The 111528-nt window shown below is 48.5% G+C and overlaps 4 protein-coding genes and 1 long non-coding RNA gene across 19 annotated transcripts; 3 read left to right on the top strand and 2 right to left on the bottom strand.

The window, feature by feature from the left end:
* Positions 1–3077: 3077 nt before the first annotated feature.
* cdca2 (cell division cycle associated 2) lies at positions 3078–14267 on the top strand. 3 transcript variants are annotated; one of them, XM_015342101.2, is made up of 15 exons: positions 3078–3443; positions 4049–4160; positions 5435–5626; positions 6598–6734; positions 7229–7373; positions 8260–8453; positions 9080–9179; positions 9356–9538; positions 9647–9885; positions 10751–10814; positions 10945–11130; positions 11306–11382; positions 11752–11835; positions 11930–12095; positions 12441–14267. In XM_015342101.2, the coding sequence occupies exons 2-15, from the start codon at positions 4097–4099 to the stop codon at positions 13571–13573; spliced, it is 2964 nt and encodes a 987-aa protein (XP_015197587.2). In that variant the 5' UTR covers positions 3078–3443; positions 4049–4096; the 3' UTR covers positions 13574–14267. The 3 variants fall into 3 exon arrangements, with proteins under 3 accessions (XP_015197587.2, XP_015197580.2, XP_015197576.2); XM_015342094.2 differs by having other exon boundaries at positions 8260–8471; positions 12444–14267; XM_015342090.2 differs by having other exon boundaries at positions 8260–8471.
* Positions 14268–16464: 2197 nt separating this feature from the next.
* kat6a (K(lysine) acetyltransferase 6A) lies at positions 16465–56781 on the bottom strand. 9 transcript variants are annotated; one of them, XM_015342018.2, is made up of 18 exons: positions 56631–56781; positions 52355–53768; positions 51492–51527; positions 36826–36934; positions 36273–36388; positions 33328–33460; positions 32948–33062; positions 32506–32852; positions 30780–30898; positions 28921–29036; positions 28305–28446; positions 27404–27565; positions 26882–26975; positions 26532–26763; positions 25860–26040; positions 24940–25617; positions 24479–24767; positions 16465–22148 (listed from the first exon to the last, which is right to left on the bottom strand). In XM_015342018.2, the coding sequence occupies exons 2-18, from the start codon at positions 53006–53008 to the stop codon at positions 18568–18570; spliced, it is 7104 nt and encodes a 2367-aa protein (XP_015197504.2). In that variant the 5' UTR covers positions 53009–53768; positions 56631–56781; the 3' UTR covers positions 16465–18567. The 9 variants fall into 9 exon arrangements, with proteins under 9 accessions (XP_015197504.2, XP_015197541.2, XP_015197557.2 ...); XM_015342055.2 differs by having other exon boundaries at positions 24479–24764; XM_015342071.2 differs by having other exon boundaries at positions 33379–33460.
* A 15560-nt stretch (positions 56782–72341) lies between these two features.
* ap3m2 (adaptor related protein complex 3 subunit mu 2) lies at positions 72342–82153 on the top strand. Of its 3 annotated transcripts, none has more exons than XM_006625589.3 (10): positions 72342–72449; positions 73117–73283; positions 73456–73985; positions 75099–75270; positions 76189–76326; positions 76411–76496; positions 76598–76731; positions 77962–78169; positions 78295–78439; positions 79828–82153. In XM_006625589.3, exons 3-10 carry the CDS (start codon positions 73713–73715, stop codon positions 79926–79928), a joined length of 1257 nt encoding a protein of 418 aa, XP_006625652.1. In that variant the 5' UTR covers positions 72342–72449; positions 73117–73283; positions 73456–73712; the 3' UTR covers positions 79929–82153. The 3 variants fall into 3 exon arrangements, with proteins under 3 accessions (XP_006625652.1, XP_069037063.1, XP_069037069.1); XM_069180962.1 differs by having other exon boundaries at positions 73396–73985; XM_069180968.1 differs by lacking the exon at positions 72342–72449 and adding an exon at positions 72481–72581 and having other exon boundaries at positions 73117–73985.
* Positions 82154–83198: 1045 nt separating this feature from the next.
* On the bottom strand, positions 83199–105085 carry plat (plasminogen activator, tissue). Of its 2 annotated transcripts, XM_069180956.1 has the most exons (15): positions 104943–105084; positions 96335–96429; positions 95510–95552; positions 94494–94625; positions 93116–93226; positions 91540–91714; positions 89415–89506; positions 88967–89141; positions 87354–87439; positions 87010–87078; positions 86624–86819; positions 86117–86253; positions 85645–85785; positions 84922–85070; positions 83199–84149 (listed from the first exon to the last, which is right to left on the bottom strand). In XM_069180956.1, the coding sequence occupies exons 2-15, from the start codon at positions 96395–96397 to the stop codon at positions 83982–83984; spliced, it is 1737 nt and encodes a 578-aa protein (XP_069037057.1). In that variant the 5' UTR covers positions 96398–96429; positions 104943–105084; the 3' UTR covers positions 83199–83981. The 2 variants fall into 2 exon arrangements, with proteins under 2 accessions (XP_069037057.1, XP_069037058.1); XM_069180957.1 differs by lacking the exon at positions 93116–93226 and having other exon boundaries at positions 104943–105085.
* Positions 105086–105192: 107 nt separating this feature from the next.
* LOC138224287 (uncharacterized) lies at positions 105193–109668 on the top strand. Of its 2 annotated transcripts, XR_011182728.1 has the most exons (3): positions 105193–105282; positions 107635–107826; positions 108442–109668. It is a non-coding gene; the product is annotated as an uncharacterized lncRNA (long non-coding RNA). The 2 variants fall into 2 exon arrangements; XR_011182727.1 differs by having other exon boundaries at positions 107635–109668.
* The last annotated feature ends 1860 nt before the right edge of the window (positions 109669–111528 follow it).

Below are 111528 nucleotides of genomic sequence, written 5' to 3'. Positions count from 1 at the left end.
ATCAAACAAATTGAAATATTAGACAAAGATACAGTAACACAAGTAAACACAAAATGCAGTTTTTAAATGAAGGTTTTTATTATTAAGGAGAAAAAAAATCCAACCCTACATGGCCCTGTGTGAAAAAGTGATTGCCCCCTAAACCTAATAACTGGTTGGGACACCCTAAACAACTGCAATCAAGCATTTGCGTTTGCGATAACTGTCTTTTACAGCGCTGTGGAGGAATTTTGTCCCACTCATCTTTGCATAATTGTTATAATTCAGCCACATTGGAGGGTTTTCATGCCACAACATCTCGATCGGATTCAGGTCAGGACTTTGACTAGGCCACTCCAAAGTCTTCATTTTGTTTTTCTTAAGCCAATCAGAGGTGGACTTGCTGGTGTGTTTTGGATCATTGTCCTGCTGCAGAACCCAAGTGTGCTTCATTGCAGGGATTTTGTTTTCCCTTAATAATAAAAACCTTCATTTAAAAACTGAATTTTGTGTTTACTTGTGTTATCTTTGTCTAATATTTCAATTTGTTTGATGATCTGAAACATTTCAAAGTGACAAACATGCAAAAAAATAACAATTCAGGAAGGGGGCAAACACTTTTTCACACCACTGTACGTACGCTACATTGTAGTGGGTCAAACAGTGGGGGTCATATTTAAAAGGCGTCTAACATCAAACTCAAAACCTAGAAATACTGTATCAATATTCATCTTTTAAAAGGAGAAGCAATACTGATAACTCTCAGTAAGGTTTTTTAATGATTACAGATATACTTTTTATAAACGTATTTCTTAGGGTTAATTTAGACTCCCCGAAGTGAGTGCAGGAATAATTAATGACAACAGCCTGCCTCTCTAACCACTTACTGAGTCTATCACAATATCAAGTAAAATCCCCAGCTCTACTCATGCTGGGACAGGCACTCAGTAGACTGGTCTTTGGGGCACCCCTGAAAAGGCAGCTGAAGGCCCTGAAAATAACGCCCAGCCTGGGAAGCACATGGACGTGGCTTGTCCATAACAGAGGCTGCTGGGAGTCTGGCGAGGTCTCGTCTACAGCAGAGGCTGCTGGGAATCGGGCGAGGTCTCATCTACAGGAGAGGTTGCTGGGAGTCGGGCGAGGTCTCGTTTACAGTCAATCAAGAGCTACAGGACCAAGGCACAGGCAGGATTATGACCTAAAGGTGAAGTATGGAGGGGGTCTTTAAGAGCAAGTCTGGATCAAAGCAGATCAGGGTGCTGTTGCTCCAACCTCATCTCCAAGTGGACTGAGTGTTGAGGGGGTGAGTGAGACCATCTACTGCCTGTTCCTGCCCCCATGCTGCCTAGTTGAATTCACAGAGATAATAAACATTAAACTTTCAAGCTAAACTTTATATAGCACCTTTAAAAGTGCCATCTCAAAGAGCTTTACAGAGACTTGAAAAATACACACTGAGAGGAGATAGCAGAATTAAAGTTACAATGGGGGTTTGGAATCCAGAAGGAAGGCAATAGGGCAGACACATAACAAGTTAAATAAAAACCCTTCTAAAAAAGAGGGTTTTCAATCTAGAGATCGTATAGCCCTCTGTCATGGGGGGAGCAGGTTAAGCACTCAAACTTCCAGTTTAAGGGCCAGGCACCACCACTCGCTATCTCAGCAGCCTCTGCTGTAGACGAGACCTCCCCAGACTCCCAGCAATCCCTGCTGTAGATGAGACCTCGTCAGACTCCCAGCAGCCTCTGCTATGGACAAGATCTCGCCAGACTCCCAGCAATCCCTGCTGTAGATGAGACCTCGTCAGACTCCCAGCAGCCTCTGCTATGGACAAGATCTCGCCAGACTCCCAGCAATCCCTGCTGTAGATTAGACCTCGTCAGACTCCCAGCAGCCTCTGCTATGGACAAGATCTCTCCAGACTCCCAGCAATCCCTGCTGTAGATGAGACCTCGTCAGACTCCCAGCAGCCTCTGCTATGGACAAGATCTCGCCAGACTCCCAGCAATCCCTGCTGTAGATGAGACCTCGTCAGACTCCCAGCAGCCTCTGCTATGGACAAGATCTCGCCAGACTCCCAGCAATCCCTGCTGTAGATTAGACCTCGCCAGACTCCCAGCAGCCTCTGCTATGGACAAGATCTCGCCAGACTCCCAGCAATCCCTGCTGTAGATGAGACCTCGTCAGACTCCCAGCAGCCTCTGCTATGGACAAGATATCGCCAGACTCCCAGCAATCCCTGAGCCCCCCGGTCATGGACTGCAGAGATTATTTCCCTTTCTTTTTGCACCTCTCCCTGCTCATTCTCCCCTTCTTCCCCTTCTTCCCCCCTATAAAAAAGTGATGTTAATGAATGCTGCACTCTTCCTCCCTGTTATTGAGTTAAGATTAAGATGAAAGACAAAAGACCCCTGTGATTCTGCAATCTTCCCTGGCTGCTTCCTTCACCACGCGCTGACACACTGACAGGGAAAACAGGGGAGAGCGCTCAATTCCATATTTGGCGCCTGCAGACCAGAGGACCAGGAGTCACACCTCCAGCGTATAAAGGAGTATGCATTGGTAAAATGGTTTTTCAAGATGAAAAGATCAGGTAGATCCAAAGTTTGGTATGCACTGTGTGTCTTAAGCCTAACAGATAAAGGGCACCTCTTCAGTTTTGAATGGACACAAGGGGACCTGATTCTTCAAGAGGTCAACGTCAACCCAGCACAGTTTTTCAGGATCAAAGGTGTAACATCAGAGAAGACAAGTAATTCTCTAAAGGGAAGTGACTGTAAACAGTCCAGTATTTGTAGAGGGAGTATGAAACAAACTGCCAAACCACCTTAGTGAAGCTGATTCTCTGCTGGTCTTCAAGAAAGGGCCGCACACTAGCAAACAAAAGAGGCTGATGGGCCAACTTTTAAGGTTATGTACATTAAAATGCCACACTGCGCCATTGAACTACTGTATCTCGCACTGTAGAGAGAGCAGTACTTCTTTAAAATATCAAATTCACCTCCTGTCATCTCACTGGTTAGCCGTGTCACACGTGACTCTCACTTCGCTATCTGATTGGATAATTTGTAAGCAAGAATTCCGGGTAATAGAGCAGACGCGAGCCGCGGAACAACAGTGGGTTTCCGTTGAGGAACATATGAAACTAAAAGAAATAGGCCGCTATCGACCTTATTTAAAAATGATTTTATTATAACACACTGGCGTAAACCTCACATATTTTGTAAAAGGGTAAATTAGGGATGTAGGTGGCTTCTTCTCCCTTGTTCTGAAGCGAGAACACGATAGGTATTATTGCGATGGCGGAGGGATACTGATCATGCGGAGGTGTAAGGAGTGCTGGAGCGCAGTTTGAATTGTGTCCTGTGTGATCGGTAAACGTCGAGGAGCTTGGTTGTATTTATTTTATTTGGTTTAATTTATTTGCATCGTATTTTTTGAAAAACCGAACTGCGTTTTTAAAGGTAGGAGCCTTCTCTTTCACGCCACGAAATACAGCGTTGTTTTTGTAGTTCGCAGTTAGCTGTGCAAGCCGCTACTGTTACAATAATTCAGCGTGTAAAGAGAACCCTGTATTCTCTCCAACACGCCTTACTTGTTGATGCGCGCGTTCGATTATGTATGCTAAAGCAGTTAATGGCACAATTTGTGAATGAGTTTCCCTTATATGCATTTGGCCTGCTGCATTTCAAAATTCAAATGCTTCATAAAAGCTTTGGAGTTTTTCAAACTAAAGCTGTAACTGTGTTTTGGAATAAAATGAGCGAACATCACGTCTGTTGAGTCTCATCTTGTGTGATATATTTATGTGAGCAGCGACCCTGATTTCAATCCTGTTCTACAGCAGGAATAGGCCCTGTGTTGTCTTTCGTGACGTCCTGCTGTGAATGTAGTAGAAGCCACACCGGTAGTTACAGATGTGTCCTTAATAATTCTAATAGTATTCAAAAATGAAACACCTCGCCCTTTTCTTTTGCTAATAGCTGTGAATGTAGCAGTGCAGTAAATGTAGTTGTTGCCCTTGGAGTATCAAAGAACTAAGAAGTCAGGATTACATTTTTATTTTCAGTGTATCGCTCTAGCGCAGCCTGCTGTGGAATGTCCGCGTGTTTGCAGAATGACCTCTGACCTGACGTGCTCTGTCCAGTTACCCCCGTCATGCAACCAGTCCTCGCTTTCAAGTAAGTACCAGTGTGACCTCACGCAGAGACAGCGGTCAGACTGCTTTTACCCAGGCTGACCAGCTGCAGGCTCTTGTATGAGACAGCTAATAAAGAAGAGTGGATTTTACTCTCACGAATGCTGCATTAGTGCATGTGGACTGCTTGTATACATCTGTGGATGCTCTCCTTAGTCAATAGTTGTGTTGACTGTTGCTGTTGGCTAGGATTTGTTGTCATGTGGAAACAAGCTTTTATCAGGCATTTTGACCCTGATCCATAACACCCTCCTGCTGGCGGCAGCTTAAGTAATAGTGCATGTGTGTAATACAGTTATATTATATCGACAACTGAAGCAGCAAGTGTGTGTCATTAGCTAAGTCTTAGTGCCTGATTACCTGCCTGCTGTAAAGATGGCAGCTACCCTGCGAGACTCCAGAGTTGGAGAGCAATAAGCGGTGCCGTCACGTTGTTTGTGTGGTTCAAGGGGAACTGCAGTCCCAGTTTCTCGGGCAACAAAATAAATTCATTGACGTTGTAGGACATTTTACAAATTAAGACTTGAGCGTAAAACTGTGAAGTTTGTGGAAGTACTGTAAGTCGCCAGGCTGTTGCAAACCCCTGGTCTCACCATGAGCAAGAGTTCGAGTTCCCACGAGTTGTGACGTGAAGTGGCCCTTCCTGCTCACTAGTCACTGTACTCACTCACTCACTCACTCATGTAATGTGATGTGTGAGTGAATAAGTACAGGTTGTGCAGAAGACATTTTGCCACAAAAAAAGTTCCAGCATGATCTGCATGCAGAGTTAACAAGTAAGTAGTATTTGTTAACAAAACCATCTCAAAGTCAAAGGCAATATTTCTATTGGATTGAAAGAGGTGTATTCACTAGCCTGCTTGTTTACAGTGTAATAGAACCGATCCTGTCAATGGAAGTCTTGTTGCCTTGTTCTGAGTCTCAGAATATGGCGCTGCGGATACCTGGAGATATTGTCTGTTTTGTGATGTAAATTAGAGGTTTTTACCATTTACGGTGTTGCAGTTTGAAGTGCACTCGTCAATGCTGATTCTTTCTAACCCTGAGATATTAAAATAGCATTGCAGTTTCTCTTGAATTGATCCAGCTGCGGCTCAGGAGTTGGAGAGTGTGTGCGGGGGGGTGAACAGTCTCGGAAAGACAGACGAGCGTGACCTGTCCGCTGTGCCCGCTGTCCCAGGGGTCCGAGTGACCGATGAGGTACCACTCCCCTCCCTGTGCCAGTGAACTGACCGGTGGTGTTGCTGTGTGCTGCAGGTGCGGAGGCCGACCCTCCAGCTCCACACGAGGACGATGGGCGCCTTGGGGATCTCTCGGCCCACTGCCCTCCGCTCCCCCAGCCCGCCCTTGGGCAGTACAGCACCCCCCCGCCCCTCGATTTCACCCAGCTGACCCCGGCGGACATGGGGATTAGCTCTCAGAGCTTCGTGCCGGCCTCGAAGGGCAGAGGTGAGGACAAACGGGGCGTGCCGCAGCTGGGCTCGTGCCCACGATTCGTCTTCTGCTCAGGATGGGCTGCTTCAGGACTGAATGCCTTCCCAGGAGTTGTTGGCGTACAGAGCAGATGCCCCCCTTACATTGGCGCTGTTGGGAGTGTTTTTTCCATGCAGTATGTAACGAGCAGCTGTGCTATGCCCGTGTGGGGGTCCAATCCCGGTCACCCGCGGGCTCCGAGCATGAACAATGCCACAGCCCGGCCCTCTGCTGCAGGAGTCTTCCAGTGTCTAGGTTTCGAGGGGGCGATGTCGTTTCAGGAACATGCTCGTTGTACTGAGTCCTTTTACACATGGACATCTGCTAAGAGATTTATATTCCCATTTACAAACATACCTTTTACTTGGCACATGTGGCAGTAGTTAAAAGTCTCGTACTGTAACAGTGATGACGCTCGGTTGCACTGTTACTGTTACATCTCCGCGGCCAGGTTACTGTACGCTGTAGCTTGGCCTCGCTGTGTTAAAAACTGGTCTCTTCCGTTAAACCCTCTGTGGAAGAACACGGAAAGCTGGGCTGAAACTGACACTGGAGCTCGGTGAATCGAACTCTCTCAGTCTTTCGATGTCCTGCATGAGGGCAAGATTCAAGTCAAGGGTTCAGCTTTATCCTTGCTGATGATGGTATAAAGATGGGGACAATGCACTTAATTTCTTGTGTTTTTCCGTTTGTTACATGTTCTTTCCCATCAGTGCAAACTGTGCTCTTAATAAGAACATATGTCAAATCAAACTTCCCATTTTTCCCCTCACAACCTGGATTTCTAATTGATTTCATACCAGGGTTTCTAATTTCCTTTTGAATCACTTTGTGACAGTCTAGTGATTCCTCGTTCTGTTGTACTTATTTTTGAGTAAGCGGTTTTTATTTCTGTGCTCATCCTCCCACCTCTCTCTTTGTCCCTGTGACCCCCCCCCCCACCTCAGATAAGTCTCGATTGTCCCAGCTGAAGGCGAGGCGCAGGTCCACCATTGGCGTGAGGGGATCCCCCGAGACCAACTCCCTGATCTGCTACATCGCTCTGCAGCGACGGACCAACCCGTCCAAGGCCAGCCCTCACCAGGTCTGACCAGCCTGGGTGCAGGGCCTAGTGAGACTTCACAGGCTGCTGTGTATCTAATATTAAAATGACTAGAACATAAACAGCATATGATATTTTAAGTACATTAATGCATTTTTGCATTGAAACAATGTGGAGCTTCAAAAAGTGTTTAAAGTGGTACTGAATGTGAAAACTTTAGTTTCGAGGCCATAAGCAGATTAAATGCGCTACATTTATTTATTACCTGGTGACTGTTTAGAATTTTCTTTAGTGAGTACACTAGTGTGAATATTTAACAGTAATTCAGCAAAGCCTCAGGGTCTCAGCTGTATCCTGCTGTAAAAGCTTTGGCATTTCTTTTTAACTAATATCACAGAAAGCAGGAGTGACCGATTGTTAGTGTAGTTCTCCAGGTGCTATTGCACGGCTGTGTGGTTTGCATTTATCTAAAAATAAATACAAATAATTAGTTTATATGCCCTGAGACTGAAACACACTCGTGTCCTCACCTTCAGGCCAGCCCCTTCTCTCCTCACTCCTCCGCGCTGCACCAAAAGATGAAGTCCTTCCAGAGCTGCCTAGAGTCCCTTGATGAGACCGACCAGACCGAGCCCCAGCTGGGAGACCAGAGAGGGGAAGAGGACCTGAAGGAGACCCAGAGTAAGATCACTGTCCACAATTTAAAAGCTCTCAGAGTCATTAACAATGAATCCAATGAGTATTAGAACCAAGAGCATCTGTTGTGGTTTTCATGGCCTGCCTGTGTATAGCTGAGATGTCTTACCTGTTTCACTCGTGTTGTATAGACATTGTTGTCCTATTTCTCTCTGTTCTGGAAGAACAGACCGTTTTTCAGCAGGGAACCAGTTCCTGTCCCACTGGGCCACAGCCTTCAGCTCTGCAGAGGCAATACAGTGGCAACATACATCACAGCAATCGGTTTCTATACAAACTGGGTTTAATCTGAGCAATGTCCTTCTCTATCTCTCTCTCTGTCTCTGCATTTGATTTTTTCTGGTTGCATTAGGTACATTCAGAAATATAAAAGGTAGGGTGTTGGGGGTGAGGTGAAATTTGCCAGCAGCCTTAAAGCTCTCATTTACTAAACTGAATTCTTTATTCCAAGTGTCAGTTTTTAGTACACTTATGGGGGAGCGTTCTCTTGCTGTGTTCCAGCGGTAGTCAGTTTGAGGGAAGCTATTTTGTGTGGTACAGCTCATCCTGCTTTCATAAAGCCCAACTTCAGATAGGCTCTAGGAATATGGATTTCCCTGTTCTGCCTTGATCAGTATGGTAGAGTTCCAGGGTTTTGCGTTTTTTTTAAACTGGCAAGGAATCAGTGTTTGTGCATCCCATGAAGTATCTGGTATAAGGGCGTGTGTATCACTGGGGACTGTTTCATGTCTATTTTGTACATACATATTTCTGCAGAGTGCCAGCATGACCTGCGATCGTGTTTTTACATTGGGACCTGTCGCAGGAGCTTTGCAGTTCTGTGCCTCCTCTCCCGGTGGTATCCGAGCCTGACTGTGCTGTCTGATTTCAGATGGGAAGGGTGTGCTGCAGGGAAAGGAGAACAGGCTCCCGGAGATGCTGCCCTCTCCCAAGCGCCAGCGCCTGGACACCCGCGCAGACGACATGAAGGAAGGCGGCGCTGGAGACTCCCGCTCGCCGGGCCGGACCCCCTACCGGAGAGGCCCCAGCACCTGGAGCGCCGGCCTCGCCGAGGAAGAGGAGGAGGTGCTCGACCTGCCCGCGGTGCGCAGTGCGCATTGTACACTGCATTTCTGCACAGGGCCACTGTGGCAAAACACTAGACACCTCGTCATCCTTCTTGTAACTTAATTTCACCCAAACCCAATGACACATGTGTATTCGGTTTAGAACCCCAGACCCATTTTTTTTCCCTCTTAACAATAAGCTGTCCAGTTCTGCATGGAGACTCACCTTTGCGCTTTGTGTGCCCTTCCCCAGCAAGGGGCAGGACTCCTGAACCAGGGAGGGGGGTCATTTGAGTTCAGCAGAAGCATCAGAATCCCGATCTGTATGTTAAGGCTGCTCCCTGTTGTCAGTCTTCTCCCTTGGTCCAATGGGTTTTCAATTGGCCTCTGACCTGTGTTAACCAGCGAATGGAAAACGCTGTATAGGTGTATCATGACAAGCAGGAGAGAGACGATGCGTTAAATTACACTCCCATTCCCTGGCAGCTTAATCCATTTTCTTGTTTTATGAGCTGGTAGTCGTAGTGCTGAAACAAAATGACCATTTTTAGTTTGTTTTTCTCACTAGGCAGAAATTCACAGGGTTGTTACTCAGGCTCTGGGAGGGCTTGAGCCTGACGGCCTCCTTTCCCCCTCTCCCCGCAGGCTGCGCACTCCCCGGGCCAGTCAGGAGCCCGTGTCAGGAAGACCCCGGCCCGAGCGGAGACGGGGAGCGGGGCTGGGGCCGGCGGCAGCACGGTCTCGGGTCAGTACGTGTGGGGTCACCACAGGCGTCTCTGGCCTGAAATGCTCGTCATTTTTCTTTTCTGACCTGAAGGTGTCTTTCCTGAAACGTGCACTGATGCGTCCCCCTCCGGCGGCGCAGTGCCGCTCTGGAGCCGGTGTGCCGGGGAGTCACCGCTGGCTGTTTCTCCTGTGCAGAGCGTGACGGCTGGAAGACCCCCGGGAGCAGTCGGACTGTCGCTGAGGAGGGAGCCGCGCGGGGGGACTGGCCGTGGCAGAGCCCCTTCCGCTCGCCGTCCCTGGTGTCCAAGGCCACCCGCTGCCCAGGGCCCGCCCCTGTCCCCTTCCCTGCTCTGACTCCTGTCCAGGCAGCGCGCCCAGGTGAGGCTGGTCAAGCCCTGGCTGAATCGTGTAGAGAACCCCCAGCGCACGGGCCTCGCTGGACGTGCCTGCCCCGTTTTGCTCACTGGTCGCTCTTTCCTGGTGCAGATGAGACGGAGACGCTGGGCGGCTCCACAGCGCGGCGAGAGAAGAAGAGGGTGCGCTTCGGGCTGCCTCTGTCCCCGGAGTTTTTCGACAAAAGGCTGCCCCCTAACACTCCCCTGCAAAAAGGGGGGACGCCTGCCCCTGCCAGCCCCTCCACGGGATCCCGTCTCCGGCCTGTGCTGAAGAAGACTCCTCTAAGGCTACCTGCTCTACTGCCGGAGCTAGATTTCGACATCCCTGAAGTAAGACATAGTGTAACAGGATCATACCAGCACTCTAGAATTCTAATGAGATACTGTAGTAAAAGTACAGCAGGACAGTGCTGTTACAGTAGGGACTGTAGTAAAAGTACAGTAGGACAGTGCTGTTACAGTGGGGACTGTAGTAAAAGTGCAGTAGGACAGTGCTGTTACAGTAGGGGGTCTGTAGTAAAAGTGCAGTAGGACAGTGCTGTTACAGTAGGGACTGTAGTAAAAGTGCAGTAGGACAGTCCTGTTACAGTAGGGACTGTAGTAAAAGTGCAGTAGGACAGTGCTGTTACAGTGGGGACTGTAGTAAAAGTGCAGTAGGACAGTCCTGTTACAGTAGGGACTGTAGTAAAAGTGCAGTAGGACAGTGCTGTTACAGTGGGGACTGTAGTAAAAGTGCAGTAGGACAGTGGGGACTGTAGTAAAAGTGCAGTAGGACAGTGCTGTTACAGTAGGGACTGTAGTAAAAGTGCAGTAGGACAGTGCTGTTACAGTGGGGGACTGTAGTAAAAGTGCAGTAGGACAGTGGGGACTGTAGTAAAAGTGCAGTAGGACAGTGCTGTTACAGTAGGGACTGTAGTAAAAGTGCAGTAGGACAGTGCTGTTACAGTGGGGGACTGTAGTAAAAGTGCAGCAGGACAGTGCTGTTACAGTGGGGACTGTAGTAAAGCAGAATGCTTGTGTAGGGTGCTATTACTATTTACATTGTACTGTATTCCACTGCTGTAATAAAATGACTTTGTCTTTGCACTGACCTCTCAAATGAGTATGAATTGTTGTGAATTGCTCAGGTTGTCAGTGTTGTAGGGAAGTGCTGCAATGCCTTGGACTGATGCTTAGTTCTGTTCTTCCTCTGCAGGTGAGCGCAACCCCTGTCTGCGCCCCCCAGGGGGGCGAACCCAGCTCAGAGACGGAGGACTTGGGTAAAGAGCCTTTGTCAGTGTGCTCTCGGCAGTCTCTCGGCTGGCCTCTCTGTTTTTAGTTGTAACCAGCCAATCTCTTATTTTGTCAGCTGCGGTTATCGACAGCCCCTTCTTTTTTTCTGCTTGCCAGGCATAGCCCCTCTTGTGTTCCTGGATGAGCCTGTCTGTGACGAGCCACAGGCTGCTGGCCCACTCCCTGCTTTGCAAGATAGCCAGCCAGAGACGGGTGTGACGTTCCAGGATGAGACTGTCTGTGATGAGCCCCAGCCTCCTGCCCTGGATGGTGTTGCAGTGGAAGATAGCCAGGCAGAGACAGGTGTGATCTGACAGTCTTTGTAATTACCTCTCTAGCTCGGTTCCTCCATGTTTCTTTCTTTCTCTCCATCCCTCGTCTCTGTTCATCTCCTTTGCTCCTCTCACTGCTGCTCCACCACCACCCGGTCCTCTGTTTTGCTCATGTCACGGCAGCTGCTGTTAAATATCGCCCCCAGGCACAGAGCCACCCCCACCAGCAGAGCAGCCCACCAGCACAGGGGTTCCAGTGCAGTCCCGCGGCAGGAAGAGGAAGGTACTGCTGCTGTTCCAATACTCAACACTGCAGTCCCACTGAAAGCTGCAGTATTTTGGACAAATGTGATTTTGCAATATCCAGAACTGATAAGTTGGTTTTGTTATATTGCATTGAGGATGTGAATAAATTGGGCACCTGCTCTAACATGGGTTAATATTCTTGCACAGCAAGGATGAACTCTTAGCTTGGTGATGGTGCCAGAGAATCACTTAAATACGCCAATTTGCTAGTACTCTCGGAGTACTGATAAGTAGTATTTGAAGTGTTCTTGTGAACATGTAGTTAACATGCTGTGTCCAAACAGATTGTAGGAATAGTGCGACTGTGAAATCTGGGCCTCTAGAATGTCTCCATCTCTCTTCACAGAAGCCAGCCGCGGTGGAGCACACACAGCCCAGGAGGGCTAGCACCAGCCGCTCAGCAGCCAAGAGCGCCTCTGGGAAGATGAAGGTGAGTGTGTGCGGTGCAGCCCGGTGTGCCCACCCGGCAGGGCCCCTTGTGCGCAAGGCCATGCAGCACTGACCCGAGTGTGCGTTGTCTCCAGGAGTCTGCAAAACGGCGCTGGGGCTGCAAGCCGGTGGATCGCTCGCTGTACGGGGAGAGAGACTACGCCTCCAAGAATCCCTCATTGAGCCCCATCACCGAGAGGCTTTCTAGTGGCAGCTGTGTTTCCGTAAATAGCCACGAGGAGCTGGCACTGCCATACTCAGGTGAGAGAGAGCAGAGCGCCAGAATAACTCAGACTGACTGCGTCACGTAATACTCCCGAGCTGCAGTCCCTGAGCTGTCAGTGGGACTTCGAGCCCTGTACTGGAGGCAGGATTTAGGATAAAGAGTCCACAGCATTCTCTGAGTCGTGGAATGCCACAAGATCAGATCTATTTATGATCAACATAGTCTTAGCCGGTGCTTGAAGATGCTTTTAAAATATGAATTGGAGATTTCTAAGAGCAGGGCTAGACATTTGAGGAACAGAACCCTGCCTACAGTGAAAATAATCATGGCAAGTTCAACATTAAATTAGGCGAGAACTGATGATTTGTACTTGTTTACAGCAGGGGAAGGCACCTGGGAGACACCTGAGATTCCCCTTGGGGACACGGCCAGCACAGACTCTGTGGGCAGTGCTGCAGCAGCAGGGCACGACGGAAAGGAATCTGCTGACAGCGGCCATTTGCCCTTGATGTCTGCTGAGGCTGCAGACCCTGAGCCACCCGAGTGCAGTTTGGAGCGCGCAGAGGAGGCAGACGGCAAGGGTCCTGCAGGTCCTCCTGCCAGCACAGATGCTGCAGCTGTGCTCCCGGAAGAGCCCGCGCCCGTTTCTGCTGGAGAGGAGGACGCAGCTGGAGCAGGGTTGCTGTTGCACACAGCCGCTACCCAGCATGCAGCAGAGCGTAACCCAGCTGCTCAGTCCAAAACAGCGGACGAGCCGGCGTGGGAGCTGCCCGGCGCTGCGTGCCTGGAGGATGCGCAGCCAGAGCGGAAGCCGAGGAGAGGCAGGAGGCCGAAGGGTGGCAGAAAAGGCTGCCCTGGTAGCAGGAGTCTAGGGGCTCAGGCAGAGAGCAGCTCGGAGATTGGACACACTGAGGCAGCTGTCAGTTCAGACAGAGAGGTGGAGCCTAGCACTCCTCCTGAGAGGACTGTCTCCAGCCTGCCAGCTCACTCGGCACCCCAAGCCCAGCATGCCAGGAGACACGGCGATGACATGGCCAGGGATGCCACTGGTACCCCCGCACCACAGGGCCAGGCCCTGCCAGCGCCCGAGACGGACGGTGCCACGCACGGCGAGGCTGCAGAGCACACGGAGGGCAGGTCCCGGGGCCGCAGGAGTGTGCGCCTGCCCCTCCCGGCCAGAGAGGAGGCAGGCGAAGGGGGAGAGCAGCCCCAGGAAGCGGGGACCCCCGCAGAGCGGGCGGGGGGAGACTGCCTGGCGCCTGCGGCCGTGGAGCTCGGCTGGCCCCTTCCTGCCCTGGCGCCCTGGCAGCAGGAGATCTCGATCGAGGAGGTGCTGAAGCCCCTGCCCAGGGAGCACGTCCGCCGCAGCATGCGAAACCGCCGCAACTCAGACGCCGCCGGCCTGAGCTGGGTGCCCCGCTCCTCGCCCGACGCCGGCCACTGCTACTCGCTGCGCCGCAGAAGCCGCAAAGTGCACGGGCGGCAGCCTGCTGCGGAGACAGAAACACCATAGAGAGCACGCTGCCCGTGCACATAGCCCTCTGTGCCAAGTCAGGGATGCCCAGTCGCTCGTCGGTGAAGGAGCTAAAGCAGAATCTCAGAGCTTCTCGTCTGATCGCGTGTCTTGCCCGTCCCTGTGTCTGAGTACGAGTGTCTTCATCTCTGGTTGGGCTTTGTGTTTCTTTCTCTTCGGTTTCTCAGTTTTTAAGGTGTCCACCCATCAGTTATGGCCACAGTGGGGTGGTGGAGAGCCAAGCTGTCAGAGCTACATTAAGACTGTAGCTTTCCTCCTGTCCTCAAGGGGGCAGCTGTTAAACTGCTTCAAAGCAGCAAAACTCAGTGCAGTGCGCTCAGAACCCTTCTGAGGATATTATTACCAGGTTACCAAGTCCTCGACATGCGTTGTTTAAGAATCAGTCTGCTTTTGTTTTTTTAAAACCAAACACTAAGGAACAGGTTAACCAGGGAACCTTGATGCAGTGTTCCTGGGGTGAAAATCTATATAAACTGAAAAAAGAACAAGAAAAGGCTTTTGACTGTGCCTTTTAAAACCCCCAAAATTTGTGTAAAGTTCGACAGCTTGTTTTCATTTGGGGAATTTTATTTTTGAAATTTTAAACTGAACACACAATTCAGCTCATGTTCTATTTGGTAAAAACAAAAAATGCTGTTTGGCTTTTGGTATTAATAAAAAAAAACCAAATCAATATGTTCATTTTTAGTTTCATCTCTTCTCTGGTCTTAAATGTGTTGGAGGTTAAACTAGTTTATAGTAACTTAAGTGCACTGTAAGAATAGAAATATAACTTGCAAGTGTTCAAATGCAGCAGTTTAAGAGCACGACTGGGACACAAGTCCTGTGTGGACTTGGACAGCCCTGCTGTAGACTTGTCTCCTGCTACTTGCAGCGTTCAAGAAACAGTGACAGCTGTAGCAGTGCTTACAAAACTGATACTATTCAGGTTTGGTGCACATGCAACAAAAAGAATCAGTGCTGGTACAGTTAAAATGAGAAAAATGTCTTCAGCCAGGAAGATGGAAGACGGGAGAGATTTGATCCCAGAATATAAAACCATAAGAGATCCAGACAGGCCCCTGCCCTACCCTGGTTTCCCACGCAGTGAAGCAATGACAGGATAACATCTGCTTACTGGACACCTATTCTGATGGAGAAGTAACACTTCTTTACACAGTAAAAATGGATTCAATTTTGGATTTACTCTGCCATTAAACTACAGAATTAGCATGATGGACCAAGCGGTCTCCTATTTTTGCTGGGACTTGGAGCTCTACAGAAGAGAGCTCTCCGACCCTGCTCCTGCTTTTAAAAAAGGGCGAAGTCTGTCGGCTGCTGAGGAGTTAAGCATACAGTATAGTCTGCTAAATTAAAAGAATTTGGGTCCTTGAGGCCTGCAGAATCCTTAAACTTATTCCAAATGATTTCTAAATTACTTCATTTAACAAATCACCCATTTAACTGATCACAATGAAATTGTTCAATATCTTATAATAATTCCATACGTTTATATAGCACTTTTCCGGGCATGCCCAAATGCTTTACAGGTAATGGGGATTCCCTCCACCACCACCATTGTACAGCACCCACATGGATGATGCAACGGCAGCCACCAGGTATCAGTGGGGAGGAGACAGTGATGAAGCTAATTCATAAATGGGGACTGTAAGGAGGCTGTGACCAGTAAAGCCAGGGGAAATTTGGCCAGGACACCAGGGTACACCTCTTCTAGCAGCCACCTCAGCTTTCCCAGGAGGTCTCCCATCCAGGTACTGGCCAGTCTCACACCTGCTGAGCTCCAGTGGGTTCCCAGTTGCAGGGTGATACAGCTGCCAGCAATTGAAAAATTTAAATATTGGCGATTGAAGGGTGATTTCTTTTGAGAAACTTTCTTTTGAACCTAAGGGTCTAAGACAATAGCTCCCATATCTAGTGCCGAGAGAGCACTCGCATCACTTCTAGTCTTCATTCCATCTGAGTTATCAGTTACTTAACTAAAGTCATATGCTGCCTGAACCTGAGAAATGACTATTTCATTATTTCAATTACCTTTGAGTTCAGCTGGACCAGTATAGAGGAGTCCTTCAGACAACAATGGCAAAGCCCTTTCATGCTGGTATCCTCAGACTTAGTTCACCTACTACCTTTGTAATTCTCTTGAGATTCTAATTCAATTTTGGAGTTATTTCAGACAGGTCCAGTTCCAGTCCTGGACCATTGTCAGGGCTGGTATTTTCATTCCAACGCAGTTCTTAACAGTGGCTTTAATTTAAATTCATCAGCTTCTCCTGGTTTTCTACCAAGTTACCTACTTACCAAGTGCTTGAGATGTTGGTTGGTCTTTGCACACAGACGCTGCAGCACTTTAAGTTCCTGAAACTATTGCTCTTAATACATAATGGGTTTATTTCCATGCAACAAGCACAAGCTACTAGGACTAGACCTTAATCTACCCAACAGCTCAAATGTACAGCTCAATATATTTAGCATTTGAAGGCTTTCACTTCATGCAGAAGCTCAGGAGAACGTAAGAGTGGTAGAACGCAAACTTTCAACTCTTGCCCAGCCAACGTGAACAAGAGAAGAACTAAAACTGAAATTAAAATGTTCTGAAACTGCATTTACTCCTAAGGAAACGCATCCAGTTTGCTTCTAGAAACCAAACAGGATGCAGGAGTAATTCAGGTATGAAGACAGGCAGACTGTAGAGGTGTGGCAAAACATTTTAAGTAGCAAAACCAGCTCTCACTTCTCCTTGCACTTCCCCGTCACTCAAAGTTTCTGCAGATCACCTCTTCTTAACTTTGCGGGTATCAGTCCAGCACCATCTCGGACCAGTACAAACCTTTATGACTTCTGCCATGATTTAAAATCACTGCGATTCAGACTGAAATGGCTCAACATAATTTATTTTATGTTAAAATGTACAGAGTTCTTTTGAAAGTACTTGCTAAGAAAGAAAAACATAAGTGAAAATACATACAGGAACAGGGGAAGGAGACAAAGAGTGTCCTGGGGCCTGTGCCACACGCGGCCTCCATGAGCACTCCATCTTCCCCCTTCTCTCTCTCTTAGCTTACAACTCACCATGTACAATTACAAAGGATACAAAAGGGGAAGAGAAGCGATATAAACAGACAGGAATATACTGAGCTCATTTTTACATGCTGCTTCAGAGACGCAAGGAGTCGTCCTATACACAAAAAACAAAAGAACGCTAGAGAATTTAGAGATTTTCTTTTGTCTTAAAATAGCTTTAATATACTACAACAAAGGTAGAAAAGTCTAAAGATGAGATGGAATGGAAAGGTTAAAGGCATCTTAAGTCACTAAACGTGAGTTGTATTTTTTTTTCAGTTTTGAATTTCTTAATAAGATTACCCAAGATTCCAGCTAAAAAATACCTTTTTTTTTTAAACAGAAGTGAAAAAATGACAGTACCAATATTAATATGCAGGATTTTTTTTCCTTTTTTATATTATAGAAAAAACATTTTCTCTACAATAAGTTTTTCTAAAGTCGAAAAAAGAGTCAGCTTGTGTCATAAAAGGAAGCTGCCCGATCTGATAAAATTCAGAGGAAAAAAAAATAGTAACAAGTAAAACTCATCACTGTAGAGTCTCCTCCACTCCCGGTCAGAGTCAGAATACTGGGACATTTAATTTCTGGAAAAGTGTTGCTGTCACTCGAATGAAAACTTCTAGATCTGCTGACCCGCGACCACAGCCAATGGGAGTGAGTGTCCCCTTTAATTCAGCTTTTCAGAGACGAAAGACTGACTCCTGACGTTCCCACACTGGAATGACCTCTCCACCTGGCAGTCCCCAGGAGCACTCGCGTACTCTTTCTCTGCGTACCAGTACCGTGGGGAGATGACAGGGCAGCACATCAAGAGAGCTCTGGTGACGGTCAGGGTTAAAGTGAACACAAGGTGTGCCCGAGTGATGGGCTCACACGTGCAGGTCCTGCACTATCTGCTCACGGCTCACTACCCCCACCAATCAGCTGGCAGCCCTGCTCCTTTATGCGCAGTGCGAATAAAAAAAAAACCCTGGGATGCCTGCACATCTAAACACGCAGAACATCACAAACTACATGGACACGTTTTTTAAAAATTCTTGCAACTCCTGTTTGTCTTTTGAGTTGCCATCACATCCTAATAAAGCCCAGGGCTTGCCGAGAGTGGACTTTCTCTTTTCATTGTTCTTAGAAGCTGAGTAACGCGCGTCAGTAATGGCTTTCAGTCCACTGAACAGAGCCCGGGACAGTGCAGCCTCCTACCCAGGGAAGACCAGGGCGCCAGGAGACCGCACACTCCTCCATTAGCCTAGGAAGGTGCCACCAACCCGGTGAAAGAAGTGGCAATAAGGGTGTGTGTGTCTGATAGTGTGCTGCATAAAAGACAAAAGGATCTGTATCTCTGACTGGAATTAAAAGACCTTTCCAACAATACAAACAACAAAAAAATAAAAACATAAAAAAGATGGACTGCACACAAGCATTAACTGTTATAAACAAAAATTCATAATGTATAAAAAGAAGAAATTCCATTTCTACATCTTTTCCTTTTTTGAAATTATCTTTAGGTAAGGCTCCTATTTTAATTTCAGAAGATTGTGTGCACTGCTTTACATCTTTTACAAAAACACTTTTTTTCTATTTTCTTCAGTTGATCTCAGCTGCGCCCCTGCGCCCCTCCCCACTCAGATGAACATATATTCACCCGCAGTGGAGACGCAGGGGGAGAAGAGACTCGGGCCCCCCAGCAGAAAGAGTGCAGTCCAGCAGAGAGCTGCAGCCAGAGGTCCACATAGTCTGCAAGTCTGTTTTTGTCCTGTCAGTTCAGTAACATTAGACACTCCCTGGAAAACAGGAGGTGGGAAGAAGAAAAATAAAAATAGAACAAAACAAAAAAGTCCCTTGCCCTCCTCTTCCTCAGGTCTTGGAAGGATAACAGAGACCCACACTGATACCCGTTCCTGCTCACACGCTCATCTGCTCATGTAAGGCGACTGTTTGGGCACGCCTGCGTTCATGTAGGTGTGGTGGGAGGGGCCAGTGTACATCATGTTGCCATGGTGATTTGGCTGCATAGGCTGCTGGGGGTAGGCCTGCCCCCCCATCATGCCCATCTGCATCTGCATGGGGTACTGGGCAGGCTGATTCATGTAAGGTGGGTTGCCGTGGTAACCGCTGTTCATCATAGGCTGTGGCATGCGGTAGCCGGTGGGCATGGCATTCAGCGGGTTCATGTTCATGGAGTTGTAGGCAGTCGGAGTGGGCATGAGGTTGGGCATCATGCCGCGCTGCACAGCCAGAGCCCGGGGCGTGCCCTGCATGGTGACGGCGCCAGAGCTCCGGCTGTACAGCTGCTGCTGGTGAGGCGAGCCCGAGGGCAGAGGGGCCGACTTGGACCGGATGGAAAGGTGGGTCTTTACAGTGGCCATCTGGCCCTGCAGACGCTGCGTGTGTGGGGGTGGCGGGATGCCTATATTGGTGCCCGGCATGTTGCACTGCAGGAGTGGAGAGCCCAGGTTCATTGAGCTGGAGCCCAGGTTGGGGGGAGGTGTCATGGTGGGCTGCGTCTGGGAAAGAGGTGGGTGTGGCGAGGGTGCAAGCTGTGCCAGGCCAGGAGGTGCGTTGGAGAGCGAGACACTGGTGGCATAAGAGGTGACAGCTGCAGAGTGCGAGTAGGGCATGCCAGCATGCGGGTCCATGATGGTGTTCGTGAGCTGCTGCAGTTTGGCCAGGCTGAAGGTGGCAGAGGGCTGGGGGTAGCTGCCCGCTCCGAAGTCCTGGCCCATGCGGTCATACAGGCTGCGGCCTCCCCCACTGCCAGAGCCTCCCCCCCCAGACTCCGGGATCTCCATTATCATCGGCGTGGAGGCAAAGGTGTTCCCCATGCTGCACTGGGACAGTGCCTGTTGCTGCTGTTGCGGCTGCTGTTGCTGGGGGGGTGGTGGAGGCGGGGGTGCAGTTGGCTGGGGTGGTGTGGCCTGCTGGGGCGCCACTTTCTTCTGTGGCTGCTGGTTGCTGCTAGGCGGCCTCTCAATGACGCAGCTCTGCGGAGACTTGATACCACAGCCAGGTGTGGAGGCTGAGGGGGGTGGCGGAGGCGGGGGTGGCTGGGGTACATTACTGCCACCGCTGCCTCCACTGTTGCCCCCTCCTCCTGCTCCGCCGCCCCCTCCTTGCTGGATCAGACTGCAGCTGCTGCCCAGTGCCCCAATCTGGGAATTGACTACACTGCCCCCACTACTACTGGAAGACACCAAGCCAGCGGGAGCCCCCCCACTGAAGGGACAGCTATTGGCCTGTGAGGAAGAAGACGACGAAGGTGGAGCAGAGCCCGCGGAGCCAGAGGAAGAAGACGCAGAGGAAACCGCTGCAGAAGACGTAGTAGAAGAGGCGGTCGCTGCAACAACAGCCACTGCTGCTATGCTGTTTCCGTTCCCTCCTCCTCCCCCTCCCCCCCCACCTCCACCTCCCATTGTGGAATCATAGCTACTGGGATTGTCATAGTTCTCTGTGGTGCTCTCTATACTGCCCAGGTCGCTGAAGCCACTGTCCACCACCTGCTGAGAGTGATCAGACACAGAGGGCACATCCATCATGGGGCTGGTCTCCATGTTTTGCAGGGAAGGTGCCGAGAGGGAGCCGGGGTGCTCTGGAGTGATCTGGGTGTATCCCCCTCCTCCTCCTGGTCCTCCTGCTCCAGTCACTGGTCCTCCTCCCACTCCAGCCTCAAGCGTCCCAGGGGGCAGGCCAGGGCTGCTGACGGAGCGCACCGACTGCCCCGGGAGCGAGGGCGCAGCGTGATGAGCATGGCCAGACAGCGGGCTGCTGTGCTGGGAGGCGGGGCCGCAGTCCTCCACCAGCGCGAGCGCAGCAGCCTCGTCCTCGCCTTCCTGGCGGTGATTGTAGCTCTGCAGCGTGCGGCAGGCTGCCAGCGTCTCCTCGCAGTCCTGGTAAGCCCCCGGCGGTTCTGGCTCTTCACAGTCCTGGGCCTCGCCCTGCGTGAGCGACTGCACGGCCTGCACGGTCTCAAGATCAAGCTCACTGGCATGGTGGGGGTGGGGGTGGGCTGGCGCATGGCTGTGGGAATGCGGGTGGTGCACGTGATGGTGGCTCAGCTCCTCCTTGAAGTCCGTGTGCGAGTGCGACTGTGGGTGCTGGTGCTCAGACTCGATCAGCAGCACCGGCTTGGGCTCCTCATGCAAGGGCTGCAAGTCGATGGGCTCCTCAGGCACAGGAATGGCGGTGACGGCTTCCACGGCCGCAGCCGCTGCTGCGGACTCCTCCTGTTCCCTGCGGCGGCGCTCCTCCTGGGCGTCAGGTCGGCTCTTCACCTCCTCTAGTTCCTCTTCCTCCTCCTCTTCCTCCTCCTCCTCCTCTTGCTGCTTGTCAGCGCCCTCTCTCACTGCGCTCCCCACCGTATCTAAAAAAGTTTGTGGCTCCTCCTTGACCGGGGGTGTCCGAACAGGAGAAGCTGGCTCCTCTTCCTCCTCGTCTTCCTCATCCTCCTCCTCCTCGTCCTCCTCTTCAGAATCTTGACTCTTCCTCTTTTCGTTTTTGTTCTTCTCGCATTTCCCCTCGAGGTGTCCATCGCCCTCGTCGTCGGCATCGTGGTCTTCACTCCTCCGCCCGATGCTCTTTGTCGGCCCCGCTGTGCTGGCTGTAGTCACCGCAGCCTTTTTATTGCTCCCCCGCTCTTCCTCCTCTCGCTCTCCATCTGCCCTGCCTTGTGGAGCTCGGGCATGTGAAGAGGGAGGTGGGATGGCATGAGAGGAAGAGTGATTCTCTTCCCAGGCCTCATCTTCGTCGTCGTCGTCATCGTCGTCGTCGTCCTCCTCCTCCTCCTCCGTTGCAGTATGTTTGTGGGGTACCCCCAGCAGGGTCCCCAACGCTGGCCGTCCCTGCCGCTTTGGCTTTTCTTTGTGCTCATCATCGTAATCCTCTTCTTCCTCTTCCTCCTCCTCTCCCTCGTCTTCCGAGTGTTTCCGTTTCTCTTTCTCCGCCGCCACGGCGCTGCTGCTGCTGTTTCCGCCCGCCCTGGTGCTCTTCCTGCCGGCTCGCTCCTCCAGCTTCTGCTTCTCCAGGAGCTGCTGCTGCACCAGCCTCTTCCTCTCCTGCTCCTGCCGCGCTGCCTCCTCCTGAGCCCGCTGCAGGTAGTAGCTCCGCGGTTTCCGTCCCGGTTTGAGCTTGAGCTTCGGGGGTGGCTGTTCTTCGGTCAGAGGGGAGGACGGGTTCCCCGCAAGATCATTCTTCTCCCTCTCTTCTCCCAGTCCCTCTTCCTCGTCCTCATCCTCGTCCTCCTCCTCGTCGTCTTCTCCCTTGCTTGTCTCCAGAGCCAGTGCCGTGCCTGAGTTTTCGCGGCTGACGGTGCTACCCGGCTTCCTCCCCGGCCGTTTCTTCCAGTGCAGCGGCTTGCGGCTCTTCCCCTTCGGCCAGCCCTTCTTCTTCTTCTTCACCGGCTCTGCCTCCATCATGTCCTCCTCTCCTAGCACCGGCGGTCCCGCCCCTGGGTCCTGAGCGTGCAGTGCAACCGCAGGCTTCAGGACCGGAGTGGAATCTGGACCAACACAAAGTCACAGGCGAGATTAATTCACTGACAAAAGAAGGGAGGAAAACAGCAAAGACACCTAAAACACACACCTCATCAGCCACATGTCTGTAGGGTAGCAATATCAAACATTAATACTAGTTCAAGTAGATACAGTCGTGTGAAAAAGAAAGTACACCCTCTTTCAATTCTATGGTTTGTTATATCAGGATATAACAAAAAATCATCCAGTCCTTACCAGGTCCTAATATTAGGTAAATCTGACCCCAGGTGACAAACACATAACAAATTCCACTCTGTCATCATTTAACAAAAAATAAGCCAATATGCAGAAGCCATGTGTTAAAAATTTGGTAGTACCCCATGATTCAGTAGCTTGTAGAACCACCTTTAACAGCAAAAACTTGAAGTAATCGTTTCCTGTATGAGTGTATCAGTCTCTCACATCGTTTTGGAGGAATTTTGGCCCACTCCCCTTTACAACATTGCTTCAGTTCATTGATGTTTGAGGGCATTTGTTTATGCACAGCTCTCTTAAGGTCCCGCCAAGGCATCTCAATGGGGTTGGAGTCTGGACTTTGACTTGGCTATTCAACACCTTGATTCTTTTCTTTTTCAGCCATTCAGTAGATTTGCTGGTGTGCTTGGGATCATTGTCCCGTTGCATGACCCACTTTCGGCCAAGCTTTAGCTGTCGCACAGATGACCTGACATTTGTCTCTAGAATACTTTGGTATAAAGAGGAGTTCATGGTCAACTCGATGACTCAAGGTGCCCAAGCTGTATCCATCACCCCTCCACCACCGTGCTTGACGGTTGGTATGAGGTGTTTGTGGTGATACGCTCTGTTTGGTTTTTGCCAATGACCAAAAATCTCCACTTTGGTCTTGTCTGTCCAAATATATTTTGGTTTGTTCAGATGCAACTTTGCAAACCTAAGTCGTGCTGCCATGTTCTTCTTGGAGAGAAGGGGTTTTCTCCTGGCTACCCTTCCATGAAAGCCATACTTGTTCAGTCTTTTTCTGATTGTACTGTCATGAACTTTAACATTTAACATGTTACCTGAGGCCTGTAGATCCCTAGATGTAGCTCTTTGGTTCTTTGCAATCTCTATGAGCATTATGCGGTCTGACCTTGGGGTGAATTTTCTGGGACGCCCACTCCTGGGAAGATTGGCAACTGTCTTCAATGTTCTCCATTTGTAAATAATCCTTCTCACTGTAGAAGGATGGATTTCAAATTGTTTGGAAATGGCCTTATAACCCTTCCCAGATTTGATGAGCAGCAAGAACTGCTTCTCTGAGTTCATTGCTGATGTCTTTTCTCCTTGGCATGATGTTAACACCACCAAACTGCCAAAAGTTCTGCTTTTATAGAGGTGGTCACACTTCCTGATGATCAACTAATCAAGTGCATTTGATTAACAGCACCTGGCTGCTAACTACCTTAATTCCTATGAAAGCAGTAAGGGTGTACTTAATTTTTCCCTACATGGTTTCTGCATTTACTTTTTGTTGAATAAATCTGTTGTGTTATCTGTTATCTGAGGTTAGATTTGTCTAATATATAGACGTTGGTGAGGACCAGACGATTGTTATTTATGCCCTGATATGTAAAACCATTTTATTGAAAGGTGTACTTTGCTGCGTCACCATGTGTAGGCTGCAAAGGCTTCTCGAAGAAGGCTCCACAGCCAAAACGTTTCTTTTCTTCTCTTTACAGCATGGAATAAACCTTTACTTGTTCTTTCAAAAATTAATATTTTGTTTTAAACAAAATATTAGTGAAATAAAAAATCCCCATATTTTCATATGTTTACGGTCTTTGTCTTGTCAAGAAATGTGAGTGTATGGAGCTACTCAGTGCTTCTGTCACACCAACCTCCTCAAAAAAAACAAAAACGAGCATTTCAGGAATATTAGTTACCAAAACCATGTTATTCGCGACTGTGCAATTGATTTTGGGTTTAATATCATCATCATCCTATAACATTTTCATTTGTACTTAACTTCTTGGAAAATCGCTAGCATCAAAACCCGCCGTGGTCTGCAGCTAGTAAGCAACAGTACAGTCTTCAGGAATCAGGAGAACCAACGTGCCAAGAGTTTTTAATTCCACATAAAAACGAATGACTGCGTGTCTGCAAGCAAATATTGTTTTGGGGACCAAAACGAATCCCAAGTCCAATAGATTGATCCTACAAAAACAAGTATGTGTACCTTTGATTATATTTCTGCAGTTTCCCGTACTTTTAGTTACATTTAGGTTTCAACTACAGATAACAGTAGGAGGGCGAATATGGATCATCCTAAAATCAACAGCCTGAAAAACCGCCCGACCTTCGTCTTCCGATTCCGTGTGCACCGTGGGGTGGCACTTCCTCTTCGGCGCCGGGGTTGAGTGTCTGAGGGCGGCGCGAGGCGGCAGGTAGCGGCGCTGCCCACGGGAATAGGGCGCCACCTCCTCCTCCAGTGCCTCGAAGGTGGGCTCCAGCCGCGGCATGGGCCTCTCCACATCCGAGTCCTCAAACGGCTCATCCAGGACCTCCGTTGTCTCCGAGATGGTCTCCGTGACGACGCTACTGTGCGGGTGACTGCGCTGACGCACGCGCCGCTTCCGCAGAGTCTTCTGGGAAAAAATGAGTTTGTCAAATACTAGGTAGAAAATTCTAGTTCTAACTGTATTTAGCTTTCAAGGAACATCAACTTTAATACATTTTTAGTATGAGTAAATACAGCAATTTACAAAAGTTATTTAAAAAGTTTTTCATGGAGAAGCCATGTTTAGAGAACCTTCTTACCTTGCACTTAAGTCCCAGGCTGGGCTTGGTGAGGACTGGGGGTGACCTAGGCCTCAAGCCCTCTTCATCATCCTCCTCCTCCTCACTGCTGTCGCTAAAGTGCCCCCTTCTGGCTGGGGCAGGTGCCTCACCAAGCCTGAGGGTTTGAGGTGGCTGGGGTTCTCCAGAGCCATCACTGAGCCTTCGTTTTCGGGGTCCCCTCTTCTTGCGAGCAGGGCGTCCCCTGCGTGGGGCAGGCATGATAGGAGGGGGCCGGGTCAATTGATCGCCCTCTGCCAGCCTGGAGCTGGGGTCCAGCTCGAGTTCTGTCTCAGTGGCCAACAGGGCCGGAGGAGAAAGGGGTGGTGCAGGGGTCTCATCCTCCTCAGCCCCTTCCTCCTCCTCGTCCTCATCCTCCTCTTCTTCACGGCGCACTTTCCTCGGCCGGCCTCTCTCACCCCGCGACCCGTCCTTCACTTTCACCCAGAGCCAGTCCTGCTTCTTGCGGCCCCGGCGCCCACACCTCCGCTCCCCGTTGGCAGGAGCAAGGGGGGTGTCGGCAAGGAGCTGGGCACTATGGAGGGGAGATGCTGCTGGAGAGGGCTGGCTGTTTGTCAGTGCTGGGAAGCACTTCCGGTCCTCCTCCTCTTCGTCACCATGTCGCCAGTGCACTGGGGCAGGGGTCAGATTGGGCTTGTTCTAGAGGGAATGTAAAAACACTGTGAATTAAAAAGACACCGATCTATGCAGATACAAAACAGCTCAAATTGTCTGACTGCTATGAATCAGCACTGACAACGCTGCACATATTTATAACGTGCAACTAAAAACACCTGGTCAAGGCTGACTGCCCTAACTGCAGTATGAAACTCTCTCACTGATCTAAGCCGTCAACACTAAGAATCTGATTATCAGTTAATGTCCCACGATAAACAACTCACCTCCTTGCAGGGCTCTTCCTCCTCCTCTTCCTCCTCCTCCTCACCCTCGGAGACCATGGTGTTGGTGACGATAACAGGTGTCCAACGCAGGCAGTCTGGGTCCACCTCCAGCTGGCGTGGGTTCATGCGTAGCCGGGCCACGTGAGCTGCAATCATCTTCTCTCGCCGCACCAACACGAACCTGGAGCACAGACAGGTTCAGGCACGGCGGCGGCATTGCGGGCAACTAGAGCACGCATTTCACTGTTGTAATAGTGTGTTTTTGGGACAAATGGACTGGTGGCATCAAAGAGGAGCCAAGGGCTGGTACCCAGACCAGCCACAACAACAATTGAAAGATAATGTTGACCTGCTCCATAATAATGAACATGCAACACAATGCTCATGGATGTCCATGTTCTTATCCCTACGTGCATTTTTTTTAACTTCCCTATAACAGTCCAGCATTTTGTGGCAGGTCCTAGCGGTAAAATAGCGTCCATAAAATTTTCAACAAGAGCATATCAATGTCTGCATCAGCGTTTCAATGAAGTATACTAATATGATAGCATTAGCATGCATAACACTGTTTCGTCTAGGTATTATAGCAAATCAGTGCCTCAGTGTCTAAGTGAATAGCAGTGTTGTAATGAAAAAGTATGCTTCTCATTGTATAAGCCATATCACTCCTACCTGTCCCTCCTGTACTCCAGCATGTTGAGATGATGCAGAGTCGCGGTGATGTCCTGAGGGCAGATGCCTGTGATCTTGCTGAGCCGGCGGATCGTGATCTGGGGGTCGTGGAGCTGGTGCAGGGTCTCCAGCACCACGCTGCGCCAGTATGCCATGTAGGATAGCCGGCCCAGGTCAGAAAGAGGCTTCTCTGGCGAGCCCGGCTGGCCCTCACGCTTCGACAGCAGGTAGCCTGGAAAGAGAAGAAAAGGATGGAGAGATGGAGCCAGAGATGTAAAACCAGAAAAAGAGCACCTAGAAACAGCCACAAAGTGGTCATGGGAGTCCCGATCTTTTTGCACAACACTTACTGAAGTCAATGAGGAAACGTCCATAGCCCTTTCGCTGATATTGAGGAAGAATCATGATGCAGGAGACATTATACTTCTGCTGACAGTGCTTTTCCTGTACAGGGAGGAAAAGAGAAAGATGAAGACGGTAAAGAAAAAGCAAAGAGGCAGAAAAAGGTGACAGAGATGGGTGAAAAAGATGGTGAACACAGGGCCTAGCCTTATTATTATGTTTGTGATGTACTGTATACATTGTGTGGTGTTGTCACAGTTTTGTACGGTTTAAGTCCCGAGAGATCAGCGCGAATAATTCCAATGTATATATGACAATAAACTCCTCTACTCTCTACTGCTCTACCATAGTAAGGGAACAGGGAGAAAGATGAAAAAAGACAGCAGAAAAGTGCACACAATCTATCCAGCACATCAGCAGCTCCGTTTCATGAGCTTGAATTCTGAACAAACAATAGAGACCAAATCAAAACCTTCTTTCAATGGCACATGCGCAGGGTGTGTCTATCAGTCTGAATTTGAGGGTCCCACCTTGGAGAAGTAGCCCACAAGATGGCAGCCCTTGGCATCGTTCTGTGTCAGGACATAGAAGAGGAAGGGCTCCACATCATAATAGAGCGTCTTGTGGTCCAGGAAGAGCTTGGCCAACAGGCACAGGTTCTGACAGTAGATTGTACTGACGTTGCCATCCACCTAAGATAGAGCACAGGTACACAGGGCTGTCAGTTAACATCACATGTGCACACAGGATGGTGAGCATACAAGACACACAAAATCAGTATGTACCACACACTGGCAGGAACCGCAAAAAAACTAACCAAACCTTTTTTCTGCTACGCATTCTCTACAGCAGCGGTCTTCAGTCTTATCTGAGAAAGCCTCTGGGTTTCATTTACAATTAGTGAAAAGATTTGACGGTTCGCTTAGTCAGCTGAATACGCCTACGAAACCCCCAGAAGCAAGGACAAGAACACTGCTCTCCCACTGCCTTTTTGAGGAGAACACTTGCAGAGCATCTCCTGCAAGACACCTCACAGCCTCAGTACTCGTGCGCCCAATGGAAACAGTGGGAAGCTCTCACCTGGAAACAGTGAGGCCAGCAGAGTTAAAGGATCTTGTCTGTCCTTGTGCAGCCCAGTTTCCCTGTTCAAAATCTAACTGAGGGAAAGTCTAAAATACAGACTTTAGCCTAGAAACTTCTAGCAATAGGTCTGGAATGCTCTTAATTTCTCCACACAGTATTAGAAGAGCCTACAGGGTCGTTATTAAGGAGAACAGGAGACTGGAGAACACCTCTACATCCAATTGGTGGACAGCCAAAATAAAGGCCCTACTGGCAGGATAGGCAACTGGAGGCACATTCAGTAAAACCTGCACACAATGAAGAACACACACAAGTAAATGACTGAGCCCCGTTCCCCATCCTCCAGACCTCAAAGACGGACACGTTGTCTTTCCTGTAGATCTCGTTGGCAGGGGGGTGGAACCAGCCACACTTGCGCATGTGCTGGAACAGGATACTGCGGCTCTTCATGTACCGCAGGCAGAATTCACAGAGGTACAACTTGGGCAACCTGAAGGCAACAGCAAAGCACAGTGAGGCCCAGAACAGGATGCACATTACCAAAATCAGAACTACAGCCAGAATCCTTTTATCATATAAGGAGTCTGTGCATCTGGGACAGCTGCATATACCTCTTCTAGCACTTCACAAAATCTTTTAAAAGTTCCACTACTTGCAATGTATAGCCCATAGGTGGATCACAGATAAATGCACTGTATGTCGGGAGTTTTGTCAAGCATTTCAGGGAAGTGGGGCAGGGGAGGAGGATATTCTTAGAGAGGGCACAGTCTCCCCAAAGATATTAAAAAAATATTAATGTGCCTGCAAGTACACAGGTGCTACACAGGTAGTCTGCATGAAGAAATCCCTGTGGGCCTTAATCTGCACATTGTCCATGTCCCAGACTGTGGCTGCAGTCTGGTTTTCCCCACTCAGTGTACATACTGACTAGCGATGACAGTGCATGTAGAAAGTATGCAGTTACCTGCTATACTCCTGGGGGTAGGGCGAGGAGTACCAGGTCTGGATCTCGTACTTCCCAAACTCAATGACAGAGGGGCAGCGCACCTGCGGATCGGGGGGCCCCGTTACCCCCACTTTCTGCAAAGTGAACAGACAGATTCATCAGAGACCACACTGCGTTCACAGGCATTCAGAGGACAGAAACCAAATGAATAGTAGCAAAAAGGGTAAAATGAGAAAATCAGACTTCTTAATCAGTAATTTATTCATCAAAGAACCTCAACATTATGCACATAAAAACAAACAGCTTGAAGTGCACACACCCTTTGTGCACACACACACTACCCACACAAGACAAGTACATCTCACAGTGGTTTCCTGGCTCCGTTTCAGTAGATTATTATTAGACTGCTGGCCTGTCTCGAGTGGAAACTTCCAGTATCTGTAAGCCACAGCTTGCAGTCTGCCTGATCACACTTCAGAAACCCAGATAGAAACCCACACACGGAGATATGTGAAATCTCTTATGTACAAGTCACACCTGCTCTGTGTTCATGCACATGAGTGTTTTCTGCAAGCATTACAAGATATGCATGAATATACATGTCTTAAATTAACCAGGCTAATATTCTGATTGAGATTAAATAATTCAGAAAAGCTAACCAAAAACATTCCAACTCATATCATGAACTAAAAATGATATTAAGCAAACTGGTTATGAACCTTATTCTACACTGGATGCTGGACTGCAGTCCAACAGAAATAAAAAAAATACAATACTTTAACTGCTTAAACTACACAATTTTATTGAGTCACTTTATAACAAAAACACACTCTAAAATATATAGTTTGCAGACTGTTGCCCAGCAGTGTCTGTCCTTCCCCATAATAAACTCAGGCTTGGAAAAATCAGTCTGAAGTAACAAGCCATTTTAAACTGCTGTACATGACAGGCCAATTTGTAAAACGGCAAACCATCCTCAACTGTTTTTAATTAAAACCACAGGCAATTAGTTATAAAACAAAGAAATGCATATTTCAGTCCACTGAATTTTGGAAAGCTGAGCTGCATTGTTAGTTCATTAAGAAAATGGCACAGCTGAATCCTTTCACTGCGGAGCAGATTAAGCCTTCCTCACCAATCCAGGCAGCCTCCCCAAGACAACATAAAAAATAAATACTTTTTTATAAAAACACAAGTCTCTGAGGTCACAACACAAAGCTGTCTAAAAGTCTCAGCTGCACAGCCACCACGACTATCTGGAGCTGTGCACAGAGCTCACCTCCAACAGACCTGAAGCACACAAACACAAATTGCACTTGCTCACACGGAAGAGCCAACCGCGGGCTACCTGTGGTGGCGCACCAGCTTCTCCCAACTCCCAGCGCTCTGCCAGGCGGATGCCCAGCGGCACTGAGCTCCAGTAGAGCTGCTTGCACATCAGGACACGGAGCCTCCTGCACTGACTGACAGACACCAGTGCCTAGACACATGCGCAGATGCATGCACGAGCGCACACACAGGTACACTCCTAAACGAAGCCTCTCTCACTCGCCCCCCCCATTCCCCTCCCTCTCACTTTCTCTGTGAGCAGCGGCTTCCGGAGGCACAGGGTTTTTAGTGCAGCAACTGGTCGAGGCGCCCAGCTCAGTGCAAGTGCATTAGCGCTTGAGGAAAAACGTGTGCAGGTACCCGTTCCCTCTCTTGCCAAGATACCCTTGCCTCTAAGAACACCTCTTGCAGAATACAGTACTGCATAGTTATCCTTCCCTTTCCCCAGGTCACTCTCTCTCCTTCTCTGTGAGAGTTTCACTTCTGTCTCGCGCCAGGTGGTTTCCTGTCCCCCATCCCTCTGCAGGCTCGCTCTCTCTCTGGATTACCTGCAGAGCGAGCTCCTGGATGTGTCGGAAGAGCTCCATGTCTTTCTCGGAGACGCTGTCCTGCATGCCGGGCGGCCTCTCCTCTCCCTCCCGCCACTCCTCACGGGATTCCTGATTGTCTGGAGAAGATCGGGCAGAAGAGGGAGTCAGAGAGACACACAGGCAGCTAAGCACAAAGACAGTCAGTCAGGGAGGGAGACGATATACGTATTTTAATCGTAAATAAAATTGGTTTCGAAATCTGGCCCTTTTCTTTTCACAAATTACTCTACTTAGACATTAGTGCAACAATTTACATGTTCTATATCGTTATGTGTATATTAATATGCGCATTATGTATCATGGATTTTTGTTGGTGTAAATTACTATAAAAGTACTTGAAAAAAAAACAATGCTTAAATGTTCAATAATACTTGCCAGTTTCTTAAAAAAATTAAAATGACCGCAAAGTAATTAACCAGCACGATGAATCACAAGGAGACAGGTATATTTCTCTGGTTTGGCTAAAGAGTGCAATTTGAAAATAGTCAAAATGTATGAGCAATATAGAGTGCAACCTCTGCAGAAACAGCACTGCCCATCACAAAGAGACAAGGTTGATGCCCGATCATCTGAAACTTCCACCTGTTACCCTGCACGTTAGCAGTACAAGTGCGCATCACACTCCTCACAATACAGAGCCTTTAATGTGTTGAACAGAAACTGAGGCCATGCTGAACCTGAATTACTGCCTGATCGGTGAACCCTGCTTTAACAAACCCAGATTACCCCAATTGTAGATCAAGCTTGTGCTTTGCTCAGTCTACAGCTGGTATTAACGATGGATTTAATTGTTAGCCAACATGTATTCAGTTTTCACCATGGCTCTGTTAGACGTTGGAGAACAGGAAATTCAGCAGTTGAGCCAACCTCAACCTCTGCCCGGTCGCACATTAAAATTGAAACTGAAGTAAAACCATAATCAACAATCTAGCTGAACATATCGATTACAGGAATAGACATTCAAGCACTCATGAGATGACTGCATACAAGCAGTAATTACAATTCTGCACAGCGTACACCTACAAAGCTTTGGGTAGAAAAAATTATCAGACAACGATTCAAAAAATTAGACAAATGTTTAAAGCAAATTAGAACCGTAAAACAAACTGCTGAACAGTACTGTATGACATTGGTGGAGTCGGAGCTCCCCTCTCCACTTCACGTGGGGCAGTTTGTGAAGCGTGAAAAGCAGTAATGACTCTGACCGGTGCTTTGCAAGGAAAGCACTCTCAGTGCAACTGCAGCTCTTGTCAAATCACATCTCCCCATACAGATGCAGATCAACAACAGACTAAGAGTCCCATTCTGCCAAGTATTTGTTGACAAGGGCCACAAGTTTAGTAATAAGACACTTCAGGCGACACCGTGGCTGTCACGCACAGATATTACAAACAGTGAGCGACTGCACATTGAAACAATTCTTTCTAAGGCAATGCTTTACAATGAAAACCCTGCCAAGCCTAGTTACAGCATTGACCAAATGATTTGCTGTCATGTATTTACTAAAATCTAGCAGATTTGACAGTAAAGTTCAGAGGCAGTTTTTCATTCTCACTGGAGTGTTCCTACGCCAGTATCTTGTATGTTATATAACAGGAGGCGCCACACTTCAGTACTCCCTTTCTAACCCCAGAACAGGTGAATCTCTGCTGGAGACGGGCTCTGGGCAGGAACAGCGGCGTACCTGTCCTGTCCGCAGCCTCGCCCTTCCTGCCCCCCTTCTTGCGGGCGCGGTACTGCTGCGAGTAGTCCACCACCTCGGTGCGGGCCTTGCGCCCGTCGGGGGAGGGCGTGAAGAACTTGGTGAGCGCGTCGATCAGGCCCTTCGTCTTCTTGTTGAAGCGCAGCCCCGGCGACTCGTCGCCGTCGCCGGAGAAGCCGAAGAGCAGGCGGTCGTCGCCGGGATAGCCCTCGGAGGAGGAGGCGGGCGAAGAGGGCGGCGAGGACGAGCCGCGGGAGAGCCGCCCCGCCCTGCGCCGCCGGCCCCCCCGCCCTGGAGGCCCCCTCAGCTTCTTGAAGGGGCGCTTTGACCTGCACGGGAGGACAGAGGAAAGAAAATGACCCGAGGAAGGCCCGGCATGGGGGAAAGGATTAAGAGCTGCTGTCACCGGGCATGTGTGCTGTACCTGTTTTTGGGCCGTCCCAGTGGTGTGTTGTAGCGCCGTTTGATTTGTGCTGCTTTTTCATGTAACAGTCGTCTTCCCTTTTTCCGCGGCCGACAGATCTGACAGATCCACATTCCTGTAAAAATGAAAAACATGCCATTCGGTCATGCGTTCTGCATTACTGTTCTGCTGCACGGCATCAGTAGCCGCCTCCTGTAACAGCTGCACGACAGTTTTCTGCTTTAACTGAACCACTGTATTTTAACATGAAAAAAAATTTGGCTATACCACCCATCTGCAGTCTCAGTTCATTTGACATAGTTAAAGATGGGAGCGCTATGCTTATCAAATCGTCAATTTACAGATAAAGTGCTTAATAATTAGCGTAGAAATAACCCTACTGTATGTGGGGGAGCCAGAGGTGCCCAGCTTTGAGAGCAGGGTGATCTGACCTTTGGGCATCCGAGTCAGAGGGGGGTCACAGCATTCCATATGGAAGCCCCGGTCACAGGAGTCACAGAAGAGCATGTTGTCCTGCAGAGAGAGAGGGAGATCCTCAGCACAGCAGAGACTACAGGTATTAATACGGAGAACAAGACAAAAAGACAAAGATGCTGATAACAAAATACAAATACAGCTAAATAATACACTACCAATAGTAATTTTGATCAAATATTTATATGGAATCAATACCAAAACAAAATACTAAATACAAAACATTAAATCCAATGACCACATCAATCTTTAAACAGTAAACTGAACAGATAATAGGCGAGTGCTGGAGACCCAATTACCACATTCTGTATACCAAGTTAAAGCATTTTTTTCATTCCAGCTGAGCCCCAAGATAAATCCTTAATTGAGTCACTAACTTGAGAAATTTATCATTTTTAATCACTCAACTTGCAAGTACCGCAGGTTTTTCCAACTTGCAAAAAAGGTGAAAATTTTCATTTAAAAGTAATTAAGAACTTCAGCTGAGACTTCACTTAAATGTGATTTGTAGTGATTACAAATAGCACTCCAAACCTTGAAAAAAGTACCACCCAGGACACAGACATAATACTGGGGGACCCAGAGGCATGAGCCCCTGTGAGATGTTCTGAATCTTAACTAAATGTTGCATTTTTCACAAGAAAATTGTTCAGTAAAAATAAGTGCTAAAATGATTCCTAACAGAATAATTGTACCTAATAATTGACCATAATGTAGAAAATACCCAGAGAAATATTTTTTGTTTGTAATTTACTATCAAAAACTACCATTTCCTTCCAAGGAGAACTATACAGTTCCATTTCCACCAATAAAAACACTTTCAAAGAAGGAAAAACTAGCAGACAATTTACCAAATTTAACAGTTTCCTAGAAAGTAAGCCATTTCATTAAAATGGAATCTGAAATTTAATTTACGGGAGTAAAACGTGAATGTGCCATGGCGAAATACAGTTAACCAGCACTTTAAATACCCTTGTTTCTATGGTCTTAAATATGCTGCAGCATTCAGAATTGTTGGTAGCTAACGGGACCCGCTCTTTGCTTCATGAAGGAAGAGGTGGACTACAAGCACTCTTTCTTCCAATCCTCATCTCCCCCATGAAAGTCAGCTGAGAGACACTGCAGGTCATACGAGAGCATGCCTCCGCCACTTAGCACCTGAGTGGAAAACACTTTCACAGAACACTGCAGTAATTAATAACCTCTCAAATCACTTTGGACAGTAACATCCCTTTGCCCATTAAGGAACATTTGGCAACTTCAAGAAGTCTTGTTCCAATACCTAACTGCATGAACATACCTAGCTTAGTTTAACAGTACACCATGAATGTTCTTACATCATGCTTCGCTGCTCAGGACTGAGTGAGCCCTTATGGCATCGGTTAAAACATGACTTAGAAATAGAAATAACTGGTACAACTGAGACAAAGAAAAATTAAAAAAAAAAAAAGATATTGCTTGAAATCACATTCTGAACTGAAAACATCCTACAGCGAACAAACTCTGTGCAACAAGTTACAAATGAGAGGAGGCCATTCTGTAAATCTATCTGCTGGTTACTAATTCAACCAACGACCTCATCCACCCAACCAGTTCTCGGAAGAAGCCAGGACATGAGCTTCGACAACACAGCTTGTTCCATCCTCCCACAACCCATTACATAAAGTGCCACCTGCTAGGCTAAAATACACTTGTGTTGTGTCCTCTGGTGCATCTTTCACTGGTAAATCTGAAGAAGTCTACTGCGTTGACTCCGTCAATGCCTTTTAGGATTCTGACTACTTGGATTAGGTCCCCGCATAGATTTTTCTATTCAAGATAGACAGGTAAGGATTCTCCAGCCCGTCATTACCACACACTCTTTTAAGCCCATAATTGATCTGGCTCCACAACTCCAGACTGATTCTAGAACGGCAATACCTTTTTTAAACTTAGTGACCAAAGCTATACACAAGATCCTGAATGAGGACTGACTACTGCAGTGTATCATTTTTAACATAACATTCCCTGATTTTAATTCTTTGCTTCTTCACACTGCAACAAATATCCAAGCCTTAGGTCTTCTGCTTTGCACAATGACAGAATTCCCCAGAAATATACCTTGGAAGCTCCAGTTATCACATCCAAAAGGCATGATCTCAGTATTACAAAAATAAGTAGTTAATATTACTATACTTATAATGTGACACTGTGCATCTTGCCTGATGACTAATGTCAAAATCCACTGCACAAAAGCATTTTGGACTGAAGTAGTCAGTCAAGGCCACCCCGCAGTCTTGAGATTTTTCTCTTTTGTTCTTAAAATTCAAATGAAATGGAGCGAATACATCAGAAACGTTGAGCCAAAGGCCATTTCTTTTTTGAGTGCACAAGGCTGATGATTTCTGCCTATTTGGTGAAGGAAGGGCAAGGACTGTTTGCAAAACGTTGGCAGCCACAAGCAAATTTCAGAAAAAAAAGTTAGACTGAACTGGTCCAAATAGGAAACTGCTAATAAAATGAACCAACAACAAAATTAGCAACATTCTCTAGTAACTACAGGCAGCTTCATAGATCATGAGAAATATTTTACAATTACAGACAGTACACACTAGCAGCTCTGCAGTCTATAACCACGATTTTCACAATTTCCCCAACGAAAACCAGAGCCATCTCAGACGATATCATACCCGCGTATTAGCAGTTCAAAATGTGTAGCAGATATACTAAATGCCTACAGGTTGTTAGGCCTGAATCCCTGTGAATTACAGGAACATGTACAGTTGATATGAAGTGCAAGCGCTGCTAAAAGATCCCAGGACAGGCAGCAGCAGAGTGAACAGATCTTCATGCAATTCCCTCACACACTTACCGCATTCTTGCCCTGGTCCTGACAGGAGCTGCAGGTCTTGCACTCGATGCACTGCCACCACAGCGCCTTCACTCGCACCGTCAGCTCTGGGGAGAACTTCAGACACGACGGGTGACCTGCCAGGGAAGGAGAAAACATTAGCACCTTGTGCCCTATACCTTGTGGGTGCATATCAGATGCAGTTGAGGGCAAGAGCTCTCCTTTACATTTTAAGCCCCTGTTTTTATATCTAGAGTTCCTACATCTCCCATTTGACTAATGCGGGGCATTCACATTCAGAGCAAAATCATCAATATGTGGTATGCTCTTCTTTTCAGGAGAGGACCACACTAAGAACTGTCTTCTGCTGAGTTCTAGTCTTCATCTCAGTAAACTGAACATAAAAAACAAAAGAATTCTATAACTGCAGGTTTTGAAATATCACCTCTGTTTTCATGTAAGAGAAGTACTTTAAAGAACGAATGAAAACCCTTCAGCTCACACAAGCAATGGTTTTTAAATGTCTATCCATACCAAAAACATAGCTCTCTTGGCTCTCTGGCCCCCAACTCACCGCTGTTCCCACAATCCGCACACGAAATTAGCTCCTCCGGCTTCTTGTCCCGGTTCTGCTCCTTCGTCCCCAGACAGAAGCTGCAGATGGGGATGGGCTCTGCCACCGGCTGGACACACAGACAGAGAAGGGTTCAGACAGGATGGCGCAGAGGTATATACTAATATTGTGATCTGCATTCACTTGAATTTAAGGTGAAAGGATGCAGAGACCCACTGAACTTACATACTGTCTTCAACTCGCATACAACACCACCAGAACAGGTGCAATGTTGATTTTTCCAAAATCAGTTAAAAGTTAATTTCTAAAAATGTATACATTTCCTTGCACAGCTGCAAACCATCCCCAGAAGCATACCTTACTTCAAAGCAAGCCAAGGCTGGTGCAATATCCTGTAATATCCTTTTCTGCACAGTAGAGGGCACCATAAACACTCCACTGCTCACTCTCATGCAGCACAGTGGCACTTACCCAGTACCTTCCCGACATGAAGGATGTAAAAAACCTGGAAATCGCATTCAACAATGCACTCTCCCATGCACACAAATACAAAGGAATGTACAATTCGATTTCTGCTTTCTGTATGCCAATGAGATAGACCTCCGGCACCTAACAACAAATAAGAACAGCAATCAAAAATCAGCACAAACAAACATCTGTATCTGTGAAGCCTGGGCTTGTAAATTATGCAGGGCCTAACAAAGACACCCACGCCAAAGTCTGATATTTATAGAATGGCAGTGGAAGCACTTGAGTCCCAGACATATCAAATGTTGGGTCTCTCTTGTATTAGTGACTACCGATACAATTGTGAGTCAGTACACAGAATTCCACAGGTGTGAAGCTCTGTTCCTTCCTAATCCTGACCCTGGTGCCATAACAACGAGCCCCAGGGGGGCATGGGGTCAAAGAGCAATCTATTAGTCCTGGGCTTCCTAATACTGGCACTGAGGAGCCCCTGAGGCTTCATAATAAATATTTGATTGAACCACAAACTCAACTAATTTATTATTTTTATTTAATCACTCAGCTCGTGAATGTTGCAGGTTTCATATCTCAACCAGCAATAAGGTGAAATTTTTAAGAGCAATTAAGAGCTTCAGCAGACTTCACTTCAATAAAGCCTCAGTTCAAACAAACCTGGAGACCCCTGGGTCCTGAGGACCAGGGCTGGGCTATCCCGGCTCTCCTGCCGGTGCAGCTGTCCCAACAGGACCCGCACCCCTGACAGAGGCGTGATCACACACTCCAGATTCGGAGGCCAGCTGCTCAGCACAGCCACTTTGCCTCCTCCCTGCCACCTGTCCTTAGATGTGGTTTCACAGCTCTGCCAAAACCCGCATAATGACAAGCATCTCTTCCATCTGTCAATCAGCAGCACGCCTCTCCAATTAGCACGGTCAGTCCAGGACAGGGAAATGAGAACATCACAATAACATTTAAACAGTTTACATTCAGGAATCTAACAAACAAAAAATATATCGTCCACTATTCCTACACAACTGTACTGACAGGACTTTGCCGACACTTCACCATAGCCACTTATGTTTGTTCCCCTTTCTGGGTGAAGTACCTTGATCAAAGGTACAGCAGTAGCCTCACATCATACCAGTAACAGGCTACGAGCCCCAAGCACAAGTCCACACCGATGCTACAACACAGCATGACCTGGGATAAACTGCTCTCCAGCACAAAGCAAATCCATCCACATTAAAGATAGTTTCATGCTCACTTACTATGTGAAATGCAGCTGTTTGAAACCAGTAGATTGGGACTTTTTTCTAGGAGAGCGTTAGAATGATACAGATTGAGGGGGGAGGGGGCTAAATTAAAAATGATGAGCAGCTGCAGGAGTCTGTAGTCAGTATTCAGCGCTCTATGGGAAGACGTTAGTCTTCTTCCCCTTGCTATGAGAGGAAAGAAATTCTTCAAATCAACATTGTATTCATGGTTTATCCCTTAAAATCTGCTCGCCACAGTCCCATCTGTAGGTGCACCAAACTCCATTGCATTTCATAGCCTATTCAGACAGCTGTATATTGTAAAACAATACTGTCGATATAAAATTACTTAACTGTGATCAGATAGTGTTTAAATCGAAGCCCTGCCAGCAAGGCTCCAGGACTGGTACAGAATGTAGATTTATCACATTAAAAAAAGGAGATATTTTCCACTAACTCTGCTGAGGTGTATTCAAGGTGAACTGCAGCACAGAGGGCAGGATGCCGTTCTGGCATTCAGAGACAGGAACTGATTGAGAATCTCTGGCCTCAGCCCAGAAGAGCCAGCACACAGGGATTCCGTCCAGCACCTCATTAAACACCCTCACCCTCGTTAATCACAGTCGCCCTCGTTAAACATGGTGAGCGTGTCGGGTCGTGGAGGTCAGTGGACATGAGGACAGAGTCAACACAGCCTCTGTTCCTCAATCAGGACAATTAGTCTAATTATGACAAAGTGCCAATGTATCTGGCACAGCCAAGAGTAAACTGGTTTTATTCTATTACACTGAAAACACTCTCAAGACCCCTGCTGGCCTGCTGGTATTTTAGCCTAGTGCATCCTCTCTCTCATCACTTCATCTCAGAAACCAGCTTGTTTGGTCTATATCCATTCTAAGCTGTATCCTCTTATACAAGCTGCCAGGATGAAGCCACAAATTGGACACATTTGGTTATTTACTCATTATATGTGTCTATATCTATTTATTCAAGTTAACAGAGAAAGAGATCAAATTTCTATTGCACAGCAGGCTGATCCACTTCAGATCTGAGCTGCGGGCTCAATTGAATTGAAGAAGCCCAATATTAACTGTTCTCCCGCCACTACTAAAAGAAATTAGCTTAACGTATTCCACACCTAGCGCTTACGTGCAACAGCCCACAGCTCATTAAAACTGGAATAGATTAAACTGCAATGGTTTGTCTAGAACCTTATGTTGATGTTTACCCAAGAGTGTGCCTCTTGTATTCTTGACTTGCTCAACCTGCTGTGAGGTTTAGTATAGCTGCTAGTCCTGCAGTGCAGTTATAGGCTCAGCCTCAGGGCTCTGAACAAGGGAGAGAGACAGTAACAGGATTCCAGCTTGAGTCACACAGAGCTGCTCGCTAACGCACAACCAGCTGGTCTAATACTTTCAAAAGCTCGACTCTGCTGCATTATTGATGGAGAGAGAATGAGTGTCAATGCAGACAGTACATCCAGATATATGCCTTCCAGCACACAGTGACCCTAGAGCTCATGAGAAGCACCAAAGCAAACACCGACAGTGCACCACTGGGCATCCTCTCCTGCCTCCCTCCTTCAAATCACACGACTTTCAGCTCACTTATTTTCAGCTTCCACACTTATATGCACTAATTCAACCCAGTCCTTCTTTCCATCCCTCTTTAGTCTAACAGGGATCCGACATTTTCCAAATGCACACCCAAGCCGAGGAAACCCTGTACCATCCCGTTCCGTGTGACTTTCCCCCGTCTGAGCCGGTGAGGCTGAGAGGGAACCGATCCTCAATCGTTCAGCCTTGGAAACTGTCTGGTACCCGTTTGCAGTGTTCAGGCCGGCAGGCTGGGTTACTCTCACCACCACACGGCGTTAGTCAGGGCACAAGAAAGAGGAGCAGAGGCAGAAGAAATACATACAGACCGCATTTATCACAATCCTGGCACACGGCAGTAGCCCAGAAGAGTTGAGATCTTCGATCCAAAAGGAAAACACACCGGCTCGATATAGTTTGGAATTAGAAATAATGAGTACAGGTAGAAATGCTAAGCAGAGCCATGAAAAAAATAGTTCTCTCTCCTGCAAAGCTGCAGATACGCTGCCTGCAACATCACGCATCACGGCGCGGGTGCAGCAGTGACCCAACACCTGAGCTACACGGGGCCGACTCGCGGAGCTCGGGTCCGATGACAGCTTGGTGCACCACAGCTTAGGTGTACCAGTGGAAAAGGGGTATCAGTGTCCAGTGTGATGTACAGCCCTGTGGTTTAAAATAGCAATACCAAATTTCAGTCTTTCACGCACACAGACCCAAGCATCACTTATCCTTAACTCTGCTTCATGATGCCATAATCCTTTTTACCTCTTTTCTGCTTTCTCTTTAACAAAAGAAGGATTTTATGTGACTCTCCTGGCCTTTAGCTTTGCTTGCCTTTAAAATTTAATGTGCTCTCCCCAACTGTTTATTACAATCTCTTAGCCAGAGATTAGTGGTGCTGAAGGTGTTGAAACTTGCTGTACTGGTTTTAGCTGGACACTATAAATGTTCGGAAAAGGAAACGTGTCTTTTTAAAAAAAAGTAATATATTACCAGTGAACGGTGTTATAACAGATTCTGTTCCCAAAATTAGAGAGACAACTTCCACTGCAGCTTGCTGCTACAGATCTTAAAATTAAGACCTAGCTAAAGCCTGCGTGTGAAACATGCACAAATAGTAGCAGCTTCACGGATCATATCTGAAGCTGCTGTGAATGAAGAGTCAGTCCTGACCTGTGAAAACTAACTGGCATAGTAAAACCACTACCGCAAGGCCCTTTATAAAGTGCAGAGCAAGGGATAGATAGAAGGAGGGAGAGAACTTCTTAAAAGAAGAACATCTGGGGTGCGCAGCTGACATTTGGAAAATATAAAGATCACAAACCGACAGACGAAGCATGAGCGATGGTGGGGAAAGAAAGGAAATGGGAAACCGGGATCACTGGAATGGCATGTATTACTCTGAACCTTCCAGAAATGGGCTACATACACAGCTGAATGAGACTGGACTCAGATCTGGCGTGTTCTGCACTGGACTCAACTAGAAAGAGCAAAAGTCTCATGGTTACGCGCACGCAGCTTCTGGAAAGGGCGATAATTACACTATTTTTAGTGACATCTTTGACACCTGGGTGTAATAATGGGCCTTTATACCTAGGCTCAATGCGGAACTCTGCCACTGGGACTCAGGACAGGATGAGAGAGGAGGGAGGCGACAATGGGTGTGTATTCCTGATTAAGCCATCTATGCTCACACACGAGGAAAGCCCTGTCAGCATCGTAACCTTGAGGATAGAATGAGAAAGCACCTGGGAGGAAAACAGTAGATGTGTGATGCCCAGGACCTCAGCGTCTTCCAGTTATAGTTGCAATTGAAATCTAAATCGCACTGAAAACCTGATTGGATTGACAATGTGCAAACATTGTTCTCGAGTCCTAAAACAACTCCATAATTTTCATTACCAGTTTCCATGTTTAAAATCACAAAAAGACTTGTCAAGATAGCTCCACTGGAAAGAAAGCCACGGGCACTGCCAGGGCTTGGAGAAACACCGGTCTAGCCAGCTTTTTCACATTAAAGCATTTTCCCCAATATTGTTTTATTTCTCCTGTTAAAATGTTCGACTTTGATAAGGTATCTTTGAAAGAGACAAAATTAAAGTGTTAGAGACAACTAAACGCTCTGACAATTTTTTTCCAAACCAACAAACGTAAAAATAAACCTGATTTAATTCACATTTTTCTGAAGAATGAGCGATATGTGAAAAAAAAGCTTTTTTAACCATAGGTGATGCATTGCTTTATTACACAGCTGTACCATCTAACAGCATACAAGTTTTGTTTAGTTTTAATGTTTGGTAACTCTCTGGAACAATTTTTATTTCATGCAGCTACACAGATATAAATATCACAAGTATTGCACATCGATAATGAAGATTACTGTATAATCGTGGCAACTAATACATGTCTCAGTAAATGAATATCTTTCTACAGTAAATAAGATAAAACTGAAAGCCTATATTCAGACAGCTAAGTAACACCTATCATTGAAATCTTTTAATGAAATGGAACCAGCTTAAACATCAGCAAATTCTGATGTGAATGTGTTAACAAGATTGTTCCTGTTAAAGTGAAACACGTCAGCAACAAACCTCTTTGGAGGAGAAAATCTCTCATAACTTCAGCCCGGGTTCTTGCCTTCCTCACATTTCCTGGTTGTGCCCTTTTGACACCAACTTTACTCTCTCCTCCACTTTCCTACCCACTCCTGCATGAACATTTTTCTCTCACGAGAGTTCTTTAGTCTCCCTCCCTCTCTCATATACACACTTAAAGCCTTGGTGCTGCTGCGCTGCTGCTGTGTACGTGACGCACACCCAGGTACAGAGTGCCCATGACAGCAGGAGAGAGAGAGAGGCAGTCCTGCCGTCCTTGTCTCTTTCCCAGTCAAGGTTCTCATTAACATGTGAAACACATCTCACACTCTCCGCACACACACACCCCCCTCTTAATCCGACCCCTCGCCCCTCTCCCCAGACCCCCATTGATCACCACAAGACACATGGCATCACAGCACTGAGAGAGAGGCAGAGAGAAAAGAGACAGACGGGGAGAGCTGGAAAAGGAAAGCTGCAGTATGTGAGGGTTAGAATGAAAGGGAAAAAAACTTACCACTTTAAATCACTTTAAAACAGAACGTGGGAAACAAGAAGGAAAACCAGAATCTGAAGAAATACAGGGTTAGTGACCAAGGTCTGGCTAGAGAAACTGGGCGACACAGACACAGACAGACCTAGCTGCCTAGAGAAGACAGGTTGCGCTCCTGCAGCCAGTAGGGAGCAGCTAAGACAGAAGTATTTTCTGCCACACACAGCAAAAAATACTCTGGGATAAGAAACATTTTCCCTAAAACAAATCTTATCTCAGAATTCCCAATCCTGTAAGAATCACGACACCTTCCAGTTCTACTGTGGGTGAAGGTAGAGCTGGAAGCCTAATCCCATCAGCCTGAAGAAGAGAGTGAGCTTCCTGAATTAGTTGTTGTAAATGTTTATAAGCATAAGGTCTTCCAATTGTCCTTTACTTTGGCAACACTACAATTTACCGATCACACCAATAAAGCTTGTTAAATCTGACTGAGAAGGGAAGCAGGAAGAGAAAAAATGATGGGGCAATCGAGAGGGAGGCAGGGGAGGGTGGTTTTACTAAGAATGGTGAGACATTGTACAGATTCCTGCCCGTCTCCAGCTCTCTCAAAGATAGGCTCTCCGAAGTTGCAGGACAAATTTCTTTTCTAACAAACTTGTCTGCAAAATCCTCCATTCACGATGGCCTGCCTGCTGCACTAATAACACCACCATTTTTGGCTATCAGGAACATTTTAGGTAAGGAGGTCAGACAAAGTCAGTATAGTCCATATCCACACACTTAAAAACACAAAGGCTGTTATACAAATAGACACTGTCCCCACCTTTCTCCTGCTCTGCCCTGTGTAAACAACTTATTTTAATAGTGAGCATAATAATAAAGGAAAATTCTTTCATGTAGCAGATGCACGGATATTTTATTGAACAGGCATTAGATTAACATGTTACCACCAGTTGATCAACATCTCTTTATCAACAACAATCATAGGCTAGCAGCGTGTCTGTCCACCACTGTAAGCCACAAAGTCCCTGGAATCTCACTTGCTGTGGGCTCATCCTGATGTGACAGCATTGCAGCAGGACAAACCACACCCTCACACTGTTCTTGTAACAACAACAATGCAAGACGAGAACATGTTTGTTAATTAAACCATGGCTGCCTCACTCACTAGACCTGAGCCCCAGGAACATCTGTGGAATAAGCTGGGATGACATGTGGCATCCAGGGCTCAGAGACCAGAGAGCAGATTAGCTATAGTTCAAGGAAAGAAATGGGACAGAATCCCACAAAAACTGTGCAACTTGGTGCCAAGCATCTGTCACACATGTACAGCTTGTATTGCTTCCAGCGGTGGCCACACACTCTACTAGCCTGTGACTCTCTCAGGAGACCCCCTGTTGATGACAAATGTTAATTAGTTTAAATTTAACTGTCATGCCTGCTCAATGAAATGTCATTTCACTTCGTACAAAATAAAAAGCCATTAATTAAAGCTTGAATCTAATGCAGTTGATTTTGATGCTCAATGCACTATTACCTTTCTAGGCAAGCCCTACCTGTTTCATTTTAATTCGGATGGACAGTTCCGAAAATGAAACAAGCCATTTGTATCTTTGCTTACTATTTGAGTTTCAATGCAAATTCTGGATATGTATAATAATGACATGCAATATTCAGAGATCGGAATATGATTTTAAAGCTAATGTTCAGGGAGACACTTCAATTGAATTTGAAATAACCCTGAATAGCAAATAAAACAACATAATGGATGAAAACGTACTAACGGTCTAAAAAACGCTGTTCGGAATTTGATATTGCCATTTGGTTATGTCATTTAAGTGGCAAAAGTCAAATTAGGTTTCATTCTCATCAAAAACTTTAAGCTATTACTACTACTTGAACATCAGAATTCACAAGCAGCATGTGGAGTCACAGGATCACAGCTCTTCCCCAACACGCAAGTTCAAACCTTAATTATTTCCCTCTAGTAACACAAAGCTAACTTGAGCTAACTCTCGGCCTCTTTCTGCCAGCGTCACAGGAAGCACTGCAGAAGTTTGTTCTAGTACATAAACAGTGTACAACTCACAGTGTACTACAGTCTTATTGGTTAATCCTTATTCAAAAGCAGAGTTCCGTTTATCAAATTGAAAACTGTTAGGAGGCTCCCTTCCCTCAGGACCACAATTTCCCAACCAATGCCACAGAAATAGTAACAGGGGAGAGCATGCTGCAGAAACTGCTGCCCTTCATATGAGACATTAAAGGTTAGAGAGCAGGACTACTTTTGTCATTAATAATCCCAGGGTGCAGCAAGACTAGGTGTTAACACCAGTGTCCTGGCTCAATTCCCTGCTGGGCGTGTACTAACTGACCTCGCTAAAGTTCCGTCTTAATTTAATTGGTAAAGCAATTTCTCATACTTCACCACCTGGGCAGCTGGTGTAGCAAGGCTGGACGTACACAACTGCTGTCGCTCATCCACTCCTGAAGAACTCTGAGATGCTCTGGGTTGAGAAGTGCTAGTACAGCATCATCTTGTTCTTGATTTGAGGGGAATCAAATACTACTCCAGGTTTTACCAGCTTCTGTCTGTAGTACAGATTGCATTGTAATGATAAAAGAAACAAGCTTTATATTTTAAAACTTTCATCACCAAACATCAGTCCCAACAAATATTCAAAAGTATCATATGCGTAGCACCTATTGGTAACCAAAGTTAAAACATTACACCTCTGTTCAAGATGAGGTTGGTCTGTTTCTCCCAGCAGGATCTACCCCTTTGCAAAGGGAGTCAAACTCGGAGTGGGGAGAAAATGCTTTCTGAGTGCGGTGCAGTCAGGATAAGCAGAGCAGAGATACCAATGTGTAAGACGCCACAAGCACTCCACAGGACTAGGGCAAGAGAAAGGAAAGTTAAAGCAGGGCTACCAACTACCTTAGTGTGCAAGTATGATAAACTTCTCATTTTAAACAGAAGGATGTGGTTCCTATGTAATATTTCACAAATTCCATCCATGCATTTTCTAAGTGCTTGTTCCAATTCAGGGTTGCACAGGAGCCAGTGCCTATCCAAGCAAGCAAACGAGCGCAAAGCTGGGTACACTCTGGACGGACGGGAAACCAGTCCGCTGCAGGACACACAGACACGCACACGTTTAAAGCAGGGCCAATTTTTCTAGAAACCAATTAACCCACCGGTAGGTCTTTGGACTACGAGAGGAAACCAGAAGTCCCAGAGGTATCCCACAGGAACATGGGGAGAACATGCAAACTCCACACAGATAGTGCCCCAGGTTCTGAACTTAGCCCAGGGCTCCAGTGCTGTAAGGCAGCAAATGCTAACCACTCATCCGCCATGCCATCCCTCCACAATTCACCATGCAAATTAAATTAAGGCAAAAAAAAAACTGGCACTGACTTGTACAAGTACCATAGGTGGTAAAACCCGATACAGATCACACTGTTATGCAAAGGAAGTTTGATTTGTATCCCTGCCAAACTCCAAGGTGCACTGTCCCATGGCTTTGCTATGGATATAACAAACAAGGTGGTGCAATACTTCCCTTCAGACACACTAACCACAGAGAATGGGAGCAACGCATGGCTCAGGTATTTTACCTGCCCCATTGTTACTGCCTTCATCTTCAAACAAGCACTTAAGCAACATACAAGATTAGGTTTCAAGAAACTATGCCTCGACGTCTGTCCTAGCCTGACATTACTTTTATTAATATTAACTAAATTATTAATTAAAGACTTGTGTATCCACAAGCTGATCAACAGACAAGCACTGACTGAAGAGCAGCCAAATCAAACAGGTCCCGAGCGGCACAAACTACAGAGAAATGAAACGACTAACTGCCACAGTAGACTCACACAACTCTCATGAAAGGGTGGAGGTGTCTATCATGGCAATTAGTGGTAATAAAGGGCAAAATTGGCAACTGATACGCACAGAGGGCATACTGGTTTTACAGCTGCTCATTCACTCAGTCAATAGTCCATTCTTTGGAATTCATTCATTGTTTTTTCCTGTTGGGTTTTTACACCAAGGAGGCACTAAAGTTCACCGCTGTGTAGAGAGGTCTAGTGGAAAACTTCCTTCCATTTCACCCGCTGTCCAATATTATACATGTGCCTAGTACTGTTACAGAAGAACCAGATAATGGCTATTAATGTTCAAATGGACTGCAACAAAAGAACAGCAGTACTGGAGTACTGCAATCAGACTCCCGCTGCACAGACGTTTGATCCACTGCAGGTTTTACCAGATGCTGGTGGTTCTATATAGATGCCAATAGCAGGTGCTTGACACTGCATGCTAGTAACAATATTTTGAGAAACTCTGCATAAATAAATGTCATTTAATTTTCTGCATAAACAGTATAATTACAAGAGCTTACAGCTAGTACAGCTTGAAATGGATCAATCTGCTGCTCAATGGGAGGTTCCTTTCCAGCCCTGAAGTGTCTCAGAAACGGTTCTAATCCAATGTGTCAGCAACACAGCCAATAAATCAGCAGAACCAAAATGTAACAGACACCCAACTGATAAAATCCACCAAAAAATTAGAAACTACTTTCCTCGGACCCAAGGGCTTTTAAAAGCAGAATTACTCCAGCATGGTGTGCAAATCTAAACACCACCTGAGTCAAGCTACCTCTGTCATGAGATCTGCAGTACACAGACAATTTTATAAATTTGGCAAGACTTAGCTTAATACAGAACATCAATCTAGAACAGTCAAGGGCTCCTCAGCACTTCAAGCTTACTCCTTCCCCTCACAACAGCCACTCTGGTCAATCTAAATTAACTTTTGAAAAGATGAAACTGCAAATCAACAGATCCACTCAAGGATTTGTCAGAGCTGACTGCCTTTGAACTTCAGCGTCACACACTGCTAGCTCTGTGGTGAAAAGATCCAAGTCCTGTACCAGGGTTCTGGGGACCACCTCAGAGGGCCCCTTCGGGTCAGTAAAAACCTGCCAGGGGAAGCAGCCTACACGGTCTTACCCCAGGTATTCAAGTAAGCAGTACACAGGTAAGCATATGGAGCTGGCTTTGTGAAATGGTTTAAAACAGCTCTTTCATACCATGTACAGTAACTGTGTGGCAGACTTAATCAACAGTACTTACCACTGTCAACAATCAACCTTTAGCAAGGCTTTCAATGTCTACCGATTTCAGCCCCCTTAAGCGTGTTTTCAACTCCGTAGAAAGGAGAAACTCAAGCCATTCTCACCTATGCCTTGTAATGGGCCCTATGTAAGCTTCTTACCATTTCAGGAGAGAAAAACATCCCCTTAATAAGCATGGCAAAGGACAAACAGCTTTCTGTGTTACATGGAGAAAAGATCAGATTTGCTACCTATCTTCGTGACCCCTACATGAACTCCCCCCCCGGCATCTCTGACCTCCCACTGACCCCCAGTTTCAGCAAGAGCACCACGCAATAGGGATTTTCAGCTCACACCGATATCTGCTCACTGAATGGAACTGCCGAACACGTGTCTAGAGGAGGTCAAAAACGCACTTTAACAGATGCTAGAATCTCAGCATCAATTTAGTTATAAGCGACACCTTACAGGGATGAATGAACAAAAGCTGCGACCAGGACAATAACACTTTCTCAATATATGCCATCAGAGATACAAACACACTATACCCAGGCACAACACTGTAAAAGTACTTAAGGTAAACAAGGCTAGTGATGAAGACATTAGAGCACCAGGAAAATTACTATGGGTGGTAACCAATGCACACTGACAGAAGCTGACTGGGAGCCGACTACTGAGCTAACACCCTAGTCTCAGACTGGCATAGAGATATAAGTCTAGAGTTGTGCAAAGTCAGCTTCTCTGGCGAAGCCACAATGACTTGTTTGGTGGGCTTCACAAACACCACTTTTAAGCAAACTGACACACGGGGTCAAGAAAAGCTCTGGGCCTTGAAGAATGCTTCGACAACTTCAGATGGTTGAAGTAGTATCCCTGAGTGAGTGAAGTAGTATCCCTCCTCCCACCACACAAGCTGACTAAAAAAGGAAGGAGGGTGCACGTCCTGTTTTTAAAGTCTTTGGTCCTCACTGTCAGTATTTAAATTCTTGTGCCCTACACATGGGAGTTAACAGGACACACTAATCACTAGCACAACATATCGATAGAATTACTGTCAACTATCAACTTGAGACTGCTACAATGTTAAAAAATGTTTTAGTCTATGATGACTGAGATCACCTGATCCAGCACAGGATGTTTCACTGAATTGGTTGTTACATTATACAATGACCCCTGCTGCCAAAAACGAACACACATCCAGGAAACTGAAGCATGACAGCAGAAAGCTTGAGAGAATGGCCAAAGCAGACCAGCTACAACTACCAAGCTCATAAGAAACGGAGCTCATCTCAGATAATCTCTGCTGGGCCTTACCTAGTGTGAGCTGCCTCATGAGAGGACATCTTCTGCTTTGCCTGGCACAAGAGTAGTAATTTGGCACAGCAGACTTAAATTGGCATGGTGTCAACAATACCCATTGTTCTCAACAGCAACATGAATTTTCACTTGCCTCAAGCAGAGCGATACCGAGATACAATAGCACAAGATCAGACAGTTGCAATCGGCCTGCAAAATTTAAACATTTAGTGTTTGACAACACAATTCGGTATCTGCAGCTACTGTACTGTAGAAATCAGACAAAGTAATAGCATCCAGGAGCATTCTGTGAGCTTAACAACACAACCTGCCATCTAACACACAGCCAAGTGAGCCCTCAATGCAGTAATTCACAAAGGGTAACTTAGAGGCACCGGAAACCAGCACCACCTCGGAACACCAGCATCTTTGTCACAAGGGTAAACAAGTCCTCTACAAGGCTACAACCACAGCCAGAACCACAGAGGGTGAATCTTTGTGGAAAAAAATACAGAGCCCAGGACATTGGAACACCTGCAATTCTTCCTCATACCTCATCCTGACAAGCAACTAGATGCCTCAATGTTCATCCCACCTGAGCTCTTAATTATACAAATGAGGCTAATGATTGACATTATTTAATTTCAGGGTACCCAACACATTCATCCCAATTTGTCAAGTCATATGTCCCAAAGACACTACCAAGTTTGCAAAAATGTATTTTTCACAAAGCTTCCTAGTGGCAAACCTCACTTCGGTCTCCTTTTTCAAAACGAGAATGAGAATGTTCAAAAAATATGAAACTGACCACACTGAAACTAGCATAGTCAAAACAGTCCGTGTTTAAGGGCCAGCCAGGCCTGGCCCTGAAGCGTCAGACAGTTTCTAGGCTTCTTCAAAGCAAATGTGCCTGAAGAATCAGCAGCCTTTAAGACATGAGGAATGAACACCTGACATATCAGACCTCAAGGACCAGAACTGAACAGACCCTGGCATTTCCAAGTTGCTAATCACTGAGGATTTTACAGTTTTTATATAAAAAGTAATGGAATCAATACCGTCCAAGATAACGTGCTGCTCTGCAACACAGAGGTCGGCTGAATACAGGTTTGCATCTGTTTCTGGCAGCATTTGGGGTCCTTCACAGCAAACCTACTGTGCAGAAGGTTTATAAGTTCACAAATCTGCAGATTAGAAAGCCAGTATTTTCCTGATTCCGGATCAAACTGCAATCCAAATGATTTAACTTGCTTTTTAGGACACCGTTTTCACTGCTCACACAAACTGCAAAACTAGTTGCAATACCTGAAAGGAGACTATTTGCTGGAGATGTTTTGCTCCCACCTAGTGGAAGCATCATCATAGAATTGAGGGAGGTGAAAAGAACCTTCTATTTAACCAAATCCCAGGACCACGCTATGGGACTTTGTGAAGCTTCCCACCAATCCTACAGGCCAGGAGTTCATCTCTCTTCAGGTGAATCTGGCAAGATTCACAGACACTTGTCAAGATATTAATGCACAACCAGCCAGACCTGTTAAAAGTGTCCAGCTCCTCCCACATACTGCGTCACCTGGGACACTTCTGCCCGGGCCACACTGTGAACAGCTTTGAGACCTCACTACCCTTTCTCTTCAGTGCTCACATCTACAAGTGATTCCAGAAATCAGAGTTACATTGAATTCTTGTACTCTATTGCTGTGCTCAGCTGGAAAACATGTCCAACAATTCTCTGAAATCCTAACATGAGCACAGCCCAAGATTACACTGCACACTTTCACACAGGCAACCTCCCCTCATCCACTATCCCTCAGTCAGAGTTTTCCTCCAGCCTAGCCACTTGCCCTGCTAGAGGGGACTCCTCCATTCTTCAACAGCATCTGCAAGCAGAAAGGGCTCTTCATTACTGCACTGCACCACACTATAAATAAGATGAACAGCAGGAGACAATTTCAGGACCTGGACTGGCTCTTGCGATAGGGTCTGGTCTGGCAACAGGGATCAAGTTGACCCTGAAACAGAATCAGAAAGGAGGCCCTGTCCAAGCAGAACTCTGTACTCCACAGGGCACAGTGGTGTATAGTTGTCTTGAGACATCTTCTTCATTTGATAACTTAATCAACTAAAGAGCTTAAAACGGAATACAATTTAGACCAGGTATAGCGCTTTGAAATTTTCTGAAGATATACTAGGAAAACAGATCTGAGTCCAGGTGCACAGCAGTTTGATCCATTTCATTTGTCACTGACAGTGAACCATAATGCAGTCTTGCAGTCATGTTTCACTAGTCTTTTTATGTTATTGTGTTAGTATACTTAATGTGCCTGTGGTTGGTTAACCTTGAATTAGATGTAAATACTGTGCAATGGAAGTCTAAATACTTTAAATAACCGCCTACACTTATATAGTGCTTTTCTGGACACTCCATTCAAAGCTCCCCTCCACCACCACCAATGTGCAGCACAAAGCTAAATGATGCTCCAGTACGCTCACCACACATCAGCTATCAGTGTGGAGGAGAACAGAGTGATGAAGCCAGTTCAGAGGTGGGAATTTGGCTAAGACACTGTGTAAGTAACACCCCTACTCTTTTTGAGAAAAACCTTGGGACTTGTAATGACCACAGAGAGTGGGGACCTCTGTTTCCCGGCACCTTTTTGACACAATCGTTTGCAGAGAGGCACTCCGGCACACAGCAGGCTCTTACCTTGTCCTTCTCGTGGGGCAGCAGGCGGACAGGGGGCAGGGAAGCCAGCGAGTCTACAGGGGGTACCTCGGTTTGAGAGGCCACGCCACGCCCACTCAGCTGGTACATCGGCCCCTGCTTGAGCAGCCGGCCGTGAGCCAGGGCACGCTTCACGGCCAGCCGCAGCTGCTGGTGGAACAGGGCCGCCGAGGAGCCCGCGCTGTTAATGGAGGCGGCTACATCGCGCTGGCCCTTCAAATAACGCTCAATGCTTTTCAGAGAGGAGCCGCCGGGCTCCTGCAGCCCCTCCAGCGCCCGTTTGATGAGTTTATTCCAGTCAAACCCCGACGCCTTGGGCGGGCTAGCACTATTGTTCCGAGGTTTGGGGAAGGCCAGCCTGCCGGGGTTGTCGGGGTCCTTGTAGGAGTTCAGGCCCTTGTTAGAGACCTTCAGGATGGAGCCATCCTTGACACTGAGCTCCAGCTGCTCCAGGACCGTCTTCCGGTCCAGCCCATGGGACATGGAGACCGCATTGCAGATTCGCTCCTCAGATGGGCGCTGCTTCTGCTTCTTCACCTTCTTGATGGCCTCCAAGATCCAGTCAGTGTACAGCGGGTTAGCCAGCTTCACCATGGCTGACGCTCGGCTGCGGCGGCGGCCAGACGACACGCCCATCCAGGAACCGCCCGCCCTGTGCCCTCCTCGCCCGAGCCGAGCCCCCTCCTCCTCCTCCTCCTCCCTCCTACGCCCTCCTCCGCCGGCTATCCTTTATCCCGATGCCGTGCGGAGAGTCCCTCAGAGCCAGAGCACGAGCAGCGGCAGACTGGCAGGGAGCAGCTGACCATAGCATAGGCGTGCCACCCAGCCCCCCCCCACCCCCCCGGTCTGCGTCTCCGTGGCAACCCCCACTCCCTCTTGGAGCGGGGTAAAAGTTACCTTCTTTAAGAAGAAGGCCAAACCAAAAACAGAGGGAAAGGATGGTATCCGTGACGCTTTTCTCCGGGTTTGCTCAGCTACTGTTCTTTTAATAATCCACAACAGGGCGGAACAAAACTAGGCAAGATGCCACAAAGGCCAAAAGAACAAAAAAAAAAAGCTGCAGTTATCTTGTCACAGTTTTTGTAGTGTTTTCCACAAAGGATTTTTCCTCATCTCTCGCCCAACCCGACTCCAATTTTTCTTTCCATTAGTGTTTCAATGAAGGCCGGAAAATGAAGAAAGGTCTTTAAAACAATAAATAAAAACAGCCCCAGCAGGGAAGCGGGATTTGTCCTCCACGAGCGCCTCTGCGTGCTCCTCTCCCGCGGCGTGGTTCTGCTCCAGGTGACAGCGTGGAAGCTTGCGGTGGCGGCTCCGGCGATACGGAGATCTCACCCCAGGGACCAGCACTGCCCGATCACCTTCATGCCGCCTGCGCCTCAGCGGCGCGCACACCCTGCGGAGAGGACACGGAGCAGCGGTTAGGCACGAGGAAACACGGACACGCTGCGCTTCAGCCCGTACCGGCTAATTCCACAAGCACCGCCACAACACAAGGGTTGCAGAGAGCACCATGAGAAGCCTACAAATAAATGCCAGAAATGGAAATGCACAGTACAAGCAAAACACCCCAGTCCGTAAAACACCCATTCTTAAAACAAATTAAATATCAAACTTCTCTCCCCTGCGACTGCTTTGTTCAGAATGTGAAACAGGTCACCTGATGGCTGGTCTCAAGCAGGCGATGTAAGCTAATACGCACTGTTTCCATACAGGAGACGAAGACAGCAAGCTTGCACACGCCAGCATCTCACCTCCGTTCAATTCCCAGACCAATCCATAGAGAGCAGGAAACTGACCAGTCTACTGCCCACCAGCTTAACTCATTCGGGGCTTTATCGCCTAAACCCCAGGCCAGATAAGTGCGCCTCATGAGGTTATTTTGAATTTGGATAGACATGCATGAATTCACATTAAACACACTGCTTTGCTGTTTCAAGAGCACAGTCTTCAGACCGTTGCTTGATTGAACTGCTGTGCAAAGAGAGGGGCATCCCCTGGCACGGTGTGGGCTGGTTTGTCCGAAACAAAATCTGGGCTGTTATTTTCCCAACTTTTGTGATCTCCCGACTTCTTCAGAATGGTTCAATCACACACGAATAGGCACGCTACCACTGGAAACATGCACCGCCCTGCCACATCACAAGAATCAGTCTTCACTTACGAACATAAACAAACCCCAAGCATAAAACAAAGCAGAAAAAAAACAAAAAGCAGTAGCCAGCAATGGGTCTGAAAATCATAAAGGAGGCAGGACATTCTATAAGCAAAGTAGTACCGTGATGACAAAAAGGGACAACAGCTCTCTGGGGCACGTCCATTTTTTTAATGCACCATAAAACTGGAGCCGGTCATGTGCTCATGGGTCACGTGCACGCAGCAGTACACCTGTCCCTTGGTGCTGTGCCACCCTCCAGCTTGCTCAGCTGTCTCAGCTCAGCCCATTACAGTTTCATTTGCCTCTCAGCAGGAAGTCTGCTTACCCTGGCACACGCTTCTCAGGCACGGGCTCCAGTCATTCACCGGATTTTGAGGTCTGTCCGGACCTCTTATGTCATGTTATCTTCCTGCAGGTTTATTTTGAAACCTCATTATTATTTGATTGCCTTATCTTTACTATTCATCTACCACACTCTTTTCCAGCACTGGTATTGTACAGTAAAAAAAACTATCACTGTAATGCTCTGTAGTTACTGTCCTGCTCCATTTTTAAAATGGGTCTTAACCGATACGGCTTTACCGTCTTGCAAGAGGTCACCACACATGAATGTTGACTGTTCTCCTGCTCTCTAACGAGACCGCTAAGCTAAAATAACCTCTATAAGAAAATATTCTGCTTGTACAACCTTGCAAATCTCTTTTGCAGCCTAGTGGTTTCGTTTACAGTCCATCTCGTAAGAAGAACACCAAAAGTCAAAAACAATCACTGTCCACGACCAAGACCTATGCCTGGAAATGAGGATGATCTGAAGCAAAGCCAAGCGGCGATCGTCTGCACTGAGTTTAAAACTACACAGGTCAGCAAATCGGAGCGAAAAATGGAAAGAAAGCAGTCGAACCCACCAGCCCTGAGCAGAAATGCGACTAGGACAGGCTTGCTGACATCACTTCACTTTCTCCTGAGAGCTGCCACGCGTGTCGTTTCGGATCCGAAGTTTCTCAGTGTCCCAACGTGCGCACTGTTTACATCGCTGAAGTCAAACAGGCGGCAGGACTTCGGAAATTACCTACGTCCTAACAGATAAACAGCTGTCGCCCGACGAAACGTTTCCCGATTTGACGGTCTCTTCCTCGACCAAGCTTAAAACGTAACTAAAAGCCAGCCAGGCTGATGCAAAATAACGATTTCGCCCCCCGTATCCCCAAGTTCATCCTAAAAGATAAAGACAGGAAGTATCTCCGCCAAAGCCTCCGTCCTGAAAACACAACTTCGCCAACTCCGGGTGAAAATGTCAACAAAGGGCTCGGACGCGGTACGTGCCTGCATCTGAAACATCAACAGTCTGGATACAAAAACACGGGTTTTCACTCCTCTCCCCTTCTGCTACAAAACACACGTACAACCGCTCTGTTTACAAATGCCTAGTGCCGAAATCCTCACCGGCAGTTCCTGCAGTCATCCCTTTTCTTTTAAAAGGAAAGTACACCCCGGTACAATTATACATTTGAAGAAATCCGGGCAACGGCGAAATTGAAATTAAATACCATAAAATCCCCCTCGCCACACATCCACAATGACGCGATTCCCGCACCGCCTCGGGTTTAGCGCAGCGACAACAAAAACGGCTCGGGCGAACAGCCGCTCTAAACGAGGCCGAAGCGTCCACTGCGAGCCCGAGGCTGCACGGCCTACCTCCCCTGTATCCCGGGCTCAGCCCGCGGCTGGACAGCAAGCTCCGCTCCCCAGCAACAGAGGGACGAGACAGACGAGTAGGCCGTGCGTCCCTCCCGTCTCAGCCTCGGCCAGGAGTTGGCGCTTCCCTGCGCTCAACCCCCCTCCCTCTCACTCCTCCTCCCTCCCTCTCCTCGCAGTGCCCACGATACGGCGGCGAGAAGGCCGCTGGAGCAGAGGTAGGCCTCGCTTCCCTCGCCATCACCCCCCTCCTCCTCCTCCTCCTTCTCCTCCTCTCTCTCCCTCTCTTCTCTCGGTTCTCAGAAACCCAGGACGGGTCCGGGTCGAGTTGTTAAAAAAGGGTAACCCCCTCCCCCCCGGAACCCCCTTCGTGGAAACCGGCTGAGCTGCCTCCGAGCTACTCACCGGGTTTTCGGGTCGAGTTGCCGGGAAGAACGTGCCGAGAACGTGTCAAAGCGGAGACAACAACAACACCAAAAATGCAGGCAGAGACCAGTGGCTCCAATGCCGCCGCCATCTTTGAGTGAAACGGGAGCTCGGTTGGTGGGGGAGGGGGGAGAGAGCGGGGCCAAGGGAGCGTCTGCATTGTGTACACCCTATACATGAGAGGAGAGCGGGAGGGAAGGCGAAAAAGAGAGAGAGGGAGAGGATGAGTGAAGGGTGGATGTCTGTGAGGGGGGGCAGCAATTTGGGAAGGACAGGCAGAGTCTCCGTTTACACATGAAATGGGAGAAGAGAGATGTGGAGAAAGCGCAGTCTCTCTCACTCGCAGATCGGAATGATGGCTTTAGGGAGCGTCTGTAATCGTGCGGTTCAGTAGCTACCCACAACAGGATACAAAAACGAAGAAAAAATCAAAGCAGTGAATCGTAGCTCTCATGTAGAGGGTATTTAAAGATCAAAGACATAGCATCGCTTTTACTCCTCCCCAGCTCTGCATTGCATTTAAATTTACCCCCCGCTCCTGTGTTACAGAAAGCGACTGTAACTTTTAATAATATTAGAACGTTTCAAGAGGCAGGCGAGGATGTCCCCTGTCATCACGGACTGATGACAGCCCCTGTAACACACACACAGCGCCCTTGCCGGACACAAGACGAGGTCACTCACACGGCCCCCGCTCGGTCCATCCGCGTTTACATTTACACGGGGGGAAGTACAAGCTACCACTTGACCGGTCATTTTCACCTTCGCAATTGCACTACTGTTGACCCGGGGGCGGAGAGATCCTTCGGTCATTACCGTGCGCTAAGCGATTTGTAAATCCATCAGTTATTTCCTATAGCGTCCTTCACAACCGTTTACCAGGGAGCGCTTTAGACCATGTGGGCATGGAGGAGAGAGAATCTCAAAGGTGAATACAGTGATACAGCTCTATGACACTGAGTTAGTGGGACATTAATCACGATTGATCAAGGACAGTCTGTGATATCTGTGGGGATTTAACCCTGCTATGAAATACACTGTACAGTAATACAGAACGATGATATTGAGCTCGTGAGACATTAATTATGATCAGTCTGTGATTTCATTGTGAAATAAACCATGATGTTGTAGAAATACAGAACTATGACACTGAGTTATTGGGACATTAAATACGATTGATCAAGAACATTCTGTGATTTCTGTGGTGATTTAAACCTAATATTACATTCAATAATACAGAACTATTAATTATGATTGATCAAGGACAGTCTGTGATATCTATGAGGATTTAACCTTGCTATGAAATACACTGCTATGAAATACACTTTACAGAACGATGATATTGAGCTCGTGAGACATTAATTATGATCAGTCTGTGATTTCATTGTGAAATAAACCATGATATTGTAGGAATACAGAACTATGACACTGAGTTATTGGGACATTAATTATGATTGATCAAGAACAGTCTGTGATTTCCATGGTGATTTAAACCTAATATTACATTCAATAATACAGAACTATTAATTGTGATTGATCAAGGACAGTCTGTGATATCTGTGGGGATTTAACCCTGCTATGAAATACACTGTACAGAACTATGATATTGAGCTCGTGAGACATTAATTATGATCAGTTTTTTATTTCAGTGTGGAATAAACCATGATATTGTAGAAATACAGAACTATGACACTGAGTACGTGGGACATTAATTATGATTGATCAAGAACAGTCTGTGATTTATGTGGTGATTTAAACCTAATATTACATTCAATAATACAGAACTATTAATTATGATTGATCAAGGACAGTCTGTGATATCTGTGGGTATTTAACCCTGCTATGAAATACACTGTACAGTAATACAGAACTATGATATTGAGTTTGTGAGACATTAATTATGATCAGTTTGTGATTTCAATGTGGAATAAACCATGATATTGTAGAAATACAGAACTATGACACTGAGTTATTGGGACATTAATTACCATTGATCAAGAACAGTCTGTGATTTCCGTGGTGATTTAAACCTAATATTACATTCAATAATACAGAACTATTAATTGTGATTGATCAAGGACAGTCTGTGATATCTGTGGGGATTTAACCCTGCTATGAAATACACTGTACAGTAATACAGAACTATGATATTGAGCTTGTGAGACATTAATTATGATCAGTTTGTGATTTCAATGTTGAATAAACCATGATACTGTAGAAATACAGAATGATTACACTGAGTATGTGGGATATTAATTATGATTGATCAAGAACAGTCTGTGATTTCTGTGGTGATTTAAACCTAATATTACATTCAATAATACAGAACTATTCGTTCTGATTGATCAAGGACAGTCTGTGATTTCTCCAAGGCTCTGATCATGATGTTACCTACAGTAATACAGAACTATGACACTGAGTTAGTGAATTGGCAGGGAGGAGAAGGAAAACCACAGCTGAAAAACAGAAACCTCTGGGGGTCCCAGATCTGAATGTTACCCCACCTCCAGTCACTGCGTTAGTGGGGCATTGATAATGATAGCTAATTAATGAACAGAGCAGCGTGATTTCTGTGTGGAGTTAATCATAGTATTACATACATTAATACTGAACTATAACACTGGGTTAGGGAGACATAAATCAAGATTGATCAAGGACAGTCTGTGATTTCTGTGGGGATTAAACCCTGCTATTACATACAGTAAAACAGAACTATGACACTGAGTTAGTGGGACATTAATTAGAATTGATTAAGGACAGTCTGTGATTTCTGTGGTGATTTAACTATGATATTCTAGTAATACAGAACTGTGATATTGAGGTAGTGAGACATAAATTTTGATTGATCAAGGACAGTCTGTGATTTCTGTGGTGAGTTAACTATGATGAATGCAGAACTGTGATATTGTGGTAGTGGGACATAAATTATGATTGATTAAGTACAGAATGTGATTTCTATGTTGATTCAGACATATTATATACAGTAATACATAACTATGACACTGAGTTAGTGAGACATTATGATCAACAAAGACAGTCTGTGATTTCTGTGTTGATTTAGACATTATCTTACATACAGTAATACAGAATTATGACACTAAGTGGGACATTACTGTATGATTGATCAAGGACAGTCTGTGATTTCTGTGTGCAATAAACCATTATATTGTAGTAATACAGAACTATGACACTGAGTTAGTGGGACATTAATTATGACTGATCAAGGACAATCTGTGATTTCTGTGGGATTTAACCCTGATATTACATTCAGTAACACAGAACTATTCATTATGATTGATCAAAGACAGTCTGTGAATTCTGTGGGGAGTAAACCATGATATTGTAGTAATACAGAACTGTGATATTGAGGTAGTGGGACATTAATTATGATCGATCAAATACAGTCTGTGATTTCTATGGGGATTTAACCCTGCTATCAAATACACTAATACAGAACTCTGACACTGAACTAGGGGGACATAAATTATGATTGATCAAGGATAGTCTGGGATCTCTGTGGGGATTCAACCCTGATATTACATACAGTAATACAGAACTATAACACTGAGTTAGTGGGGCATTAATTATGATTGATCAAGGACAGTCTGTGATTTCTGTGGGGAGTTAACTATGATGAATGCAGAACTGTGATATTGTGGTAGTGGGACATAAATTATGATTGATTAATTACAGTCTGTGATTTCTATGTCGATTCAGACATATTTCATACAGCAATACAGAACTATGACACCGAGTTAGTGAGACATTATGATCAACAAAGACAGCCTGTGATTTCTGTGGGGATTTAACCCTGATATCAAATATAGTGATAGAGAACTATAACACTGAGTTAGTAAGGTATTAATTATGATCAGTCAAGAACAGTGTGTGATCTCTGTGTGGAGTGAATTGATGTATTACATACAGTAATACAGAACTATAGCACTGAGTTAGTGATACAATAATTTAGACTAATCAAGGACAATCTGTGATTTCTGTGTGGGGGAAATCAAAGTACTGTATTACATACATTGATTATGATCAATCAAGGACAGTCTGTGATTTCTGTGTGGAGTAAATAAAAGTATTAGATTCAGTAATACAGAACTATGACATTGAATTAGTGAGACATTAATTATATTTGATCAAGGACAGTCTGTGATTTCTGTGGGGAGTAATCCATGATATCAGATACAGTAACACAGAGCTCTGACAGCAGTAACGATAAACCCAATAGGATGGTGCCACTCTGGATTTCTGTTTCAACTCAGTTTTCTAGGGATCATGAGATTTGTTCCTGTGTCCAGCGAGCGAGCGAGCCCATGAGTGAGGTGTGCTGGATGGCTGCCCCTGATCTGGAACAGTTCTCCCAGTTTCCCTTACACCCTGGGGTGGCAGGGCTCGGTTACACAGTGGGAGAGAAGTACCTTCGCTCTTGAGCTTGTACAAAGCCCTCCAGTTCACTGTGTAAGTGTGACGAAGATACAGGATCTTCTCATTGTCTTTTCAGGTCAAGACTGACAGGATTAAGTTCCTTTGGCAGGTGTGTGCATACTTGATTAATGGTAATTATGAGTGTCAGCGGGGATTACAGGAGTTTATCAGTGAGGGTTAGTGGTGATTTCCCGTGATAATTAGTGATAAGTGGTGTGGTTTTTAGTGCAGGTGGGGATTATTGTTGGTCACCTCCGGTAGTGGTGATAAAGGTAATTACCAGTGAGAGTGATGATTATTCACAGACGAGAGTCTGCTGTGGATGTTTGGTTCTGTTTCTCTGTGGTCCGATAATCAGTACCTGCTGTACATTGAACAAGCAACGTGAAGCATGAACTCCCCCCTTACCCACACAGAAAGGGGCAACTCAGAGTAGCCAGCCCTCCCCAGCTTGCAAGCCTCTGGGGTGTGGGGGGAAGAAGGAGAGCCAGGCAGACCAGCCAGGTATTGAACCCGGGACCGGGAATAGTGCCTGCCTCTATTGTGAGGTCATTGTGCTATTGTGGGGTGATAATCTGTGACTATTTTGTGATGAAGGAGATCACAAAGGAGATCGATTATTTCAGTGGCTTGTGATTACTAGTATGAATGGTGTAATGGCCTGGTGGTAATCACAATTACAGCGTTTGGTGGTGGTGTTTGGTGGTTATTGTAATCGGTGCGATATAGGTGATTACCAGTGAAGGTTCTTAACGATGAAATGTGGTTTTCACTAGGGGATCTTCCCGCTCGGGCCTGCAGGGTCCCCCCATTTTTGTGTTTCTGCATAATGACCCCATTTGTCCCAGTGCTCAGCGCAGCTGTGCATCAGCAGCAAGCAACGGGCACCAGGCAGGGTGCACCCTAGACGGGATGCACTCTCGCCAGGGACAGTTTTCCCAGAAGCCAATTAACCTGCCAACATGTCTTTGGACCATAACCCACAGCACCCGGAGGAAACCCACCAGAACATGGGGAGAACATACAGACTCCACACAGACAGCACCCTGGGAATGGAACCCAGGGCCCCAGCAGCACGAGGCAACAATGCTGCCCACTGCTTCACAATGCCACCCGTGCCACTGAAACATTTCCCTCTGAAATATGCATGCATAGCTAAATGTGGTTTTCTTGTTCACATTTCAGTGCGGTCCAGTGAGGTGACTGGCAACAATAACTCTGCAACTGAAAAATTCAGTTCCTTTAGCTTTCTTTCATCCTTTAACCTGCTTTGTTGGTATGGAACCGATTATAGGTGATTGTTAGTGACAGTGATGATCCTGGCAGTAGTACAGACTGGCGGTAAGAATGGGTAATAATGGTAATAGTTGGTGATTACTGGTGATTAGTAGTGACAGTGGTAATTATAATTAGTCATGGTGAATACCAATGATAGTATTATTAGTGATTAGGTTTCTGGTGAATGTCTGTGAAAACAGTCGTTCTCTTTCAGGTACTTTGACTTGGGAATCCTCCTCCTCAGTTCTGCAATATCCCCTAATTTTCATTTCTGAAACATGACCCAAAGAGCAGAATGAACAGAAGAAAACGAGAGGATGCTATCTGTAACTAAGATAATCCAGCTGTTTCTTAAAGGTGCCCAGAGTTTAGGTCTCAACCACAAGGCTAGGAAGTCTGTTCCAGACACCCAGTACTCCTTGTGTAAAGAAGAGTTTCCCATTTTCTGCCATAATGCTTTCTCCTTTAGTTACTTATAGTGACTCCATGTCACCTTGGTGACCCTGTCTGTGCCCTTGTGATTTTATATACTCAGATCACGTCTGCTCTGAAACTCCTTTAGATTTAGTTCCTTTAACCTCTGTGTATATGACAATACTCTGAGACCTGGAATATTTCTTTTCTCAGTGACATTCACTCCTTTTCCTGGAGAGCTGCACTTCACCTGGTTTAACAGGTAATAATTAATCCTCAGTAGTTCAGGTGGGGAGCTGCGTCAGCATGCGTAGGCTGCAAAGGAACAAGTAAAAGGTTTATTCCACGCCAAAAGGAGAAGAAAGAAAACACAATGTTTCGACTTTGGAGCCTTGTGTTTCCTTTCTTCTGCTTTCAGCGTGGAATACACCTTTCACTTGTTCCTTTAATCCTAGGTGCCTGAAGACCTGTTAGGAGTGGTAACAGAGACCAAGTCAGTGAGCGATTTATTCCAGAACAAGTCCTGAAGAGACCAGGGTGGAATGAAACCCAGAACACACAGCAGCCCCCCAGGACCAGGAGTGAAGATTGGTGCTTTAGTTCCTCGCTGAACTCTAAGATTGTAATGTAACATTTTGTGTGGTGTGAACCAAAACTGAACACAATATTCTAAGGACTACTGGGAAAATCCCATCAGATCTTGCTGGTTGTGTATTATGGAATTTAAAACTGAATTCCAGAACCTCGGTGCCAGTTCAATGGACAGAGCTCCTTCTGCAATATACAGTGTCTAAACAATGACTTCTGCTGCAAAACAGACATGTCTACTATATCTTTATCTTCCTTCAGCACCTTATCTCATATACTGTACTGTTTACGTCTGCTTTTACAGTTCTCGTATGGTTTTAGTACGTTGTTGTACTTTCCACCATTGCGATGATCTTCCCTTTTTATTGGTGTTTCCAATATTTTTATAATATTTTTTTCCGCTCTAGCTCAGTATTTTTAATCTTCATTAAACACTGGCCTTAGTGTTCTGGATGTGAACTTATCTGTTTTAGGGATAGATGTGTTTTCAGGCTTCAATATTATATTTGTGAAGATCCCTGTTGTGTTCAGTGAGCGTCAGCATCTGTTATACCGGACAGAGGGAGAGAAGGGCTTCAGATACAGTCTCCTCCAGGCAACTAGCCCCCAGACCTTTCAGGTTAGCAACTGAGCTCCTAAACCTGCTTGCACACGACTGTTCACTGGTGATAAAGGCTGGTAGTAGTTACTCACGATGAAAGTGAAAAGTGTGATACATCAAAGGAATATTTCAATCCTTAATCTTAACAAAAAAATTTCCTGTGTCCATTAGTATTGTGCCAGCAGCCATATCACAACTGGCAACCCACTGAAGCTCAGCAGGTGTGAGCCTGGTCAGTACCTGGATGGGGAGACCTCCTGGGAAAAACTAAGGTTGCTGCTGGAAGAGGTGTTAGTGGGGCCAGCAGGGGGCGCTCACCCTGCAGTCCATGTGGGTCCTAATGCCCCAGTATAGTGACGGGGACACTATACTGTAAAAAGGCGCCGTCCTTCGGATGAGATGCAAAACCGAGATCCTGACTCTCTGTGGTCATTAAAAATCCCAGGGTGTAAAGAGTAGGGGTGTAACCCCAGCATCCTGGCCAAATTTCCCATTGGCCCTTACCAATCATGGCCTCCTAATAATCCCCCAATATGAATTGGCTTCATTATTCTGCTCTCCTCCCCACTGAGAGCTGATGTGTGGTGAGTGTTCTGGCGCACTATGGCTGCCGTCGCATCATCCAGGTGGGGCTGCACACTGGTGGTGGTGGAGGAGAGTCCCCATTACCTGTAAAGCACTTTGAGTGGAGTGTCCAGAAAAGCGCTATATAAGTGTAAGCAATTATTAATTATTATCATTATGACAGCTCACCTTTCCTTTGCCAGGAAGCCCATGTCAGTTCAGTGTTTCCAAGAGAAATCTGGATTTGAGTGGCGCAGTGGTGCAGTGGCTAGCATCGCTGGCTTACAGTGCTGGGGCCCTAGGTTCAATTCAGCACCACGGGTGCTGTCTGCATGGAGTTTGCACGTTCTCCGCATGTTCACATCAGTTTCCTCAGGGTGCCCTGGTTTTCTCCCACAGCCCAAAGACATACTGGGAGGTTAATTGGCTCCTGGAAAAATTGGCCCTGTTGTGAATGTGTGTGCATGTCTATCTGCCCCGTGATGGACTGGCGTCCTGTCCAGGGGGTATCCTGCCTTGCACCCATTGCTTGCTGGGATAGGCTCTGGCCTTTCTGAATTGAAAGAAAATGGATGGACAATGATACAAAACGGGGAGTGGCAACAACACAGAAAGAGCAGAAGAGAATTAAGGAAATATTTCAACAGAATCACAGAATCTGGTACTTTGCAAATGAAATTTAACATTGATAAGTGCAACGTGCACATGCTGTGTACACTTCACTGATCCACAGGAAGCGTCACGTGAAAGTGTTTCTGTAGATGCTTGTCTGCCCTCATGGAGGGAAAACAGAGCTGCAACACAAAAGGAAATGATGATATAGTATGCAGTATCGCCAAAACTCTGAAACCTAACCCCAGGGAAGTTAAGCTCATGCTTAACAATGCACTCGCTTTGAATACTGTGTACAGCTTTGGTCACCAAACACAGGAAGGTTATTATAGCTTTAGAAATAGTTGAAAGAAGAGCAGTGAGAAAATACTCTGGTGTCAAGGGATTGTCAGACAGAGGGCAAAGGACATCTCCTCAGTCTAGGATAAAGGTGATTGAGAGATTTGATGGAAGAACACAAAGGTGTATGGAGAGAGAAGAACACAAGCTAAAGTTTGGAAACTACAAAGAGAACTCATTAAGGACACTGAAGAGGAAACACTTCTCTACACAAAGAGCGGTGGATGTCTGTAACGGGCTTCCCAGCCTGGTGATTGAGGCCCGGAGCCTTTAAAGGTATGAAATTTGGGCTGGAACAAACCCCTCTTCTGTTCTGTCTGGGGGTCTGGTCCGTGCGGGGTCGCTCAGTGCCGTGGCACAGCGCAGGCCCGACGGGGGGAGCGCGGAGCCCAGCTCCTCTCTGCTCCAGCTCTGGGGCAGCAGGAAGGGGAGGGAGGGGTGCTGGTGATCCTGTGTCAAAGCTAAAGCTGCTTTTGTCTGTGTGAACCAGGGAGTTTCCTGCTGGAGCTGGCCTCTTGCCAACCCCCTGAATACCCCCCCCCCACACACACACACACACACTCACACAACTACCACCACCCCCACCACCTTCTACTCCTCCCATCCTGGTCTGGAAGGGGGAGGGGGGGGGTTGAGACTAGACGGAAATTTCCAAGCCTGTCCTGTCCGGCTTGCAGAGAGCAGCCATCCCTATTCTTCCCTTCATCCCTCAACCGCCCCCCCCCCTCCAAAAGTGAAGGGGATGGACAGCAGCTGGGGAACACACTGCGGCCTAGTATGAAGCCTGTAAGCCAGGGACTCGCCAGGGAAACCACCCTGGGGAGCAGCCAGCCCTCTCTCTGTCTCTTTGCTGGAGTGCTGTCTTATCCATTGCTGTAGACCAAAGGTATTGGCCCCAGCTCCTGCAGGGGCTGCTGGGACATCTTGGGCCTCGGTTTCAGCCCCGAGCACTCACTTTGTCAGCTGGTGGAACTAATTATTTGATTCAATGGAGAAAAAAATCATTTCAAATTCAACAAGCTTTATTGGCATGACCAACGAATTAGGATGCTGCCAAAGCAACAACAATTAGCAAGGTATTTGCAAACATTTACAACAGTAATGTAATATTATTATTAATTTGAGAGGATCCCTCACTATTCCTCAGTCTTAAACAGGAGATCACACACTGGGCTACAGTTCTATTGAGTTCTCTCCTCCCTCTCCCAATAGGACTGGGAACTGTTCTGATTCTGGCAGGTGTAGGAATTTGGGGATTTCTGTAGACATGATTGCTGATTGCTGTGGACATGACTCAGGGCAGTGAGCTGTGACTCTTCTGTGGGCTTTTCGCTCATGGTTGTGGGATTTCTGGTCACTGCTTTTAGGTGAAACCAATATTTTATTGACTCTTTAACTGTATGTTGATTAGCAGAGGTTATTTGCCTAATTAAGTCCTGTAAGCACTGTTGGATGTTGATATTACTTTGGGACTAACTGTTTGATTTTCATTGATTCAGAACTGGCCTTTGAACTGGGCATGTCAAAGGACCTTATCTGCCCATTCTCCCCTGTGCTGGTACAGACGTCGCTGAGAGATGATGTCATCAGCGGAATGCCACAGGGACCTGTGTTAGGACCAAGTAAAGTAGAAATCTGGTATAGTCAGCAAACTAGTCAAGACAAACAAAATTCAAGACTGGACAAACATGTGGCTGATGCAGAGTCTTCCTTGTAGGCAGTAATAATATACACTTAGGAAATCCTGAGTTTGAAGATGTTTCCTATGAAAAACAATTAGGTAATTATGTTGACAAATTGCTTTCCTACTTTAGACAATGCGAAGATACAATAAATAAGGCAAAGAAAGCTTTAGGAAAGTTCAAAGTAAATGTAAATAAAGAGGTGTTATGTTGACATTTTACAGTGCCTTGCCCAAATAACACTTTCAGAATATTGTGAACAATTTGATTACCAATTAACAAAGAAGGTATTGCTCTGGAATCAGTCCAATGAAGAATAACCCGGTATATTCCAGGTCCCAGAAAGGAAGCGCTTTCAGCACTGGCAGCCTGAAGGAACTGAATCTTTTTAGTCTTGAACAGAGAAGACCTAATCAATGTGGAAGTACATTTAAAATCCAGAACAGGAGGCACTTTTTACCCAGAGGGTTGTAGGAGTGTGGAACAAGCAGCCCAGCCACATTGTTGAAGCCGAAGCTCTGGATGAGATCCTTGGATTAATGAACTTCTATCTAAAGACCTAAATGGGCCAAATGGCCTCTTCCATTTTTTGATCTTTCTGACTTGCCCATATTGGAGCAATCTGTGATACCGTGTAGGGTGGTCTTAAACCAAAACCCAGTTGGTGCTAAAAAGGAAAAGGACCCCCCCCCGGTCTCCCAGTCCTGGCCCTGGTGCAGTGTCCAGATTGTCTTGGGTAGCAGCAGAGCTGGGTGCGTGCGTCTGCTGGGCCTGCTACCCGCCCAACGTACGTGAACTCTTCATGGCTGCAGATCAGGACCACGTGGTAAAAGATTCTACCCCACCCCGCTCCCCCCGCCCCCAGACTCCTGGCCTCGCCGCTGAACAGCAGCACAGTGGCGCCATGCCTCATTAATAATGGATAGCTGAGCCGAGCCCCGCCCCCTCCAGCTGGCCGTCAGAGTGGACACCTTCCTGCCTGGCTCTCTCACTGCAGTGCAGCCGGGCACTGGGCACTACAGCCTCAGCGAACAGCAGGGTGGCTGGCTGGCCAGCTCCTCTTCACAACACAACACCCAGCCAATAATAGCATTTACAGTATATTACACTTTACTGCGGTGTCCTACACGACTGATTCTGGCACAGATATTAAAATCAGCAGCTTTATTATAATTGTGATCTCACATTTTCCAGACCGCACTCACTTAGTATGGCCCCCTGTAAACGTTTTTACAGCCCGTGTGAGTTCAGCACGTGCCACTGTACTCTGTGCAACGCAGATGCAATGCCGACTGCTTGGCCTCAGACAGGCATCGTGTCACACGTGTCACACCTTCAGATCGCATTTGTACTTTGCAGTTAAGTCAAAACACGTCATCCAGCATTGTCATGTATTAATTCATATTGCGTTTAGGCTTCAGATATACTGTAAAAAAAAGAGGATCCGTCCTTCAGAGGAGACGTAAAACCAAGGTCCTGACTCTCTGTGGTCATTAAAAATCCCAGGGTGTTTCTCGAAATGAGAAGGGATGTTACCCCAGCGTCCTCGCCAAATTTCCCCCTGGCCTTTACCAATCATGGCCTCCTAACAATCCCCATCTCTGAACTGGTTTCATCACTCTGTTCTCCTCCCCACTGAGAGCTGGTGTGTGGTGAGCAGACTGGAGCATCATTCAGGTGAGGGCTGCACACTGGTGGTGGTGGTGGAGAGGAGTCCCTATTACCTGTAAAGCGCTTTGAGTGGAGTGTCCAGACAAGCGCTATATAAGTGTAAGGATTATTATTATTCAGATCTTAAGGATTCCTTCCAGAATAAAGGTTGTTTTTTCTCATTAGTAATTGACACAAACTGTACCGAGCTCCTTTGTCTCCGGGCCTCAGAGGTGCCAGCTGTTTCGTGTTTCTTGGCCTCTTGGACAGTCAGTCGCTCTGTTTCTCTCTCTCTGCACCAGGGAAGGGACAGGAGAGGGAGGGTGTGAACACTGTCTCAGATATCAGCTCCAGCCCCGGGAGAGAGAACTGCACACACGGGCTGCATTCTGTACGTTTTCCAGAAAGAAAATCGAAAGAAGGAGGAGAGAAGGGGGCTCCAGCCCGCAGGAGTGAGTTTTTAATCTCCCTCCCTCCCTCCCTCCCTCCTCCTCGCCCCCGAGTGGGCCTTCAATGGTGCGATCTCTCCCTTGCTCTGTTTTGTTCTGCGATGTTGTTATTGTCTGACTCACAGTAGCGCCGCCCCACACCCTGAGCGGGAGAGGGAGAGAGGGACTACCAGCGCAGGACAGCAAGACACACAGCTCCGAGCTACTGGCCCTGCCCACTGATCCAGCTCGGACTGACACACACACACACCCACCCACACCCCGGCTAGGGCTTTGTGTTAACAGGGACAGATGGTCCCCAGCCCATTACGGCAAGCGGACCGAGTGGAAAAGGAAGAGAGAGCGAGTTAGCGGAGTTCACGTGCTCTGAACACCTGCGCAGCACCAGAACCGGGTCGATCCCGCCCCTGCTAGCCGAGCCCGAGCCCACGTCCCGGGCCCGCTGGCCAGGCCGAACGGTGCGGCGTAGGCCCACACAGGAGGGCCCGCCAGGAGGGTGGCAAATACGGCCGCTGGCGCCATCTCGTCTGCCCCATCCTGGAACTCTGCCCAGAGCGCCTCACCAGATGCCCTTGCGTGAAGGAGCGCCCCCTGCTGTCGAACCTAAACACCCCAATCGTCATTGCACTCCTTGACCTTGAAGTGCGTTCAACCAGCTGCGTTCACCTCGTTAACATCTTGGAGGACTTCAGGTACAGGAGACACGCCTCCTCACGGTCTGGACTGAACAGGCTCCGGCCCCGGCTGCCGCCTGCGGTATTGATCGCTGGTGATCAGGCTGATTATCATTCCAGTACTTCCTCACGTTGGTGTCTGGGGCAATCCGTTCTTCCTGTGCTTTTTAAGCCCGTGTACACCGTGGAGGTTTGAGTGCAAGTGTGAAACGAGGAGAGCCGGGCAGGGAGAGAGGGACAGCCGTCTGTCCGTCTCGCTGATCTGAAATCCTTGAGCGACGCGGCCCAGCTGCGAGAGCGGGCCTCACGTGGACTGTCCCGAAAAGCGTGAAAGGATCTCCCTTCTTTCAGACATGAAGGGAGGGGGGAGGTGGGGTGCGAGGCTCTGTCTGGTGTGGCGCCTGCCCCTTCATTTTCCTGCGAGACCTGTTTCCCAGCTGCCCCGGACACCTGCTGGTCATCAGTCCCGGGACCTCAGTCTCCCGCTCTCTGCCTCTCTTTTTTCCTTCCTCTGCTCCTCTCTCCTCCAGCTGCCCGTCAGTACTTGCCCCCTCCCTGGGGGGGTTGCCACGGTGACAGGAGGCCACAAAACTTGAGGGGGGGGGGGGGTGTCGGCTCAGTGAAAGGACCCCATTGTTCCACCCGTAAGCCGTCTTCGCTCTGCCCGTCTGTCAGAGAGAGGAGCTGCACAATTCCCACTGAAACACACTGGCGCTCAGACACACACTGACACATGCTTTCATACTTCCACCTCGTACTTTTACACAAAGACCCTGACTCCCAGGGACAAGACGGCTGTTTTGGGGTGTTGCGAACTGTTTGTGTTCCGGCTCTATTAACTTAGAGAGTGTTCTTTTGAAGCATGTGAGAGCATCACCTTCTTGAAACGAGTTTTTTTGTTAATTGAAAACGACAACGCCAAAGGTACTGCAGCAGTCGAAGTCTGCAACTTGGCTGTTAATGCCATCGACCTCCGTCGGGCGCCGAGACTGCATCGCCAATTCGCTGTCCACCGTCGATCCAGCTCTCTCCTCCCACCTTGTGGGCTTTAGATGAACTGCTACAACGCTCTTCCCAGACGTGCTTTCACTGGTTAAGGCAAAAAGAGGTGAATGGCGTCAAGATTTCTGCCGTCATTTTTTATTTGCTGTGCAAGCAGAGGGATACAATCGGTGTTAACATAGAAGAGCAAAGTATTTTGCAAACGCACAACCGAAAATAAATCAGCGACGTTGGGTTTTTGTCAATTAGGATCGACAAATGTTCAGCGTTCGCAGCCTCGCGAACTCTATAAACACTCGTGCCGAGATACAACACCGTCGTCTTTTTAATTCGTTTAAATCCTAACGAGGCATGCATCCATAGAAATCAAATGTGTGGTCGGACTTAAATATAATATGCGCACAAACGTCCAACGGGACTCTTTCCAAAAAGGTTTCGATTCCAGAAAGAGTTATGAGAGAAAAAAGATCCCGTTGTAACCCTCTAAATGTGTTTTTTCGAGAAGTCTCTTTAAGACTGCTTAAATCATCAAACAACAGAGTTTTTTTTTACGATCCCAACCAAATTAAAGTTTCGGACAAAGAATGCCGTGTATCCTTCATATATGCTCCGCCAATTAAATCAAGTGGGATATTTAGGGAGGCCAGACAACACCACCCCGGACTGTCATTTTCACTGGCACACCGAGTCAGGACCCAAGTCTAATACTGGATCCCAAGGACGGTCCCTTCTTCATTACAGCGTCCTGAATCGCCAAACAAATTCCAGTTTCAAAGAGCTTTATGGTTAGGACCAATTAATCACAGTGTTGCAAAAGGCAGAGACAATTATCACAACGTTTACAGTTCCAGCGGAATTTCTGCTCCATCGGGAAGAGCGCCACCTATTGGCCCACCCTACACCACTTACAGAACCAGCCCGGTTTTGCTTAAGAGGTCTCCGCATCCCACAGCAGTTAGCGTCAGGCTTGCGAGATCGTGAAATCGGCTCCTTTCCTGCCACATTGACAACCTCGTTTCCAGCTTACGCAGAGTCGAGTCCGGGTTTAATTATTCTGTTGCCCACTGATAAAACCGCACCAGTGTATGGTGGTCATATAATTCCTTCCAGGGAAAGATAGTAAGGTGCTAAGCACCACCACAGCGACCAGCACAAAATCATCTGACTCTTTACAGCAAGCGCCTTCACCATATAAACAGGACAGCGACCCGGACATGGGCGGGGCTCGGAAAGCCGAACCAATCACCACCATAGAAAACCCTTGATGTTTACGGGCGACTGACCAATGGCGTACACAATCAAAGAAAGGCAAACGCCCCACGGCCAATAGCTGCTAAGGAGAGGCGGGCCTCTTTCGCTCACCCCTTCTTCTGATTGGCTCTGTGGGCTGTCAGCAGACGAGGTCCCAATCGTTACGTATAACGGAGAAGGAAGCGACAGCTCTTGGATATCCATTGAAAGAAGAGGAGCGTTTAACGGTGGTCTACGGAGGATCGCAGGACACGCAGGGGGTGAGCAGGGTCTGGAATATCTCGATAACCGGCGGCTCGATTCGTGGCGGGTCCATCGCCGTTACCCTCCTCTCTCCCCTCTCTGGGGTCTGGCTTGAGCTTTTCGGGAATTGGGAGGCTGGAGCGCTTGAGGTGGGGGCGGCTCTTTTATCACAAGACTCCCGTGTGAGAGAGAAAAGAGAAGGGGGGGCTTATCGTGGGCCTATGGCCCGCATCACACTGGAAAATAAATGTGCAGAACGGGGGTGACGCGCTGGAACTGGGACGGGGTGTAACCAAGGCGCCTTGTCTATCCGCCCTTCCACCCGATTCTCAGTTACTCTTGGAGTGACACGGATATGCGAATTACTTTTCCTTCCTTTTGCGGCTGGAGGAACGTCAGACCCTGAAAGGTTGAAGCGAAGCAGAACGGAAGTCTGTCGGCAGATCTGGCAGAGTGCGTGTGCGCGCCCGTGTCAGAGGGGAGTGTCACGGTCCACGGAGCGCACCTGACACCCCAGCGCCGCTGAATATGAATAATGCAGCACCTTCGCTCCGGCTGCCTCCTCTGTATCTCTCCTGCTTTCGTCTGCCTCCCCCTCTGTCCATCACTCGCTTGCTTTCTGCCTAGTTCCCCCAGTTCCTCTCTTTCCCTGACCTGCTCTGACTCTCTGTTCTTGCCCTCCAGGTGCGGTGTGGCAGGGCGATTGAAGAGTCACTCCACAGACAGCATGGCAGACTGGGAAGAGTGTCACTAGACCAACAGACCACAGCCAGGCAGAGTGGGAAGAGTGTCACTAGACCAACAGACCACAGCCAGGCAGACAGTCCGCAAACGCACAGACATACTGACTGGCAGACAGTCAGACACATAGTCAGACACATAGTCAGACACATAGTCAGGCAGATAGTCAGGCAGACAGACACATAGTCAGGCAGATAGTCAGGCAGACAGACACGTAGTCAGGCAGACAGTCAGACACATAGTCAGGGAGACAGGCAGTCAGGCAGACAGACACGTAGTCAGGCAGACAGTCAGACACATAGTCAGGGAGACAGGCAGACAGTCAGACACGTAGTCAGGCAGATAGTCAGGCAGACAGACACGTAGTCAGGCAGACAGTCAGACACATAGTCAGGGAGACAGGCAGACAGTCAGACACGTAGTCAGGCAGACAGACACGTAGGCAGGGAGACAGGCAGATAGTCAGGGAGACAGCCGGATACGGACACACAGACGATCAGGTGAACAGGCACACAGACTGCCGGTCAGAGGCGGGCACCATGATCCACAGCCTGTTCCTGGTGAACTCCTCGGGCGACATCTTCCTGGAGAAGCACTGGAAGAGCGTGGTGAGCCGCTCCGTGTGCGACTACTTCTTCGAGGCGCAGGAGCGGGCGTCGGAGCCGGAGAACGTGCCGCCCGTCATCCCCACGCCACACCACTACCTCATCAGCGTGCTGCGCCACCGCATCTACTTCGTGGCTGTCATCCAGAGCGAGGTCCCGCCCCTCTTCGTCATCGAGTTCTTGCACAGGGTCGTGGACACCTTCCAGGTCAGAGGAGGGCTCTGTGTCCCTGCCTGGTGTCCCTCTGTCTGTCTCCCTGCCTGGTGTCTCCCTGCCTGGTGTCTCCCTGCCTGGTGTCTCCCTGCCTGTGTCTCCCTGCCTGGTGTCCCAGCCTGGTGTCCCTCTGTCTGTGTCCCTGCCTGGTGTCTCTCTGTCTGTGTCCCTGCCTGGTGTCTCTCTGTCTGTGTCCCTGCCTGTGTCTCCCTGCCTGTGTCTCCCTGCCTGTGTCTCCCTGCCTGTGTCTCCCTGCCTGTGTCTCCCTGCCTGTGTCTCCCTGCCTGTGTCTCCCTGCCTGTGTCTCCCTCTGTCTGTGTCCCAGCCTGGTGTCCCTCTGTCTGTGTCCCAGCCTGGTGTCCCTCTGTCTGTGTCCTAGCCTGGTATATCTCTGTCTGTGTCCCTGCCTGCATCTGTTTCTCTGTCTCTGGGGAAGTCTGTGCTGGTGAGTCTGTCTGTGTTGATCACTGGGACTGTTCTGTCGTGTCCATGTGAGTTTGTCTGTCTCTGACTGCCTGTCTGTCCTGGTTCTGGCCTCTCCTCAGGTGTCCAGGCTGTCTCAAGGAAGCTATATTTATCACTGATCTTATTATTCTGTTGTTCACCTTACAGCTCAGCCATGCAGCCCTGTTACATTCCTTGCCCACAGTGTATTTTGGGCGGCAGTGTATAGTCTTTATTACTGGGTGCACAGTCATTGCAGAATGTGTGGGTATACTCCTGTCATGGCATGCATATTTCGGAAGGCTTCCTTCTAGCCTCTCGGTAGATGAAGTCACATTTGCTAGTGGAAACGCACTGGGGGCACAGTCTGGCACACATTCCCAAGAGGCACTGCTCACTAGCAAGCCATGCCATGAAATCACAGCCTTCCCAGAACTGTTGCTTGAAGATGGAATATAGGCCATATAAGTCAAAATGCAGAAGTTCATGTATCTTAGCTTTGTGTTTTTATTCCCGTGTGCTTTATCTTTCTTCATCATTGGTGCTGTTTTTGTGAGCTTTCTGTGTGCTCTATTGCCAGCTCTCTCTAGTTGCACAATCCTTTTTTTTTCTTTCTCTGCAGTTTTCTATTCTAACCTTAACCCCCTTTCTCTGTTTCCACAGGACTATTTTGGAGTGTGCTCAGAGGCAGCCATCAAGGACAATGTTGTGGTTGTGTATGAGCTGCTGGAGGAGATGCTGGATAATGGCTTCCCGCTGGCCACTGAGTCCAACATCCTGAAGGAGCTCATCAAGCCCCCCACCATCCTGCGCACTGTCGTCAACACTATCACAGGCAGGGCTGGGGCGCTCACACTCGGGGGTCCTGGGGGCTGCGGACTGATGGGGACAGAGCAGACTGAGACAGAGGGATCTGGACTGAATGTTTCTGAGGAGACAGGGATTGAAGGATAGGAGGACTGGGACTGAGGGATAGGAGGACTGGGACTGCATGTTACTGAGCTTACTGTGACTGAGGGACAGAAGGACTCGGACTGAAAGTTTCTGAGCAGACTGTGACTAAGGAACAGAAGGACTGGGACTGAATGTTTCTGAGCAGACTGCGACTGAGGGACAGAAGGACTGGGACTGAATGTTTCTGAGCAGACTGCGACGTAGGGATAGGAGTCCTGGGACTGAACGTTTCTGAGCAGACTGCGACGTAGGGACAGGAGTCCTGGGACTGAACGTTTCTGAGCAGACTGTGACGTAGGGACAGGAGTCCTGGGACTGAACGTTTCTGAGCAGACTGCGACTGAAGGACAGGAGGACTGGGAAAAATGTTACTGAGCAGACTGCGACTGAGGGACAGGAGGACTGGAACTGAATGTTAATAAGCAGACTGCGACTGAGGGAGAGGAGGACTGGGACTGAATGTTTCTGAGCTGACTGCGACTGAGGGAGAGGAGTACTGGCACTGAATGTTTCTAAGCTGACTGTGAATGAGGGAGAGGAGGACTGGGACTGAGAGGCAGGCAGACTGGGATTCAAAGTTACTGAGCTAAGTCCATCACAAGAGGGCGTCTGGAGGGACTGAGTGCAGCAGAATTTGGGGAGTGGGACCAAGACTTGTTTTATTGTGTATCAGTTAGTTGTGGTCTACTTGTTGTAGATCCGTTGTTTAGGGACAACATGACTGGGACTTGACAAAGTTTCTCTGTGATGTTACGGTGTTGTTAAGTGAGTGTGTGGTGAGATTTCTGCTGTGTTGCAGGCAGCACCAACGTGGGAGAGCAGCTCCCGACTGGCCAGCTGTCAGTGGTGCCGTGGCGCCGCACTGGTGTAAAGTACACCAACAACGAGGCCTACTTCGACGTGGTGGAGGAGATCGACGCCATCATCGACAAGTCAGGTACCTGGCTGATATAGCCTCTCCCCCTTCCCCCTCCTCTCGGGCGCTCCCTCTAACCTCCCTCCCCGCCTTCTGTCCGCCCAGGCTCCACCATCACCGCCGAGATCCAGGGAGTGATCGATGCCTGTGTGAAGCTGTCGGGGATGCCCGATCTCACCCTCTCCTTCATGGTTAGAGCGCCTCCCTCTGGCTGTTTAGCCACCCCGCTGGTGCGCCTCTGCGTGTCCCACTGTGTTCGTTCTGAGTCTCTCCCCTCGTCTCTCTGCCACAGAACCCGCGTCTCCTGGACGATGTCAGTTTCCACCCATGTGTTCGCTTCAAGCGCTGGGAGGCCGAGAGGATCCTGTCCTTCATCCCCCCCGACGGCAACTTCCGCCTGCTGTCCTACCACGTCAGCTCGCAGAAGTGAGTCAGGCCACGTCAGCCCTGGTCTCCGTAGCTGGCTCTTATCAAGACCAGCTGTTGGGCACAGGCTGTAGTCTGTCTGCCGGGCACATTAGGCTGACAGTCTGACAGGGTTTAGTGGCTGACTGGCTTATACACAGACTGTTTGACCTGCTAGTCTTGCTGTCTAACCCTCTGATAATGACTCTCTGAGTAACTCACTGCCAGCCGGTCTGATGTTCTACAATAGTAGCCAGCAGCCTTATCACCCTGCAACTCACAACTGGCAACCCACTGAAGCTAAGCAGGTGTGAGCCTGGTCAGTACCTGGATGGGAGACCTCCTGGGAAAAACTAAGGTTGCTGCTGGAAGAGGTGCTAGTGGGGCCAGCAGGGGGCGTTCACCCTGCGGCTCATGTGGGTCCTAATGGCCCAGTATAGTGACGGGGACACTATGGTGTAAACAGGCGCCGTCCTTCGGATGAGACGTAAAACCGAGGTCCTGACTCTCTGTGGTCATTAAAAATCCCAGGGCGTTTCTCGAAAAGAGTAGGGGTGTAACCCCGGTGTCCTGGCCAAATTTCCCCTATGGCCCTTACCAATCATGGCCTCCTAATAATCCCCCTCTTTGAATTGGCTACATTACTCTGCTCTCCTCCCTGCTGGCCCCACTAGCACCTCTTCCAGCAGCAACCTTAGTTTTTCCCAGGAGGTCTCCCATCCAGGTACTGACCCCTGATGTGTGGTGAGCGTTCTGGCGCACTATCGCTGCCGTCGCATCATCCAGGTGGGGCTGCACACTGGTGGAGGTGGAGGGGAGTCCCCATTACCTGTAAAGCGCTTTGAGTGGAGTGTCCAGAAAAGCGCTATATAAGTGTAAGCAATTATTATTATTATTATTATTATTATTATTATTATAGTAACCCTCTGCCAGCCAGTCTGACCCACTGCTAGGTGATCTGACCCTCTGCCGGGTGGTCTGACCCTCCACCTGTATGTCTGATGTTCTACAATAGTATCTCTCTGCCGGCCGGTCAGTATGGCTGGTGAGTGTCTCACTGCCTGGCCATGCAGCTCAGTGGCTGACCATCTAGCTGCTCTGGGTTAGTTATGAGCTGCAAGGTAGCTGCACAGACTGCACTGCACTGCGTCTCCTCTCTGGCTCAGTGCCAGCCCTGCCTGCACTCTGGGGGTGCTGGGAGCCGCGCTGTGCCGGCAGCGTTAACCCTTTCCCCGCTGCTGTCCCCCCCAGCTTGGTGGCTATCCCAGTTTACGTGAAGCATAACATCAGTTTCCGGGAGGGCAGCTCCCTGGGGCGCTTCGAGCTGACCCTGGGGCCCAAGCAGACCATGGGCAAGGCGGTGGAGGCTGTGCTGGTGACCTCCCAGCTGCCCCGTGGCGTGCTGACCGCCAACCTCACCCCCTCGCAGGGCACCTTCACGTTCGACCCCGTCACCAAGGTAACCCCCGTCTGGTCTCCAGGCCGGCGTGCAGCTGTCCATAACGTAACACACTTTATTTTATACAGTGAGTTTAATGGTAATCGCCTCCGCACGCTTTGCCTAACACTGTGCGTGTTGTATAGATGCTGACGTGGGATGTTGGGAAGATCAACCCCCAGAAACTGCCCAGTCTGAAGGGAACTATGAGCCTGCAGGCCGGGGCCTCCAAACCTGATGAGAATCCGACGATTAACATCCAGTTCAAGATACAGCAACTCGCCATCTCCGGTAATCAAGCGTTCTCCGTGCTGTGCTCGTCGCTTTCTGTAATGGCGTGCTCTGTCCACCAGGTGGAGTGAGTCGCCCTTGGCACAGGTGCTCACTGTCTGACTGGTCACTGTGCTGAGCTCTGAATTTGACAACCCCCGCGACAACACACCAGTGCTTCCCAGCCCTGATCCTGGGGGAACCCTGGCTCCTGGTTTTTGTTCCGGAGGCCTCCTGAGTAAAGACACTCGCCCGAGTGTAGGCTGCGCTGTGCGATCGCGGGTTCGAGCCTGGCTCTAGTCGCCAGCCGGCTGTGACCAGGATCCCCCAGGCACACAACTGGCTGAGGGTAGAGTGGGTTTTGTCGGCCAGAGCTCTCCCAGTTCTCGGTGACGCAGCGCCCCCCTGTGGCCTCCTGGGGGCTTGCAGGCTCGCGGGGCTGCGGTATGGGGATGTGCTGCCTGTGATGTGTTAAAAGGCGACTGGCCCACGGGTGGGCAGGTGGAAGGAGGCTGTATACTCTTCTTCATTCTCCCCTGTATACGTAAATAAACGGCCATTTCAAAGAAAAAAACCATACTAATCGGGAGCAAAAGCTGGAAGTCCAGGGCTGGGAAGCACTGCAGTACAATATGAATGGCGAAACGTCTTGTGTTCTCAACTCCCCTCTTCTGTTCTTCCTCATCTCTTCCTGCCTTTCCCTTCTTCCTCTCCTCTCCCCTCTTCCCTTTTCACTTTCTCTCTACCCCTCTCTCTCATTCTCTCACTTCTCTCTTGCCTCTCTTCCACTCTCCCTTCTCTCTCTCTGTCTGCCTCCACTCTCATTCTCTCTCTCTCCCTCTTCCTCCTCTCTCATTCTCTCACCCTCTCTTCCCCTCTCTCTTCCTCTCTCTCTCCCTCCTCCTCCTCTCTCATTCTCTCCCTCTCTCTACCCCTCTCTCTCATTCTCTCACTTCTCTCCTGCCTGTCTTCCACTCTCCCTTCTCTCTCTCTCTGTCTGCCTCCACTCTCATTCTCTCTCTCTCCCTCTTCCTCCTCTCTCATTCTCTCACCCTCTCTTCCCCTCTCTCTTCCTCTCTCTCTCCCTCCTCCTCCTTTCTCATTCTCTCCCTCTCTCTACCCCTCTCTCTCATTCTCTCACTTCTCTCCTGCCTGTCTTCCACTCTCTCCTTCTCTCCTTCTCTTCCTCTCTCTATCCCTCCCCCTCCTGTCTCGTTCTCTCTCACCCTCTCTTCCTCTCTCTACCCCACTCTCTTGTTCTCTCCCTTCTCTCTTCCTCTCTCTATCCCTCTCCCTCCTCTCTTCCTCACTCTATCCTTTTCCCTCCTCTCTCATTCTCTCTCCCTCTAACCCTCTCTCCCTCCTCTCTCCTCTCTCTCTCCTCCCTCTCTCGCTCTCCCTGGCCGCAGGTCTGAAGGTGAATCGTCTGGACATGTACGGGGAGAAGTACAAACCCTTCAAGGGCATCAAGTACATGACCAAAGCGGGCAAGTTCCAGGTCCGAACATAGAGCCCAGCCTGGCAGCTCCCTGGACTGAGAGGGAGGGGTCGGCCTCCCTCACGCTTCCCTGGGGTGTCCCCAGGGAGGAGAATTTCCTATTGTGCCGTTTTGTGCTGTTTTCCCCACACAAGATGATTGTGCTGTTCCTCCTCCCCTCTGCCGTTCATCCCTACCTCCCCACGTACATTTCTCTGTCTACCTCTGTCCTCTGACCCTTACTCTGCAGACTTAAGAATGGAGGAAGACCTGCTGTTCAGAGCTAACAGATGCAGTTCCATGATCCCGTCTGGTGACCCAATCTTGAGATTTACAGGGGGCGGGGCTGGAAGTGTGATGGGTGTGGCCTGTTGGGTGGGGGTGTGGTTTACAGCAGGGGGTGGGGACAATTCCATTGTGAATAATTCCATCAGAGGAATCTCATCTGATTAATCCACATTGACCTTTTGGGACGAAACTAAAAACAGTCTAGGTCTGCTTTTCATCCTGAAGATCATTCCCTGTTACTCCGGCCTAAGTACAGTTATCAGTAGTCTCAAGATATCAGTTCATGAAGTCTCAAGGTGTTGTCAGTAGTTTAATCTAGTTCTGGATCATACAAATAATCCGATTGCCGCTGAGAGTGGTCAGGTCTGAGAAAAATGTTTCTACTTTTTTCATTAATAACACTTGCGGAACCGTGTGCAAAATTGCTCTCCTCCCCAGTCTGGCCACTTGAGTAGTAATAACAATTATTCATAACGATCGCAGCTTCGACAAAACCAGTTCACAGGATGCAGCTCGCCATCTTGCCAGATTTAGGACTGAAAGGACAAGTTGGAACGGCTTGGCCACTCGAGTGCAGGATCGGGAGCGTCTCGGCAGGGATTGGGGTTGGGGTTGGGAGCAGCAGGGGTCCTGTCCCTTATCGGCGACCGCTGGGACGCGCCAGGCGCCTGCGCGCTCGCGGTCTCGTCAGCCAGACAAACGATGCGCCTCCAGTCTTCCCATGATGCACCGCGTGGGCCTTGCGGGGTCGCGACTTCGGGAGAACATCCGCATAACGGTGCGGGCTGAGCGGCAGCTATTGCAACGAGTCTCCGTTTTCGGTCGGGAACGATGGAATATCGTGGGATCCAGTCTGGCTGCCAGATTTTGAGGCTGACAGCGGACTGGGAGAGAAGCCCCGCTGTTGAGCTCTTCTTCCGCGAGCGTGAGCTCAGGGAGTTCGAGAAAGGGCCCAGACGGGCCTGGTTTTGGCTGTGCTGGTCATATTACTGATAAAAATAACCCGCCCACCCCTGTCGGTGTGTTCCCCCAGCTGCGTGACTCGGGGCTCAGACGCAGTGCGGCCTCTCTGCTGCGCAGGCCGCTGTGTGTTGCTGCCTCTGGCTGCGCAGCTCCTGGCGCCTTGGTCCTGCAATCAGCCAGGCACCCTGTGAGAGAGTCGCAGCGAGACCGGGGGCACTGAGGTGAAGGGCTCGTGTGTTTTTACCCAAGCTGACGCCCAGCGCAGGCTCCGTTTCAGCCCCCGCCGTGCAGTTCTGCAGCTCTCCTGCAGGGGGCGACGTCTCTAGCAGTGCATTGCTCTCAGCAGCGAGCTGAATCGTGTCCCACGCTCCCTTGCTGGCCTGGCGCAGTGGGACAGCAGGATGGCAGTGGAGCTCCTGTGGTGCCCCCGATGGAGTTTTTGGAATGTCACAGGGAGCCCCAGGTTTAGGAAATTTCTTTTACATTTTCAACTGTAAAATCTTACAAGCAGATCCCCCGTGAAGAGCTGCCCGAGCCTTGACTTTCACACTCCTAGAAACGGGGAGGTTGGGCGGATATTCCTGATGAAGCCCTGAAGTCTACTCCCCCCTCAGTTCCAGTTGCTCAGCAGTTTCGATCCACTCCAGGTTTTGCGGTGTGTGCTCTTCCTCGGTCAGGATTGTGAAATACCCAGCGCTCACACCCGTGTCCTGAGGCTCCTACAGTCCTCCATGGTGTTGCACACCGGCGGTCTGCTTCTCCCCAGACCGCGCGTCCGGGAGCAGAGCGCAGGTGGGCCCCACTTCCTCCTCCACCCTGAGAACGAGGGGCGTGGGCCTGCTGTTCCTGCCCCCTTGTCAGCGCCCCTTCACTTGTTCGTGTGCTTGTTTCGCTCGGGTTTGGTTTGTTGCTGTGTTCTGGTCGACCGTTTTCGCAGACCAAAAAAACAAAACAACAACTGTATGGTGAAACTGAGCAATGAAATAAATCGAAATGAAGTGGGAACAGACTGGGCTGCCTCTGCATTTGTGGGACATGGTGGGGGGGTTGATTTCAGTCCTGGGGGGTGTCTCTCTCCAGAGCTCCTGGCCTCCTCCCAGTGCTGAAGCTTGGCCGATGTCAGCTGGCGCTACGGGTCTCGTGTTCCGTCTCTCTGGTTGCTTTCCTTATTTCCTGCTGAGTTGCTCGTTGTGCGAATGAGGTCCCCTCCCTGCCCCAGGGGCAGTGTGTCCCTCCGTCACTCCGTCTGCCAGTCTTTGCATCGTTCTGTCAAAACTGAAGGACGGTCTGAGCTGAGCTTACACCTTTCCAGCGCTGGGCTTGGCTGTGAATGAGTGAGCACGCAGTGGACAGCAGCAAGGGACGGAGATAGGACAGAGAGAGAGGTGGGTCGAAACGAGGACACAGAGGTCAGCAGGACAGGTGAGGAAGAGGAGACAGAGGAGGATGCAGACAGACGTATACTGACAGGTGAGGGAGAGGAAGATGCAGACAGACGTATACTGACAGGTGAGGAAGAGGAGAGAGGAAGATGCCGACAGGTATAATAGGTGAGGAAGAGGAGAGAGAAAGGTGCAGACAGGTATACAGGACAGGTGAGGAAGAGGAAAGGAAGATGCCGACAGGTATAATAGACAGGTGAGGAAGAGGAGAGAGGAAGGTGCAGACAGGTAAACAAGACAGGTGAGGAAGCAGAGAGAGGAAGATGCAGACAGGTATACTCGACAGGTGAGGAAGAGGAGAAAGGAAGGTGCAGATAGGTATACAGGACAGGTGAGGAAGAGGAGAGAGGAAGATGCAGACAGGTATACTTGACAGGTGAGGAAGAGGAGAAAGGAAGGTGCAGACAGGTATACAGGACAGGTGAGGAAGAGGAGAGAGGGAGATGCAGACGGAGGTATACTGGACAGGTGAGGAAGCGGAGAGAGGAAGGTGCAGACAGGTCTACTGGCCAGGTGAGGATGAGGAGAGAGGAAGGCACAGTTACTTTTTTACCTCGGGGCTATGAAGGAGCTACAGAGAGCCGTTGAACAAAACACCACAGTAAGACTGTTAATATTAAAATTTTTATTAACTTGTTTTGGAAACAGCAACACAAAAATCATAAACTGTAAAAAATTAAATATTCAGATCGTACATAATCAGAAATAAATAAATAACAGCAACAACCATAGTAATAGTACTGTGCTTTATAAAAAAAGTTTTAAAAGTGCAGTACAAAAGTCAACACAACATTTCCCTGTTTCTATAAATATATATTTTATTCCTTATATTTAAAAAAATCCTTTAAAATGTTTAAACAGAAACGGGTGAGCTCCCTGTAACTGGGATGAATCCAGATGTTCAACTCCACACAGCTGGAGTCAGGTCACTGACGCCTCTCCTAGACTTGGGGTGTCTTGGGCTGCGTGACGTCAGTTCACCCCCTGCTCTGGAGCCCCCAGAGAGCTCCAGAGTGTGCGAGCGTGGCTGACGATCTGCCAGCAGATACTGCTGCTGTGTGCCCCATCTGCTCTTTCCTGCGCTGAGATCTACTTCCTGTCGGACTTCCTGTGAGAGTGAGCGGGTGCCACGCCTCGTGTCCCTCCCTGTGTGTGTGCACATGTGCGTGTGTGTGCACGTATGTCTGTGTCAGTGCATGTGTGCGTGTGTGTGTGCGTATGTCTGTATGACAGTGTGTGTTTGCACTTGTGCGTGTGTGTGCGTGTGTCTGTGTGTCAGTGTGTCAGTGTGTTAGTGCACGTGTGTCTGTAGGCTCCTGGGTCTGTCCGTGCGTCTCCGGGCTCTGTGTCTGGGTGGCGGTGAGGGGCTGTGTCTGTCCCGTTGGGTCAGCGGTCAGTGGGTAGCGCTGCGGGTCCGCGCGGTGATCCAGGGGATGTAGCGGGTGACGCGGGTGTACACCCCGGGCGTGTCCTTCTTCCCGCAGCCGTCGCCCCAGCTGATCACCCCCAGCAGCGTCTGGCGCCCAGCGTGCGCACACACCAGCGGACCGCCGGAGTCGCCCTGCGCCCAGGAGAGGGAGAGAGACAGGTTAGAGCCCGACCCGAGCAGCACCAGAGCTCTAGAGCAACGAGATCTAATCCATTCTATATTATTAGATCGAATCCAATCGATCAGACGGTGTATTAACCCGTCTTTCGGAGGACAGCAAAGGGACGCTATAGTGTCGATCTGACGGTGTATTAACCCGTCTCTCGGAGGACAGGACGCTATAGTGTCGATCAGACGGTGTATTAACCCGTCTCTCAGAGGATGGCGCCGGGACGCTATAGTGTCGATCAGACGGTGTATTAACCCGTCTCTCGGAGGACAGGACGCTATAGTGTCGATCAGACGGTGTATTAACCCGTCTCTCAGAGGATGGCGCCGGGACGCTATAGTGTCGATCTGACGGTGTATTAACCCGTCTCTCGGAGGACAGCGCCGGGACGCTATAGTGGCGATCAGACGGTGTTTTAACCCGTCTCTCGGAGGACAGCGCCGGGACGCTATAGTGTCGATCAGACGGTGTATTAATCCGTCTCTCTAAGGACGGCGAAGGGACACTATAGTGTGGACACTAGTGTCCCTGCTCTGTAGTCAGAAAGCCGGGTTAATAATCCAGCTCTGGGAAGGAGAAAGAGGGAAGAGGTTAAGAGAGAGACACAGAAGCCTGAAGACGTGACAGTGAGGGGGAAGGGGGACTGAGGCAGACCCGCGGGCTGGCTGAATGCACCAGGCAGGACATGGGGCCTCAACTGAGCGAGAGAGAGACTGAAGAAGCGTCTGCGCTGACCTTGCAGGCGTCGTCCAGGTTCCGCGTGTCCCCGGCGCACAGCATGTTCTCAGTGACCAGGCGGCCCGACAGCCGGTCAGACGTGCAGGACCGAAACGGCCAAAGGCGCACGCGGCCCTGCTTCAGCTGCTCCGAGTAGAAGGGAGAGACTGAGAGAGAGAGAGACAGACGGGGATTCAAACACTGTGATATGAACACTGTCATCAGTTCTGCACAATGCTGGGGACGAGATGGGTCTGTGCCATTCGGATTCTGTCAAATCATATTTCTGGACAGCCAAAATGCCAGAAGTTTCAATCCATTTCAGGGCAGCCCTTTGGGGGGCACAAGAGGACTTTGTCTTACGCAAAGAGATGCAGGAGTATGGAACAAGCTCATGCTGTTGAAGCTGATACGCCGGCTTCTTTCAAGAAACACCTAGGTATGATCCTCTCGTCATGATACTGTGCACTTTGCACTTCTTTACAGAAAGGGCTGTGAGACTACAGAACAATCTGTCTGGCCATGTTGCTGAAGCCCATACCCTGACGTCCTTCAGGAAATGACTGGATGACGTCCGGTCAGTGGGCTACTATCAGCCCAGTAGCTAAACAGACTCCTCTGGTCTATAGCCTCCCCCTTGTTCAAACCTGGCCAGCCCTGGGCTGTGTTTGTCCAGCCCTGGGCCTGCCCACACAGCCCTCAGTGAGAAGCAGCCTGGGGCGGACGGAGACGGCCTCTTACACTCTTCGTTCTTGCCATAGCCAGAGATCTCGCACTCGGTCATGTCGGGCAGCGCCAGGTCCGGTTCAGGGAGGCAGACGGGTCGCACAGAGGGCGTCTGGATCGCGCACATTCCTCCTTCCCCACGCAGCTTCAAAAGCACTGGGACATACCCACACAGAGAGGAGTTATACACACACCAACGCTATCCACACATCGCAGCAAGGCTGAGGCTCTGAATTCCCTGCATTGGCTTAGAGCTTTTCATTCCAAAGGAAGACCAAAACAGCAGGGTCAGCATGGCAGCAGGGTGTTCTAGCAATGTGCCAGCATGGTATCGTGGCACTGCAGTATACCAAGCATGCAGTTACAGTATGGCACCAGGCAGTTCATAGTGATGTTGCTGTGCATGTTAGAATGGTATTGGTGTGTGACTGGCACATGTAGGTATGGTGTTGGCACCTAGCAGGTGTCTTGTGCAGCAGTGGCTCACCGATATCGTTGTCGTAGGTCTCGTCATCGTAGCGCTCGTGCACCCAGTACTGCTCCACGCTGAAAATCTGATCGCTGCTCGAGTTCTGGAGCCGAAAGGTACGGCCCAGCACCACCTGCAGCCTGTCCGCGGTGTACCTGCACAGTAATGCACACAGTTATTCACCGGAACAGAACTGTAGCACCCACAGCACGCCTGGACACCAAGCCCTGGGCTCTGTGCCCTCCCCCCCAGTAACTCATCCTCTTTTCTGTTCCTCTGTTCCTCCTCTGTTCCTGGTACACCCCGCCTCCTCCATGATAAGCCCCGCCCTCAAGCAACAGAACACTCCCCCTTTTCTTTTCCCTTGGAAACACACCCCGCCCCTCTGAGACAAACCTAATCCTCAATCAAGTGCCACGCCCCTCTGTTGTCACCAGGCACTGCCCCACAATAAACAGACCACGCCCTCCTGTTGTCCATCGCCCCCAAACTCTCAGGCCCCTCCCCTCAACAGTCAACACGTACTTCTCCTGGAAGCAATGGGCAGCAGACAGGACCCAGCAGGAGCCAATGAGCACGCCCCCACACAGGAAGGTGTGAACCCGCGATCGGGGGCGGTACACGGTGATGGCGGCTTGCCAGGGGTGCGCCGTGATGTCGGTCATCTCCCCTCCCTTGATTCGGAACTGTGGCCGGGCGGGCGCCCTCATCCCACACGACTCTGGGAGCGAGAATGGAGAGGGAGAGGCCGTCAGCAACGCCGTGGATAATGTACACACTGTCACGCACTGCCGTGCAGATGAATGTATAATGGCTGGTGCTGGTGTTATACAAGTACTGGTGGGACGTTTGCAGGAGTGCACAGATGTTTTTCAGGTGTTGCTCGGGTACTGTGTAGGTGTGCCCCTCACCTCTGCTGCTGCCGCCGCTGGTAGGTGCCCGTGGGCCCAGTGTGGTGATGGGTACAGGCCGCTTCTCCACTGCAGAGAGAACAGACAGAGCCCGATGAGGAACCCCGCTCACCGCAGCTGGCTTTGGCTCAGGAAAGACAAGAGGGGATGAAGCAGGAGCTGAAAGGGGGAGAATCACGGATGCTGGGGGTCTAAGCTACCCAACCATGTGCAGAAGCGAACTGCCCATGTTCCCTCAAAACCCCGTTAGGGAACCACACCAACAGAGATGGACCTCTCCGATGAGGGGCCTGTGACCCGGGTGACCCTGATCTCAGGGCTGAGGAGAGGGGGCCTGGACTCACCACACTGAGGGATGTCGCAGTGCTCCCAGGTCAGCTGGCTGCCACGGTACACATGACACCAGGGGCTCTTGTCACTGTCCGGGTTCCTGGGAGAGAGAGACGGAGAGAGTCGTGGTCAAAGAGAGCTGGAGAGCGAGGGAGTATTTCTGCGTCCATGTGTGTGTCTGCAGGGCCTTGTGTATCACTGTGAGTATCAGTATGTCACATTGCCCCAGTTACAGGTGTATAACTACTCATGTTCTTACTGACCAGCCCTAGTGTGTATTCACCTGCAGTAGCTGCACAGCTCTAGTGTATTGATGTGTATTGACCTGCAGTAGCTGCACAGCTCTAGTGTATTGATGTGTATTCACCTGCAGTAGCTGCACAGCTCTAGTGTATTGATGTGTATTCACCTGCAGTAGTTGTGGCTGCACAGCTCTAGTGTATTGATGTGTATTCACCTGCAGTAGCTGCACAGCTCTAGTGTACTGATGTGTATTCACCTGCAGTAGCTGCACAGCTCTAGTGTACTGATGTGTATTAACCTGCAGTAGCTGTAGCTGCACATCTCTATTGTATTGATGTGTATTCACCTGGAGTAGCTGCCCAGCTCTAGTGTATTAATGAATATTCACTTGCAGTAGTTGTGGCTGACCAGCTGTAGTGTATTAATGTATATTCACCTGCAGTAGTTGTGGCTGTAGCTGACCAGCTCTAGTGTATTAATGTATATTCACTTGCAGTAGTTGTGGCTGACCAGCTCTAGTGTATTAATGTATATTCACCTGCAGTAGTTGTGGCTGTAGCTGACCAGCTCTAGTGTATTAATGTATATTCACCTGCAGTAGTTGTAGCTGACCAGCTCTAGTGTATTAATGTATATTCACGTGCAGTAGTTGTGGCTGACCAGCTCTAGTGTGTTAATGTATATTCACCTGCAGTAGTTGTGGCTGTAGCTGACCAGCTCTAGTGTATTAATGTATATTCACCTGCAGTAGTTGTGGCTGACCAGCTCTAGTGTATTAATGTATATTCACCTGCAGTAGTTGTGGCTGTAGCTGACCAGCTCTAGTGTATTAATGTATATTCACCTGCAGTAGTTGTGGCTGACCAGCTCTAGTGTATTAATGTATATTCACCTGCAGTAGTTGTGGCTGTAGCTGACCAGCTCTAGTGTATTAATGTATATTCACTTGCAGTAGTTGTGGCTGACCAGCTCTAGTGTATTAATGTATATTCACCTGCAGTAGTTGTGGCTGACCAGCTCTAGTGTATTAATGTATATTCACTTGCAGTAGTTGTGGCTGACCAGCTCTAGTGTATTAATGTATATTCACCTGCAGTAGTTGTGGCTGACCAGCTCTAGTGTATTAATGTATATTCACCTGCAGTAGTTGTGGCTGTAGCTGACCAGCTCTAGTGTATTAATGTATATTCACCTGCAGTAGTTGTGGCTGACCAGCTCTAGTGTATTAATGTATATTCACCTGCAGTAGTTGTGGCTGACCAGCTCTAGTGTATTAATGTATATTCACCTGCAGTAGTTGTAGCTGACCAGCTCTAGTGTATTAATGTATATTCACCTGCAGTAGTTGTAGCTGACCAGCTCTAGTGTATTAATGTATGTTCACCTGCAGTAGTTGTGGCTGCCCAGACCCAGTTCCTTGCTGTTGCCTCTCCAGGCATTGTAGGTCTTCCTGGCCACAGCAGGGGAGTCCCATTTGAGGCAGCGCGAACCGCTCTTTGTCACTGCCTGTGTCCCGCGATACGACTGGCCCACGCCACGCACGCACTCCGCGCCCGCACCTGCGCAGGCACACAGAGAGATCCTCAAACTCACAGCACTGGCGACTGGTGCACGGGCGAGAATGAGGCCCGCCGCACCATGTTCGTCCGTCCTGTCCATGGGCATGGCAGAACTCCAGAATTAAACCACTTCAGCTCTCACTGAAAAACTGAGCCGAAACCACGTTTGACTGACGGGTGTAAAAAAAAACAGAATTACTGTTGCATTGGCCACATATGCACCATAGGGCTTGGATAGTGCGTTTCAGGAAATCAGGGAGCGTGTCGGCTCACCTGTCGGACAGCTGGGCAGGCTGCAGTACTCCCAGGTGAGCTGGACTCCGCGGTACACGTGGCACCAAGGCTTGGTGTCATTATCCGGGTTCCTGCGGCGGAGACAGCAGACAGGCTCAGTTACACCTGCGTGATCATGTGACACTGTGCAGTGTGTCTGTCAGAGCATGTGAGAGTGTGCAGCTTGAGTGTCTGTCAGAGCGTGTGAGAGTGTGCAGTGTGTCAGAGCGTGTGAGAGTGTTCAGCGTGTCAGAGCATGTGAGAGTGTGCAGCGTGTCAGAGCATGTGAGAGAGTGCGGCGTGTCAGAGCGTGTGAGAGCGTGCGGCGTGTCAGAGCATGTGAGAGAGTGCGGCGTGTCAGAGCGTGTGAGAGTGTGCGGCGTGTCAGAGCGTGTGAGAGTGTGCGGCGTGTCAGAGCGTGTGAGAGTGTGCGGCGTGTCAGAGCATGTGAGAGCATAGGGCGTGTCAGAGCGTGTGAGAGTGTTCAGCGTCTCAGAGCGTGTGAGAGCATAGGGCGTGTCAGAGCGTGTGAGAGTGTTCAGCGTGTCAGAGCGTATGAGAGTCTTCGGCGTGTCAGAGCGTGTGAGAGCGTGCAGTGTGACTGTCTGTCAGAGTGTGTGAGAGCATAGGGCGTGTCAGAGCGTGTGAGAGTGTTCGGCGTGTCAGAGCGTGTGAGAGTGTTCAGCGTGTCAGAGCGTGTGAGAGTGTGCAGTGTGACTGTCTGTCAGAGCGTGTGAGAGTGTGCAGTGTGACTGTCAGAGCGTGTGAGAGTGTTCAGCGTGTCACAGTGTGACTGTCTGTCAGAGCGTGTGAGAGTGTGCAGTGTGACTGTCAGAGCGTGTGAGAGGGTGCAGTGTGACTGTCTGTCAGAGTGTGTGAGAGGGTGCAGTGTGACTGTCTGTCAGAGCGTGTGAGAGTGTGCAGTGTGACTGTCTGTCAGAGTGTGTGAGAGTGTGCAGTGTGACTGTCTGTCAGAGTGTGTGAGAGGGTGCAGTGTGACTGTCTGTCAGAGTGTGTGAGAGGGTGCAGTGTGACTGTCTGTCAGAGTGTGTGAGAGGGTGCAGTGTGACTGTCAGAGTGTGTGAGAGTGTGCAGTGTGACTGTCTGTCAGAGCGTGTGAGAGGGTGCAGTGTGACTGTCTGTCAGAGTGTGTGAGAGGGTGCAGTGTGACTGTCTGTCAGAGTGTGTGAGAGGGTGCAGTGTGACTGTCTGTCAGAGCGTGTGAGAGTGTGCAGTGTGACTGTCTGTCAGAGCGTGTGAGAGGGTGCAGTGTGACTGTCTGTCAGAGCGTGTGAGAGGGTGCAGTGTGACTGTCTGTCAGAGCGTGTGAGAGGGTGCAGTGTGACTGTCTGTCAGAGCGTGTGAGAGGGTGCAGTGTGACTGTCTGTCAGAGCGTGTGAGAGGGTGCAGTGTGACTGTCTGTCAGAGTGTGTGAGAGGGTGCAGTGTGACTGTCTGTCAGAGTGTGTGAGAGTGTGCAGTGTGACTGTCTGTCAGAGTGTGTGAGAGGGTGCAGTGTGACTGTGTCAGAGTGTGTGAGAGTGTGCAGTGTGACTGTCTGTCAGAGTGTGTGAGAGGGTGCAGTGTGACTGTCTGTCAGAGTGTGTGAGAGGGTGCAGTGTGACTGTCTGTCAGAGCGTGTGAGAGTGTGCAGTGTGACTGTCTGTCAGAGTGTGTGAGAGTGTGCAGTGTGACTGTCTGTCAGAGTGTGTGAGAGGGTGCAGTGTGACTGTCAGAGTGTGTGAGAGGGTGCAGTGTGACTGTCTGTCAGAGCGTGTGAGAGGGTGCAGTGTGACTGTCTGTCAGAGTGTGTGAGAGTGTGCAGTGTGACTGTCTGTCAGAGCGTGTGAGAGGGTGCAGTGTGACTGTCTGTCAGAGCGTGTGAGAGGGTGCAGTGTGACTGTCTGTCAGAGCGTGTGAGAGGGTGCAGTGTGACTGTCTGTCAGAGCGTGTGAGAGGGTGCAGTGTGACTGTCTGTCAGAGCGTGTGAGAGGGTGCAGTGTGACTGTCTGTCAGAGTGTGTGAGAGGGTGCAGTGTGACTGTCTGTCAGAGCGTGTGAGAGGGTGCAGATTAAGCGTCTGTGAGCTTGTGCACGAAGGTCCGTCACGATCAGCACTGCCCTGACCTGCAGTAGTTGTGGTTGCCCAGACCCAGCATGGTGCTGTCAGGGCGCTTGGCTGTGTACTTCTTCTGGGCTAGGGCACTGGAGTTCCAGTTCACACAGTCCCTCCCCGACATGCTGACTGACCATGTGCCCCGGTAGCTAGTGCCTCGGCCCATGATGCACTTCTCTGTGGTGTCTGAAGGACAAAGGAAAGATACACACACAGTTAGATACCGTACCTGTGGTAACAGCTCATGATTTCACCCAACTGCTAGGGAGACCACAGCCCTGCACAGCCACTGACACAGAGGAAAATCAGGCACTGCTCAGGGTGACACACAGGGCTATCTGATCTGTGCTATAATGAAACACATGTGCAGATCTGGCTGTGCTAAGGGTTTTTAAAGCTGGCTCCAGCATACTAACTAATGGTTACACCCTACAGGACAGACAGCTGGCCGCTGTGGGTGCACATGTGCGCAGATGGAATTTGTGCATCATCACCCACACAGAGAACGGGAAACACATGGCTCTGCATGTTGGATTTGCAGGAAGGACAGCAGATCCTGGTCCTAACATCTTGGAATAGAGAGATAAAGGACTTGGTTCACACTGCCTGCACCACACAGAAAGTAGGTAATTGAAAATCCCTGTGTGCTTTTTCAGTGACCTAAAAAACAGTCCAGAACTTCAGAGATACTAATTCAAATTTAAGAGCGTTAGATCAATTTAATACCAATCAATTTAGCAATTACAGCGCTGCTAAAGCAATAATATTATTTGGGATAATTACATACTGATACAACAGACACAGGGCTGCAGCTCTATTGAGTTTCCTCCCCCAGTAGGATTGGAAATTGTTCTGATTCTGGCAGGTGTGGGAATTCTGGGATTAGATTTGTTATTTTAGGAAAGAATGCTTCTCGACTTCAACAGCATATTCTTCCTGCTGGCAGTGGGAGCACAGCATGTCCTCTCTGGGTATCCAGGTCTGCCTGTGTCCAGTTTCTCTGGCCAGGCTGTGGTCACTGAGCCTGTCCTCTCTGGGTATCCAGGTCTGCCTGTGTCCAGTTTCTATGGCCAGGCTGTGGTCACTGAGCCTGTCCTTTCTGGGTATCCAGGTCTGCCTGTGTCCAGTTTCTATGGCCAGGCTGTGGTCACTGAGCCTGTCCTCTCTGGGTATCCAGGTCTGCCTGTGTCCAGTTTCTCTGGCCAGGCTGTGGTCACTGAGCCTGTCCTCTCTGAGTATCCAGGTCTGCCTGTGTCCAGTTTCTATGGCCAGGCTGTGGTCACTGAGCCTGTCCTCTCTGGGTATCCAGGTCTACCTGTGTCCAGTTTCAGTGGCCAGGCTGTGGTCACTGAGCCTGTCCTCTCTGGGTATCCAGGTCTGCCTGTGTCCAGTTTCTATGGCCAGGCTGTGGTCACTGAGCCTGTCCTCTCTGGGTATCCAGGTCTGCCTGTGTCCAGTTTCTATGGCCAGGCTGTGGTCACTGAGCCCTGTCCTCTCTGGGTGCTCACACACAGACAGACTCCTGAGTCCCAGCTCCACAGTGCCAGCACAGTGTGTGCCTGTGTGTGTGTTCAGAGGGGTACGTACTGATCTCGCACTGCGGCCCGGTGAATCCAGGCAGGCACTGGCAAATGAAATCAGACGAGTACACTGCTTCTTTGCAAGTCCCTCCGTTGTAGCACCTAGGGAGGTAGCAAGCTGGAGAAAGATGAGAGAGAGGCATGAGCTCATGAGCAGCTGCAAGAGCGAAAACATGTTTTCAACCCAGTCTTTCTGACTACTGCTGTGTGTGTCTGTGTGTGTGAGTGTGTGTGTCTGCATGTGACTTACTTTGTGGATGTGTGCAGGTACTGTATGCGTGTTTATGTGCGTTTGTGAGCTTGCATTTGTGACTGTGTGTGTGCGTGCATGGGAGACTGTGTGTGAGTGTGTGAGCTTATGTGTGAGTGTGTGGCCTTAGGTGGGACTGCGTGTGTGAACTTGCATGTGTGTTAGATTGTGTGTGTGTAAGCTTGCCTTTATGAGTGTGTGCCCGCGAGTGTGTGCATGTGTACAAGTTTGTATGAGTGTGTGTGTATGTGTCCGAGTTTGCGTGTGTGACTGTGTGAGCTTGCATGTGTGTGACTGTGTATGTGTGTTCGTGTGTGCGTGTCAGTGTGAGTTGGAGAGTTGTGAGTTGGAGAGACGCCCTCAACATCAACACAAGGCGTGAGGGGTTATCGAGAGTTTAGGATCTGGAGAGAGAAAAACATGTTCAGCTGTGTGAAACTCCCTGGTGCCCAGCTACTCTGTTCACTTTGGCGAGTAGTAACGTGCTGTCATGCTGCACTGCCTGGAGAGAAGCCACGTGACAGAATTCAAAGCTTTTCTCGTAATTCGCTTCTCTCCACCTCCAGATAAAATCCAACTAAACTCCCAGCTTCCAACACAGCAAAGTAAAAAAAAAAATACAGAAAATAACATTTTACTCTTCCGTGCATCTGTGGCTTCTTGTTAAAGTGGGGACATTTATCTTTTTTCATTAATATTTCAACAAAAGGGGGCAGACTGCAATCAAGCAGTCCAAACACCCTGGATGGTCCTGCAGGGGTCACAGGACATGTAAGAGGACAGATGTCCAAACAGGACGATGGCATGCTCTGAAGGCAGGTCACAAGACAGAGGGGCCTGTACAGCCCATCTAGCCTGTCTGGTAGTTAGTAAGATAATTGATTAGAGTATCATTTCTTATAAGAAGTCGTGGTTTCAGCTTCAAAACCATGGCAGGGTAGCTTGTGGCCCTCTCCCACAACTCTTTGCGTAAACAACGCGCCTCTTTTCTCAGGTTTAAATACAGGTTCTCAGTGTTCGATGGTGTCGTCAGGCTCATGCCCAGCTGCTCATAGCTACTCTATGGTTCACACAGTCCTCTAGCAGGCTCTCTGTCACGCTGTCTCATGGCCCAGGGGGTGATCTGGTCACTCACTGACGACGGGCACGGTGTGGCAGCGGGCCGTGCCCCGGGTGCAGCCGCAGAACTCCACTCGCTGCCCTTGCCAGCGCAGCCACGTCTCTCCCGGGCTGTGCGTCTCCCCTGTCCCGCTGTCCGCGCAGAGCTCTGGGGGGGAACAGGAAGGAGGCGTGAGCACAGAGCCTCTCACACAGGTCAGGAACCGTAAGGAGAGCCGGAGAGAGAGGGAGAGATGGAGGGAGAGAGAGGGACAGAGGGGGAGAAGGAAGGAGAGGGAGAGATGGGGGGAGAGGGAGAGAGAGGGAAAGATGGAGGGAGAGAAGGAGGAAGAGACGGAGGGAGGAGGAGAGAGAGGGTGAAAAGAGTTCAAGGTAGAGGGAGAAGGAGGGAGAGAAGGAGAGACAGAGCGACTGGGAACTTCATTTTCCTCAATGTCCTGCTGCCTTGTCTTATACACCCGTTCTCTTACACTGCAGCCGCTACAGTTGTAGTTCATGATTTTCTGTCGTTGCGCCTCAGCGGCAGTAAAGCCCCTTGAACCCAGGAGAGCTGCGAGAGAGACAGGGAGAGCGGGCAGGACTGGGCTGAGGAGCGGGCAGACAGCCTGTGGTGTAGCGAGACGCTCTGACTCAGCCAGGGCTTGCTCTGAAGAGCGCAGAGCTGCGGGAATTTTCCCTGAGTCATGGCTTTTACACTGTCTGCCTCCCCACGAGGCTGGGGAAGTGCGGTTTACTCACACAGCCCAGAGAGAAAGTCGTCGACTTTGCTGTCGAAGATCAAACACGGCAGACAGACTTCTGGAGCTGGGGCTTGATTGCAATTAGGAAAAGCGCAGCAGACTCTGCACTTTTGCAGAAGAAGCCATTGTAGAATCAGAGTCTGTTTTCTGTCGTTCAGCAGGCACTGGGAGACTGCGTGCTGTGTGCTCAGACCTGTGGGGCTGCCCTCGTGTGTGTTTGCGTCTGCACACCCTTTCTGGCGGGCCGCAGCCGAGAAAAGGCGCCATATACGCCAGGCTGAGCGCGTCTTACCGTTGAACCTCCGCGTTCCTCTTCTGTTTCGACGCAGCGCCACCTGTGAGAGGGAGGGAGGGGAGGGAGTGAGCAGAGAGTCTGGCTTTACTCCCCTGCTGTGCAGAGAGAGATTTCGTGCTCATTCTCCAGCGCAGTGCAGAAAGCAAACAAGAGCTTCCCTTACGGGCGTCCTGATGTCTTGGATCTTGCAGATATATTTAGTTCTACATTCCCGAGTTTGCCTGTTCGCTCAAAACGAATAGTGACCACTTTGTGGACCAAATACGCCTGCTTGCAGGTGGCGCAGTAAGAGAGTAAAATCGGGGCACCCATTTCCACAGTGTTTTCATCTCACAGATCTTCTTTCTATGGTAAAGCCGACAAAGCTAACAAAGAGTTAACATGTGCAGTGCAATGCATCATGGGCTGTGCTCTAGGTGTTCAGTTCCCCCTTAGGAAAGTGTTAGATGTGCGCTGTGTGCAGACCTGTTACCAGAGTAATGCCTGTGTGTGACTCAGAGTTGCGCTGTGAAATTAAAAACCCTCCAAACCAAAGTTTTATTGGACATTATATACATCCTGCTATACTGTACATATACAAATTCAATCCTGATATCTTACGTGTATATATATTCTGTGCTTTACGTATACAGTATGTCCTGACATCTTACATTTATACATATATATCCTGTCTTGTTACACATACACTGTACAAATCCTATGTCCTGATAGCTTATCTTACATATAAATCCATACACATCCTGTTCTGTTATTTCAAACAGGTGTGTGATAAAATGACAATGTCAAATGTCACCATTTCTTGCAAGCATGTGCAGTACCTACCTCCTCCCCCAGGGAGCAGCAGAGAGCGGATAAAAACACCAGAAGCCACAGCTGCCTTGTCATGGCTGTCCTTCTGTCTGCCTGTCTCTCCAAACCTGGAACACAACGCTCACTGTTAGCCAAGGTTTCCACAGAGAACGAGAAACAGGCAAGTACATTGTGTCCTCATCCACCGTTCAGTTTAATTGCCTTATTAGAATGAGGACCTCGCCAAGCACTTTGCACTACAGCGCAACTTTTCAGTCTTCCTCAAAACGTATCTGTTGTAACATATCAGCCTGGTCCATTCTGCCTTGAGCGTCTGCCTCAGGCCCTGCATGATGAACAATTTGTTTACAATTTGTGCATTTTGTGGTTGGTGCTATCTCCGGATGACGCAACGCATTTTTGACCACTGTAACCCTGTGACAAGTCCATGATGCAACAGTGTCAGTGCTCTGATGGCTGGAGACAAACCCCAGGAGCCTGCAGAGAGCTGGGAGTGAGGGGGGAGACAGAGGAGTGAGACAGGAGACAAGAGTGAGAGATTAGAGGTGGTGAAAGAAGAGTGAGAGTGAGAGAGAGGAGAGGTTGGGGGGTGAGGGGGAGAGAGAAGAGTGAGAGAGGAGAGTGATCCTGACCTTGACCTACTAAAACAGGAAGGCCTCTTTAAAAACACCACTTCGGTTCATGATTGTTTCTTACAGCAAAGAATTTATTTTCCTTCCTGAGCGACCGACCCAAGATATTGTGTCACAGCAGGAAACAGCCAGGGGAGGGAGGTTTTGATATTTTCAATTTCTATTTTCCTTTTGAATCTTAAGAAAAATAACATTGCAGCTCTCCCAGGGATGAAAGAGAAATAAACACGGTCCAGCGAGGTTAGGAGTTCAGAGCTTTCTCCTCTCCCCCTCTCAAATACTGTGCTTTATTAAGAAAACAGAACTGTGCGCAATCTGCTACACCAGAATCCACCCTGCACATCCTGTGTCACCTGAGTCTGAATGACCACAGTGCTCCAGTGTTCCTTGGTCTCCTGTCTGTATCTGCATGACCGCAGTGCTCCAGTGTTCCTATCACCTGTCTGTACCTGCATGACCGCAGTGCTCCAGTGTTCCTGTCACCTGTCTGTACCTGCATGACCGCAGTGCTCCAGTGTTCCTGGGTCTCCTGTCTGTCTGCATGACCACAGTGCTCCAGTGTTCCTATCACCTGTCTGTACCTGCATGACCACAGTGCTCCAGTGTTCCTATCACCTGTCTGTACCTGCATGACCAAAGTGCTCCAGTGTTCCTGTCACCTGTCTGTATCTGCATGACCACAGTGCTCCAGTGTTCCTGTCACCTGTCTGTCTGCATGACCGCAGTGCTCCAGTGTTCCTGTCACCTGTCTGTATCTGCATGACCGCAGTGCTCCAGTGTTCCTGTCACCTGTCTGTATCTGCATGACCACAGTGCTCCAGTGTTCCTGTCACCTGTCTGTATCTGCATGACCAAAGTGCTCCAGTGTTCCTGTCACCTGTCTGTATCTGCATGACCGCAGTGCTCCAGTGTTCCTGGGTCACCTGTCTGTCTGCATGACCGCAGTGCTCCAGTGTTCCTGGGTCACCTGTCTGTCTGCATGACCGCAGTGCTCCAGTGTTCCTGGGTCTCCTGTCTGTCTGCATGACCACAGTGCTCCAGTGTTCCTGGGTCTCCTGTCTGTCTGCATGACCGCAGTGCTCCAGTGTTCCTGCGTCACCTGTCTGTCTACATGACCGCAGTGAGCCAGTGTTGGCAAATAACATAATAAACACAGAAGACAAACATCTCCCAGTCACACAGAGTTCTCTGCTGGTCCCTCCCTTGATGTACTAGTGTCTTAGCTGCGTGTCAGTTTGGTACCGTTCAACCACCTCTTTTTCCCGTGCTTTTCTCCTCTGGCCCTGTTCCCTCCCCTGTCTGCATCTGAGGAATGTTTAATTAGAGAACTCTATTCTCCACCCCCCCCTTCCCCCTGTCTTTTCCTCCCTCCCTCTCCACTCTCTCCTTCTGCTGTGCAGTGCTGTTATCTGCAGTGTTTAGATGAGCTGGCAGAGCCAGTCAGCACTTCCCCCTGTCTCACCAGCTCACCAGCTGGGTCAGAGCACTCTCTCTCTCTGTGTTTCTCTCTCACTGTGTTGTCTTACTGTTCCTGACTCTGCCTCTCCTGTTGCTGGCTCTCTCTCAGCTGGCAGAGCACAGCCAGGGTATTGTGGGCATCAGTCATTCGGGGTTTTTTCAATTTTAAGAGAAAAAGAAACTCCCTGGTGAGCCCAGAGATGAGCCCACTTAGCCAACTGATCTTGAAGCTCACTGAGATGAGCCACACCGACAGCACTGCTAAAACACCACAAATCACAGCCTGAGCCAAACACACACACAGGCTCAGTGACCACAGCCTAACCACAGACACTCAGCGACACTGACAAACCTGGATACTCAGAGAAGACAGGCTCAGTGACCACAGCCTGGCCATAGAAACTGGACACAGGCAGACCTGGATACCCAGAGAGGACAGGCTCAGTGACCACAGCCTGGCCATAGAAACTGGACACAGGCAGACCTGGACACCCAGAGAGGACAGGCCCAGTGCTAGCCTGATCAGCTCGCTTCAGAACTGTTAGCACAACCAGGCACCCTTACGACAGCCTGAAGAAATAATTCTGTAGAAGACACTTCCCTCTAAAGCCATGTAAAGAGATGAGGCCTGAGCCCCTTGGAGCCAGCTGCTCCTGTGCTGTGTGGGGTGAAGGATGGGAGCACAGTGAGCTTTGAAAACTCGCTCACCTCACTGGCAGGCCAGAGCGAGTTCTGGGAGAGCAGACCCACTGGACAACAGGGTGGAGGGCATTCAAGCAGTCAAATACAGAGGGATCGAACAGACCGTGTTGATGCCCTCAGTCAGAGTCATTGAGATAGGGAATTACATCTGGGATTTCTAGCCACTAAGGCGGTCTGAGAGCCCCCAACTTGGGTTCGGGCTCTGGACTCAGAACCAGCAGGCTGAGGGCCCAGGTCCTGGGAGACACTCTGCTGTCGCACCCTTGAGCAAGAGGCTCCTCGTGAATGGCTACAGTCGAGTTGGTCTGGATAAAGACGTCAGCCGAACGAATGAATGAGACAATGGCCTGGGGTCAAGCTCATTCATCCCGGCCGTCCTGTCCGAGCTTCCTGCTGCCTGCTGACTTCACGGCTCTCGTCTCGCGGGCGGTGAGTCAGCACGGAGAGGGGGCGCAGTGACTTCCACTCCCACTCCCCGGCGTTAATCAAGAGGTCCCAAACAAAAGCCCTCTTCTTTTTTTTTTACAAACCCTTTCTTCCTCTTCCTCCCCTTTGTCCTCCGGCCTGTCCTTCTGCTGTACAACTGAGAAAACCTCCCAGGGCTCTTTCAAATTCCCAGACCCAATTCCTCCTTCTGTCTGAGCGGAGAAGGCGCTTTGCACTGACTCCGACTGCTAACTCAGCCCTTCTGTCAAGTGAAGGATGGAGGGCCATGAGACACAGTCACTCGCTCAGGGTGATGCAGGAGCGCTGAGTCAGTGGCGGAGACGGACCACAAACCAGGCACCCCCAGCACACGAGCCCCCCGCCCGTGACCCCTGGACCGCACAGACTCTTCGCTCTGCTGCAAAGATGGGAAAATGGGAATGTGCAGCTGAAGGAACGGCAGGAACTGCCGAGCAGAACTTTGCGGAATCGCATGGCTTTTGGAACGTGCATCCCAGCAGAAAGAGCCAGCGACCCAAGTTATCCGTGAAACCCTTCCGCATCTGACTGCTTTTGCTCCCCCCGCTCTGTTGCCAACGGCATTGGGAATTAGCGCGGGCTATTCCCGAAAACTGCCAGCCGCCCGACTGTTTTAATTAAAAAGGTTTCCAGCAGTTCGGCCTTATTTGTTCCGTAACGATAACTTGGCACAAGGCTCTTCCCAGCACGAAGCCAAGCAGCTGGTGTGGGCTGTGCCGTTTAATCCCGAGAGCTCCCAATTCCCAGTTTTCCAAAACAGGCCTTGGCCAGGTTCTCCTGGTCGTCGCCTTGACACAACCCCTTCGCTGGACTAATGATCTGAATGGTTTGCAGCCCTGGTCCTGCTGGGCGATTTCACGTTTCCCCCTAGCAATTTGTAAGCAGAGGGTATTTTATCAGTTTATCAGGGAGCTGCAGAACGTCGGCTCTGGGCGCGATAAGCACGATCCCCACGGAGGCAGAAGAGAAAACACACAGAAGCAGCACGAGAGCTCTCCGTTCATCATGTGATCACAGACATGATAAAGTCCTCCACGCCGCCTGACTTTTTGTCACGGATGTCGAAAGGGACGAGCCGTGGAATGGCAGGAGAGCGTAAAAGACCCTATGCGTAGCGGCGAGACGGGGGTTAGCCCGGGCTCAGCTGTTCAGGGAATGCCATATAGAAACCTATTCCCTCAGGTAGCGGACGTGGGGCGACCTGGTGCTAGGTGGGTCTCAGGACATCCGAACGTCAATGCTGAGCGAAGGCAGACTGAAAGACCCGGAAATATATAGCCCCAGAGAGAGAGAGAAACACTGGAAGGACAGCCAAGAACCGGAAATGAGAGACAGGACAGAGAAGGAGCGCCCCCTGGCTGCAGAGGGCGTGACACTTTTTGTCTGAAGTGACTTACACCTGCACCTGTTCATACGGCTGGGTACTTTACTGGGTGAGGCAACTTGCTTATGGGCACAACAGCAGTGTTTCACCTGGGATTTGAACCCACAGGCTTCAACACCTGGCACAGCTCCACGTTGCTGGCCCACCTGCACGGTTCGCGTTCGAGGTACCTGCTCAATATTATCAGCGTATTCTGCATTCACGGGCCCCCCCGCCTGGGGGTGGTGAAAGCCCCCTCCACATGCCTGTGATTATTCTGTCAACGTGAAGCAAATCCCTGCAGTGTCAGCACATTCCGGGCAGGGGCCTCCTGCGCCGTGCGCCCGTTTCCAGGGCGACCAGAACGCCGCGCCGAGCTGACCAGGCCCCCCGGCCTTCCCAGCATTCCGCTGGGGGAGCCACGCTGGGAGGCTGGCACTCCACTGGACAGACACTAATCCCTTTCACGCTGGCCTGAGTCGGCTGGTCTGACCCTGGCTTAACACAGCGCCCCCCACTGGTCTCCCTAACTCCGCAGACTCTCGGCAGAGCGACAGTGGTCCCCAGCTCCGCTGCCGTTCATCCCAGGCCCACCATCGTGACCTAACTGGAGCCTTAACTGACACACTGTAACTGGAAGTCTTTTTCTCTGCTTAGATCAACTTCCACCTGCCTCTACAACCAGTAAAAGGCCACCGCTGGCACGTGTAAGAGAAGAAAACAGTCAAACGCTTTTTCATGTTTCCTGCGAGAGTCAGATAAGGCTTTGATTGTGTACCTAGGAGCTGGACCCCCTGACCTCACCAGCAAAGTGACTTTTCTAATGAACCCTGAAGCTTCTGCCTCATCCACTGTGACACGGTGTACAGGAAAGTGAACACATAAATATGAAAAACGTTTCGATTCAAAAAAAGAGAGAACAGGAAACGACCTCTCGCCCGGCTAATCACACAGCGCGCAGGCCTGGTTCTCGACCACCAGCGGCGGACGGGCTCTCGAACTGCTCGTGGACAAATATCGCGTGGGGAGTGGACAGTTCTGCGTTCACGGACGCGACGGGAGTTTACGGATTCAGCTGTGTTCCTAAATAAACAATCATGAGCATGATACTTTAAATATTACTGCGGACTAACCCGTCCCCTGTGTGTGAAAACGCACATTTCCTGTAGTGCTGTACCTACTGTGTACCTCTGGTTAAAAACGTCCACGCACGACAGCGTGTTCAGACCTGCCAATACTCGGTTGTGAACTTGAATCTGGATGGTTAGGTTTCAATCGTCGCTGTAATACGGAAGCGCATCGCTCTCATCAACGGAAAACACCTATTTCATGTGTTGTCTCTGGGACATTATCGCGTACCTTTTGTGATAATCGTGCGATAGCACTATTGTCAGAGAATACCTGAATTATCATTAGTTGACTGGTAGTTTTCGGCAGTGGAATCGATCGCACGGTACACTTGATTAAAGGATTAGTGTGAGCGCCCTCAAGGTTATAAGGGCTGTGGAATTGTAACGTCATGAACCCCAGTCGAAAGAAAAGTCCATATACCTTTTGCAGCTCTGGACACCGTCAGTAACACTAGACACACAGTTCCTGCTGAACTATCTGTAACTTCTATGTGCTGTGTCATTGCACAATGTAATAAGCTGTTCATACACTCAAATTATCATTGGTATCTCATAATTCACGATAATTTACTATTTTGTAATTACGAGATGGTAGTTTCTCGAAATTACGAGATATAATGTACGATGTCGTAATTACGAGATCATTTTCTCGAAATTATGAGATAATGTACAATCTCATAATTACTAGATAGGTGGAAATCCTAAATCACGAGAAACCGCTTTTTTTCCCCCTGTGATGGCAGCAATGCGCTTCTGTGCCACGATAAAGCCCTGTTTCAGATAGAAAGAATCATCTTCCCACGGTTCGTCCGATTCCCACGGCAGGCAGGTCGAAACCACACCTACAGTATTACCAGTTACCTCCCCGCGTGTTCAAGGACACGGTCCACCCACAGACCCCGAGGAACTGGGTCCGAGTGCCGTCGCCAGCCCGGCAGCGGAGCTGAAGACACGGGAAAAAGGGAGGGAGAGAGAGAGAGCGGCGGGAAGGGAGAGACGGATCTGGCAGGAGGGGAGAGAACTGTGGATGAGTAAAGCTTTAGTCACCATAGCCCGGCAACCAGAAACTCTCCTCTCCGGCAATTACAAGGCGGAAGAGACGGGAGGCCGAAATTACTGGCCAAGACCCAGCACTGCGATGACTTTTGACCCCGCTAATTCAAGGAAAGAGCTCATTTTCTTCCTCAGCTGCAAGGCGATACCTTGTATTAAAAGAAATAACAATAATACACAGTCCAGCTGTTTCGTAACTCAGGGTTCGTGTTCCATATATTTTCCCATTTCCTGGATAAGAGGTGCAACCGGCGCGGCAGGAGGAATAACCAGTTTTGAATCCCAGGGTTTTTTATTACCGGCTGTATGAGGTTTGACACGTATTGCCTTCATCCTACAGCCACCTTTCCAGGACAAGGCCGTGATAAACACGGCAAATACCGTATAGCCTTGCAGGTCTGAAGCGAAGGAGAGCAGAAGAAATCTCCGGACGCGGAGAGACTTTCTGTCGCCCCGGCCGGGCAAAGTAAAACCGGTCGGAATCTGTCGGAGCCTGTGGTTCCGTTTCCCTGCCCTGATTAAACTGTGAGCCGCGGAGCTTGAACCACTGTACGTTTAGCGTTGTTAAGACCGACCGGGTCGCATCTGCCGCGTAGCCCGAGGTCACGCAAACAGCGGCGGAGAGCGACACCCCCGAGGCAGCGCAACACACATCCCAGGGGCTCGGCTAATGCGCCAGCGAGCGGTACACCACCTCTTGCTCTAATCTCCTGGTTCAGATCCAGCAAGGGGCTGCCGGTAACAATAGAGTTCTTATTGCAGCGGATTCCTAAAGCACTGTACCCTCCTGTATAAAAGCGGGACACCCCCGCGCTGTGGAGAGACAAAGGATTTATTCAGCCCGTATAATTCCTGCCCAGATACTGTAGATGCTCGTGCGTGTCTTTCTCAGCACCTTTTGCGAGACAAAACCCCTCACGTCACTGAATCTAAGGTAACGTTTCACGAACGTTTTTTTTTTTCAGTGCAGATACGGAATTGCTGTACTCTTCTGTTTTCCGCCTGCACTGTCTGGGAGCCCTCGTTAAAAAAAAACAGGGAATCTGGAGACGAAGGGAGGACAACGTCTTATCTAAGAGTCGAAATCTCTGGGTGCGCTCATGAAATCAGAGTTTGCAGTGAGATTCTGATCGTGGTTAATCGACGCGGAGTCGCAGAGGACTGCAGAGCATCCAGGCTTCAGAAACGTCGCGGATGCGGCATTCAGAATCGATAACAACTTCATCGCAAGCTTTTCGCTACAGTCGGGCAAAGAAAACGAATAGGGCAGTCTGCGCTTTGGCAGTAACGCTGTGAATTCGTAGTTAAAACTTTGCCGTCTCGCGTTTTTCTTCATCATTTCCAGTTTCACACAAGCTGCAGTAGGAATTAGCCTGAAATAACTACACGATTACTAAAAACCTGCAATCGCAAACGTGTAATTGCCGGACGCATGCTGATAAGGAGTGATACTGCTTTATTCAAAGTATTACAAAAAGTAATATATATTTTAAATTAAGTGTCCCCCAAAGATGCAGCAGTATTATCGATTTCACCAGTAATAAACATCTGCAGTTACTAAGAAAAGAAGAACATGAGATGTTTTTAATGCAGCTGTTACCACTGTGCGGAAAAACAGGTGCGCTCTTGTACAGCAGCTATAGTGTAAACTATATAGTATAGTATATGGATACTGTATACTCTACTGTATACTATATATACTGTATAGATACGACTTGTTATCACAAGAAGGTCGTTCGTCGCTTTGCTGCAAGTAATGGTTTTAGTAAAAGTTTATAGCGCTGCACTTGTTAAAGGGTGCCAAACGGACAACTCACCTTTGAAACCAAGGTCTCCCTTCAGTAGTCTGGCTGTGTACTCGATGGGCACGGAAGCGATCGCAGTGCGGTTCGAGTTCTGTCGGGTTCGGTTAAGTCCAGTCGCTGTGTTTGCAGGCTCGCTGACACCAGGCTGCTCTGCCTGCCTGCAGCGCGGAGCCCCTATTTATGCGCGCCGAGGTCTCGGTGAAGATGATCCGGCAGCTCTGAAGGGGAGGTGACGGGCACCTCCCGCCTCTCTCCAGGCGGGGCTCATCTGGGGCACCAGAGAGACGGATAGGGTGAAGTCGCCGGCTGGCACCGGGCCTGACCCGCACATTGGATGGATTCAGGATGGGGGGTGAGTCAGAGATAGGAATAGTTATACAAACCGATTGTCATCAATTCGGTTCCGCTCCAGATTAAGATTTTTCATAAAGTAGTTGGAAATGACGTGCCGTGACCTCAACTCCGTTGACAGTTTTAAGTGTGTGCTGTGTTGGTTTTATAATCATTTGTTTAGCGCCTTTTACAATGGCGGGCGCGCGTGTGTATACAGTATATATTTTATAGGTTCGTTTAATGACTCGAAGGGTTTTACTCGCGTTCGGCTGTGCAATGTTTCGCCCCCGAACACCCGTGGTTTTATAAGAAAGAAAATGAGTTGTCATGGTCCCGACAGGAAAAAAAAATACAATTCAAAGGAGATTGTTTACCTCTGAGATCTCCTTCGAGAAGGAATGTGACCCCCCTGGCGGATGATATACTCCAGAAAGAGTCCTGTTACAGAGACGGACGTTTTCTAAAGAGGAGAGTAGATGAAGCAGGTCGCAGGGCGGCCTCTAAGAGTTGTTTGGAGTCTCCAATTGCGTGTTTTCGCAGCATTTATAGAAAACATCATCATCATGAATGAGTGAATAAGATACTGAAGATGAATAAATAAGGTACTTGGTTACATAAATCAGCACTTAAATAATTCCCAGTTTTGCTTCTGGACGTGCTGGACACGTATGAATAACCTCAGAAGAAAACAGAACTGAGTCCTGTAACATCTCGATAATCACTGCTACTCTACATTAGAAACATCAAAAATAATAATAGGATTGATTTACCGCCTGTACTCCAACTGCTGTGCATAGTGATTCCTTTTCTATTTCAGTGGCAACGGCTCCTGCTGCAGTCACTAATACTGCTATACTGTACTGCAACTCGTACTTCTGCTACAGTCACTAATACTGCTATACTATACTGCAACTCGTACTTCTGCTACAGTCCCTAATACTTCTATACAGTACTGCAACTCGTACTTCTGCTACAGTCACTAATACTGCTATACTATACTGCAACTCGTACTTCTGCTACAGTCACTAATACTGCTATACTATACTGCAACTCGTACTTCTGCTACAGTCACTAATACTGCTATACTATACTGCAACTCGTACTTCTGCTACAGTCACTAATACTGCTATACTCCTGCTCCTGCAGCTCTTACTTTTGGTGCAGTCACTAATAGGGCTATACTACTGCTCCTCTGACTCGTACTTCTGCAACAGCCACTAATACTGCTATACTACTGCTCCTGCAGCTCTTACTTTTGGTGCAGTCACTAATAGGGCTATACTACTGCTCCTGCAACTCTTACTTTTGCTACAGTCACTAATACTGCTATACTACTGCTCCTCTAACTCGTACTTCTGCAACAGCCACTAATAAAGCTATACTACTGCTCCTGCAGCTCTTATTTTTGCTACAGTCACTAATAAAGCTATACTACTGCTCCTGCAGCTCTTACTTTTGCTACAGTCACTAATACTGCTATACTCCTGCTCCTGCAGCTCTTACTTTTGCTACAGTCACTAATAAAGCTATACTACTGCTCCTGCAGCTCTTACTTTTGCTACAGTCACTAATAAAGCTATACTACTGCTCCTGCAGCTCTTACTTTTGCTACAGTCACTAATACTGCTATACTCCTGCTCCTGCAGCTCTTACTTTTGCTACAGTCACTAATAAAGCTATACTACTGCTCCTGCAGCTCTTACTTTTGCTACAGTCACTAATACTGCTATACTACTGCTCTTGCAGCTCTTACTTTTGCTAAAGTCTTTAATACTGCTGTACTCCTGCTCCTGCAACTCATACTTCTTCTACAGTCATTAATACTGTTATACTACTACTCCTGCAACTCTTACTTCTGCTACAGACACTAATAAAGCTACTGTATATTACTGCTTCTGCTACAGTCATTAATACTGCTCTACTACTACTCTTGCAACTCGTACTTCTGCAACAGACACTAATACAGCTATACAATTATTAGCTATTAAGCTAAGAATTTATTTATGTGTGTTTGTATATATTAATGTGCATTTTCATACTAAAGGTGTTGGTCTGTCAGTACAGAAGGGATGAAAATGATTTGGATAACAGAGTCTGGTGGAATCCGAGAGAGCTAGAATACACGAAGCAGTCACCGAAATGCCTCCGCAGAGCTTCTTCATAGATTTGTCGTTTTCATTATGCAGCATATCATATAGGACCAACAATGAGAATGATTAAGTCACTTCAGACACTCTATTTTAAAAGGAACAACACTGTATTCTTTTTGTTACTTTTTTCTTTGTTTTACCAGTGTCCGTTCCTTTTCTCTCCATGAGGTTTAACTTTTATTTTACTGCATTTCTGGCATTCTCTTTGAATTTCTCAACAGACGGAACTGCCCCTTTGTAATCTTCAGTAAAAGGAATCTTCCGGTCTGACAAGGTGCCGCCTGACATCATACAGTGGCGACGTAATAACAAAACAAGCGCAGCCCTGGGCTCGAGCTCGCAGGAATTCCGACTGTACAGAGGACCGCGCGAGCCTTCACGATCACGTGATTTATCGCGTACTTCTGACGCAGGTCAGGAAACCCCAATTTGCGATTAGCCAGAACAATTAACCAAGTCAAGCTTATATTGTTACAACGTATATATCGCCCGTGAAATAAACTGGAACGAGATCACCCCCTGTAACACCCTGTGAAAACTGCATATCGACGCCTGATAAGCAAATAAATACAATTAAAGAATGGTAATAATTGAAAATAGTAATATTAGTTTTAAATTCGGACTCTCCTCAGTCATTAAGTATTATTAATTAAAAGAGATACTGGCTATCTCAACAACAGAGACAGACAACAGAGTTGTGTTTCTCTACAGTCATGCCACTTTGTGAAACACATGCACAATAAATAAACACGTTTAAGAACCACCTCCCTCTGCACTTCCATGACCTGAGAGTGACATCATGTCTTCTTAATTGAAATTGAATCCAGTATGCGAAACTGACAGAATTTGCAAGTGGACCGTAAAAGACAATATTTGGAGAATTTTCTTAGCAACCCGCGGCGTTAACATCTCATAATGTGGGCGTTTTCAGATGAAATGCTACTCATTTATGACTATTTCTGGTGAGATGATGGATGAAAGTACGGTTTGCGCCGTATCTCGATCTAATCAGTGCGTTTCGCCGGCAGATACCATAGGAGTCACCGTGTGACGTCACTGTTTTAGTAACCTTTATGGAGCGCCCGTGCGCCTGATGACCGAACGGATTTCTCGAACCGGATCCATGACAGCACTCTGGCACTCAAGCCCATAACATGCTGTCCGCGTGTGTCATGCTGGCTCCGGCCGCCCCGGGCCCGGCAGCGCTGTCTGTCAGCAGCCCGGCTGCAAGGCACTGCGACGCGGGCTTCACAGAGGACAGGCGCTCCGCGGGCTTGTCCGCCACTGCGCCTGGTGGAGTCAGGCGCAAGACCGCGTTAGGAAGATATGGGACAGCTCCGACAAGTGCAAAGCGTTCTTGAAAATCATTACTGACTGTTCCCCGTGAGCTGTTGTTTTACCCATGCCCCTCGATCTGTATCCATATAGGATCTGTATTTAAAAGGGTTGGTTTTGTCTATAGCATCTGTATTTAAAAGAGTGGATATCTATATACTGTAGGATGTGTACTTAAAATGAGGGAATATATACAGCATATAGGATCTGTACTTAAAATGAGTGGGTATGTACAGTATACATACTGTATATGTTTTTAAAGTGAGTGGATATGTATATAGAATCTTTGTTTAAAATGAGAGAATGTGTATATATGATCTGTATTTAAAAGCGAATGGATATGTAGATAGGACCTGTATTTCAATTAGTGGATATCTGAATTTAAAATGAGTGGATATGTAGATCGGATCTGTGTTTAAATGAGTAGATTTGTGAGTTAACGTCCAAAGTGTGAAGGCAGTTTTGTGTCCCCGAAGTCAGCTGAAAATTTAGATCTAATTGTGCTCTGGTTTCCTCCACTGGTCCGAAGACACACTGGCTTCTGGGAAAAGTCACGCTGGTCTGAGAGTGTGTGTGCCCTGTGATGGATTGGCGTCCTGTGCAGGGTATATCCCACCTTGTACCCATTTCACACTGATGGCTGTAATGCCTTTAATTTGCAATGTACTGTTGTTCCAGCTGGGGCTGTGAAAGACACCCTGTTACACCATGCTCAAGCACAACACCAGGCACAAAACAGAGCAGACTCCAACACAGCATCCACTGGGACAACATTCACATGTCTTCCTGTAATTGCATACTATTTGTATTTTTTTAAAGTCAGAAATGACTAGATGACAACTGCTGAATATTTTATATGTTGACCATGACAAGGACACTAGGGCTGCTGTCATATCATTAAACGCTGAAATTTGATCAGATTGAATAGAAATACATTTTTATGGTACTTAAAGGTTTCGGTCCTGCAAAACTCATTTGTAGGTTGGTGGAAATGACATATTCTTGTCCAGAAGCTACAATTATAACTGTAACAAGTCTGATCGCCGCTTGATGCACAGGGGTAAAAGGTAAGGTCGTCCTTTATTGCCCCCTGCTGTTTGACATTGTCTTAGCTCCCCTGGCAATTAGTGGAGACCTGTATATTGCTGTATTCTAAGAATGTGCTCTTTTATTTTTCTGACTGGACTGTGTATCTTTCTACCCCATCTGTTGAAATGGATCAATGTGTTTGGGAAGTTCTCATGGTACACCATTAATTGAGAAAAGTATATTCATGCGTCTTTCAGCAAATATAAATAGCATTAATGTGGAGAACCTACCATACAGAATTGGACATGATCACATCACATCTCTAGGTGTAACAGGTTCCGAGCACCCAAGTTAGTATTTAAACCTAACTACCCTGCAATGGTCCCAGTGTTAAAATAAAATGTTTATAGGTGGGAAGCTTGGCCACTCTCTATCACTGGGCTATAGAGATAATTTTCCCTCCTAGATTCTAATGCAGTGGCTGTTTCCGAATTGACCTGTATTCCTCATTTTTCAAGAAGCTAGATTCAATATTTACGGTGGTTGTCTGGACCTGTGAGAATTCAGGAGGTTTAGTTTTTTCTGTCTTATTTGCCTGCAAATGCAGGAGACATGACATGCAGGCAAACTGGTTTTTCCCCAGGACTCTGGTACAGACAAAACACTCCTGTGTGCTGAGACACGGAAGCACAAGCCTGCACTACAGCCTCTCTCCCTGCAACCTGAGTCACCCAATACATTGACAGCTCAGATGTTATTCTGAGGATCACCCTCAGAATATTAAATCAGATTAAAAAGTGTACAAATAACCCAGAACCTCAGATTGTGCTCCAGTTTGTTACAAACACTCCTTTACATAATAATAATAATAATAATAATAATAATAATAATAATAATAATAATAATAATAATAATAATAAATCATTATATAGCGCTTTCCTGGACACTCCACGCAAACAATAAAGTGTTTACAAATGTAAGGAAAAAAGGACTAATTACCTTTAAAGATTTTTACATAGATGGAAATTTTCCATTCTTCAACCATTTAAAAGACAAATGTGGTTTCTCACAATCGATCTTTAGTATTTACAAATCATAAACTTACTTAAGCAAAAAGTGCCTCAATTTCAAAATCTCCCCCAGGACAATATGTTCTATGATGTTGTGCAACACTGGATATTGAATATCACACCTCGTTTCCTTTTTCTAGGCACACAAAGGTCTGTTAATCACCTGAAAGATGCTGGGTCTAGGAACACAATAGTGACATTTCTAATGAGGTTTGGGAAGAGAGTTTGAACAATATTCACTGGTGCTCTATTCCTGTTTGACACCAGATCATACAATACAAGGTGACACATCGACTGCATTACTCGAAACTAAACTGAACAAGATATTTCCTTCAGCCCCTCCTGTATGGGACAGGTGCTGATGAGGGTTCCTGATGAGACTCTCACACACCCCTGCTGGCTGTGTCCCCAGGTACAGTATAGAAACTGTGGGAAGAATTATTTCAGTGGTACACAAAAGTGTTTGGGAAGAATCTTCCCCGGATCCTGAACTGGCACTCCTTGGGTGCTCAGAGGCAACTCTTAGACTCTCAGTGGAAAAAGAATCAGCATTAATGTAGAGAATGATTGTGGCCAAAAAGAAATATTCTTAAAGAATGGGAGTCTGTGATTGTACCCTGTTTCAGGAGCTGGCTTGATGAAATGATCTTCTCAACTACAACAGAGGATCCATGTCTATAG

Source organism: Lepisosteus oculatus, chromosome 2 (genome assembly GCF_040954835.1).
Source record: "Lepisosteus oculatus isolate fLepOcu1 chromosome 2, fLepOcu1.hap2, whole genome shotgun sequence".
Lineage (NCBI taxonomy): Eukaryota > Metazoa > Chordata > Actinopteri > Semionotiformes > Lepisosteidae > Lepisosteus > Lepisosteus oculatus.
The sequence above is the reverse complement of the archived record's forward strand: the minus strand, read 5'-3'. Positions and strand labels throughout refer to the sequence as shown.

What these genes read in the sequence shown, in the direction of transcription:
- cdca2 (XM_015342090.2), top strand. Translation starts at nt 4,097, where the DNA reads ATGACCTCTGACCTGACGTGCTCTGTCCAGTTACCCCCGTCATGCAAC. An exon ending in CTCAGAGACGGAGGACTTGG is followed by an intron (nt 10,815 to 10,944) that starts GTAAAGAGCCTT and finishes TCTGCTTGCCAG; the next exon opens with GCATAGCCCCTCTTGTGTTC. An exon ending in CCCGCGGCAGGAAGAGGAAG is followed by an intron (nt 11,383 to 11,751) that starts GTACTGCTGCTG and finishes CTCTCTTCACAG; the next exon opens with AAGCCAGCCGCGGTGGAGCA.
- kat6a (XM_015342018.2), bottom strand. Translation starts at nt 53,008, where the DNA reads ATGGGCGTGTCGTCTGGCCGCCGCCGCAGCCGAGCGTCAGCCATGGTG. An exon ending in ACAACGTGTCCGTCTTTGAG is followed by an intron (nt 27,566 to 28,304) that starts GTCTGGAGGATG and finishes GCTCTATCTTAG; the next exon opens with GTGGATGGCAACGTCAGTAC. An exon ending in ACGTTTCCTCATTGACTTCA is followed by an intron (nt 26,764 to 26,881) that starts GTAAGTGTTGTG and finishes TTCTCTTTCCAG; the next exon opens with GCTACCTGCTGTCGAAGCGT.
- ap3m2 (XM_006625589.3), top strand. Translation starts at nt 73,713, where the DNA reads ATGATCCACAGCCTGTTCCTGGTGAACTCCTCGGGCGACATCTTCCTG. An exon ending in GGGTCGTGGACACCTTCCAG is followed by an intron (nt 73,986 to 75,098) that starts GTCAGAGGAGGG and finishes CTGTTTCCACAG; the next exon opens with GACTATTTTGGAGTGTGCTC. An exon ending in ATCTCACCCTCTCCTTCATG is followed by an intron (nt 76,497 to 76,597) that starts GTTAGAGCGCCT and finishes TCTCTGCCACAG; the next exon opens with AACCCGCGTCTCCTGGACGA.
- plat (XM_069180956.1), bottom strand. Translation starts at nt 96,397, where the DNA reads ATGACAAGGCAGCTGTGGCTTCTGGTGTTTTTATCCGCTCTCTGCTGC. An exon ending in GGCAGCCACAACTACTGCAG is followed by an intron (nt 87,440 to 88,966) that starts GTGAACATACAT and finishes TCTCTCTCCCAG; the next exon opens with GAACCCGGACAGTGACAAGA. An exon ending in GACCTACGACAACGATATCG is followed by an intron (nt 85,786 to 86,116) that starts GTGAGCCACTGC and finishes GGTATGTCCCAG; the next exon opens with TGCTTTTGAAGCTGCGTGGG.